This window comes from Bombina bombina, chromosome 8 (assembly GCF_027579735.1).
Source record: "Bombina bombina isolate aBomBom1 chromosome 8, aBomBom1.pri, whole genome shotgun sequence".
NCBI classification, from domain to species: domain Eukaryota; kingdom Metazoa; phylum Chordata; class Amphibia; order Anura; family Bombinatoridae; genus Bombina; species Bombina bombina.
Window position 1 is genome coordinate 289,015,949 of NC_069506.1, and position 144,179 is coordinate 289,160,127.

Genomic DNA, 144,179 nt, shown 5'->3' on the forward strand with positions numbered 1-144,179 from the left:
AAAATTTACTGGGAACACACAGTTCCCGTAGAACGGCAATGTAAAGGCCCTTTTCAGGGCCTCTGGCCTATTTGATCTCGTTGGTTGAATGTATCATTTATATATTTATGTGTTTAAAGGGGTATATACACATATTAACACATAAACATACACGTATATTAGCATTTACATATATATTTACTGAGTAAATATATATGTAAATGCTAATATACGTGTATATTTATGTGTTAATATGTGTATATACCCCTTTAAACACATAAATATATACTGTATGTATATAATCATATAAATATATATTTAAGTTTGCTGCCATTGCTGTGCTACTTACTCCCTTCGCTGCACGATGCATAGGAGCCTATATAAGCACTTTCTAGTGAGTGCAATGCTTCCCAGCAACGTGAGGTCATGTTCGCATTGCTGAAAACTTGTAATAACAACGCACATTAGTGTACTCGGGTATTACACAGTGCAGCGCTAATATCTTTTTCATGAAAGCGATATTTATCTCTCCACTTGTAATCTGGCCCATAATGTATTGCTTCTCTGTCAATGACATTAAGGCTAGGTCATCTCCCCACCCTTACCCTGCTGGAAGCATTTATTTTGCTGCCCATCCACTTGTCCAGGAAACATTTATCTTGGACACATAGGACATAAAGGGCCACTAAATAAAGTAGAACTGAATCACTGACATACATAATAAAAAGACAATAACACTTACTTTGAATTTTAAATGAACAGTAGAATATTTTCTGGCAAATTTCAAGGTGAATCCAATTTTCACTCTCCTTGCATCATGTGACATCCATCAGCCAATCACAAAACATATATATCTACATATATACTGTGCACTTTTTGCACATGCTCAGTAGGAGCCTCAGAAAGTGCATATAAAAATAATGTGCACGTTTTAATAATGGAATTTTTTGTTAAATGACTGCTTTATCTGAACCATTAAACATTCATTTTTATTTTATTGGGCCTTTAATCTCAATCTAACTAGAATTTTGTTAAATAGAAGTTTCCTTTATGCAGCTGTTTCATAATTGTGTTACTATTATTAAGTGATGGAGCAAGTTTCTAGGTCAGTAAATAATTACACCAAGTACCAAGGACAGAAAGGAGCATAAGGTTCTGCTGCAATAAGCACCTTTTCAGCTGCAGCAATGCATTTTTGCTATTATTTATTTTTAAATTGTTTTTATTATCATTTTTTCATGTTAAAAAGTAGAATACACATCTTTGCAATACAGTACATCAGCATGTCTCAACAGGTACATTGTTCATGCAAATAAAAAATAATATTTAAACATTCTTTACTGTATTCCAACATGATGTATTGGAAATCTTACTTGTGATACAACCTATTTACATAAATCACGTTATATGTTGTGTAAGTAACGTAGTGGGTTAGAATGAGTGGTAGGTCCTGGTTCTCCTAGCTAGCATTGTGTGTTTTCATGTTATACATTTCAACTACTCCTTAACCTCATATTTGCTTCATGATACATTATGTATGGTTCCCATTGAACCACAAAGCTCTCTTTATTGTTTAAGAATTCAGTCGCAAGGCTAGACATGTTATAACGGTATGCTGTTTTTTCTTTTGTGAAGTAAAAGTTGGGGGGTGTTGTCTTCCAACATTGAGCAATACATATTCTAATTATTTTGCAGATGGTCATAATTAATTTGTGTTCTTAGAAATACTTGGGATTGGGAAGTGAAGTAAGGCTTGTTCTGGTGTCAAAACAATCTGCTTTTGAAATATGGCACTTAATAATGCTGAGGATTGCTCCCCACCACAATGCCACCACGTGTGCATATACATTCCCATTTCAGTGCAACCTCTATAACATAACTGGCCTATTTGATCTTGTTGGTTGAATGTTCCATTTAAAGACAACCTTGAAATAGTTTTCTTTGAACATGGCCTAGGTCGTGTTCCCACTTTAGCATAAGCGGCGTCTTATTATTATTACTGGTGGTGGAGTTAATAATAGGGTATAATATAGAAATGTGGCCCTTAATATTGTTTGTCTCTAGGCATAAAGATTTAAAGGAAGTATTTAAGGGGATTTTCTCAGGATCTAGTATTTTGTGCATTCTGGATTTCAGTTGAAGGTAATGGTACCAGATGTTCTTATCTAGGGTACCTAGGGCAGCATATTGGTCAAAGGGAATAATTGTATCATTTACTAGTGCTTCTGCAATTCTATAAATACCTTTGTTGGCCTATTTCATTTGCACCTGTGTGTCGATAGATGAGTATAAAGGTACCAGTGGTGTGGTTTTTTGGAGGTGTCTGTTAGACTTAGGTGTCCAGAGAAGTCTATAGAGCTGATCAATATTCATAATATTTAATTCAATTTTAACTAATTGTGTGGTAGTATCTGTTTTGTACCATTGAAGGGTCTGGGCCATTTTTGATGACTAGTAGTATGAGATTAAGTTTGGAAGCCCTACCCCCCCTTCATTTTTATGCTGACACATATTTTTGTTGTTGATTCTTGCCTTTCCCCTTAACAAATAAATCTTAGTATATCATTTTGTAGTTTGTGCAGCTCTGAGATTGGGATTGAGATGGGTTGGGATCGGAATAGATACAATAATTTCGGTCATTTTAGTCTTTATAATCCTTCCATAAAGTGAGATTTTGAGTTTCATCCATTTGGTTATTAGGTTTCTTATATGTGCAAACATCGGGTTATAGTTGGCTTGGTAAATGGTATAGATGTTGGAAGGTAAGTTAATCCCTAGGTATGAAAAGTTTTCTTAACCCACATAAAGGAAAAATGTATTTCTAGAAGCTTTATAGTGTGTTGTGGCAAATTGACCCAGAGTGTCTTGCTTTTATCTGCGTTAATTTCATAGCTAGATAGGCGACTGAATTTCTGTATTAGAGATTATAATGGGGAAAGATATAGTAACGGTTTTGTTAAAAATAGAATAACGTCATCTGTGAATAGAGACACCTTATATTCCGAATTTCTGATTGAAATTCCTGATATGCCTGAATTATCTCTAATCTTGACTGCTAGTGGTTCAATGCATAACGCAAAGAGGAGAGGTGAAACTGGGCAGCCTTGTCGAGTGCCGTTGCAAATAAATATGGGTTTGGATTGGTAGCCAGATAACAACGTAGGCCGTGGGGTTTGAATATAGGGCAGTAAGAGCTGTTTGGAAGGCACCAGTAATTCCTACTTTATTTAAAATAGCATGCATATATTCCCAATTAATAGTATCAAATGCCTTCTCTACGTCCAAGGATAGAAACAGAGAAGGCGTTTCTTTTAACGTGGTTACATTGATCATATCTATTATCTTACATGTGTTGTCAGGCACTTCTCTATTTTTTATAAAGCCTTTACTTGATCCAGGTGAATTAACTTTATGAGGAGGGGATTTAGTCGATTTGCTAAAATTTTTGTGAACAATTTATTATCTTGATTGATTAGGAAGATAGGTCTGCAATTTTGACAATAAAGTTTTTTTTATTTGTTCCAGGTTTTGGGATAACTGCAATTCTTGCAATCAGAATTTCCCTTGAGATTATTTTTACCCTGAAGGATAGAGTTAAATAGCTGCACCAGTTGTGTGGCTATGAGATTCTGTAGGGTTTTGTAAAAGATGCCGGAGTATCCGTCTGGGCCTGGTGCTTTAGAGCATTTTAGTTTTTTTTATAGCTAATTTAACCTCTTTGAAGGATATTGGGGCATTTAAAGTATCTAGTTATTTTGTGTTTAGTGATGGTAATGTACTGGTATCCAGGATTTTATTGAGTTTGGGTGTTTTATCATGTCATTTGATAGTGGTTGGAATGTTATAAAGTTTATTATAAAAGTCTGTGAAAGTGTTTGCAATAGCAGAGGGGTAATTGGTCACTGTGCCATCTAGTTGTTAAATTTGGGGTAAAATAGAGATTTTGGTGATTTATTTTCATTTGTTTGCCAGCATATGATCTGGCTTATTGCCATAAATGTAGTATTGTTTGTCAATTATTCTGATTAATCTAGCTGCTTCTTTATTCAGCAATTGATCTAATCCTCATTCTTTTTTTAAATAGCGTTATGACTGCTTAGCGTGGATTTGCTATTGATTGTGAAAGTAGAAGGTCTATGCCTGCTCTTATTTTTTCAAGTTTAGCTTTGTTTAATTTATTAAAAGTGTTAGATTTTGCTATCAATATGCCTCTTATATAGGCCTTCATGGCTCCCCAAGTGTTTATGGTGTTGGATGTACTGCCGTTGTTAATACTGATTAAGTCTAATATTTGTCTTTAGAGTTTCTGGAGGAATACTTTGTCTTGAATGAGGCCTGGATTAAGTGTCCATGATCTAGTTCTGTTAGGGTTGATCATTCCTGATTGTGTTATCTCTACCGTGGAGTGATCAGACCAGGTGCAATTTAGTACTGTGGCTCTGAGAACAAGGGGTATTATATTTTGGCTTGTGAATATTTAGTCAATTCTGGAGTGGGTATTATGCATTGGGGAGTAATAAGTATAGTCTCGGGTCCCTCTGTTGAGTGTCCTTCAGCAATCAATCAGGTCATGTTCAGAAGTAAAATCTTTTAGAATTCTATTTGACTGCTCAGGATTGGGTTTTTGTGAAGTCTTGTGTGATGACCTATCTAAGCTTACATCTAGTGTTGTATTAAAGTATCCACCAATAATGGTCTTATATCTCTTCCAGAGTGTTAACTGTTTGCTCAGTTTAGCTAGGAAATGGATTTGGTGGTCATTAGGTGCATATACATTTACTAACAATACTGGGGTATTTTGTATCAAACCTTTAATAATAAGGAACTTGCCTTGTTTGTCTCTAATAACTTCTTCCTCCTTGAAATTGAGAGAGAAATGTAGGAGAATCATCACCGCACATTTCTTTTAATGGCTAATTGCGTGATATTGTATGGGGAATATTTTGTCCCAGTATTAAGCTGTATAAGTTTTGGTAAAGTGTGTTTCCTTCATCATCTCCATGTGGGCTTTTAGGGCCTTATATTCAGATTTTTTATTTTTTACGCTTGATGTCAGTGTTAAAGGACCATGATACCCACATTTTTTCTTTCATGATTTAGAAAGAGAATGCATTTTTAAACATCTTTCTAATTTACTTCTATTATCTAATTTGTTTTATTCTCTTGATATTCTTTGCTGAAAAGCATATCTAGATATGCTCAGTAGCTGCTGATTGGTTGCTGCACATAGAAGTCTCATGTGATTGGCTCACCCATGTGCATTGCTTTTTCTTCAAATAAGGATATCTCAAAAATGAAGCAAAATAAATAATAGAAGTAAATTGTAATGTTGTTTAAATTTGTATGTTCTATCTGAATCATGAAAGAAAGATTTTGGGTTTAGTGGCCCTTTAAGTCCTCTGACATTGTGAGATATTATCTTAATTGATATGGTATAGTATGAGTGGAGGTATAAGCATAATGAATCAAGGGTAACCCAGTCAAGTGGTTTCAATCCCTGTTGAGGATTATTGGGACCTAAAGCATGTGTGAAACTCCTTTGCTTTTGAAAGTTGTGAAGATTAGGAGCGACTATCTCAATAACAATAAACAATTTGAGCTGTGGAGAACGAAATATACAATAATACTCATAAGGTGGTAGCATTGATACTGCTATAATAATGTATGACATGCTGCAATCTGAGCTGCAGGCATACTAATGTAATGATGTTGTTCTTCAGCAGTGCATTTGAGGATGACAACTGCAGTTTATCCCAGTATAGTACAAAGAGATCCACTGAATGAATAAGAGATGGCCTAATATTCCATACTGAGAGAAGTGCTAGGCAATTTCAGTAAGGTGGTATTTGTATCACTACCATAGAATTAACAAACGTATTAAGAAGTTTCCAGGTTCTATAGAAAGTGAACTTAGTCAACTGTGTCTTTAAGGATTTGAAATCCTGACAGTAACTTGATCACAGAAATTACTGGAAGCAGCGAGTAGGAGTGCACAGAGCACAGAACAGAGAGTGCAACAGTTGTTGTAGAGCGATACGGAGACTCCGATGCCATCACAGTTGAGGGGCGGAGCCTAAGTCTGTTGCATGGAGCCGACCGGTAAATGTTTGTACTCGGTCAGTTGATACCTCTGCGATATCTGATGTAGAGTAACTGAGTAGAGTGCCAGGATACGTAAGCTATGCCCCAGAGGAAATAGGTTGTGACTATACTTGAATAGATATTGTGGAAATCTGAAAGGAAATACTGAGGTAACAGTGTGTGTCTGCTGGTAGCTGGGGATGAAATCCGGTGATAGAATCAGGAGTTAGTAGAAGTGAACTTAGTTGTTTGTAACTGAAATCAGCTGATTAATGAACAGTAGGCACTCAGTATAGGTAGTCTGTTTTAGCTTGTTGCTGAAGAAGTATTTTGGATATAATGATGCAGGGTGATCACACTGAAAGCAGTATGTGATAGCGAGTAGCTGCAAGGATGGTTGTAAAACGGAAGATGCAGCAGTCGGTAAGTAGCAACATAAGACTTCTAGCTCTTGCGTAGAGAGATAATTTGATAGTAGCAATACAATTTATGCTGAATGATACAACCGAGAAGCTCAGTAGCTGTAGCCTTCGAAAAGGTGTAGAGCTCAGAGGCAGGATGTTTGCAGGTGCACAACAAACAAATTACTTAGCACCTGTAACCTGTAACTTCAATAGGCTGAAGAGAAAAAAAGGGGAAGGACAAGTAGGAGGGAGTACAGAGGAATCTGACAACTAATGACAAAAAAATATTTGCAGTTAATAAATCAACAATTAACGTAAAATGAAAGATGAGAACAAGGGAGGGTAAGAGGAATATCAGGTTACTTCAATATAAGGGGTGGGAAAGGTATGGTGGGGGTATAAGGGAGGGGGCAGGTCGATCCTGAGAAAATGACTTTCTCTAGGTAGCATACAACATTTGAGAGGTATAAAATGCATGTAGCAGAATAGTATAATCAACAAACAAATTGCTATAAACACATTTTAAAACTAAGAATTTTTTTTCTTTAACTTCATCTATCAGACAAGGGGAATTAACCCTCTAAGGTTGGTAAAACATATTAAGTGTCATAGAGCTTACTGTCTGTTATATTCAGGTAGGAGAAGTATCTTCTTCGCCTGGTGATTCGGTGTCGTTGGAGGTGCTGGGGCTTGGTTTAGGCTTTCTGTGTTTCCCAGTTTTCCCAACCGGGGTCCATTCGCGTTGGAAATTAGTTCTTTGTAGATTGGATGTGGTTGGAGTTGTGGGATGATCAAACTCGATCTGGAGGTGTGTCATAATTGAAAGACATTCCATTGTTGAGCAGAAGAACTTATTATTTTGGTGAGTGAAGATCAATTTGAAGGGAAAATTCCATCTGTATAGAATGTGTGCTTTGTTAAGCGCAGTTGTTATTGGTTTTATGTCCCTTCTCTTCCAGAGGGTTATCGGGTTCAAGTCCATGAAAATCTGGATCAAGTGACCCTCATACTCGATAGCTCTTTAAGATGGTAGTAATGCAACTTAGCGATAATGTCTCTTTAGGACGTTTGTTGAGGTTTAGTCAGGGCTCTATTCAGGGAGATTCCTAATACGTAAATTGGATCTACAGGATCTGTTCTCCAAATCCTCGATTTGTGCTTCCAATTTTGCAATGTGGTCCTTATGTTCCTGAATAGAGGTTTGTAGGAGAGGTATTTCTTCAACTACAATATCAAATTTTTCCTCAATTTCAGCAGTGCGCCCTCCAATGTCTCTGATGTCTTGCCTTTATCTGTGACAGAAGTTCTTTGTTTGGAGCTTCTGGTTAATTTGATGTAGATTTCGTGGTCAGGCTTGAGGAAAAACTGTTCGCAATGGAAGGAGAGCTTTTTTCCTGAGAATTTTGCTTAGATTGTAATTTGGACAGGCAGTTATTGACAGTTTAAGTCTTATTCTTCATCTTAAGGGTTTGGGGGGCTCCCTGAAGGACCCTGTGTTTCACAAATATGAGATGACTGGATAAGTTATGTTTGTCAGCGATTCTCAGGATGAGGAGGAGGGAAAGAGAGGGAAGCACTGAATATCAAAAGTTCATGTGATCGCATGGACCTGCCACCCCTCTTCCCTTTACACTGCAGATCTCAGCATTGTTAAGCCATGCGTTTGGTGGGGGGTTGTGATAATGAGGCAATGTTTACTGATAAAAGTAAAATGTAGTTCCTTTGTCTGAAGACTGATTGACCTATCAAGTGAACTCCCTTTTTATGCCCTGAGCTGATGTTATAAAGGCTTCACCACCAGGATAGGGAGCAACAAGATGGAACTTGCGATGGTCCAAAAAGGAACTGTTTAGTTCTAAATGTTGTTCACATTTGTGTTATAGTACACTATTTCAGTGTTTTTCTGACTTATAATTGAATCTTTTCCTGTGTACTACATAGAGTGTTAGTTGCACGCTTCTATCAATAGGTCTAAGGCTAGACTGTAAGTGAAGTAACCTTTAAAGTAAAGGATTATTCGACTTTGAATTTTAAAAAGTTGCGGACCGGATTATTGCCGTTTTAAAGAGGTGTTGTGACTTGTTAGGAAATAAAGATGGTGCTTTTTTCCGCCTTGTGTCCCGGGTTCAGTTTCAGTCCTTTCCTCTCCCACTGCTTCTATTAATCAGTAACTCTTGAGTGTAAGATAACTGTGTTACCCCTAAAATATTGGCAGTTCTCAATATTCCTTATGTGTTAAGTAGCGGCTACTCACTGGAATTTGTTTATTTTCTGGACAGACCTGACCGCATCTGATCTCCAATCAGTCTCTCTATGTGCTTCCCGGGAATTTGTAACTGTCTTACATGGCTTGCTGTGGGATTTTCTTTAGTGGCCACCGGAGCGGAGCCCAGACCCTCCGGTAGCCATGAGTAAACCTTAGGCCTCGCTCTAGTTGGAGTTTCTCCTACTCTGCTTCCACGTGTCGAGACAATCAAAGTTCAGCTATGCAATGGTTAGGGGTTAGATCGGCAACTTGCGAGATCCAAAAATTGCCAATTATAGTCTGCACAATGGTATTTTTAGTACTTTTAGCACAACTTTGAACAAAGCTCCTTGTGATATTAGTTCAATGAATCACCAACTGATTATTTAGCATTAGATATGGGCAGAAAGTGACTTCCGGGGGTGGAGCTAGCTGAGGTGCGGAGAGCTAGCTACAGGCTCTACACTGAAGGCCTCTGTTTGACATCCCCAGGCTGCGTTCTGTCCTTGGCCGACACAGACTTTGTGTGGCCCGGACCTTTTCTTGTAGCAGCGCCGGAAGTAGCATCACAGCAAGTTGGCTCGAGTGCTGAGCCAGTACGCCCGTTGTAATTCTTTTTCCATACCCAGCTCCAGAGCCAATTCCCCTGCTGCCGCAAGTGGAGAACATCCTGTCAAGAGGCAGCCATAGACCAGGCTGAAGCTGCAATCTGCCTCCCGTGGAGGTACAAAGTAAAGGAGCGGAACTAGCACTGCTAGCAGAACACTCATATCAACACAGGACGTGAGTACCTCATCACACGACAAGTCGCAATAAGGTGAAGGAGGCTGTCTCATCGAGGAAAGCAGAGAGGGTATATACCCCATTGAGGTACCGGTAAATGTTTGAATGTTAGCGCTGGAGGCCCTGGCTGCTGGGAGGTGAAGGGGGAGCAGAGCTTTTTACGGAGTGTGAGCTGGGTATGCGACTTTTGCATAAAGTGACATAACATAGCGTGTTAGACTGCAAGAGTGACTAACGGACTAATACATGCTTGAAATATTGGTGTATGTAAGCTGGTAACATCCATTCTGTGTTGGAGTTCTGGAGAGTGGGGGCCCATATATCAAGACCATATTAGGCTACACTTTGATTGTATATTAAAACCAGGCCTGTAAGAAGGAGCATGCAACAGTTTGATGGGGAACAAGACCTAGGCTAAACTGCTTCTTAACCCTGCTAATCCTGCTTTGCTTTTTGCTGCCTTAACACTGAAGCAGAGTACTGACTGTGATACCAGGATCCATTTTGAATGCTGATAAGCCCCAAAGATAATATGCATAATCCTTGAAAGATGTGACTCTAAGGTGTTATAGCAGTTGTACAATCCTGGGTGCTTATATAAAAGAACCAAAAGACTTTACACTATACTAACTCTTAGCCAAGAATAAAGAGTGGGTGACTCCGCTGCTGTGCACTAACATAACGTGCTTTGGGCTGCTTGGGTGACTAGTGGAGTGGATAAAGGATTCACCTGCAAATACAAAACTCTTTGTTAAAACAGATAGAGTTAGGTGAAGAAGACAAGAACACAAGTCCCTACAGGATAGGACAAATGTCTATAATAGGATCTATACTAGGTCTTAAGTCAATATGAGTCTGGATACAAAGACTGTAACTGTTCCAACAGTGTGAAAGTTTTTTTTCTCAGATTGTTTTTTATTAGGGGTTGGAAAGTTAATTAAGTAATAAGAGGTAACTAGAATCACTCCAATTTTATTCTGGTGTCTTATAAAAACAACATATTTCTGCTGTTTCATTCTATACATATCTGTAGCTGGGGTGTGGCTATGTTCTATCCCTAAATTAGAGTCCGAGGATATAATGTTTGAAAGTACCAGCACTGGTGGGGTAAAATAAATATTTCCTTGTTATTAATGATTTAGTTCACATTTGCTTTATATATCTAAACGGTGGCCTAAGGTAAACACAGGAGAAATTATTTACCACCTTTCATATTGGTCTCAGTTAAAGATCCTGTAAGGTTGGTCATTGTCTGGGCCTAAGATAGGTGGTATTCCCTATTGGAGCAAATAGAAATCTGTTTGTAAGACATATCAAGGGCTGGTTAGGTAAGGTCTGTCTCTTTATTCAGATTAAGTCAGTTAACGGTTTCAATTAATGAGATAGGTAATATATACCATATGGTACTGTTTCTATAATAATTTGTGCTGAAGGGACTTGGTGGGAAGAGTTTCTTAGGTCACCTATACCTATTCACTACCATCACAAATCCTCCTGAATAGGAAAACTTTTTTTTTACTAAGTTAGAAGATATTTTTGGCAGGCCCTGTATATTTTTTTTGGTAAACACATACTATATTCATTTCATATGTGGAATAAGGGGTGTGATTCACAATTTTAAGTGGATTACTCTGCTATAGTGATGTCGCGAAAATAAAATTTTGGGTTCGCGAATGGCAAACGCGAACTTCCGCAACTGTTTGCGAACGGGCGAACTGGGCGAACCGCCATAGACTTCAATAGGCAGGCGAACTTTAAAACCCACAGGGACTCTTTCTGGCCACAATAGTGATGGAAAAGTTGTTTCAAGGGGACTAACACCTGGACTGTGGCATGCCGGAGGGGGATCCATGGAAAAACTCCAATGAAAAATTCCTAAATTATTTGGAATAAAGTGCTTTTAAACATCAGGTATGATGTTGTATCGATCAGGTAGTGTAAGGGTTACACCCGCTTCACAGTGACAGACCAAACTCCCCGTTTAACGCACCGCAAATAACCGCAAACAGTCCATTTCCACAACCGCAAACTCCCCATTTGCACAAGGTTGGATACCAAGCTAAACAGAGAACAATTAAAATCTAAAGCGCCAGTACAGGCAAAATATACCCAAGAAAAAGAGAGCATGTAATTTAGTGTTTATATAAAAAATTATTTACTCTTCAACAAATGTCACAAAAAGAACCTAAAAATAAAAATATGTATAACATGAAATGAAAATCTCCTAGGTATAAATTAAACCTTATACAAGAATTCAGACAATAAAATATGTGATTGGCCAATCTCTATTAAAATGTGAGTAATCTATAAAAGCATTTACACAAGGAAAATTACACATATATTGTAGGTTACTAATGTAAGCAACTAGAACTGTATGTATCAGAATATCAAGCAATTTGTAACACAATATCAAGCAATTTGTAACACAATATCAATCATCAAATTATCTACTGATAATCTAAGAGTATGTGCGCTAAGTGCATAAACCAAATAGCTTCCGTTAAATATGGCTAAGTCAGCATATCAGTAAAATGTCCACATCCGTGATTCCTTTAGTGTAGCACAGTGTTTTTTAGTGCTCTAATGGATCCACTAGAAACTACAGGTACCTGTTTAAGTGATCCTTTTAAGTTCAGCTCTTAGAATGGAATGAGCTGTCTTCTTTGTCCGATGTCACCTTTTAGAAGAAAATGCCTCCAAAACAAGACAAGCAATGTAACTGTTTTTGCTGATCTTGAAGCCGCGCTGTAAACTCCAGCTACAAACACTTCTGTCTCTTGCTCAGTTCTCGCCTATACCGGTTAGGGCGCTGATTAGCTTAGTATTATGGGAGTGTCTGGTTTGAGCTGTGGGGTGCCGGCTCTACAGCTGATCTTTTCTTTTCTTCCTCTTGATGCACACTAGGAGATCCACAACGCGTTTCCGCTGAAATTACTTCAGCCTTTGTCAAGCTTGATCTCCTTTGAATCCTATGGCTTTAAATTGCCCTCCTTCCATTTCAATTGGTTAGGAATTTCAGCCAATGTGTGTCTAATTGGCTTCAGCCAATGTGTGTCTAATTGGCTCAGAAATGTTTGTTAAACATTTATAAACATTATATTTCTTGAATTTATGTATATTCAGATATTGTATATTTGGTAAGTTCTAATAATTAGTCATAAACATGTATTTCTCTGAGATTTAAAATTGAATGATTGTATAAGATTATGAGAGATATTTTCAACAAACGTTGATAAAAGAACTAAGATGAAAAAAAAAACAACAACAAAAAAAACTTAATTTTGTTAAACTAAACATTTAAGATATTGAGGTTGGAATTAGTCATAAAAAAGTATCTCTCTGAAAACTAATTATATAAGATTGTAAGAGATATTTTTAACAAACATTGATACAAGATCAAAGATGATAAAAAAAAAAAAAAAAAGGTTTATTTTTGAAAAACTTGTCTCAATTGTAGAGATATTTAGGTTGGAATTCAGAGATGTCCTTGGTAAGGACTAAATGCTACACAATGGTCTAAATTTGTGGAAAAAAGGTGGTGAAAAAAATATATATGATAAAATTTGAAAAAAAGTTTTTAAAAGAGGATTGGGATAATTTCACTAATGTAATACAGTTTATACTGATTTGTATATAACTTTTCTCTAGAATTTCCAGCTTCTATTTTTATAGAAGGTACTAAATTTTGATATAATTTTAAATATATTTTGATTTTATTTAGGTTTTTAAGAAGCAGTTCAGGTTAAAATCTAAGTTTAACCCTTTAGGCTTTAGGGTTTGTAATTCAAATATCCATTTGGCTTCTTTTTGCAGGAGTGCATCGGATAAATTACTACCCCTCTTTTTTTCTTTTAATTTAGTTATCGCTGTGGAGTTAAAATATTTCAAATTGTTATTGCAACACATCCTAAAATGTTTCGCGATAGGTAGATCTTTATTGCGTTCCTTTTCCGAATTTTCTATGGAGTTTATGTGTTCCCTAATTCTTTCCCTTAGTGTTCTCTCTGTCTCTCCTACATACTGTTTTTCACATTTTTTGCATGTAATAAGATAGATAACGTTCGTGTCCATACACCTGATGGTTTCCTTAATTTTATAATCTTTCTTTGTTATGTTTGATTTAAAGCTTTTTGTTTTAATTGAATGTTTACATGCTTTGCATGATATGCATGGGTAAAACCCTTGTAGTTTTTCGCCTAAGATCCCTCTTATAGTATTGTTATTTTTATGTTTAAAAGTTGGTGCAAGTTTGCTTTTTAGATTATTTGCTTTTTTATAAACAAATTTTGGTTTATCTGGAAGTTTTTCTCCTAAATGAGGATCAGATTTAAGAATTTTCCAATGGTTTGTTATTATTTTTTCTACTTTGATCCTATCTTCACTATACTCTGTTATAAAGGGTAGGAAGATTTCTTTGTTATTTATTGAAGTAGTTGTCTTTGGTTTGTATTGTAAAATCTCTTTTCTATCTAGATTCACAATTTTTTGTCTTTCTGTTTCTATGGTCTCTTCTAAGTATCCTCTTTCTAAAAATTTATTTTTTAGTATTTTTGACTGTATTTCAAAGTCTTCTTTCTCTTTGCAATTTCTTTTTAGTCTTAGGAATTGACTCTTAGGTATGTTTGCTTTCCACCTTTTTAAGTGACAGCTACTTTCATGGATGAAATTGTTAGCGTCTACTTCCTTAAAGTATGTTCTGGTTGATATTTTTTTGTCAATAATATTGATTTCAAGGTCTAAATAATGAACTATATTAGCGCTGATATCAGCAGTGAACTTCAGATTTAGATTGTTAGTATTCATGTTTTCTAAACAGATTGTTAGTTCCTCTCTAGTTCCACTCCATATGAGAAACAGATCGTCTATATATCTCTTATAGACAATGATGTTTTCCCTATATGGGCTGAGGCTGAGAAATTGTTTTTCCCAGGCTCCCATGAACAGATTTGCATAGCTAGGGGCAAATTTGGTGCCCATAGCTGTGCCGCAAATCTGTTCATAGTAATTGTCTTCGTATAAGAAAAAATTATGGGTAAGAATATACCTTATACTATCTATTAAGAAGTCTCTTTGTTCTTTCTTAATATCTTTATCATCTTTAAGAAAATTTTCTATGACATGTATCCCATCGTCATGTTTAATAGATGTATATAAGGACTGTACATCGCATGTGACCAGTAGGTAATCTTTTTTCCATTTGAACTCATCAAGTAGTAATAGTAAATTGGTAGAGTCTCTTAGATAAGAATCGAGCTTTGTCACGTATTTTTGTAATTATTTGTCTATGTAAGCCGATAGATTAGCTGTTAGTGAATCTATCCCCGCTATAATCGGTCTCCCTGGAGGTTTAGTTAGTGATTTGTGAATTTTCGGGAGGGCATAGAGAACAGGCATAATAGGAAATCTGGGGAGTAGATAATCATATTCTTTATCATTAATGATCCCTTTATCACTAGCTTTATCTAGGTGGTGTTTCAAAAATACTTTATGTATCATCGTAGGATTACATCTTAATTGCTTGTGTGTATTGGTGTTGTTTATTAGATCATCAATCATATTTCTATACGCTTCTCTGTCTAAGATAACAATCCCTCCTCCCTTGTCCGCCGGTTTTATAGTTATCTCTTTATTTTCTTCTAATTCTTTGATTAGCTTTTTTTGTTTGAGTGTAATATTATGTTTAATTTTCATATTTTGCTTAATCTTACTGATGTCTTCAAGAACCAATTTTTCAAAGGTTTCAATAAATAATCCTTTTTCTTGTTTAGGGTAGAAGTTGGATTTATTTTTTAGACCTGAATGAATATATTCAGTATTGTTTAAGACTTCTTGTTCATTTATAGACATTTTTGTGTTAAAATTCCTTTCCAGAGGGGTTTTAAGGAAGTATTTCTTAAGTGTAAGATTTCTAATAAATTTACTTGCATCAATATAAGTGTCAAATTTGTTTAATGTTCTGGTTGGGGCAAATGACAACCCTTTGTTTAATATTTCTATATGTTTGTTTTCAAGTTTAATTTTACTCAAATTAAAAATTCCATTAGTCTTTATCTCTTCCTTTTGACCCTCTGTGTGTTCCTGTATGGTTCTTCTACTCTTTCTCTGTAACCCTCCTCCTCTCTTTCCTCGTCGTCTGAGTGGTTTCTTTTTCTTCTTGTTCCCTGGTGTTGTGGGCCTACCTCTAAAAAATGTTCAGTGTGTTCTTACTGTTATCTCCTGTTTTATTTTGTTTTCTTGTTTCTGTGTTTCTATCTAATGTATCAAATCTATTAGATGTGGGAATTCTCCATTCATCTTTATTGGGTCTATTTTCAGTGTTATCAATTCTTTCATCATGTGTTTTATAATTCCCATTTTTATTATGGTAGTATGTGTTTTTCTTAGGTGTATTTCTTTTTGACTGTTCATAATCCCTTCTGAAATAATTACGCTCATAATCTCTTCTCTGATACCTATTGAAACTGTTATAGTTATTTTTGTTTTTGTGTCTCTGATGGTAATTAACCGTTTGCCATTCTGGTCTTAATTGTGGGCCATTATAATGTATCTGGTTATAATTTGAAAACTGGTTTTCTTGTCTGTAATCATTATAGTAAAAGTCATCCTGTCTGGATGTGTTATAGTTTCTTTTTCTATCTTCCTGGATGTTTTTATAAGGTATTTTTGTATTCACTTCTCTTGAGTTTGTGTCAACTTTTTGAGTGTTAGTTTCTCTCTGAGTTTGTGTGTCTGATTTGTTATGTGTATTTTCTCTTCTCCATTTGTGGCTGATATATGCCTCACTATTCGTTTTTTTCTCATTTGTTTCGTAATCTTCTCTATCTCTTTCAAATTTATTAAGTTTAGTTTTTATGAGTTCATCTTTTGTATCCTTCATTAGTTTTTTAAGAGATTCTTCTCTCCTTTTATATTCCTCTAATCCTTTATATTAGGATAGCTTTAGCTCTAGGTCATTAATCTCATTTCCTAAGGTTATCAATAGTTCTTCCCTGTATTCTTTTATTAGAGTCATTCATTTAGCAGAGGCCTCCTCTAAGATTTCATTCCATTTTGTTTTAAAATCATCTGAGTCTATTTTGAATGAACATTCTTTTTTAATACGTAAACCTCTCGGCACTCTTTTTGCACTTAAGTATTCATTAATAAAAATGCATTCTGTCTTATGTCTTATTTCAAGGATTAACTTTTTCTCTAGAATATTCATGTACTCCTTTATTTTTTCTCTGTCATTTAGATTTGCTCTAGGAATACTTTTATGTTTTTCTTTTTCAAAGATATTATGAATATTGTCATAAATTGATGACCTCAGATCAAAAATATCTGTTTTCTCAATTTTATCAGTTTTGTCAGTTTTTTTATCTTTACCAATATCATTGTTTCCTCTTTCTATTATAGACAAATCAGTCATATTACTGGTGCTCTCCATTTTGCTGCTAGGCTGTATTGGAGAAAAAAAGAATCTAGGATAATCTACAAAAGGTTATACAGACTGCGCAAAGGTTAGGGTATATATGCTTTAAGATTTAAGGGGATATTTCTCCTAAATCCCCAGGGGAAAGGACAACAGAGAACAATTAAAATCTAAAGCGCCAGTACAGGCAAAATATACCCAAGAAAAAGAGAGCATGCAATTTAGTGTTTATATAAAAAATAATTTATTCTTCAACAAATGTCACAAAAAGAACCTAAAAATAAAAATATGTATAACATGAAATGAAAATCTCCTAGGTATAAATTAAACCTTATACAAGAAATCAGACAATAAAATATGTGATTGGCCAATCTCTATTAAAATGTGAGTAATCTATAAAAGCATTTACACAAGGAAAATTACACATATATTGTAGGTTACTAATGTAAGCAACTAGAACTGTATGTATCAGACATATCAAGCAATTTGTAACACAATATCAAGCAATTTGTAACACAATATCTATCATCAAATGATTTACTGATAATCTAAGAGTATGTGCGCTAAGTGCATAAACCAAATAGCTTCCGTTTAATGTGGCTAAGTCAGCATATCAGTAAAATGTCCACAAAGGTGCAGATGAATATGAGTGATTTACTGGTATCCGTGATTCCTTTAGTGTAGCACAGTGTTTTTTAGTGCTCTAATGGATCCACTAGAAACTACAGGTACCTGTTTAAGTGATCCTTTTAAGTTCAGCTCTTAGAATGGAAGGAGCTGTCTTCTTTGTCCGATGTCACCTTTTAGAAGAAAATGCCTCCAAAATAAGACAAGCAGTGTAACTGTTTTTGCTGATCTTGAAGCCGCGCTTTTTTCATCTTAGTTCTTTTATCAACGTTTGTTGAAAATATCTCTCATAATCTTATACAATCATTCAATTCTAAATCTCAGAGAAATACATGTTTATGACTAATTATTAGAACTTACCAAATATACAATATCTGAATATACATAAATTCAAGAAATATAATGTTTATAAATGTTTAACAAACATTTCTGAGCCAATTAGACACACATTGGCTGAAGCCAATTAGACACACATTGGCTGAAATTCCTAACCAATTGAAATGGAATGAGGGCTATTTAAAGCCATAGGATTCAAAGGAGATCAAGCTTGACAAAGGCTGAAGTAATTTCAGCGGAAACGCGTTGTGGATCTCCTAGTGTGCATCAAGAGGAAGAAAAGAAAGGATCAGCTGTAGAGCCGGCACCCCACAGCTCAAACCAGACACTCCCAAAATACTAAGCTAATCAGCGCCCTAACCGGTATAGGCGAGAACTGAGCAAGAGACAGAAGTGTTTGTAGCTGGAGTTTACAGCACGGCTTCAAGATCAGCAAAAACAGTTACACTGCTTGTCTTATTTTGGAGGCATTTTCTTCTAAAAGGTGACATCGGACAAAGAAGACAGCTCATTCCATTCTAAGAGCTGAACTTAAAAGGATCACTTTAACAGGTACCTGTAGTTTCTAGTGGATCCATTAGAGCACTAAAAAACACTGTGCTACACTAAAGGAATCACGGATACCAGTAAATCACTCATATTCATCTGCACCTTTGTGGACATTTTACTGATATGCTGACTTAGCCATATTAAACGGAAGCTATTTGGTTTATGCACTTAGCGCACATACTCTTAGATTATCAGTAGATAATTTGATGATAGATATTGTGTTACAAATTGCTTGATATTCTGATACATACAGTTCTAGTTGCTTACATTAGTAACCTACAATATATGTGTAATTTTCCTTGTGTAAATGCTTTTATAGATTACTCACATTTTAATAGAGATTGGCCAATCACATATTTTATTGTCTGATTTCTTGTATAAGGTTTAATTTATACCTAGGAGATTTTCATTTCATGTTATACATATTTTTATTTTTAGGTTCTTTTTGTGACATTTGTTGAAGAATAAATTATTTTTTATATAAACACTAAATTGCATGCTCTCTTTTTCTTGGGTATATTTTGCCTGTACTGGCGCTTTAGATTTTAATTGTTCTCTGTTGTCCTTTCCCCTGGGGATTTAGGAGAAATATCCCCTTAAATCTTAAAGCATATATACCCTAACCTTTGCGCAGTCTGTATAACCATTTGTAGATTATCCTGGATACCAAGCTACCCATGTCCCGTTCCTTGTCCTCACTGATGTCATTGAAGGTCTCTTCCTCCACCCAGCCACGTACAACACCAAGGGTCCCCGAAAGGTGACAACAAGCCCCCTGGGACGCCTGCTGTGTTTGGTCTTCCACCTCCTCAAAGCCACCTTTCTCCTCTGACTCCTCTTCTTCAGACTCCTCTCTCTGCATTGCCTCTCTCTGCGTTATTATAAGGTGTGTTAAGTAGTACTATTCCTATCAGTTTAATCCCTGTTACGTCCCCTATCAGGGGACGTGTATATGGCATCTATTTTAGGAACCAGGAGATGGAAAAAGATGCTTGGTCGGTCCTCCTACTTAAAATTTGGGGCACTGCGCGTGCAATCTAATGTGCCACCAGATATGAGTGGTGTGTTAAGTAGTTCTATTCTTATCAGTTTAATCCCTGTTATGTCTCCTATCAGGGGACGTGTATATGGCATCGATTTTAGGAACCGGGAGATGGAAAAAGATTCTTGGTCAGTCCTCCTACTTCAAATTTGGGGCACTGCACGTGCAATCTAATGTGCCACCAGATAGGAGTGGTGTGTTAAGTAGTATGATTCTTTACAGTTTAATCCCTGTTACGTCCCCTATCAGGGGACGTGTATATGGCATCGATTTTAGGAACCGGGAGATGGAAAAAGATGCTTGGTCGGTCCTCCTACTTCAAATTTGGGGCACTGCGCGTGCAATCTAATGTGCCACCAGATAGGAGTGGTGTGTTAAGTAGTTCTATTCTTATCAGTTTAATCCCTGTTACGTCCCCTCTCAGGGGACATGTATATGGCATCGATTTTAGGAACCGGGAGATGGAAAAAGATTCTTGGTCGGTCCTCCTACTCCTAGTTGGTGGCGGATAAGTCACGCAAGTCATCCGGCATTCAGAGATAAAATACAGCAGCGTGTGGACCATTTTTAGCCCAAGGCAGCTCATCTCATCAGGCCTTTTTTAGTTGAATGTAACGCCCACTGTCAGTCCCTTCGGGATCCATCCCTCATTCATCTTAATAAAGGTGAGGTAATTTAGACTTTTTTGACCTATGCGACTTCTCTTCTCAGTGACAATACCTCCTGCTGCACTGAATGTCCTTTCTGACATTACACCTGAAGCGGGGCAGGCCAGAAGTTCTATTGCAAATTGGGATAGCTCAGGCCACAGGTCAAGCCTGCACACCCAGTAGTCAAGGGGTTCATCGCTCCTCAGAGTGTCGATATCTGCAGTTAAGGCGAGGTAATCTGCTACCTGTCGGTCGAGTCGTTCTCTGAGGGTGGACCCTGAAGAGCTGTGGCGATGCGTAGTACTTAAAAAGCTCTGCATGTCCTCCATCAACAACACGTCTGTAAAGCGTCCTGTCCTTGCCAGCGTAGTGGTGGGAGGAGGAGGATTACTTTCACCTCTTCCCCTGTTAGATTCCCGTTGTGCTGTGACATCACCCTTATACGCTGTGTAAAGCATACTTTTTAATTTATTTTGGAAGTGCTGCATCCTTTCCAACTTGCGGTAATTCTGTAACATTTCAGGCACTTTATGCTTATACCGGGGGTCTAGTAGTGTGGACACCCAGTACAGGTCGTTCTCCTTCAGCCTGACACACACTAGGCCTGACACACACGCTTGCAGACAACTAACTGCTATTCAATCTATTACAGTCAAAATTGTATTTTTTTTTTTTAAATGTACACTACTGTTACACAAGATATGAGTTGCACTGGGGTGACACTGTGCCCTGGCAGGCACTGAAACGCACACGTGTGAAGGAAACTGACTGCTATTATTTAACACAGTCAAAAAAGTGTTGTTTTTTTAAAATCTACACTACTGTTACACCAGATATGAGTTGCACTGGGGTGACACTGTGCCCTGGCAGGCAGGCACTGAAACGCACACGTGTGAAGGAAACTGACTGCTATTATTTAACACAGTCAAAAAGTGGTTTTTTTTTTTAAATCTACACTACTGTTACACCAGATATGAGTTGCACTGGGGTGACACTGTGCCCTGGCAGGCAGGCACTGAAACGCACACGTGTGAAGGAAACTGACTGCTATTATTTAACACAGTCAAAAAGTGTTTTTTTTTTTTAAATGTACACTACTGTTACACCAGATATGAGTTGCACTGGGGTGACACTGTGCCCTGGCAGGCAGGCACTGAAACGCACACGTGTGAAGGAAACTGACTGCTATTATTTAACACAGTCAAAAAGTGGTTTTTTTTTTTAAATCTACACTACTGTTACACCAGATATGAGTGGTGACAGTGGGCAAGTGGGCACAGTATACGCTGTGAGCCTGACACACACGCTGGCAGGCAGGCGCCTGCAATTAGATTACACAGGAAAATAAAAAGCAGATGTTCTAGCCCTAAAAAGGGCTTTTTGGGGTGCTGTCCTTACAGCAAAGATCAGATGAGTCCTTCAGGACTGTAGTGGACACTGAATACACTAGCCTAGCTATCGATTTCCCTATTCAATCAGCAGCAGCTACACTGTCCCTCCTCTCACTAAGAATGCAGCTTCCGAATGAATCTAAAATGGATGTTGTCCAGGAGGTAGGAGGGTCTGGGAGGGAGGGTCAGCCGCTGATTGGCTGGAATGTGCCTGCTGACTGTGAGGTACAGGGTCAAAGTATTACTCAATGATGACGAATAGGGGGCGGACCGAACATCGCATATGTTCGCCCGCCGCGGCAAACGCGAACATGCTATGTTCACCGGGAACTATTCACCAGCGAACTATTTGCGACATCACTACTGCTAATACTTCTGCTATTCTGTATATACAAGAGCTGTAGGGCTGCTAATACTTCTGCTATTCTGTATATGCAAGAGCTGTAGGGCTGCTAATACTTCTGCTATTCTGTATATACAAGAGCTGTAGGGCTGCTAATACTTCTGCTATTCTGTATATACAAGAGCTGGAGGGCTGCTAATACTTCTGCTATTCTGTATATACAAGAGCTGTAGGGCTGCTAATAATTCTGCTATTCTGTATATACAAGAGCTGTAGGGCTGCTAATACTTCTGCTATTCTGTATATGCAAGAGCTGGAGGGCTGCTAATACTTTTGCTATTCTGTATATACAAGAGCTGGAGGGCTGCTAATACTTCTGCTATTCTGTATATACAAGAGCTGGAGGGTTGCTAATACTTCTGCTATTCTGTATATACAAGAGCTGGAGGGTTGCTAATACTTCTGCTATTCTGTATATACAAGAGCTGTAGGGCTGCTAATAATTCTGCTATTCTGTATATACAAGAGCTGTAGGGCTGCTAATACTTCTGCTATTCTGTATATACAAGAGCTGTAGGGCTGCTAATACTTCTGCTATTCTGTATATACAAGAGCTGGAGGGCTGCTAATACTTCTGCTATTCTGTATATAAAAGAGCTGGAGGGCTGCTAATACTTCTGCAATTCTGTATATACAAGAGCTGGAGGGTTGCTAATACTTCTGCAATTCTGTATATAAAAGAGCTGGAGGGCTGCTAATACTTCTGCTATTCTGTATATACAAGAGCTGGAGGGTTGCTAATACTTCTGCAATTCTGTATATAAAAGAGCTGGAGGGCTGCTAATACTTCTGCTATTCTGTATATACAAGAGCTGTAGGGCTGCTAATACTTCTGCTATTCTGTATATGCAAGAGCTGGAGGGCTGCTAATACTTCTGCTATTCTGTATATACAAGAGCTGGAGGGTTGCTAATACTTCTGCTATTCTGTATATACAAGAGCTGGAGGGTTGCTAATACTTCTGCTATTCTGTATATAAAAGAGCTGGAGGGCTGCTAATACTTCTGCTATTCTGTATATACAAGAGCTGGAGGGCTGCTAATACTTCTGCTATTCTGTATATAAAAGAGCTGAAGGGCTGCTAATACTTCTGCAATTCTGTATATAAAAGAGCTGGAGGGCTGCTAATACTTCTGCAATTCTGTATATAAAAGAGCTGGATGGTTGCTAATACTTCTGCTATTCTGTATATACAAGAGCTGGAGGGCTGCTAATACTTCTGCTATTCTGTATATACAAGAGCTGGAGGGCTGCTAATACTTCTGCTATTCTGTATATACAAGAGCTGGAGGGCTGCTAATACTTCTGCTATTCTGTATATACAAGAGCTGGAGGGCTGATAATACTTCTGCTATTCTGTATATACAAGAGCTGTAGGGTTGCTAATACTTCTGCTATTCTGTATATAAAAGAGCTGGAGGGTTGCTAATACTTCTGCTATTCTGTATATACAAGAGCTGAAGGGCTGCTAATACTTCTGCTATTCTGTATATACAAGAGCTGGAGGGCTGCTAATACTTCTGCAATTCTGTATATAAAAGAGCTGGAGGGCTGCTAATACTTCTGCTATTCTGTATATAAAAGAGTTGGAAGGCTGCTAATACTTCTGCTATTCTGTATATACAAGAGCTGCAGGGCTTTTAATACTTCTGCTATTCTGTATATACAAGAGCTGGAGGGCTGCTAATACTTCTGCTATTCTGTATATACAAGAGCTGTAGGGCTGCTAATACTTCTGCTATTCTGTATATACAAGAGCTGAAGGGCTGCTAATACTTCTGCTATTCTGTATATACAAGAGCTGAAGGGCTGCTAATACTTCTGCTATTCTGTATATACAAGAGCTGAAGGGCTGCTAATACTTCTGCTATTCTGTATATACAAGAGCTGGAGGGCTGCTAATACTTCTGCTATTCTGTATATACAAGAGCTGGAGGGCTGCTAATACTTCTGCTATTCTGTATATACAAGAGCTGGAGGGTTGCTAATACTTCTGCTTTTCTGTATATACAAGAGCTGGAGGGTTGCTAATACTTCTGCTATTCTGTATATACAAGAGCTGGAGGGCTGCTAATACTTCTGCTATTCTGTATATACAAGAGCTGGAGGGCTGCTAATACTTCTGCTATTCTGTATATACAAGAGCTGCAGGGCTTTTAATACTTCTGCTATTCTGTATATACAAGAGCTGTAGGGCTGCTAATACTTCTGCTATTCTGTATATACAAGAGCTGTAGGGCTGCTAATACTTCTGCTATTCTGTATATACAAGAGCTGGAGGGCTGCTAATACTTCTGCTATTCTGTATATACAAGAGCTGCAGGGCTTTTAATACTTCTGCTATTCTGTATATACAAGAGCTGTAGGGCTGCTAATAATTCTGCTATTCTGTATATACAAGAGCTGTAGGGCTGCTAATACTTCTGCTATTCTGTATATACAAGAGCTGTAGGGCTGCTAATAATTCTGCTATTCTGTATATACAAGAGCTGCAGGGCTTTTAATACTTCTGCTATTCTGTATATACAAGAGCTGGAGGGCTGCTAATACTTCTGCTATTCTGTATATACAAGAGCTGTAGGGCTGCTAATAATTCTGCTATTCTGTATATACAAGAGCTGAAGGGCTGCTAATACTTCTGCTATTCTGTATATACAAGAGTTGGAGGGCAGATAATACTTACAAACTGCTATTCTAGTGCCTGTTAGATGCACAACATTTGTGAGTGCTCATTTGCTTTAACTATTATGTGGTAACGTAAGTCCCTAGATATTGCACCCTTGAGGTGCTGTATCTTATGTTTATTTTTAGAATCTTTGAAGACCAAGTTTGGTATTGACTGAGGAGGAACAGCACCATGCAGAGTTTTTCCACTGTAAAGAATATATTGATTTGAAATATGTATACCATTTTTCTATACATTAGTTTGCTTGCTAATAGTGTCACTACAATATCTCATTACTTAAGAAACAAACAAAAACTTGAATATAATATAAAATAGTAATAAAAATGAAACAAGCTCATCAGCTTTGAAGTAGTGAGATATGAGACAGTATACCTCACAGGGGCAATTCTTTATGGATTCCTTATGCTAGAACCAGATGTCATTAAAAACACCTCTAGATCAACAAGGACGCCCAGGACAAATTCCTTGTTCACATTGCGAGTTTTTGAGATGGTTTTTGTGCTATCCAGTTAGACTATTATTTTACATTGCTAAAGCAGATGTGAATATTTTACAGTTACAAACATTTACATAGCCCATTACAATTGTAATTATTTTCCCATTTGCTGTGTGAGATACCATAAATTGGGACTTGCTGCACCTTAACTCGTCCTCTTGCTCTGAGGTGGCGGACAGCAATTTGGCCAATCGCATATTGTGCAATGGGCGGCATTGCACAAGCATTTCTAGTGAAATGCTTTTGCAATGATAAATGCTGTCTACTTTTATTGATGTGCGGGGGACATAATCACTACAGCGGATCATGGGGCCGATTTATCATCGGTCTGTCCGCTCAGCGGATCATGTCCGACAGACAATGATGAATGCCGACAGCATACGCTGTTGGCATTCATCATTGCACAAGCAGTTCTTGTGTTCAAGGCTCGCACAGAAACAGGGGCATCAAGCTCCATTCAGAGCTTGATAATTTGGCCCCCATGTCCATTCGCACTTTTATAAATCGACCCCATAGTGCTATATTTTGCTGTGTATAGTATAACATAACATTATCATTGCTGAATAGTTCTTTATAGTACAGTATATAATAACAATGTCCATGTAATATAATGCTTTACTATTTACTCAGTATGCTGAGTCTGCAAGCAACATTTTGTTTTTTTTGCTTTGCAAAACCTTTATGTATCCTGTTCTGCCAAACAATAGCTAGAAGGTACATCTAGACATGTCAGTTGCAGTTGCTTATGATCAGGCTCCTCGCAATTGTCGTATACCGACTGGAAAAAACACTAATGTCATTTTATGACAAATGTGTTCTCAAACATAATTACAAATACAGCAACAGCACAGAGCTCATTCACTGTCTACAGAAATTGTGATGTAGTTCACTTATGGAATAGCTGTGTTTGTGGATACTGAAATCTGTGAATACAATCTAAAGTGCTGTGAAACAGACTATAATGTTATCTTTAATTCCTTTATTTTTCAGCAGTAGTGACAGCAACCAGGCTGTTGTATGTGCACTGTGAAATTGGAGTCATTTTCTATAACGTTATATCTTTCTGCCCTGATGTAGTCAGCATAAAAGAACTTTACACAAAATCACATAAGACTTTATCATATGGATGTTAGAAGAGAAAAAATATGTCTTTCCCCCTTTATGTTACTATTTAATTGAAAAGGAGCAGGAAACCAAATCTGCAGAACCAAAACAGCAAAGAGTGAGGGTTCTGTTCTTACAGTGAATCTGATAACCAATCAGTATTGATTTAAAACTGTGTTAATAGTAGGGCTGGATGAGGTTTAGTAGGGAAGATGTATTAACTGGGACTGTTTCAGAACACAAGGCTGACCACAGTCATTGTTTTAGTATAAAGTGCATTGTTTTGTAGCTGTTATCTGCTAATACCCATTGGGATACGATATGTAGCAGGGTTAGCCATACAAAGTCTGCAGGGTGCATTTCCAACTCTGAGAATTAGAAAAGCCACATTTTCAGAGATAAATTACATAAAAGAGGGCACAATTAGTAAAGAAAGTATTTTGCAAAATTGTTTTACTACATACAACAAAACATTTGATATTAACCTCTCATTTTACAGTCCCTGTAAAAAGGTATTATCTGTGCATTTGGGGGTAATTACATATGGGGATTTACAGGTAAAGCTGCAGTTTGTGGGGTGGGGGGGTGGGTTTATGTCAGTATGGTACAGGTCACTGTTAGGGATAATTGTGGTTTGTGATACTGGGAGAAAACACCAGTTACTTAATCATACATATATAATCACACACAGCACTGTAACTAAATAATAACAAACTCATTGTGAGTATAACATTATGTAGTTTGCTTGTACAGCTCAGTTGCACATAAAGACCCCTGCTGACTCAGAACTCTCCTCTACCTAATGAGATCCCCTAAATCTTCTAATGGGCTCCTGCTCCAGAGAAATATAAGGTGTGTAAACAAAAGGGTTTTAGTGAGATTAATCAGACAGCTGCCAATGTAATATAATTGCTCTAGGCAGCTGTATTGTTTGTCCACTAAAAAATCTGCCCACACAATTAGGATCAACAAACACAAAATGTCAGCCATTACCATGGTACATGTATGTGAACAAGTGCAATTTAAAAAATATTTTCTATTTTCTTGCTGTAATTGGTTGCTGTATGTAGCAATCATTTCTCTTTATTACCTTCCTTATGCAAGAGAACAAAATAACTGCTCTAAAACAAACTAGATTTCTATATACTCCACCATGCGGGTATATTTATGTTGGCCTGAGCATACACCCACAGCATCACTAAACCTTTTCTATTTTGCTTTTCAAATTCTGTTTTCCTGATTGACTATGAAAATAAGGGCTTTCAACAAAACATTGTATAGACGTTAAGCACAAAATAATCTGACTTGGAACATAGCAAATGCATTTGCCTTGTAAAATACATTCTCTTGCGAGTCATGAAAATAGAGTCCATTTGTAAGCAAACACCAGATTACTATCTCATTATTTCAATAGCTATATGGATGTGCTATGAAGGCACTTTAAAAAAAGAAGAGAGCATTCCCTGTGGATTACTCTGCTGATGGAGGCTTAATGTAATTTTTATAAGTTATTCATAAACAGTTGCCTCAACTTTGTCATAGGATTTGACTGTTTGGGTAACCTCAATTGTGGTTAATGTGGTGATTGTAACTTTAACAAAAGGTATTAACTAAGTCTGAGTTTAAAAGAGGTTGTATTTATGTGAATACATGTTGTCCCTTGAGATGTAAAAGTTAGTGAAGTTGAAGCTACTGTATTGTTTCAATGCAGGAAATCTCACAACGTAACGTTTTGCAGAGGGGCAGCAGATCACATACAATTAACCATTTACATAACAAGTCTTTTTAAAGGGACTTAAAAAGCATGTACAAAACAACATGCTCATTACAAATTTGGGGGTAGATTACAAGTGGAGCGCTAAATATTGCTTGTGTGCAAGTGCTTAAAGGGACACTGTACCCAAAATTTTTCATTTGTGATTCAGATTGAGCATGACATTTTAAGCAACTTTCTAATTTACTCCTATTATCAAACTTTCTTCATTCTCTTGGTATCTTTATTTGAAATGCAAGAATGTAATTTTAGATGCCGGCCCATTTTTGGTGAACAACCTGGGTTGTCCTTGCTGATTAGTGGATAAATTCATCCACCAATAAAAAAAAGTGCTGTCCAGAGTACTGAAACCAAAAAAAAGCTTAGATGCCTTCTTTTTCAAATAATGATAGCAAGAGAACAAAGAAAAATTGATAATAGGAGTAAATTAGAAAGTTGCTTAAAATTGCATGCTCTTTCTGAATTACACAAGAAAAAATTTGGGTTCAGTGTCCCTTTAAAGGGATATGAAACCCAATCTTTTATTTCTTTTATGATTCAGATAGAGCAGCAATTTTAAGCAACTGTATAATTTACTCCTATTATTCATTTTTCTTCAATCCCTTGGTATCTTTATTTGAAAAGCAGGTTTGTAAGCTTAGTAGCACCTGGGTAGCGCTAGCTGATTGGTGGCTGCATTTGGTGGCATACAGTCCTTGCTCACAGGTTAATAATCCAGATTTCACAAATTCTTACTAAGAAACGTGCTCACCTATTAAATACAATTATCTTCACATTTAGGATTGCAGTTAATTGTTCATAGGCTTAAGAATGTTATATATAAAATTACTCAAACTATGAAATTATTAATTGCACATGTCATGATTTCAGATCATTAATATTAATAATTAATTAATTATGCAGAACATTTTGCTTTTTGAGTATATCTTTTTCTCTGTGCTTAAAGGGACACTGAACCCAAATGTTTTCTTTTGTGATTAAGATAGAGCATGACATTTTAAGCAACTTTCTAATTTACTCCAATTATCAAATGTTCTTTATTCTCTTGGTATCTTTATTTGAAATGCAAGAATGTAAGTTTAGATGCCGGCCCATTTTTGGTGAACAACCTAGGTTGTCCTTGCTGATTGGTGGATAAATTCATCCACCAATCAAAAACTGCTGTCCAGAGTACTGAACCAAGAAAAAAGCTTAGATGCCTTCTTTTTCATATAAAGATAGCAAGAGAAAGAAGAAACATTGATAATAGAAGTAAATTAGAAAGTTGCTTAAAATTGCATGCTCTATCTGAATCACAAAATAAATTTTTGGGGTTCAGTGTCCCTTTAATGACAATTTTACTTTGTTTTTGTGTGCTTAACTTGCTTTTGATTTTTTTTAAATTCAAAACATTTTTTCTCAGTTAAATCCTTAAAGGGACATTAAACACTTTGAGATAGTAATCTAAAATTATAAATCATATATATAAAAACAACTCTGCAATATATTTTAAATTATGTATTTTATCCCCTTTTCCTGTAAATCCAATCTGAAATTGTGAGCTTTTCAGTTCCTGTTAGAAACGGAAGTGCAGAACACTGTTATATTCCACACAACCATTGGCTGCACACTCTAGTGACCTATTTATAACTGTCCCTAATTGGCCACAGCAGAGAAGGTAACCTAAGTTACAACATGGCAGCTCCCATTGTTTTATAGACACTAAAACTTTACAATTATTTTGTCAATATTTAAATAACTAATGAAACTTTAAAAAATACATCTACATGCTATTCTCAGACTTATCTTTTTTTTTTTTTTTTAAATGCATCATTCTATCTAGCACTTATTTAGTGTTTAATGTCCCTTTAAGGATTGGAATAATTAAAAACTTCTGCACTTCCTGTGATGTTTTTAAATAAGAATTTGGATCTTTTGAAGCTGTGACTTCCTCCCAGACCAGTATTTGGTGAGTGTTCTTGGATTTTCCATCTTTACTCAGTTTCAGTTGAGGTTGTCTATTTTTTTATATTAGATTTGAAAAGTTAGACGCAGATTTTGCTGTTGTATAAATCATCTTGTATTCATATTACAACAAGTTTACAGGAAACCTAGTTCCCCATATGATCTAAGCAGTGTTTATAAAGTATGGGACAGTATGATAGTTTGCTGTCTCATTACCTTGTGTTTATTGCATTTTAAATCTTACACAATTAGCATTTAATGGGAATTTTATTGGGTGCTAAACAATAAAATCTATTGATTGCTTAATAAAAGTGATTAGCTGAGTTTTCCATCAGGCGATCTCAGCTACGCAACAATGCACCAAACAAACGATGCAATCCGCATTAAATTACTATTTTATTATTAAATTATAAAGGGCTAGATTACAAGTGGCACTGTAATTTTGTGACTGTTCTAAGTTACATGCATATTACATATTATTTGAAAATAAACGGTTGCGCTTGAGTGCAAAAAAAAAAAAACTGCTATAGAAGAATTAGCACGACTGGAGACCTAGCGTAAACTGGGTTAAATTTTATTTCACAAAACACATCCAAAACATATTTAAATAAACTATTACAATCATAAATACACTATTTTATAAAAAAGAAATAGCATGTAAATATTAAAGGGACAGTCAACACCAGAATTGTTGTTGTTTACAAAGATAGATAATCCCTGTATTATCCATTCCCCAGTTTTGCATAATCAGCACAGTTATAATAATACACTTTTTACCTCTGTCATTACCTGGTATCTAAGCCTTTGCCAACTGCCCCCTCATTTCAGTTCTTTTGACAGACTTGCATTTTAGCCAATCAGTGCTGGCTCCTAGGTAACGTCACATGCGTGAGCTCAATGTTATTTATATGACACACATGAACTAACGCCCTCTAGTGGTGAAAAATTACAAAATGCATTCATATAAGAGGTGGCCTTCAAGGTCTAAAAATTAGCATATGAACCTCCTAGGTTTAGCTTTCAACTAAGAATACCAAGAGAACAAAGCAAAATTGGTGATAAAAGTACATTGGAAAGTTGTTTAAAATTATATGCCCTATTTGAATTTTATTTTGGACTTCTTTGTCCCTTTAAGAAAGGGCTAGATTACAAGTGGAGCGGTATTTAAAGGGACAGTCAAGTCCAAAAAAAACTTTCATGATTCAGACTTTTGAAATTTACTTTTATCACCAAATTTCCTTTGTTCTCTTGATATTCTTAGTTGAAAGCTAAACCTCGGTAGGTTCATATGCTAACTTCACCACTAGAGGGCGTTAGTTCATTTGTGTCATATAAATAACATTGAGCTCACACGTGAAGTTACCTAGGAGCCAGCACTGATCGGCTAAAATGCAAGTCTTTAAAAAGAACTGAAATAAGGGGGCAGTTTGCAGACGCATAGATACAAGGTAATCACAGAAGTGAAAAGTCTATTATTATAACTGTATTGGTTATGCAAAACTGGGGAATGGATAATAAAGGGATTATCTATCTTTTTAAACAGCAAAAAATCTGGTGTTGACTGTCCCTTTAACGCTCCTGCTTGAGTCTTAACTCTGCTAGAAGTAAGTATTTTGAGCATGTCGGGTTACACTCTTATTACAAGTTGAAAGAAAACTGTTTTCGCTTGCGCACTAACACGAAGAGCATAAAAAAGACGAACTTACAATATCACTCTCGGGATAACTTATTCCCCCATAGAAGTCAATAGAGCAAAAAAATGTGGAATAAACCCCTTACACCCTACTAGTGAGCAAACACGATCACATATTGTCAAGTGCGCTAAACACTACATGAAAATATGAATATTTCACATCCCAATGTTCTTCACATAGCAGAAAATGTTCTATTTATTCATAAACAAACAATAGTGCTCCATCCAATTAAAGTTACTTTTTTATTAGAAACGTTAAGGCATCCAACATCGGATCACCTCAAATAAATGTAGGATGCTGCATGCCAGTAAGCCTTACGCATTTCTTCCGTAGCCATACTCATAGCCTGTTTTACCAGGCATGCAGCTGTGATTTAAATAGTCAAACAACTACTGCTATTGGCTAAAACACTTCTAAAAGAAACACCCATAGACTTTGACATATAAAAAGCACTCAAACATTTTGAGTTTGCTATTCACATAATGCATCTGTTGATATGAACCATGACTTGTATAAAAGAGCTCTCAGAAGACCTGTGATCAAGAATTGTTGCATTGCATAAAGCTGGAAAGGGTTACAACGTTATCTCAAAGAGATAAGGTATAAGATATCCATCTGCCCACTGTTAGACAAATTTTCCTTTAAATGGAAATGATTTAGTACTGTGGCTACTCACCCTAGAAGTGGCTGTCAAGTCAAGATGACTCAAATATGTAAAAAAGGAACCAAGAGTGAAGAAATCATTGGAACTGGTTAACATCTCTGTTCATGAGTCTACAATATTAAAAACATTGAACAGGCATAGTGCCCATGGCAGGACACCACAAAGAAAGCCGCTGATTTCACACAAAAACCCCCATTACTGCACGCCTGAAGCTTGCCATAGACTTCCTCAACATTTCACAATGCTACTGGAAAATGTTTTGTGGACTGATGAAACTAAGATTGAGTTGTTTGGGAAAAACATGCAGCATTATGTATGGCCTAAAAAGGGCACCACATACTAACATGGAAACATCATCCCAATGTTTAAGTACGGTGGTGGGAGCCTCATGATTTGAGGCTGCTTTGCTCCTTCAGGACCTGGACCATTAGTGATTATGGAGGGAAAAATTAATTCCCAAGTTTATCAAGATATCCTACAGGATAATCTCAGGGTGGCTGTGCATCAGCTAAAGCTCAGTAGAAGATGGGTGATGCAGCAGGACAATGATCCTAAACATTAAAGTAAAAGAAACAAACACTAAATTGCAGAAAAGAAAAAATAAATTACAATATTTTAAACTAATTACACCTAATTACAAATAGCCCTTAAAAGGGAATTTTGCGGGGCTTTGCCCCAAAGTAATCAGCTCTTTTACCAGCCCTTAAAAGGGCTTTTTGCGGGGCATTGCCCCAAAGTAATCAGCTCTTTTACCTGTAAAAAAAAATACAATAGCCCCCCAACATTAAAACCCACCACCCACACAACCAACCCTACTCTAAAACCCACCCAATCCCCCCTTAAAAAAAAACTAACAGTAACCCCCTGAAGATCACCCTACCTTGAGCCGTCTTCACCCAGCCGGGCCGAACTCTTCATCCAATCCGGCAAGAAGAGGTCCTCCAGAGGGTCCGAAGTCTTCATCCTATCTGGGCAGAAGAGGACATCCAGACCAGAAGAAATAGGATTCTATCAGCCAATTGGAATTAAGATAGGAAAAAAACGATTGGCTGATTCAATCAGCCAATCAGATTGAAGTTATTACTTTGGGGCAATGCCCCACAAAAGGCCCTTTTAAGGGCTATTTGTAATTTAGTGTAGGGTAGGGAATTTTATTATTTTGGGGGTCTTTTTTATTTTATTAGGGGGATTAGATTAGGTGTAATTAGTGTAAAATATTGTAATTTCTTTTTAATTTTCTGCAATTTAGTGTGTTTTTTTTCTCGTAATTTAGTTTAATTTAATTGTATTTAATTGTAGGTAGTTTAGGTAATTAATTTAATTATAGAGTAGTGTTAGGGGTAATTGTAACTTAGGTTAAGGTTTATTTTACAGGTATATTTGTATTTATTTAAGCTAGGTAGTTATTAAATAGTTAATAACTATTTAATAACTATTGTACCTAGTTAAAATAAATACAAAGTTGCCTGTAAAATAAAAATAAATCCTAAAATAGCTACAATGTAACTATTAGTTATATTGTAGCTAGCTTAGGGGTTATTTTATAGGTAAGTATTTATTTTTAAATAGTTATAATTTATTTAATTATAGTAATTTTATTTAGATTGATTAAAAATAGATTTAAGTTAGGAGGGTGTTAGGGTTAGGGTTAGAATTAGATTTAGGGGTTTATAACTTTATTATAGTAGCAGCGACGTTGGGGTCAGAAGATTAGGGGTTAATAATTGTAGGTAGGTGTCAGCGATGTTGGGGGGGCAGATTACGGGTTAATAAAATTTAACTAGTGTTTGCGAGGTGGGAGTGCGGCGGTTTAGGGGTTAATACATTTATTATAGTGGCGGCGAGGTCCGGTCGGCAGATTAGAGGTTAATAATTCTAGGTAGGTGGCGGCGACGTTGGGGGCGGCAGATTAGGGGTTAATAAATATAATGTAGGTGTCGGCGATGTTGGGGGCAGTAGATTAGGGGTTCATAAGTATAATGTAGGTGGCGGCGGTGTACGGAGTGGCAGATTAGGGGTTAATAATATAATGTAGGTGTCAGCGATAGCAGGGGCAGCAGATTTGGGGTTAATAAGTGTAAGATTAGGGGTGTTTAGATTCGGGGTTCATGTTAGGGTGTTAGGTGTAGACTTAGAAACTATTTTCCCATAGGAAACAATAGGGCTGCGTTAGGAGCTGAATGCTGCTTTTTTGCAGATGTTTAGCCTTTTTTTCAGCCGTCTCAGCCCCATTGTTTCCTATGGGGAAATTGTGCACGAGCACGTTTTAGCCATCTTACCGCTACTGTAAGCAATGCTGGTATTACAGGGAGAAGTGGCGCTAAATTTGCTCAACGCTCACTTTTCTGAGGCTAACGCAGCCATTCAGAAAACTTGTAATACCAGCGTTGTTTAAAGTGAGTGCTGGAAAAAAAAAGAAACGTTAGCAACGCAAGTTTTTACCGACAAAACTTGTAATCTAGCCGATTGTATCTAGTTTAGGGTTTATGTTTATTTTACAGGCAAGTTTGTATTTATTTTAACTAGCTAGAATAGTTACTAAATAGTTATTAACTATCTGGCTCCCACATCACTAACACTAAATAAATATATTAACCCCTAAACCTAACCCTACGTCTAACCCTAACACCCCTAACTTTAATATAATTAAAATATATCTAAATAAAAATTACTATCATTAACTAAATAATTCCCATTTAAAACTAAATACCTATAAAATAAACCCTAATAAACCCTAAGGCCTAGATTTAGAGTTTGGCGGTAGCCGTGAAAACCAGCGTTAGAGGCTCCTAACGCTGGTTTTAGGCTACCGCCGGTATTTGGAGTCACTCAAAATAGGGTCTAACGCTCACATTTCAGCCGCGACTTTTCCATACCGCAGATCCCCCTACGCCATTTGCGTATCCTATCTTTTCAATGGGATCTTCCTAACTCCGGTATTTAGAGTCGTTTCTGAAGTGAGCGTTAGAGCTCTAACGACAAAACTCCAGCCGCAGAAAAAAAGCAGGAGTTAAGAGCTTTCTGGGCTAACGCCGGTTCATAAAGCTCTTAACTACTGTACCCTAAAGTACACTAACACACATAAACTACCTATGTACCCCTAAACTGAGGTCCCCCCACATCGCCGCAACTCGATTAAATTTTTTTAACCCCTAATCTGCCGAAAGCCACCTACGTTATACTTATGTACCCCTAATCTGCTGCCCCTAACCCCGCCGACCCCTGTATTATATTTATTAACCCCTAACCTGCCCCCCACAACGTCGCCGCCAGCTACTTACAATAATTAACCCCTAATCTGCCGACCGCAAAGCGCCGCCACCTACGTTATCCTTATGTACCCCTAATCTGCTGCCCCTAACACCGCCGACCCCTATATTATATTTATTAACCCCTAATCTGCCCCCCTCAACGTCGCCTCCACCCGCCTACACTTATTAACCCCTAATCTGCCGAGCGGACCTGAGCGCTACTATAATAAAGTTATTAACCCCTAATCCGCCTCACTAACCCTATCATAAATAGTATTAACCCCTAATCTGCCCTCCCTAACATCGCCGACACCTAACTTCAATTATTAACCCCTAATCTGACGACCGGAGCTCACCGCTACTATAATAAATGGATTAACCCCTAAAGCTAAGTCTAACCCTAACACTAACACCCCCCTAAGTTAAATATAATTTAAATCTAACGAAATTAATTAACTCTTATTAAATAAATTAATCCTATTTAAAGCTAAATACTTACCTGTAAAATACATCCTAATATAGCTACAATATAAATTATAATTACATTGTAGCTATTTTAGGATTAATATTTATTTTACAGGCAACTTTGTAATTATTTTAACCAGGTACAATAGCTATTAAATAGTTAAGAACTATTTAATAGTTACCTAGTTAAAATAATAACAAAATTACCTGTAAAATAAATCCTAACCTAAGTTATAATTAAACCTAACACTACCCTATCAATAAATTAATTAAATAAAATACCTACAATTACCTACAATAAAACCTAACACTACACTATCAATAAATAAATTAAACACAATTCCTACAAATAACTACAATTACATAAACTAACTAAAGTACAAAAAATAAAAAAGAACTAAGTTACAAAAAAATAAAAAAATAATTACAAACATTTGAAAAATATTATAACAATTTTAAACTAATTACACCTACTCTAAGCCCCCTAATAAAATAACATAGACCCCCAAAATAAAAAAATGCCCTACCCTATTCTAAATTAATAGAGTTAAAAGCTCTTTTACCTTACCAGCCCTGAACAGGGCCCTTTGCGGGGCATGCCCCAAGAAAATCAGCTCTTTTGCCTGTAAAAAAAAACATACAATACCCCCCCCCAACATTACAACCCACCACCCACATACCCCTAATCTAACCCAAACCCCCCTTAAATAAACCTAACACTAAGCCCCTGAAGATCTTCCTACCTTGTCTTCACCTCAACAGGTATCACCGATCCGTCCTGGCATCCGGTGCTGAAGAGGTCCAGAAGAGGCTCCAAAGTCTTCCTCCTATCCGGCAAGAAGAGGACATCCGGACCGGCAAACATCTTCATCCAAGCGGCATCTTCAATCTTCTTCCATCCGGTGCGGAGCGGGTCCATGTTGAAGCAGCCGACGCGGATCCATCCTCTTCTTTCTGCGTCTCCCGACGAATGACGGTTCCTTTAAGGGACATCATCCAAGATGGCGTCCCTCGAATTCCGATTGGCTGATAGGATTCTATCAGCCAATCGGAATTAAGGTAGGAATATTCTGATTGGCTGATGGAATCAGCCAATCAGAATCAAGTTCAATCCGATTGGCTGATCCAATCAGCCAATCAGATTGAGCTCGCATTCTATTGGCTGATCGGAACAGCCAATAGAATGCAAGCTCAATATGATTGGCTGATAGGATCAGCCAATCGGATTGAACTTGATTCTGATTGGCTGATTCCATCAGCCAATCAGAATATTCCTACCTTAATTCCGATTGGCTGATAGAATCCTATCAGCCAATCGGAATTCGAGGGACGCCATCTTGGATGACGTCCCTTAAAGGAACCGTCATTCGTCGGGAGACGCAGAAAGAAGAGGATGGATCCGCGTCGGCTGCTTCAACATGGACCCGCTCCGCACCGGATGGAAGAAGATCGAAGATGCCGCTTGGATGAAGATGTTTGCCGGTCCGGATGTCCTCTTCTTGCCGGATAGGAGGAAGACTTTGGAGCCTCTTCTGGACCTCTTCAGCACCGGATGCCAGGACGGATCGGTGATACCTGTTGAGGTGAAGACAAGGTAGGAAGATCTTCAGGGGCTTAGTGTTAGGTTTATTTAAGGGGGGTTTGGGTTAGATTAGGGGTATGTGGGTGGTGGGTTGTAATGTTGGGGGGGGGGTATTGTATGTTTTTTTTTACAGGCAAAAGAGCTGATTTTCTTGGGGCATGCCCCGCAAAGGGCCCTGTTCAGGGCTGGTAAGGTAAAAGAGCTTTTAACTCTATTAATTTAGAATAGGGTAGGGCATTTTTTTATTTTGGGGGTCTTTGTTATTTTATTAGGGGGCTTAGAGTAGGTGTAATTAGTTTAAAATTGTTGTAATATTTTTCAAATGTTTGTAATTATTTTTTTATTTTTTGTAACTTAGTTCTTTTTTATTTTTTGTACTTTAGTTAGTTTATGTAATTGTAGTTATTTGTAGGAATTGTGTTTAATTTATTTATTGATAGTGTAGTGTTAGGTTTTATTGTAGGTAATTGTAGGTATTTTATTTAATTAATTTATTGATAGGGTAGTGTTAGGTTTAATTATAACTTAGGTTAGGATTTATTTTACAGGTAATTTTGTTATTATTTTAACTAGGTAACTATTAAATAGATCTTAACTATTTAATAGCTATTGTACCTGGTTAAAATAATTACAAAGTTGTCTGTAAAATAAATATTAATCCTAAAATAGCTACAATGTAATTATAATTTATATTGTAGCTATATTAGGATGTATTTTACAGGTAAGTATTTAGCTTTAAATAGGAATAATTTATTTAATAAGAGTTAATTAATTTCGTTAGATGTAAATTATATTTAAGTTAGGGAGGTGTTAATGTTAGGGTTAGACTTAGCTTTAGGGGTTAATACATTTATTATAGTAGCGGTGAGCTCCGGTCGTCAGATTAGGGGTTAATAATTGAAGTTAGGTGTCGGCGATGTTAGGGAGGGCAGATTAGGGGTTAATACTATTTATGATAGGGTTAGTGAGGCAGATTAGGGGTTAATAACTTTATTATAGTAGCGCTCAGGTCCGCTCGGCAGATTAGGGGTCAATAAGTGTAGGCAGGTGGAGGCGACGTTGAGGGGAGCAGATTAGGGGTTAATAAATATAATATAGGGGTCGGCAGTGTTAGGGGCAGCAGATTAGGGGTACATAAGGATAACGTAGGTGGCGGCGCTTTGCGGTCGGCAGATTAGGGGTTAATTATTGTAAGTAGCTGGCGGCGACGTTGTGGGGGGCAGGTTAGGGGTTAATAAATATAATATAGGGGTCAGCGGTGTTAGGGGCAGCAGATTAGGGGTACATAGGGATAATGTAAGTTGCGGCGGTTTACGGAGCGGCAGATTAGGGGTTAATAATATAATGCAGGTGTCAGCGATAGCGGGGGCGGCAGAATAGGGGTTAATAAGTGTAAGGTTAGTGGTGTTTAGACTCGGGGTACATGTTAGAGTGTTAGGTGCAGACGTAGGAAGTGTTTCCCCATAGGAAACAATGGGGCTGCGTTAGGAGCTGAACGCTGCTTTTTTGCAGGTGTTAGGTTTTTTTTCAGCTCAAACAGCCCCATTGTTTCCTATGGGGGAATCGTGCACGAGCACGTTTTTGAGGCTGGCCGCGTCCGTAAGCAACTCTGGTATCGAGAGTTGCATTTGCGGTAAAAATGCTCTACGCTCCTTTTTTGGAGCCTAACGCAGCATTTTTTTGGACTCTCCATACCAGAGTTAATTTTATGGTGCGGCCAGAAAAAAGCCCGCGTAGCGTTAACAACCCATCTACCGCCAAACTCCAATCTAGGCCTATGTTAGCTACAATATAACTAATAGTTACAATGTATCTATCTTAGGTTTTATTTTTATTTCACAGCTTGTTTGTATTTATCTATTTAACTAGGTACAATAGCTATTAAATACTTATTAACTATTTACTAACTACCTAGTTAAAATAAATACAAAATTACCTGTAAAGTAAAAGATAACCTAAGTTACACTAACACCTAACATTACACTAAAATTAAATAAATTACATTAATTAAATACAATTAACTAAATTACAAAAAAAATAAACACTAAAGTACAAAAAATAAAAAAGAAATGATCAAATATTTAAACTTATTACACCTAATCTAATAGCCCTATCAAAATAAAAAAGCCCCCCCAAAATAAAAAACCCTAGCCTAAACTGACAATAGCCCTTAAAAGGGCCTTTTGTGGGACATTGCCCAAAAGAAACCAGCTCTTTTACCTGTAAAAAAAAAAGTAAAACCCACCACCCACACAACCAAACCCCCCAAATAAAATCCTATCTAAAAAACCTAAGCTCCCCATTGCCCTGAAAAGGGCATTTGGATGGGCATTGCCCTTAAAAGGGCATTTAGCTCTTTTTCTGTGCCCAAACCCTAATCTAAAAATAAAACTCACCCAATAAACCTTTAATAAAACCTAACACTAACCCCCGAAGATCCACTTACAGTTTTTGAAGACCGGACATCCATCCTCATCATACCAGGAGAAGCCATCATGCAAGCAGCAAGAAGTCCTCAACAAAGTCGTCCTCCAAGCGGGCAGAAGTCTTCATCCAGACGGCATCTTCTATCGTCATCCTTCCGACGCGGAACGGCTCCATCTTCAAGACATCCGGTGCAGAGCATCCTCTTCTTTCGATGGTTCTTGAAGAATGAAGGTTCCTTTAAATGACATCATCCAAGATGGCACCCTTGGATTCCAATTGGCTGATAGAATTATATCAGCCAATCGGAATTAAAGGTGAAAAAATCCTATTGGCTGATGCAATCAGCCAATAGGATTGAGCTCGCATTCTATTGGCTGTTCCAATCAGCCAATAGAATGCAAGCTCAGTTCTATTGGCTGATTGGATCAGCCAATAGGATGAAAGCTCAATCCTATTGGCTGATTGCATCAGCCAATAGGATTTTTTCACCTTTAATTCCGATTGGCTGATAGAATTCTATCAGCCAATCTGAATCCAAGGGACGCCATCTTGGATGATGTCATTTAAAGGAAACTTCATTCTTGAAGAGCCATAGAAAGAAGAGGATGCTCCGCGCCGGATGTCTTGAAGATGGAGCCACTCCACGTTAGAAGGATGAACATAGAAGATGCCATCTGATGAAGACTTCTGCCCGCCTGGAGGACGACTTCTTGCCACTTGGTTGAAGACTTCTCCCAGCTTCGTTGAGGACTTCTGCCCACTTGGATGAAGACTTCTCCTGGCTTCGTTGAGGATAGATGTCCGGTCTTCAAAACTGTAAGTGGATCTTCGAGGGTTATGAGTTTTATGCTAAAGATTTGTAACTTAAAACTCATAACTACTGACTTTAGATGGCGGTACGACTCTTGACGGTATAGGCTGTACCGCTCACTTTTTTGCCTCCCAGGCAAAACTCGTAATACCGGTGCTGTGGAAGTCCCATTGAAAAAGGACTTTTTGAAAGGTGCGGTAGTTACGTTGCATTACGGCCAAAAAAATGTGCGGTACACCTATACCTGCAAGACTCGTAATAGCAGCGGTAGTGAAAAAGCAGCGTTATGAGGCATTTTCACTCATAACGCAAAACTCGTAATCTAGCCGAAAAATAGCAAAAGAATGAAGAAAAATGATAATAGGAGTAAATGAGAAAGTTGCTTAAAACTGCATGTTTTATCTGAATCATGAAAGAAAAATTTGGGTTCAGTGTCCCTTTAAGAATCTTCCATTTAAATTTCAGACTAAAATATTTTACACCAGGTTCAGTCATTTAAAGGTGTTTGGAAGTTCCCTTTTAACATTCATGGTTCAGATAAAGCAGGGTATTTCAAACCTGTCTTCAGGCCTCCCTGACAGGTCAGATTGTCAGGATTACCTTGGGTAAGAGCAGGTTAATAACCATGTTTATTAATCAGCTGATTATTTCACCTGTGTTGCAGTTCAGACATCCTTAAAATATGCCTGTTAGGGAGGCCTGAGGACAGGTTTGAAACCCCTGAGATAGAGCTAGGTTTGCCAGCCCTCCCTTATTTCCAGGGAATTCCCTTATTTGCCCAAAACATTTTACAGTCTCCCAGGTGCCCTTATTTATCTGCTCTTAAGACATTTTTGTCCCTTATTATTTACAACATGTAAAAAAATCTTAATTTCAGACATTTAGGGCTAGATTATGAGTGGAGCACTAACAGTTACACGCAAGTGAAAATGCTTTTTTCGCAGGTGTTTGCACACAGGCTCGGTGCTTACATAAGGCCAACTCGGCAGCCGCCTTAGTTTGCTACAGCAGGGGGGTGCAATCTTACTTAGAACAGGCAGCCACACTATGGTGATCTAAGTCAATATTGCGCCCCCCATGCTGGCTCCTCCACCTCATTGGAAATATTTTTGCTTGTAAAGACCCTTGGATTGTTTTTATTCTGGCAATTTTTCGGCCGGTATATTTCAGGCAACACACAGATTGGCAAAGGGGAGTGACACTTTCTGTATGTGAAGCCAATCAGAGCAGCAGGAGGGAGGGGCATTTCTCACATAACTCAAGCAGGGAGTCTACAGGGGACCATGGCAACTGTGATTTCAGGAGCTGACTTACAGCTGCACTGGCAAATTACCATTAGAAGAGCATCTTAGCAGCATAGAACTACAGACTTTCTATAGCAGGGCCTCACTGAGGTGACAGGTTATTGATCCCTGTCTGTATCTTCCTCAGGCCCAATGTTCTAAAGTGCTATGAGGCAGCAAAATATTCCAAGTGATCCACCGCTATGTTGAGCAGGCTTGTCGGAATATTCCAAGCTCCCAACATAGCCGCATCACTGAGAGGCGTTTACTTAAGCCGGCGATGCCGTCTTAAGCAACACCCACCATCGCTGACCATATTGGCAATGTCTGTCTGCTTAATCACTACTCCTAATCAGGCCAGCCCCGGGCCCTGTGCTTTGGGGGCGCCCACACAGATATGCTGTGCGCTGTTGTAAGAATGATGTTGTGGCCATTTTGGGAAAGTCAAGCACAAAAGGTTTTAGTACATAGAACAATACAATATGCATGTGTGCATCACCTGTCAATGTGCAGCCAATCAGCAAGCAGCAGCTGCATCTAGCGACTAGCGTTTCCAGGGATTAGAATATGGACTACTACAGGTGGCCGGGGGAAAGTAACACAACCAGCGGCAAAGGTGAACAATGTGGCCACCAAGGAGACTGTGTGCCTAATGGGTGCCGTGTTACATGTAATGTAACAGGGAATGGAGTGTAAGGCACCATATGTTTAAGTAGTAGATGACATAGCGTCAGGGGAAAAAATGAAAACACGAAATATCACTGATTGGAACAGCCAATAGAATGCAAGCTCAATCCTATTGGCTGATTGGATCAGCCAATAGGATTTAAGCTCAATCCTATTGGGTGATTGCATCAGCCAATAGGATTTTTTCACCTTTAATTCCAATTGGCTGATACAATTCTATCAGCCAATCAGAATTCAAGGGACGCCATCTTGGATGATGTCACTTAAAGGAACCTTCATTCAAGAAGAGCCGTGGAAAGAAGAGGATGCTCCGCGCCGGATGTCTTGAAGATGGAGCCGCTCCGTGCCGGATGGATGAAGATAGAAGATGCCGTCTGGATGAAGACTTCTGCCCGTCTGGAGGACCACTTCTTGCCGCTTGGATGAAGACTTCTGCCGGTTTCGTTAAGGATGGCTGTCGGGTCTTCAAAAACTGTAAGTGGATTTTCGGGGTTAGTGTTAGGTTTTTTAAGGGTTTATTGGGTGGGTTTTATTTTTAGCTTAGGGTTTGGGCAGAAAAAGAGCTAAATGCCCTTTTAAGGGCAATGCCCATACAAATGCCCTTTTCAGGGCAATGGGGAACTTAGGTTTTTTAAGTTAGAATTTTATTTGGGGGGTTTGGTTGTGTGGGTGGTGGGTTTTACCATTGGGGGGGTGTTTGTATTTTTTTTTACAGGTAAAAGAGCTGATTTCTTTGAGGCAATGCCCCGCAAAATGCCCTTTTAAGGGCTATTGCCAGTTTAGTTTAGGCTAGGGTTTTTCTTATTTTGGGGGGCTTTTTTATTTTGATAGGGCTATTAGATTAGGTGTAATTAGTTTAAATATTTGATCATTTCTTTTTTATTTTGTGTAATTAAGTGTTTTTGTTTTTTTTGTAATTATTTGTTAATTGTATTTAATAAATGTAATTTATTTAATTGTACTGTAAGGTTAGGTGTTAGTGTAACTTAGGTTAGGTTTTATTTTACAGGTAACTTTGTATTTATTTTAACTAGGTAGCTAGTAAATAGTTAATAACTATTTAGTAACTAGTCTACCTAGCTAAAATAAATACAAACTTGCCTTTGAAATAAAAATAAAACCTAAGCTAGCTACAATGTAACTATTAGTTATATTGTAGCTAGCTTAGGGTTTATTTTATAGGTAAGTATTTATTTAAATAGGAATTATTTAGTTATTAATAGTAGATTTATTTAGATTTATTTTAATTACATTAAAGTTAGTGGGTGTTAGGGTTAGACTTAGGGTTAGGGGTTAATAACTTTAGTATAGTGGCGGCGACGTTGGGGGCAGAAGATTAGGGGTTAATAAATGTAGGTAGGTGGCGGTGATGTTAATGACAGCAGATTAGGGGTTAATAATATTTAACTAGTGTTTGTGATGCGGAAGTACGGCGGTTTGGAGGTTAATATGTTTATTATAGTGGTGGCGATGTCCGGAGCGGCAGATTAGGGGTTAATAATTTTATTTTAGTGTTTGCGATGCGGGAGGGCCTCGGTTTAGGGGTTAATAGCAATTTAGCTGTGTAGTGTAAAATCCATAACTACTGACTTTCAGTTTACGGTATGGATCTTGTAGTTTTAGGCTGTACCGCTCACATTTTGGCCTCCCAGGCAAACTCTTAATACGGGCGCTGTGGAAGTCCCATTGAAAAAGAACCTTTTGAAAGCTGCGGTACGTTGTGTTACGGACAAAAAAGTGTGCGGTGCCCCTAAACCTGTAAGACTCGTAATACCAGCGGTAGTGAAAAAGATCCTTAACGCTGCTTTTTCACTCATACCGCAAAACTCGTAATCTAGCCGTATGGTATTAGTATTATGTTAGGTGACGTTGATGTTTGCAGCAGAATATATACCAGCAGATATATGAATGGAAGAATTGTAATCTCTAAGGTCTAAGCATTTCCTGATTTGATAATCACCAACGGGTTCTCACTACATAAACCATGCACTGAGCGATTGCTGTCAGCTTTTGGGTTGGAATTCTACTGATCCTTAGACAAAGGCTAAAAACCTTATTGTGTAGTGTGCAGAGGTGGCAGCAGTCAGATCTCTGGACAGATAACATAAATCACATGTAGGAGCATTACTGTCATTATCAAACTGATCTGGTCTTGATCTGTCTGCAGCTTCATTTCATGATGTTTCCCTGTAATATAAATCTGCTACTGGGAGATTATCCTGAATTCAGTTTGTTTGTGGACTCCTGTGGGTTTGTGCTTTTAATCTGTATGTCTCTGGGTATAGCTCTTAAGAGAAAGGGAAAAAGCAAAATTGTATCTATTTATTATCTATCTATTTTTCTATATTTATCTATATGTCTATCTACTGTATCTGTCTGTCTGTCTATCTGTCTATCTACTGTATCTGTCTGTTTGTCTATCTACTGTGTCTGTCTATCTACTGTGTCTGTCTGTCTATCTACTGTGTCTGTCTGTCTATCTACTGTGTCTGTCTGTCTGTCTATCATATTATACAGTTTGTTTGGTACAAATCATATTATATGCAGTTTCTTTTGGTACAAAATCATGCAATTAATGGATCTCTGCCTGTGAGTTCTCCATGTGAGAGTTGATGTAACAATTTTAAAAGTTCACAAATAGCAGTGGATACATAAGGCTGATGTCACAAAGGAAAAATCACAAATAGCAGTGGGTACATAAGGCTGATGTCACAAAGGGAAAATCACACATAGCAGTGGGTACATAAGGCTGATGTCACAAAGGGACATATCACTATCTAGCAGGGGATCTATAAGGCTGGAGCTGGACAGGATTGTTGCAGGTTGTAGCTTGGACCTTTTCCATAATTTGTAAGGATGAAGCTGCCTAAAAGAAACATTGTCACCATAAAAAGTGAGATAGATCGTATGATGGTGGAGAATGCAGAACTAAAGAGACTGGTGATTCAGAAGTACCTCATATTCTGCAATATTCTAGAGGAGACAAGTAACCAAAACAACCAAATCAAATTCCCTGCAACTAACTGGGCAGAACAACCCACATCCCCTGCAACTAATTGGTTGGAACAACACACTCCCCCTGCACTTAAATGGTCAGAACAACCCACATCCCCTGCACTTAAATGGTCAGAACAACATACTCCCCCTGCACTTAAATGGTCAGAACAAACCACATCACCTGCTACTAACTGGTTGGAACAACCCACATCTCCTGCTACTAACTGGTTGGAACAATCCACATCCCCTGCAACTAACTGGTTGGAACAACACACTCTCCCTGCACTTAAATGGTCAGAACAACACACTCCCCCTGCACTTAAATGGTCAGAACAACACACTCCTCCTGCACTTAAATGGTCAGAAGAACCCACATCCCCTGCACTTAAATGGTCAGAACAACACACTCCCCCTGCACTTAAATTGGCAGAACAACCCACATCACCTGTTACTAACTGGTTGGAACAACCCACATCCCCTGCTACTAAATGGTCAGAACAACCATTGTCCTCTGCTGCTAAATGGTCAGAAAAAGATACACCCACATCTCCTGCAACTGAATGTTTAGAACAAATCACATCGCCTGCAACTAAATTTCTGGAACAAACCACATCCCCTGCAACTAAATATCCAGAACAAACCATAACCCCTGCAACTAAATGTTCAGAACAAACCATGTCCCCAGAAACTAAATGTACCAAACAAACCATAACCCCTGCAACTAAATGTTCAGAACAAACCATGCCACCTGTAACTATATTTTTAGAACAAACCACAACCCTTTTAACTAAATGTTCAGAACAAACCTCACCCCATGCAACTAAATATTCCGGACAAACCATACCCCTTGCAACTAAATGTTCTGGACAAACCATATCCCCTGCAACTAAATGTTCTAGACAAACCATGTCCCCTGCAACTAAATGTTCTGGACAAATCATGTCCCATGAAACTAAATGTTCACAACAAACTATGTCCCCTGCAAATAAACATTTTGAACAAAACATGTGCCCTGTAACTGAATGTTCAGAACAAACCATATCCCTTGCATCTAAATGTTCTGAACAAACCATGTCCCCTACAACTACATTTTCCAAGCAAATCATGCCCCCAGTAACAAAAGGGGCAGAACAAACCACTTTCCTTGAGATGAAAAGTTCAAAACAAACAGGAGACATAGAGGAAAAAGTACCAAAGAAAAAGAACACACAAGGTAATATAGGTAGATGGAAAAGTGTGTGTGTGTGTGTGTGTGTGTGTGGGGGGGGTAATGGTGATGATAACAAAGGAGGAAAAGGCTGAAGACATAAGGAGAAATAAATACTGCAATAAAGAGGGTATTTAGATAGACATAACTGACATATGAAGCAGAATGATGTCATTCTGGTCGGCTATGATGTCACTATGCTGGTCCAACTGAGCACCTAAAAAAGACTGTAACTAGCACATGCTCAAAATTAGTTACATTTTATTTTACATATTATTTTTTAGAAACATACATATGTATAACATGATTTTGTTAATCTTCTTCTTTTGATAAAATAATAAAAAGGGATATAACGCTAAACACACCCATGTGCCTACTCTGCAAGACCCATTTACCAATCATAATATTGTCATTTTTACAAATCTTTCTTCTTCCCATTCTTGACCTTGCAACATCTTATATAGCTGCATCCCTATCCTCATACTGCAACACTCTGTATAGTGACCACCCTTGCTGACATTGCAACACTTTGTATAGTGACCACTCTTCTTGACACCACAACACTCTGTATAGTGACCACGCCTCCTGACACTGAATCACTTTGAATAGTGACCGCCCCTCCTGACACTGCAGCACTCTGTATAGTGACCACCCTTTCTAACACTGCAACACTCTGTATAGTGACCACCCTTCCTGGCACTGCAGCGCCCTGTATAGTGACCACGCCTACTGACACTGCAACACTCTGTATAGTGATCACGCCTACTGACACTGCAGAACTCTATATAGTGATCACCCTTCTGACACTGCAACACTCGCCAGAAACTGAAGTTAGGAAGCAGGGGTCATAAGACCGCTGCTCCTTAACTTTTCCTCCACCTAAATACGATTGGGATGATTGACACCCCCTGCTAGCGGTCGATTGGCTGCGAAGGTGCAGGGGGCGGCATTGCATTGTTAAATTTAGCGGTCGGGCAGACATGATATGTATCTGTATAGTGAGTGACTATGCCGCTGACACTCTCAGCACTCTGTATAGTGACCCCACCTCCTGACACTGCAGCCCTCTATATAGTGACCATGCCTCTGACATTGCAGGACTCTGTATAGTGAGTGACTATGCCGCTGACACTCTCAGCACTCTGTATAGTGACCCCACCTCCTGACACTGCAGCACTCTATACATTAACCATGCCTCTGACACTGCAGGACTCTGTATAGTGAGAGACTATGCCTCTGACGCTGCAGCACTCTGTATAGTGACCCCACCTCCTGACACTGCAGCACTCTATATATTGACCATGCCTCTGACACTGCAGGACTCTGTATAGTGAGTGACTATGCCGCTGACACTCTCAGCACTCTGTATAGTGACCCCACCTCCTGACACTGCAGCACTCTATACATTGACCATGCCTCTGACACTGCAGGACTCTGTATAGTGAGAGACTATGCCTCTGACGCTGCAGCACTCTGTATAGTGACCATACTACTGATACTGGAACACTATATAGTGACCACCACCCCTCACTGCAGCTCTGGATATAGCAAGTCTGATGTTGAAAAGAAAAGATGAGAATAAAACAATTTCTGTGATCTGTGATGTTGGACAACAGTAATAAGTACAAGATGAGCCAGTAATGATAATTTCTCTCCGTTCTAGTAACTTATGGAGTCAAGTCCCCTGAAACAGTGACACATTCTCTGTTAAGTAAGTATTTCTCAACGGATTTTATATTAAGGTGCAGTGTAATGTCTGATGGAAGATACTGTACATACAAAGACCAGAAACATCCCTGGGCATATGGATGGCAAGGGCCATGGGCTTGTGTGTGATATCTGATATCAGGAAACCTAAGATTTTTCTTTCATGATTCAGATAGAGAATATAATTCTAAACAACATTCCAATTTACTTCTATTTAATTTGCTTCATTCTTTAGGTATCCCTTGTTGACAAAATAGTAATGCACATGGTGAGCCAATAACACAAGGCATCTATATGCAGTCACCAAGCAGCAGCTCCTGAGCCTATTTAGATATGCTTTTAAAAAAAGGATATCAAGAGAATGAAACAAATTAGATAAATTAAGTAAACTGGAAAGTTGTTTAAAATTGCGTGTTCTCACAATTTGATACTGATCTACACAGTGACCAAGACGTGAAGAGTTTTTTCTCCAAGTGGTCGAATTTTATTAAAACTTTATCTTCCAGTGAGATTGAACATTTAATATACCCATTCAAAGATACGGAATTGGTCCTTTTGGGAATATGGTGACTCTCCCCAGCCATAAGTCGCAGTTCCTTTTTTTTTTATATGTTTTTGTTCTCCTATCGAGTGTTTAAATGTTTTTTTTTTTGTTTTGTTTTTTTTTGTTTTTCTTTTCTTCTATTTTAAACAGAAAAATCCCAACTAGATGTACATATATTTCATATAAGTGGGTTAGCAACCTGGGATGTGAAAGAGAAATGTTTGATTTAAAATTGCTATGCTCTGCAATATATTATGTTTTACCTGGCGCTGCGAGGCATAAAGAGGTTGATTTCATTTGATTGTACACTCTGTTGGATACAAATAAACATTTAAAATTGTGTGTTCTTTCTAAATCATGAAAGAAAAAACTTGGGTTTCATGTCCCTTTAAGGTAAATCTCTGCTACCAGAAGTGTCACTAATGTTGTCTTTGCAGATGCCTGCCGGTTACACCACATGCAGCAAGTAATAGGAGAAATAGCCTTCCAGCTTGACCGCAGGATCTTGACTTATGTTTTTCAAGATAGAGTGCGGCTCTTTGGCTTTTCAGTGTTTAATATTCCGCAGAAAATTGCAGAGGTAACAAACTTAGGATATTAGGAAGCACACACGGGAGCAGATGGTACAACACAACTAGAGTACACAACATAAATCACATAGCTCATACAGACGCACACATGTACTAACAGGAACACACATGTACATAAACCACACATGTACATATAGACACACACATGTGCATACAGGAACACACATGTACATACAAACACATACATGTACATACAGACACATACACGTACATACAGACACATACATGTACATACAGTTGCACGCATGTACATACAGACACATACATGTTCATACAGACATACACATGTACATACAGGAACACACATGTACATAAGCCACACACGTACATATAGACACACACATGTGCATTCAGGAACACACATGTACATACAGACACATACATGTACATACAGACACATACATGTACATACAGTTGCACGCATGTATATACAGACACATACATGTACATACAGACATGCACATGTACATACAGGAACACACATGTACATAAGCCACACATCTACATATAGACACACACATGTACATACAGACATGCACATGTACATACAGACACATACATGTACACATAGACATACACATGTACATACAGACACATAAATGTACATACAGACATACATGTACATACAGACATACACATGTACATACAGGAACAAACATGTACATAAGCCACACACATGTACATACAGACACATACATGTACATACAGACATTCACATGTACATACAGGAACACACATGTACGTAAGCCACACACATGTACATACAGACTCACACATGTACATACAGACACATACATGTACATACATACACACACATGTACATACAGACACATGCATGTACATATAGACATACATGTACATACAGACATACACATGTACATACAGGAACACACATGTACATAAGCCACACACATGTACATAGACACATACATGTACATACAGTTGCACGCATGTACATACAGACACATACATGTACATACAGACATGCACATGTACATACAGGAACACACATGTACATAAACCACACATGTACATATAGACACACACATGTACATACAGATACATACATGTACATACAGACACATACATGTACATTCAGACATACACATGTACATACAGACACATACATGTACAAACAGACATACACATGTACATACAGACACATACATGTACATACAGACATACATGTACATACACACATACACATGTACATCCAGGAACAAACATGTACATAAGCCACACACATGTACATACAGACATACACATGTACATACAGACATACACATGTACATACAGACACTTACATGTACATACAGACACACACATGTACATACAGACACATACATGTACATACAGACATACACATGTACATACAGGAACACACATGTACATAAGCCACACACATGTACATACACACATACACATGTCTTCAGTTCCAGAGTCGCCGGTCTTCAACTCCACCCTCTGTTCCGTGCCGGCTGGTTCCTGGAAGAAGAAAGAAGAGGTTGCCGCTTGGAAGAAGACTTCACCGCCTTGAACAGGACCTTCTCCACTGGACTTTAGGACAGGTGAGGACCACTTGGGGGTTAGACTTAGGCTTTTTCAAGGGTTTTTTGGGGGGATTTATTTTATTTAGATAGGGTGGGCAGCAAAAGAGCTGAATGCCCTTTTAAGGGCAATGCCCTTTTAAGGGCAATGCCCAACAAATACCCTTTTCAGGGCAATGGGTAGTTTAGCGTTTTTAGTGTTAGTTTTTTTTTGGGGGGGGGCTTGGTGGGTGGGGGGGTTTACTGGTAGGTGGGGCTGTGTGTATTTTTTGTGCAAAAGAGCTGATTATCTTGGGGCAATGCTCTGCAAAAAGTCCTTTTAAGGGCTACTGTTAGTTTATTAGATTAGGGGGTGTTTTTATTTTGGGGGGCTTTTTATTTTCATAGGGATTAGGTGTAATTTATTTAAAATTTTGTAATTTTATTTATTATTTTCTGTAATCTTAGATTTTATTATTCTCTGTAATTCTTGCTTAAAGGGACAGTCTACTCCTGAATTTTGATTAGACTTCCCCTTTAATTTATACTTAGTTTATTTTTATTTTTTAAGTAGTGTTAGTGTTTTTTACATTTAATAGTAATGTTAGTATTTTGTAAATTAGGTAATTTTAGTTTATTTAGGGGGTGTTAGGTTAGGGGTTAGGTTTATTGTGTTGTGGGCTATGGCGGTTTAGGGGTTAATACTTGATTAGGTTTATTGCGTTGTGGGCTATGGCGGTTAAGGGGTTAATACTTGATTAGGTTTATTGCGTTGTGGGCTATGGCGGTTTAGGGGTTAATACTTGATTAGGTTTATTGCGTTGTGGGCTATGGAGGTTTAGGGGTTAATACTTGATTAGGTTTATTGCGTTGTGGGCTATGGCGGTTTAGAGGTTAATACTTGATTAGGTTTTTTGCGTTGTGGGTTAATGGCGGATTAGGGGTTAATAGTTTTAATAGGTAGTTTGCGATGTTGGGGTTTGCGGATTTAGGGGTTAATAATTGAGTTATTACTTGTGGTGTGGGTTTGATGGCGGATAAAGGGGTTAATAGTTTAAATAGGCATATTGCGTTGTGGGGGGTTTTCGGTCTAGGGGTTAATACATTTAATATTTGTAATGAGAGGGGGGGTTGCGGATATAGGGGTTTTACGCGTCAGGCTTATTTTTGGGAGGCAAGTTAGACTTTTACGGGAGATTTGTTATTTTCTTTACTTTTCTTAGGCGCCGGCAAGTCACTGGCGACTCCAGAAATCTATATTTACGCTCATTTCTGGACATTGTTAGTTTATCAGACTTACAGCACTTTATGAACTGCCGGCAGGGTTTATGTAATACCCCGATGTGCGAGGTGAAATTACGGACTGCACAGGTTCCCACGATTGCGCCAAAACATTTGATTGGGAATTCTGGCATTAATATATTTTTTTAACTTCCTCGGTTTTCTTAAAGTAAAAATGTATATTATACGTAGTGTGTGTGGGGTGTGTAGTGTTTATGGTTAATGTATAGGGATATTTATGTGCATGTAGTGTGTGTGTGGTGTTTATGGTTAATGTATAGGGGTATTGAAGTGTACATAGTGTGTGTGTGTGTGTGGTGTTTATGGTTAATGTATGGCGGCATTTATGTGCATGTAGTGTTTGTGTGTGGTGTTTATGGTTAATGTACAGGGAGTGCAGAATTATTAGGCAAATGAGTATTTTGACCACATCATCCTCTTTATGCATGTTGTCTTACTCCAAGCTGTATAGGCTCGAAAGCCTACTACCAATTAAGCATATTAGGTGATGTGCATCTCTGTAATGAGAAGGGGAGTGGTCTAATGACATCAACACCCTATATCAGGTGTGCATAATTATTAGGCAACTTCCTTTCCTTTGGCAAAATGGGTCAAAAGAAGGACTTGACAGGCTCAGAAAAGTCAAAAATAGTGAGATATCTTGCAAAGGGATGCAGCACTCTTAAAATTGCAAAGCTTCTGAAGCGTGATCATCGAACAATCAAGCGTTTCATTCAAAATAGTCAACAGGGTCGCAAGAAGCGTGTGGAAAAACCAAGGCGCAAAATAACTGCCCATGAATTGAGAAAAGTCAAGCGTGCAGCTGCCAAGATGCCACTTGCCACCAGTTTGGCCATATTTCAGAGCTGCAACATCACCGGAGTGCCCAAAAGCACAAGGTGTGTAATACTCAGAGACATGGCCAAGGTAAGAAAGGCTGAAAGACGACCACCACTGAACAAGACACACAAGCTGAAACGTCAAGACTGGGCCAAGAAATATATCAAGACTGATTTTTCTAAGGTTTTATGGACTGATGAAATGAGAGTGAGTCTTGATAGGCCAGATGGATGGGCCCGTGGCTGGATTGGTAAAGGGCAGAGAGCTCCAGTCCGACTCAGACGCCGGCAAGGTGGAGGTGGAGTACTGGTTTGGGCTGGTATCATCAAAGATTAGCTTGTGGGGCCTTTTCGGGTTGAGAATGGAGTCAAGCTCAACTCCCAGTCCTACTGCCAGTTTCTGGAAGACACCTTCTTCAAGCAGTGGTACAGGAAGAAGTCTGCATCCTTCAAGAAAAACATGATTTTCATGCAGGACAATGCTCCATCACACGCGTCCATGTACTCCACAGAGTGGCTGGCAAGAAAGGGTATAAAAGAAGAAAATCTAATGACATGGCCTCCTTGTTCACCTGATCTGAACCCCATTGAGAACCTGTGGTCCATCATCAAATGTGAGATTTACAAGGAGGGAAAACAGTACACCTCTCTGAACAGTGTCTGGGAGGCTGTGGTTGCTGCTGCACGCAATGTTGATGTTGAACAGATCAAAACACTGACAGAATCCATGGATGGCAGGCTTTTGAGTGTCCTTGCAAAGAAAGGTGGCTATATTGGTCACTGATTTGTTTTTGTTTTGTTTTTGAATGTCAGAAATGTATATTTGTGAATGTTGAGATGTTATATTGGTTTCACTGGTAAAAATAAATAATTGAAATGGGTATATATTTGTTTTTTGTTAAGTTGCCTAATAATTATGCACAGTAATAGTCACCTGCACACACAGATATCCCCCTAAAATAGCTATAACTAAAAACAAACTAAAAACTACTTCCAAAACTATTCAGCTTTGATATTAATGAGTTTTTTGGGTTCATTGAGAACATGGATGTTGTTCAATAATAAAATTAATCCTCAAAAATACAAGTTGCCTAATAATTCTGCACTCCCTGTATAGCGGCATTTATGTGCATGTAGAGTTTGCGTGGTTTTTATGGTTAATGTATAGGGGTATTGAAGTGTATATAGTGTGTGTGTGTGTGGTGTTTATGTGTACATAGTGTGTGTGTAGTGTTTATAGTTAATGTATAGTGGTATTTATGTACGCATGTAGTGTTTGTGTGTGTGTTGTTTATGGTTAATGTATAGGGGTATTGAAGTGTACCTAGTGTGTGTGTGTGTGTGTGTAGTGTGTGGTGTTAATGTATAGGGGTATTGAAGAGTACATAGTGTGTGTGTGGGGGGGTTATGGTTAATGTCTATGGTATTGAAGTCTACATAGTGTGTGTATGTGTGGTGTTTATGGTTAATGTATATGGGTATTGAAGTGTACATAGTGTGTGTGTGTGGTGTTTATGGTTAATGTATAGTGATGTTGCGAACCTAAAATTTTGCGTTCGCGAACGGCAAACGCAAACTTCCACAGCTGTTCGTGAACGGGTGAACCTGGCAAACCGCCATAGACTTCAATAGGCAGGCTAATTTGATCGCGCCCGAGGTATTGGGATGGGTGGGTGGTGTAACGCAAAGGTGACACTGACAAGTAGAGTAGGGTGGGTACAGGTAGATATAGGGTGAGGCTCCTCCTACAAATTTAGGCTAACCAATGGTCAGCCTTCCTACTTGTACTCAGAGTCTACAGTATTGACATAGAAAGCTAAGGGAGGGAGGGGGTAGTAGTGACCTGGGGTGTGCCATAGTCATGTGGTCAGTATGCCAAAAAAGAGAGCAAAAAGAGACAGAGTAGGATTAAGGAAAAGTGTTTATTGGACAATTTCGTAACAATGTTATTCGGCCAAGCTGCGAGAATGCCCAAAATATTTCAGTTTGTGGATTATGGTTATACCTAGAATAGCAGGATGAGTTCCATCTCCCTAATCTCTTGATGATATTAGCTGGACCTCATAACAAGATGCTGCTGATTCAGCTTCCTATTTTAAAGGACTGGCTGGAGTACGATTTAGGCCTAGATTCACTAAGAGGATGCAAGAGTGTTTGATGAACTGTGTTGTTAATAGGGGAGTATTGAGAAATTGTAAAAGCGGGCCATCCCTGGGTCTATCCGTCAATTGCAACATGAGCTGATCCAGGACAGCTACCGGGCACCAAGAGTTATGGGTCTTAAAATACTTAATATCAATGTTGGCTCCTGTCTGCTGCGTCTTACATGCGTCCATATGCAGACAGAAAGGATTGGGTTATCTGACTAACTGTTTAATGAGGAGCATACAGGACTTCCAGTACATGTGAATTTGCCTGGCCTTAAGAAACCATAAAAGGCCAAATATATGGCAACTTTTAAGGAAAAGGCTAGGCAACAGTGGTTAACAAAATTGGCAGGTTGCGAAATATCTCCCCAGTAATGGGGAACCTGACAGCTGTGACAGGGAGCTTCTCTTCTGGATTCCTTTTAAAATAGCTTTAATAGGGTGTGCTGCAAAAATGGAGGGCCTATCTGGGTACTGTAAGGCCAAGAAATGTTGAATACCTGAAAAATACAACTTAATAGTGTTATGAGAGAGTTTAACTATGAGTGGCAGTAGGCCATGCAAGCCATCATGTATTGAATATTACTGTAGACTAAATTGGGATATAAAGTCTGGAATGACTGGAAAGTGTTCCAAGCCATGTTATATATTTTCTTAGTGTTAGCTGGCAAGGATTTTTTGATTAAAGTGACTGCATGGAGCCAGTGTGTATTTAGTTTATAGTTAACAGCAAGTGGAGCGGGACAGGAGTGGCGCTGTCGTCTGTGTCTGGAACCTGCTGGAAAAAACAAGGGGTAATTAAACTGAGATAAGGCATCAGCAGCTGTGTTATCAACACCCTTGATAAAAATATAATGGATGTGAAATTTGTACTGGAGGGACAGCCAAATGAGCCAACGTAGAAAAGACATAATATTTAAAAAAAACAAAAAAAACTGGACCTACCCTTGTAAATAATATCAGAGGTGGCCTGATTGACTGTGAGAAAGCTATGGTATAACCTGTCCAGTGATGAACCCAAACCTGAGCTGCTGCAACTATGGGATATATTTCAAATAGCGAAGAGGTCTGGAACCTGGGTATAATCAGAATTTTGTCTGGCCAAGGCCCTGCCAGCCAGTGAGTGCCAAAAATAGCTGCATAGCCTGTGGAGGCTGCGGCATCCGTAACTACCTGAGGAGGTGACTCTGAAACTGCAGGAATGAACACGGATATGCTGTTCCAATGTTGGAGGAACTTGTCCCACATATGTAAATCGGATAAAGCAACAGGATCAAGTTTTACACAAGAATCTGAGTCAGGGATCGAGGGTAGTAGTGCCAATAGCCTAGAAATAAAAGACCTCCCTTGGGGAATTATTCTCATGGCAAAATTAAGCATACCTAGCAGTGATTGCAGCTCTTTCCTTGTACAGGCTTGGGAAATCATAAATGCATGGATATGATCTCTAATCCTGCAAACCTTGTCGGATGGAGTGTCTAACCTAATGCCTAGAAAAACAAAATTTATGCTTACCTGATAAATTTCTTTCCGGATATGGAGAGTCCACAATGTCATTCAATTACTAGTGGGAATATCACTCCTGGCCAGCAGGAGCAGGCAAAGAGCACCACAGCAAAGCTGTTAAGTGTCAATCCCCTACCAATAATCCACAGTCATTCGACCGAAGGGAAATGGAAAAAGGAATAACACAAAGATGTAGAGGTGCCTGAGGTTTAGTCAAAAATAACTGTCTTAAGAAAGGGCGGGGTCATGGACTCTCCATATACGGAAAGAAAGACATTTAGCAGGTAAGCATACATTTTGTTTTCTTTCCTAAGATATGGAGAGTCCACAGCGTCATTCAATTACTAGTGGGAACCAATACCGAAGCTAGAGGACATGGAATGAATAGGGAGGGAGAACAAGACAGGCAGACTTAAAACAGGAGGCACCACTGCTTGAAGAACCTTTCTACCAAAAGAAGCCTCAGCCAAGGCAAAAGTATAAATTTTGTAAAATTTGGAAAAAATTATGCAGAGAGGACCAAGTTGCAGCCTTGCAAATCTGTTCCACAGAAGCTTAATTTTTTTGAAAACCCAAGAAGAGGAGACAGCCCTAGTGGAATGAGCTGTAATTCTCGCCTTTTGACCCTTAAAGTTTCCTGAGAAACAAACAAACAGGGCAGAAGACTGGCGAAAATCCTTAGTCGTCTGTAGGTAGAATTTTAGGGCATGCACGACATCGAAGTTGTGCAACAGATGTTCTTTATGAGAAGAAGGATTGGGACAGAGAGAAGGAACAACAATTTCCTGATTAATATTCCTATCTGAAACCACTTTAGGAGGGAACCCCAATTTAATACGAAGAACCACCTTATCCACATGAAAGATAAGGTAAGGTGAATCACACTGCAAAGCCGAGAGTTCCGAAACTCTCTGAGTAGAAGAAATAGCAATAAGAAACAAAACCTTCCAAGATAACAGCTTCATATCTATGGAATGCATTGGCTCAAACGGAGCCTGCTGCAAAACTTTAAGAACAAGGTTAAGGCTCCAAGGAGGAGCAACAGGTTTAAACACAGGCCTGATTCTGACCAGGGCCTGACAAAAAGATTGAACATCTGGCACCTCTGCCGGACGCTTATGTAAAAGAATAGATAAAGCAGAAATCTGACCTTTAACAGAACTGACTGAGAAAAGGAGAAAGGACAAAATCCTAGGAATCCTGACCCTACTCAAGGAGTAGCCTTTGGATTTACCTTATGGTAAATTTTATGATTAACAGGCTTGCAAGCCTGCAGCATGGTCTCAATGACCGACTCAGAAAACCCACGCTTAGCCAGAACTAAGCGCTCAATCTCCAAGCAGTCAGTTTCAGAGAAACAAGATTTGGATGGAGGAATGGACCCTGAGTTAGAATGTCCTTCCTCAGAGGAAACCTCCAGGGTGGCAGAGAAGACATCTTCACTAGGTCTGCATTACAGATCCTGCGAGGCCATGCAGGGGCTATAAGAATTACCAATGCTCTCTCCTGTTTGATACCAACAATGACTTGTGGAAGGAGCACAAATGGAGGAAACAGATATGCAAGACCGAACACCCAAGGAACCGCCAGAGCATCTATCAGAGCTGTACCTTGAAAGCTTGGCATTCTGCCGAGACGCCATCAGATCCAACTCTGGTACCCCCCATTTGAGGGGTATGCAAGACCGAACACCCAAGGAACCGCCAGAGCATCTATCAGAGCTGTACCTTGAAAGCTTGGCATTCTGCTGAGACGCCATCAGATCCAACTCTGGTACCCCCCATTTGAGGGTTAACCTGGAGAACACCTCCGGATGGAGAGCCCACTCCCCGGGATCAAATGTCTTTCTTCTCAGGAAATCCTGGAATGTGTATGGCAGATAGACAACAATTGTGAGCTTCTGCCCACTGAATAATCCGAGCCACCTCCCTCATGGCTAACTCCGAGTTCCTCCCTGGTGGTTGATGTAAGCCACTGAGGTGATGTTGTCCGACTGGAACCTGATAAACCGGGCTAAGGACAATTGAGGCCAAGCCATCAAAGCATTGTAAATCACTCACAACTCCAAGATGTTTATGGGGAGAGCAGATTACTCCCAAGTCCACAGTCCCTGTGCCTTTAACGAGTCCAAGACTACTCCCCAGCCTAGCAGGCTGGCGTCTGTGGTCACGATCACCCAGGAAGGTCTCCGAAAGCATGTGCATTGAGACAGATGCTATTATGAAAGCCACCATGGGAGAGAGTCTCTTGTCGACTGGTCTAAATCTATCCTCTGAGATACATCCAAATAGTTTCCTTTCCATTGTCTGAGCATGCATAATTGCAGAGCTCTCAAATGGAATCGAGCAAAGGGAATGATGTCCATGGAAGCGACCATCAGACCGATTACCTCCATACATTGAGCCACTGATGGCCGAACAGTAGACTGTAGAGAGAGGCAAGAGGAGAGAATTTTAGATTTTCTGACCTCTGTCAGAAAAAGTTTCATAGATAGGGAATCAATTATGGTCCCTAAGAAAACTAAGAAAACCACCCTGGTAGCTGGAACAAGGGAACTCTTTTCCAGATTCACTTTCCATCTGTGGGAACGTAGAAAAGACAACAAGATCTCTGAATGTGAGTTTACTTGTTGAAAAGATGGCGCCTAAACCAATATGTCATCCAGGTAGGATGCCATTGCAATTCCCTGAGACCTGTCCACTGCCAAGAGAGCCCCCAGAACCTTTGAGAAAATTCTGGAAGCTGTGGCAAGGCCAAACGGAAGAGCCACAAACTGTGCTTGTCTAGAAAAGTGAATATCAGGAATTTGTGATGATCCCTGTGGATGGGAACATGAAGATACGCATCCTTCGGGTCTATGGTTGTCATGAACTGACCTTCTTGGACCAAAGGAAGAATGTAATGAATGGTTTCTATTTTGAAGGACGGTACCCTGAGAAATTTGTTGAGGCAATTTAGGTATAAAATGGATCGAAAATTTACCTCTTTTTTGGGAACCATTAACAGATTTGAATCTGGAACTGGAACAATCACTCCCAGGGAGGAAAGGTCCAGAATGCAGTTAAAAAATGCCTCTCTTTTTACTTGATCTGCAGATAATCTTGAGAGGTGTAATCTGCCCCTGGGAGGGAAAGTTTTGAATTCTATTTTGTAACCCTGAGATACTATGTCCACAGCCCAGGGATTTGGGACATCTCGTATCCATGCTTGACAAAACAGGTAAAGTCTGTCCCCCACTTGATCCGATCCTGGATTGGGGGCTGACCATTCATGCTGACTTAGACTCAGCTGAGGGTTTCATTGATTGCTTCCCCTTATTCCACGACTGATTTGGCTTCCAAGAAGACTTGGAGGCCTACTTATCAAGCCGTCAACTGCAAATATGCTGGAATTCCGCAGCGTAATTGTGGAGAGCCTGATTCCCCTTAGTTATGAAAACCTACAGACCGGCAAAAGTAGAAATTTGTGATGTAACATACGATCCGCCGGTCTCAGTCCGACACAAATCGATGCTTACGTCATTACAGATGTTCCGAATACAAATTCAGCACTATCTGACTACTTTTGCTAGTTAACAAATATCTACCAGGTACGCCACTATTCCGGCCCAGCGTACCTGCTTTTCAATCCGCCGCCCTGGAGGTGGCGGATGTCATAGGAATCAATGAAAGTCTGAAGCCACGAAACCTCATGTTCGCTGCTGCCCGATATCCCATTGATTCCTATGGGAGAATAAAAGTTATGTTTACACCTAACACCCTAACATATACCCCAAGTCTAAACACCCCTAATATGCCACCCTTGACACCGCCGGCACCTATATTATACTTATTAACCCCTAATCTGCCACCTGCCACCGCCGCCACCTACATAAAGTTATTAACCCCTATCCCGCCGCTCCCGGAGCCCACCACGACTAAATAAATGTATTAACCCCTAAACCCCTGGCCTACCACATCACTAGCACTTACTAAACCTATTAACCCCTAAACCACCAGCCCCCCACATCGCCATAAACTAAATTAAACTATGAACCCCTAAACCTAACAACCCGCTAACTTTATATTATATATTAACTCATCCTTATCTTTTAATAAATTTAAACTTACCTTTAGATTTAAATTAAACTATATTATAATTAACCTACCCTAAATATTATGCTATAATTACATTAAACTATATTAAACTATTAATTAATCTACCCTAACTATTATACTACAATTACATTAAACTATATTAAACTATTAATTAACCTACCCTAACTATTATACTACAATTACATTAAACTATATTAAACTATTAATTAACCTACCCTAACTGTTATACTAAAATTACATTAAACTACAAATTAAATTAACTATATTATATATTTAAACACCTAACCCTACTAAAATAATTTAAATCTACAATAAAAAATAACAAAGTTACTAAAAACTAACAACTAAGTTACAAAAAATAACAAACACTAAGTTACAAAAAAAATAAACACTAAGCTACACAAAATAAAAAATAAATTATCAAAGATTTAAACTAATTACACCTAATCTAAGAGCCCTATGAAAATAAAAAAGCCCACCCAAAATAAAAACAAACCTAACCTACAATAAACTACAAATAGCCCTTAAAAGGGCTTTTTGCGGGGCATTGCCCCAAAGACATCAGCTCTTTTACCTGTAAATAAAAAATACAAATACCCCCCAACAGTAAAACCCACCACCCACACAACCAACCCCCAAATAAAAACCTATTGGAATAGCCAATAGAATGTGAGCTCAATCCTATTGGCTGATTGGATCAGCCAATAGGATGAAAGTTCAATCCGATTGGCTGATTGCAACAGCCAATAGGATTTTTTCAACCTTAATTCCGATTGGCAGATATAATTCTATCAGCCAATCGGAATCTAAGGGACGCCATCTTGGATGACGTCATTTAAAGGAACATTCATTGTTCAAGAAGACGTCGAACGAAGAGGATGCTCCGCGTCGGATGTCTTGAAGATAAGGCTGCTCCACGCTGGATGGATGAAGATAGAAGATGCTGTCTGGGTGAAGATTTCTGCGGGCTTGGATGAAGACTTCTGTCAGCTTCAATGAGGACTTCTCCCGGCTTCTTTGAGGATGGATGTCGGATCTTCAAAACTGTAAGTGGATCTTCAGGGGTTAGTGTTAGGTTTTTTTAAGGGTTTATTGGGTGGGTTTTAGTTTTAGATTAGGGTTTTGGCAGCAATAGAGCTAAATGCCCTTTTAAGGGCAATGCCCATCCAAATGCCCTTTTCAGGGCAATGGGGAGCTTAGTTTTTTTTAGTTAGGTTTTTATTTGGGGGGGTTGGTTGTGTGTGTGGTGGGTTTTACTGTTGGGGTGTATTTGTATTTTTTATTTACAGGTAAAAGAGCTGATTTTTGGGGGGCAATGCCCCGCAAAAGGCCCTTTTAAGGGCTATTTGTAGTTTATTGTAGGTTAGGGTTTTTTTTATATTGGGGGGGCTTATTTATTTTCATAGGGCTCTTAGATTAGGTGTAATTAGTTTAAATATTTGATAATTTATTTTTCATTTGTGTAACTTAGTGTTTATTTTTTTTTGTATCTTAGTGTTTGTTATTTTTTGTAACTTAGTTGTTAGTTTTTTGTAACTTTGTAATTTTTTATTGTAGATTTAAATTATTTGAGTAGGGTTAGGTGTTTAAATATATAATATAGTTATTTTGTAGTTTAATGTAATTTAGTGTAATAGTTAGGATAGATTAATTATTAGTTTAATATAGTTTAATGTAATTTTAGTATAATAGTTAGGGTAGATTAATTATTAGTTTTATATAGTTTAATTTAATTGTAGTATAATAGTTAGAGTAGGTTAATTAGTAGTTTAATATAGTTTAATTTAAATCTAAAGGTAAGTTTAAATTTAATATAAGATAGGGATGAGTTAATATTTAATATAAAGTTAGCGGGTTGTTAGATTTAGGGGTTAATAGTTTAATTTAGTTTATGGTGATGTGGGGGGCTGGCGGTTTAGGGGTAATAGGTTTAGTAAGTGGTAGTGATGTGGGAGGCCAGAGGTTTAGGGGTTAATAACATTATGTAGGTGGCAGCGGGGAGCGGTGGGATAGGGGTTAATAAGTTTATTAGAGTTGCGGTGGGCTCTGGGAGCGGCGGGATAGGGGTTAATAACTTTATTTAGTTGCGGCAGGGTCCAGGAGTGGCGGGATAGGGGTTAATAAGTTTATTAGAGTTGCGGTGGGCTCCGGGAGCAGCAGCATAGGGGTTAATAACTTAATTTAGTTGCGGTGGCCTCGGGGAGCGGCGGGATAGGGGTTAATAACTTTATTTAGTTATGGCGGGGTTCAGGAGCGGCGGGATAAGGGTTATACATTTTAGTATAGTGGCGGTGTTTAGTGACAGAATACAAATAAAGCTGTGAAAAAGCCGAAGAGCAGCGAGATCGATGACTGTTAGTTAACAACAGTCCACTGCTCATCGCCCCGTACTTGGTGCACAGCTTTTTGACAGCTTTTTATCTAAATATGGAGAGTGTATTTAGGTTCGTGGCCACGATGTTAGGCGATGTCAGACTAGCGTATTGGTGCCGTCAAATGCAGGACAGTTGATGGCTTGATAAATAGGCCTCTTGGACTGCTCTTTTTGTCTTGTGGTAGAAAAGACCCTTTTCCACCCGTAATATCAGAAATTATTTCTGCCAGACCAGGTCCAAACAAGGTCTTACCCTTGTAAGGAAGTGCCAGAAGGTTGGACTTAGAAGTAGACCAAGATTTTAGCCACAAAGCCCAGACATCTTGGCTCCCAGTCTAAAAATGTTTATGTTAGCATCAGAAATATAGGAATTGGCTAGTTTGAGAGCCTTAATCCTAACATGTATCTCCTCCAATGGAGTCTCTACTAAAATAGATTCAGACAAGGCGTTGCACCAATAAGATACCACACTTGCTACAGTGGCAATACAAACTGCAGGTTGCCATTGAAGACCTTGATGAACATACATCTTTTTCAAATAAGCCTCCAGCTGCTTGTCCATGGGATCTTTAAAAGAGCAGGTATCCTCTATAGGAATCATAGTTCTCTTAGCCAGAGTAGAAAAAGCTCCTTCTACTTTAGGCACCATACGCCATGAATCCTTAATGGAGTTAGCAACAAGAAACATCTTTTTAAAGATGGGGAGAAAGGTATCCCTGGCTTCTCCCATTCCTCTGATATAATCTCCATCACACGGTCTGGAACAGGTAAAACTTCCACAGAGGAAGGAACATCATAGTATTTATTAAGTTTACTAGACTTCTTAGGGTTGACAACGACAGAAGTTTCGAAGTCATCCAAAATAGCCAATACCTCCTTTAACAATACACAAAGGTGTTCAAGCTTAAAACTGAAGTTTACTTCTTCAGTATCAGAAGAAGGAATTATACTGTCCGAATCTGAGATTTCACCCTCAGAGGCTACCGACATATCCTCCTCATCAGACTTATGAGGGAGGGCAACCTGCGTAGCAGAAGGTGGAACAGCAACCTTACTATCTGAGTGTCTAATTTTCCTCTTGCGTTTTCCCAGCATAGGAAAAGCAGATAATGCTGCAGATACCGCAGAAGATACCTGTGCCGCAAAATCTGCAGGCACATAAACTCCTCCAGGAGGCTGAGAGGAACTGCAGGGCACTGTATGTGATGCCATTGAGGCTTGGGACATTTGAGGAGAAAGCTGTGGCATTGCCTGAACAGCATCATCCTGTGAGACATTGGTATCAGGGGGCAACAACCTTTCTTTACATTGAAGAGTTCTAGCTAAGCATGCAGCACAGAATTGCATAGGCAAAACAATTTGTGCCATTAAACATAATAAGCATTTGTCACAAGAACCTTGTTCCATGTCCATTATAGCATAAGGAATTCCCCCCCCCAAAATAAATGAGTTAATAAAAAAGTACTTATAAATTAAGGCTACTGTCACAAGTAGACTTCCCTCAGAGTAATACACGCTATTTAGCAGAATTGCTTGATACCAAAAAAAAACAACTAAGTACCTCTATACCTCAGTTGCATGCTGAGGTGTCTACCTGACCTCCAAAATAAATCTGACACGGCAAATGACTCTCCTGCTGATCGAGTGATCAACAGAGATGACATAACAAGAAGGCACCGCTTCCCTCTGAGGCTGAAAGCGGAAGACGCCAAAATCACATGACCAGCCTACAAGAAACTGCGCAGCAAAAATAAAAGCGCACGTTTCTAAAGGCTGCCATAGTGCATACCCGCTTCTGCTCATCGTAACAGAAACAGAAGCACCAAGATTGTAGCCACACACACAAACCATTAATTCTCCAAATTAAATCTGAATAAAGATTAACGTATGCAAGCCTCAAATAAGTTGTAAGCATTAGCAGTTATTCTTTCCACACCCAGAGAAAAGATGAACCCCATAGTCTCCATGTCACATCAAAAAGTGCCCACATCCTGCCTAATAAAATCCTATAAAAAGGATTTGTTTGTCCCATATAAATTCAGCAGCCCTTCTTTTGTTTAAAATCTTCTTAAATGCAAGTCCCCAGTACCTAGAAGACAAAAGAACTTACCTGCAGTCTAGCTGTCCTGCAGGGAGACAGCTTACTAGGCATGAAAGGACACGTACTCCTTACAGAGACCTGTAGAAAAAAGAAAGAACAGAGTAACCAACTCTGTTTTTTTATAACTAGGACAGCACAATGTTAGGAAACAAAGTAAGGACCACCTCACAACTTCCTAACTGCTTAAAAGCCACCACTACTCTACTGAAAAGATTAACGTGGACTCAGCTAAACCCAAATCCTTGCTTGCAGGGAAAAGTACCCAAAAAAGGAATTCAATTCTTCAGACACCAAACTTCACCTCCTCCATTGACAGAGGCAAAGAGAATGACTGCGGATTATGGGTAGGGGAGTGACACTTAACAGCTTTGCTGTGGTGCTCTTTGCCTCCTCCTGCTGGCCAGGAGTGATATTCCTACTAGTAATTGAATGACATTGTGGACTCTCCATATCTTAGGAAAGATAGTGAGTGTTGTAGCCTGACCGTCAACTTTATGGCTTGCTACCGGAATGTTGAGTTCGGAAAAAACTAACATAAGTTTCTGTAGATCGTCAGGGGCCTGGTTAGGACTTTCAATAAGAAGGAAATCATCTAGGTAGTAAATTACTTTCTGACAGTGAGTTTTAAGTGTGAGTATCCAATTAAGTGCCTGTGCGAAGGTATTGAACAGCCACGGGCTACTTTTGGAACAGAAAGTAAGTTTGGTAGCAAAATAGTACAAACCTCTCCACCGTATACCATGCCACTGCCAGAGAGAAGGTATTATGGGCAGTAGCTTAAAAGAATCAGAAATATCAGCTTTAGACAGCTATGCACCTTTACCTGTGCTGATAATCTATTGGATAGCCTAATCAACTGAAGCATATTAACGTAAGAATTCCTCTGAAGGAATCAAGGAGTTAAGGCTAAGTATGTGTTATTAATGAAGCGCTGACAAATCGTAAATCAAACTAACTTTATTGGAAAAATTTTCCTTGACCAACCCAATCGGGTTGACCCTTCAGTTGTGAAACGGTGGTACAGTGAAAGGTCCAATAACAAAACCCTTCTCTAGCTCACACTGGAGTTAGGAATCCACTGCCACCATGTTTGCTGACTGGGGGAAGGGTGTGTAACCAAGCAGGCGTGCAGGTAGTGGTTATTAATGTGGCTTAGTCAGGTGGACTTTACCTGTTTAAGTGTACAGGAGGACTTGGGGTGAGCCCTATAACAATTGGCAGAAATATGTAGAAAGTGACATTGATTGTAATTTTATGTGGTATATCTAAAATTATTACAAATTAGGGCTTTCTGAGACAGAATAGCGGTGGTCTTGGCGGAAAAAGAGCAATGATAGTCATAAAATGCAGAGCAACCATATTTCTGACCCAATTTCACTATCCTGTAGAGGTAAAGATCCAGTTCCTCTCTCCTATGCGGGCTTACGGAGCAAATTATATCCCTGTAAAAAACTAAAGGCAAGGACAAAACCTAGGATAGAGAGTTTGCGGCTAAGTCTATGGTCCTTAGCCTTAACTACTACTGAAACAGTGCCGCAAGCAAAAGACTTATTCTCCACTACGTCGTGAGCCACTATCAGGGGGGAAGCCAAATTAACATCCTTGCCCTCTAATATATCCTTCCAAATGTTTCCTGGCATGAAATGTGCCGGAATGAAAGAGAGGGTGCTGGTACCTGTACCTGAGACTATGGATAGAGGGGCTGGGACAGCAAGTATCTCAGGAGTAGCGGTGTCTCTGGGGTCATGGTGGTGGTTGGGTGATTCTCAGGTGTTTCAACCCTAGCCCATAGCTCGTGAAATGATGTTGTCAATTAGTTTAGGGTAGTTTGTATCTGTGTCAGAGATGTAGCAACAGTACTTAAGGAGACTTGTTCAGTGCTGTTGCCTGGCATGCTGGGGAAAAAAAGCCTAAATAAATCATCTTTGCTGTGCTGTAGTTCGGCCATGAGCTTGGGAATGGTCCAGGATATATAGAAGTGAAGTGAAGGTGCACTCCCGTGCCCCAATCCTCTGGCAGGAAGGAGATGGTGGGACAGAGGCCAATTCATCGATGTCTGAGGCTTGAGGCATGACCTATTAAACGGAGAGAAAATAATTATATATATATAGATATGAGGTAGGATTTTTTTTTTTTTTTACTTCCATATGTCTGAGGTATGTGGTGCAAATTAGCGGACTCAATATGATGATAGTAAATCAGTTAAAATGGAAACTCGACTTGCACGAGACCGAAAGCGTGTCAGCCCCTCTCTGTAAGAGAGGCCAAGTTACCTGGGGCGAACTGGGCAAATTAGAAACTTAAAACTCAGGTAAGAGGTAGGAATGTTGCCTATCTCATGAACGTATGATGTATGTATCTAGGGACGAGGTGACTTGCTACCAAACAAGTTAATTAATTAATAAATGATTGATAGCTCAATCCGTAGGTGCCCGTAAACGTGGCGACAAAATGCGGTGGGATAACGGCAGAAGTGACAGGAATACTGCTGTATGTGAAAAGAAACAAGATGTGAACATGACGTAATGTAAATGCAATAATGAAAAACGTAATCAAAGGAAATCGTGCAAGGTGATGGTTCGTGCAAAATGAGAAAAAGAACTTAAGCCTGAAGGAATACCAACCTGTAGTAACGGAACCAGAATTCTAACTTGAATGGCCTGAGGATAAAGAGAAAAAAACTATGAGAAAAAAAAAGAGAGCGAAAACCACAACTTGATCAAACATAAAATCCAGATCTAAAACCATGCTTTGCGCAACAGCTAGCGGACCACTTGTAATCTAGCCTTGTATAAGCATGAATAATATACCCACATACCCACAGCTGCTATAGCTTTAAGGGTAAGGTTATTATTTTTTCTTTGGTTTGGTTTATTTACAATAGAGATTGCCGACATTAAACTCTAATGCACTTCAATGCATTTGTTTTAGGACAGTCTGGGTTAGATTACAAGTGGAGCACTAAATATCGCTGGCGTGCAAGTGATATTAGCGCTTCACTTGTAATACCAAGCACAATATTATTCATATTGCTAGAAAGCATTTTGCTCATGAAAGCGCAATTCCATTTGCTCCTATAGAGACGGCATCAGAACCTCGCACAGCAAAGGCGGTAAGTAGCGCAGCATTTTTAAATATATATGTATATGAAAATACAATTATATATTTATGTGTTTATATGTGTATATAATCATATATATTTACATTGGGGCCTATGGGAACACATAGTTCCATAGACTGCAATGTAAAGGCACTTTTCAGTTTTTTTTCTAACACCCCACTCCCACCAACTTTAAAGCCACAAAACTGCCTAGTACAGTTATTTTTTATTAAAAAACAAACAAACTATAATGCCCTCTATTTTGAGGGCATTTGAGGCACTTTTAGAAAATGAACCAGAGATCTGATCTCTGGTTAATTTTCTAAATGCTAATTGTTACCGCGAGCTCGCCTTTCATCCTAACCAAATTAAAACTTGACTGCTTTACGTGACCTTATGTCTGTGCACCTTCAACCCTAGACTGTAATCTTAGGTAGTTTCTTTTTTTGTTTAGTCCATTGTTTCTCAACCGCGGTCCTCAATTACCAGGTTTTTATTGTAGCTGAACTAGTGCACAGGTAAAATAATCAGCTGATAGGTGAGAGCAGGTTAGTTACCATGGTGTTACTGATCAGCTGATTATTTCACCTGTGCTCTAGTTCAGCTATAATAAAAACCTGGACTGTTAGGGGTACGTGAAAACCTCAGTTGAGAAACACTGGTTTAGTCTGTTATGTATTTCTATCTTACCATTAGTCTCTAATTATATACCCCTATCTTTGTACCCAGCACTATAGAATTGTGTGACTCTATGAAATCCCAATAGAGTGTCAGTCCAGTATCAATAGGTCTTAATGACCCCTTCCACTTGGCACTAAATTGGGGAATAAAGGCCACAGCTTTGTTTATTAAAATAACCACAGATTTAACAGTAAATTACTATAAAGGTATAAAACAATTAGAAAATCAATATCCCCCTGGAGCTTGCATAAATTCTCAACATGCCCCTTATACACATAAAGGCACGTCCCCATTTTAATACTCTCCGCTCCTTGCCGTTCAGCTCCATGTCTGCAAATTGCTACATATATTATCGCATAATGCACCCACCTGCCTAAACCTGACTCCTTCCACAAGGCCAATGTGGGGTCATACACCTCTTACTTCCATGTTCTCATCCAAGGGTTAAATATTGTGCAATATTGTGACATACAGCAAGCTACTACACTGTGACATACAGCAAGCTACTACACTGTGACAGGCAGCAAGCTACTACACTGTGACACACAGCAAGCTACTACACTGTGACACGCAGCAAGCTACTACACTGTGACACGCAGCAAGCTACTATACTGTGACACGCAGCAAGCTACTACACTGTGACACGCAGCAAGCTACTACACTGTGACATGCAGCAAGCTACTACACTGTGACATGCAGCAAGCTACTACACTGTGAAACGCAGCAAGCTACTACACTGTGACACGCAGCAAGTTACTACACTGTGACACGCAGCAAGCTACTACACTGTGACACGCAGCAAGCTAATACACTGTGACACGCAGCAAGCTACTACACTGTGACACGCAGCAAGCTACTATACTGTGACACGCAGCAAGCTACTACACTGTGACATGCAGCAAGCTACTACACTGTGACATGCAGCAAGCTACTACACTGTGACAGGCAGCAAGCTACTACACTGTGACACGCAGCAAGCTACTATACTGTGACACGCAGCAAGCCACTACACTGTGAAACGCAGCAAGCTACTACATTGTGACACGCAGCAAGCTACTACACTGTGACACGCAGCAAGCTACTATACTGTGACACGCAGCAAGCTACTACACTGTGACACGCAGCAAGCTACTACACTGTGACACGCAGCAAGCTACTACACTGTGACATGCAGCAAGCTACTATAATGTGACACGCAGCAAGCAAGCTACTGTGACATGCAGCAAGCAAGCTACTATACTGTGACACGCAGCAAGCTACTACACTGTGACACGCAGCAAGCTACTACGCAGCAAGCTACTACACTGTGACATGCAGCAAGCTACTACACTGTGACAGGCAGCAAGCTACTACACTGAAACGCAGCAAGATACTACACTGTGACACGCAGCAAGCTATACTACACTGTGACACGCAGCAAGCTACTACATTGTGACGTGGACATACAGCAAGCTACTACACTATGACACACAGCAAGCTACTACACTGTGAAGCTACTACACTGTGACATGAAGCAAGCTACTACATTGTGACAGGCAGCAAGCTACTACACTTTGACACGCAGCAAGCTACTACATTGTGACGTGGACATACAGCAAGCTACTACACTGTGACACACAGCAAGCTACTACACTGTGAACCTACTACACTGTGACATGCAGCAAGCTACTACATTGCGACAGGCAGCAAGCTACTACACTGTGACACGCAGCAAGCTACTACACTGTGACACGCAGCAAGCTACTACGCTGTGACACGCAGCAAACTACTGCGCTGTGACACGTAGCAAGCTACTAATCTGTGACACGCAGCAAGCTACTACACTGTGACACGCAGCAAGCTACTACACTGTGACACGCAGCAAGCTACTACACTGTGACACGCAGCAAGCTACTACACTGTGACATGCAGCAAGCTACTACACTGTGACATGCAGAAAGCTACTACACTGTGACACGCAGCAAGCTACTACACTGTGGCGCGCAGAAAGCTACTTCACTGTGGCGCGCAGCAAGCTACTACACTGTGATACGCAGCAAGCTACTACATTGTGACACACAGCAAGCTACTACATTGTGACATACAGCACAGCACAGAAGGGAGCACACAGATATTATACAGCACAGCAGGGAGCACACAGATATTACACAACACAGCAGGGAGCACACAGATATTACACAAAACAATACAGCAGGGAACAAACAGATATTACACAACACAGCAGGGAGCACACAGATATTACACAACACAGCACAGCATGGAGCACAAAGATACTACACAACACAGCACAACACAGTGCACACAGATATTACACAACACAGCACAGCAGGGAGCACACAGATATTACACAACACAGCACAGAGCACAGCACACAGATATTACACAACACAGCACAGAGCACACAGATATTACACAACATAGCACAGCACAGAGCACACAGATATTACACAGCACAGCACAGAGCACACAGATATTACACAGCACAGCACAGAGCACACAGATATTACACAACACAGCACAGTGCACACAGATGTTACACAACACTGCACAGAGCACACATATATTACACAACACAGCACAGAGCACACAGATATTACACAACACAGCACAGAGCACACAGATATTATACAAGACAGCACAGAGCACACAGATATTACACAGCACAGCACAGAGCACACAGATATTACACAACACAGCACAGCGCACAGATATTACACAACACAGCAGGGAGCACACAGATATTACACAACACAGCACGGAGCACACAGATATTACACAACACAGCACGGAGCACACAGATATTACACAACACAGCACAGAGCGCACAGATATTACACAACACAGAACAGAGCACACAGATGTCACACAACACAGAACAGAGCACACAGATGTTACACAACACAGCACAGAGCACACAGATGTTACACAACACAGCACAGCACACAGATATTACACAACACAGCACGGAGCACACAGATATTACACAGCACAGAGCACACAGATATTACAGAACACAGCACACACAGATATTACACAACACAGCACAGAGCGCACAGATATTACACAACACAGCACAGAGCACATAGATATTACACAACACAGCACAGAGCACATAGATATTACACAACACAGCACAGAGCACATAGATATTGCACAACACTGCACAGAGCACACAGATATTACAGAACACAGCTCAGAGCACACAGATGTTACACAGCACAGCACAGCACAGAGCACACAGATATTACACAGCACAGCACACAGATATTACACAACACAGCACAGCACAGAGCACACAGATATTACACAACACAGCACAGAGCACACAGATATTACAGAACACAGCTCAGAGCACACAGATATTACACAACACAGCACAGTGCACACAGATATTACACAGCACAGCACAGAGCACACAGATATTACACAGCACAGCACAGAGCACACAGATATTACACAGCACAGCACAGAGCACACAGATATTACACAACACAGCACAGAGCACACAGATATTACACAGCACAGCACAGAGCACACAGATATTACACAGCACAGCACAGAGCACATAGATATTACACAACACAGCACAGAGCACACAGATATTACACAGCACAGCACAGAGCACACAGATATTACACAGCACAGCACAGAGCACATAGATATTACACAACACAGCACAGAGCACACAGATATTACACAACACAGCACAGCACAGAGCACACAGACATAGCACAGCACAGAGCACATAGATATTACACAACACTGCACAGAGCACACAGATATTACACAACACAGCACAGCACAGAGCACACAGACATAGCACAGCACAGAGCACACAGACATAACACAGCACAGAGCACATAGATATTACACAGCACAGCACAGAGCACACAGATATTACACAACACAGCACAGAGCACACAGATATTACACAGCACAGCACAGAGCACACAGATATTACACAACACAGCACAGAGCACACAGATATTACACAGCACAGAGCACACAGATATTACACAACACAGCACAGAGCACACAGATATTACACAGCACAGAGCACACAGATATTATACAGCACAGCACAGAGCACACAGATATTACACAACACAGCACATAGCGCACAGATATTACACAGCACAGCACAGAGCACACAGATATTACACAACACAGCACAGAGCACACAGATATTACACAGCACAGCACAGAGCACACAGATATTACACAGCACAGCACAGAGCACATAGATATTACACAACACTGCACAGAGCACACAGATATTACACAACACAGCACAGAGCACACAGATATTACACAACACTGCACAGAGCACACAGATATTACACAACACTGCACAGAGCACACAGATATTACACAACACAGCACAGAGCACACAGATATTACACAACACAGCACAGAGCACACAGATATTACACAACACAGCACAGAGCACACAGATATTACACAGCACAGCACACAGATATTACACAGCACAGCACAGAGCACACAGATATTACACAACACAGCACAGAGCACACAGATATTACACAACACAGCACAGTGCACACAGATATTACACAACACAGCACAGAGCACACAGATATTACACAGCACAGCACACAGATATTACACAGCACAGCACAGAGCACACAGATATTACACAGCACAGCACAGAGCACACAGATATTACACAACACAGCACAGAGCACACAGATATTACACAGCACAGCACACAGATATTACACAGCACAGCACACAGCACACAGATATTACACAACACAGCACAGAGCACACAGATATTACACAGCACAGCACAGAGCACACAGATATTACACAACACAGCACAGTGCACACAGATATTACACAACACAGCACAGAGCACACAGATATTACACAACACAGCACAGAGCGCACAGATATTACACAACACAGCACAGAGCGCACAGATATTACACAGCACTGCACAGAGCACACAGATATTACACAACACAGCACAGAGCACACAGATATTACACAGCACAGCACAGAGCACACAGATATTACACAGCACAGAGCACACAGATATTACACAACACTGCACAGAGCACACAGATATTACACAACACAGCACAGAGCACACAGATATTACACAGCACAGAGCACACAGATATTACACAACACAGCACAGAGCACACAGATATTACACAGCACAGAGCACACAGATATTACACAACACTGCACAGAGCACACAGATATTACACAACACAGCACAGAGCACACAGATATTACACAGCACAGCACAGAGCGCACAGATATTACACAGCACAGCACAGAGCACACAGATATTACACAGCACAGCACAGAGCACATAGATATTACACAACACAGCACAGAGCACACAGATATTACACAGCACAGAGCACACAGATATTACACAACACAGCACAGAGCACACAGATATTACACAACACAGCACAGAGCACACAGATATTACACAACACAGAGCACACAGATATTACACAACACAGAGCACACAGATATTACACAACACAGAGCACACAGATATTACACAACACAGAGCACACAGATATTACACAGCACAGCACAGAGCGCACAGATATTACACAGCACAGCACAGAGCGCACAGATATTACACAGCACAGCACAGAGCACACCGATATTACACAACACAGCACATAGCGCACAGATATTACACAGCACAGCACAGAGCACACAGATATTACACAACACAGCACAGAGCACACAGATATTACACAGCACAGCACAGAGCACACAGATATTACACAACACTGCACAGAGCACACAGATATTACACAGCACAGCACAGAGCACACAGATATTACACAGCACAGCACAGAGCGCACAGATATTACACAACACAGAACAGAGCACACAGATATTACACAACACAGCACAGAGCACACAGATATTACACAACACAGCACAGAGCACACAGATATTACACAGCACAGCACAGAGCACACAGATATTACACAACACAGAACAGAGCACACAGATATTACACAACACAGCACAGAGCACACAGATATTACACAACACAGCACAGAGCACACAGATATTACACAACATAGCACAGAGCACACAAATATTACACAACACAGCACAGAGCGCACAGATATTACACAGCACAGAGCACACAGATATTACACAGCACAGCACAGAGCACACAGATATTACACAGCACAGAGCACACAGATATTACACAACACAGCACAGAGCACACAGATATTACACAACATAGCACAGAGCACACAGATATTGCACAACACAGCACAGAGCGCACAGATATTACACAGCACAGAGCACACAGATATTACACAGCACAGCACAGAGCACACAGATATTACACAGCACAGAGCACACAGATATTACACAGCACAGAGCACACAGATATTACACAGCACAGCACAGAGCACACAGATATTACACAGCACAGAGCACACAGATATTACACAGCACAGAGCACACAGATATTACACAGCACAGAGCACACAGATATTACACAGCACAGAGCACACAGATATTACACAGCACAGCACAGAGCACACAGATATTACACAGCACAGCACAGAGCACACAGATATTACACAGCACAGCACAGAGCACACAGATATTACACAGCACAGAGCACACAGATATTACACAGCACAGAGCACACAGATATTACACAGCACAGCACAGAGCACACAGATTAGGGTTGCCACCCGTCCCTTAAAATACAGAACACTTATAAGTTACACATGTTGCAGGGAGGAATATGAATAGTGCTGTCCAGAAACACAATACATGTTCCTCCCTGCATACCCTGCAGCATGTGTAACTCATAAGTGTCCAGGAAAACATGGCTGAGGTGGCAACCCTAACACAGATATTAGACAACACAGCACAGAGCGCACAGATATTACACAACACAGCACAGAGCGCACAGATATTACACAGCACAGCACAGAGCACACAGATATTACACAACACTGCACAGAGCACACAGATATTACACAGCACAGAGCGCACAGATATTACACAGCACAGCACAGAGCGCACAGATATTACACAGCACAGCACAGAGCACACAGATATTACACAACACAGCACAGAGCACACAGATATTACACAGCACAGCACAGAGCACACAGATATTACACAACACAGCACAGAGCACACAGTTATTACACAACACAGCACAGAGCACATAGATATTACACAACACAGAGCACACAGATATTACACAACACAGCACAGCACAGAGCACACAGATATTACACAACACAGCACAGCACAGAGCACACAGATATTACACAGCACAGAGCACACAGATATTACACAACACTGCACAGAGCACACAGATATTACACAACACAGCACAGAGCACACAGATATTACACAACACAGCACAGAGCACACAGATGTTACACAACACAGCACAGAGCACACAGATATTACACAACACAGAGCACACAGATATTACACAGCACAGAGCACACAGATATTACACAGCACAGCACAGAGCACACAGATGTTACACAACACTGCACAGAGCGCACAGATATTACACAACACAGCACAGAGCACACAGATATTACACAACACAGCACAGAGCACATAGATATTACACAGCACAGAGCACACAGATATTACACAACACAGGGCGCACAGATATTACACAGCACAGCACAGAGCGCACAGATATTACACAGCACAGCACAGAGCACACAGATATTACACAACACAGCACAGAGCACACAGATATTACACAGCACAGCACAGAGCACACAGATATTACACAACACAGCACAGAGCACACAGATATTACACAGCACAGCACATAGCGCACAGATATTACACAGCACAGCACAGCGCACAGATATTACACAGCACAGCACAGAGCACACAGATATTACACAACACAGCACAGAGCACACAGATATTACACAGCACAGCACAGAGCACACAGATATTACACAACACAGCACAGAGCACACAGATATTACACAGCACAGCACATAGCGCACAGATATTACACAGCACACACAGCGCACAGATATTACACAGCACAGCACAGAGCACACAGATATTACACAACACAGCACAGAGCACACAGATATTACACAGCACAGCACAGAGCACACAGATATTACACAACACAGCACAGCACAGAGCACACAGATATTACACAGCACAGCACATAGCGCACAGATATTACACAACACTGCACAGAGCACACAGATATTACACAGCACAGAGCACACAGATATTACACAGCACAGCACAGAGCACACAGATATTACACAACACAGCACAGAGCACACAGATATTACACAACACTGCACAGAGCACACAGATATTACACAACACAGCACATAGCGCACAGATATTACACAACACAGCACAGAGCACACAGATATTACACAGCACAGCACAGAGCACACAGATATTACACAGCACAGCACAGAACACACAGATATTACACAGCACAGCACAGAGCACACAGATATTACACAGCACAGCACAGAGTGCACAGATATTACACAGCACAGCACAGAGCACACAGATATTACACAGCACAGCACAGAGCACACAGATATTACACAACACAGCACAGAGCACACAGATATTACACAACACAGCACAGAGCACACAGATATTACACAACACAGCACAGCGCACACAGATATTACACAACACAGCACAGAGCACACAGATATTACACAACACTGCACATAGCGCACAGATATTACACAACACAGCACAGAGCGCACAGATATTACACAGCACAGCACAGAGCACACAGATATTACACAGCACAGAGCACACAGATATTACAGAGCAGAGCACACAGATATTACACAACACAGCACAGCACAGAGCACACAGATATTACACAGCACAGCACAGAGCACACAGATATTACACAACACTGCACAGAGCACACAGATATTACACAGCACAGCACAGAGCACACAGATATTACACAACACTGCACAGAGCGCACAGATATTACACAACACAGCACAGAGCACACAGATATTACACAACACAGCACAGAGCACACAGATATTACACAACACAGCACAGAGCGCACAGATATTACACAGCACAGCACAGAGCACACAGATATTACACAGCACAGCACAGAGCACACAGATATTACACAACACAGCACAGAGCACACAGATATTACACAACACAGCACAGCACAGAGCACACAGATATTACACAACACAGCACAGAGCACACAGATATTACACAACACAGCACAGAGCACACAGATATTACACAACACAGCAAAGAGCGCACAGATATTACACAGCACAGCACAGAGCGCACAGATATTACACAGCACAGCACAGAGCGCACAGATATTACACAACACAGCACAGTGCACACAGATATTACACAGCACAGCACAGAGCACACAGATATTACACAACACAGCACAGCACACAGATATTACACAGCACAGCACAGAGCACATAGATATTACACAGCACAGCACAGAGCACACAGATATTACACAGCACAGCACAGAGCACACAGATATTACACAACACAGCACAGAGCACACAGATATTACACAACACAGCACAGAGCACACAGATATTACACAACACAGCACAGAGCACACAGATATTACACAGCACAGCACAGAGCACACAGATATTACACAACACAGCACAGCACACAGATATTACACAACACAGCACAGCACACAGATATTACACAGCACAGCACAGAGCACACAGATATTACACAGCACAGCACAGCACACAGATATTACACAGCACAGCACAGAGCACACAGATATTACACAACACAGCACAGAGCACACAGATATTACACAACACAGCACAGAGCACACAGATATTACACAGCACAGCACAGAGCGCACAGATATTACACAGCACAGCACAGAGCGCACAGATATTACACAACACAGCACAGAGCACACAGACATTACACAACACTGCACAGAGCACACAGATATTACACAACACAGCACAGAGCACACAGATATTACACAACACAGCACAGAGCACACAGATATTACACAACACAGCACAGAGCACACAGATATTACACAGCACAGAGCACACAGATATTACACAGCACAGAGCACACAGATATTACACAACACAGCACAGAGCACACAGATATTACACAACACAGCACAGAGCGCACAGATATTACACAGCACAGCACAGAGCACACAGATATTACACAACACAGCACAGCACACAGATATTACACAGCACAGCACAGAGCACACAGATATTACACAACACAGCACAGAGCACACAGATATTACACAACACAGCACAGAGCACACAGATATTACACAACACTGCACAGAGCACACAGATATTACACAACACAGCACAGAGCACACAGATATTACACAACACAGCACAGAGCACACAGATATTACACAGCACAGCACAGAGCACACAGATATTACACAACACAGCACAGAGCACACAGATATTACACAGTACAGCACAGAGCACACAGATATTACACAACACAGCACAGAGCACACAGATATTACACAACACAGCACAGAGCACACAGATATTACACAACACTGCACAGAGCACACAGATATTATACAACACAGAGCACACAGATATTACACAACACAGCACAGAGCACACAGACATTACACAACACAGCACAGAGCACACAGATATTACACAGCACAGTGCACACAGATATTACACAACACAGCACAGAGCACACAGATATTATACAACACAGCACAGAGCACACAGATATTACACAACACAGCACAGAGCACATAGATATTACACAGCACAGAGCACACAGATATTACACAACACAGGGCGCACAGATATTACACAACACAGCACAGAGCACACAGATATTACACAACACAGCACAGAGCACACAGATATTACACAGCACTGCACAGAGCACACAGATATTACACAGCACAGCACAGAGCACACAGATATTATACAACACAGCACAGAGCACACAGATATTACACAACACAGCACAGAGCACACAGATATTACACAACACAGCACAGAGCACACAGATATTACACAACACAGCACAGAGCACACAGATATTACACAGCACAGCACAGAGCACACAGATATTACACAGCACTGCACAGAGCACACAGATATTACACAACACAGCACAGAGCACACAGATATTACACAACACAGCACAGAGCACACAGATGTTACACAACACAGCACAGAGCACACAGATATTACACAACACAGCACAGAGCACACAGATATTATACAACACAGCACAGAGCACACAGATATTATACAACACAGCACAGAGCACACAGATATTACACAGCACAGAGCACACAGATATTACACAACACAGCACAGAGCACACAGATATTACACAGCACTGCACAGAGCACACAGATATTACACAACACAGCACAGAGCACACAGATATTACACAGCACAGCACAGCGCACACAGATATTACACAGCACAGAGCACACAGATATTACACAACACAGCACAGAGCACACAGATATTACACAACACTGCACAGAGCACACAGATATTACACAACACAGCACAGAGCACACAGATATTACACAACACAGCACAGAGCACACAGATGTTACACAGCACAGAGCACACAGATATTACACAACACAGCACAGAGCACACAGATATTACACAACACAGCACAGAGCACAGATATTACACAGCACAGCACAGAGCGCACAGATATTACACAACACAGCACAGAGCGCACAGATATTACACAACACAGCACAGAGCACAGATATTACACAGCACAGTGCACACAGATATTACACAGCACAGCACAGAGCACACAGATATTACACAACACAGCACAGAGCACACAGATATTACACAACACAGCACAGAGCACAGATATTACACAGCACAGCACAGAGCGCACAGATATTACACAACACAGCACAGAGCGCACAGATATTACACAACACAACACAGAGCACACAGATATTATACAACACTGCACAGAGCACAGATATTACACAACACAGCACAGAGCACAGATATTACACAGCACAGCACAGAGCGCACAGATATTACACAACACAGCACAGAGCGCACAGATATTACACAACACAGCACACAGCACACAGATATTACACAGCACAGCACAGTGCACAAAGATATTACACAGCACAGCACAGAGCACACAGATATTACACAGCACAGCACAGAGCACACAGATATTACACAACACAGCACAGCACAGAGCACACAGATATTACACAACACAGCACAGAGCACACAGATATTACACAACACAGCACAGAGCACACAGATATTACACAGCACTGCACAGAGCACACAGATATTACACAACACAGCACAGCACAGAGCACACAGATATTACACAGCACAGGGCACACAGATATTACACAACACAGCACATAGCACACAGATATTACACAGCACAGCACAGAGCACACAGATATTATACAGCACAGCACAGAGCACACAGATATTACACAACACAGCACAGAGCACACAGATATTACACAACACAGCACATAGCACACAGATATTACACAACACAGCACAGAGCACACAGATATTACACAACACAGCACAGAGCACACAGATATTACACAACACAGCACAGAGCACACAGATATTACACAACACAGCAAAGAGCACACAGATATTACACAACACAGCACATAGCACACAGATATTACACAACACAGCACATAGCACACAGATATTACACAACACAGCACAGAGCACAGAGATATTACACAACACAGCACAGAGCGCACAGATATTACACAGCACAGCACAGAGCGCACAGATATTACACAGCACAGCACAGAGCGCACAGATATTACACAACACAGCACAGAGCGCACAGATATTACACAGCACAGCACAGAGCACACAGATATTACACAGCACAGCACATAGCACACAGATATTACACAGCACAGCACAGAGCACACAGATATTACACAGCACAGCACAGAGCGCACAGATATTACACAGCACAGCACAGAGCGCACAGATATTACACAGCACAGCACAGAGCGCACAGATATTACACAGTACAGCACAGAGCGCACAGATATTACACAACACAGCACAGAGCGCACAGATATTACACAACACAGCACAGAGCGCACAGATATTACACAGCACAGCACAGAGCACACAGATATTACACAACACAGCACAGAGCACACAGATATTACACAACACAGCACAGAGCACACAGATATTACACAGCACAGCACAGTGCACACAGATATTACACAGCACAGCACAGAGCACACAGATATTACACAGCACAGCACAGAGCGCACAGATATTACACAGCACAGCACAGAGCGCACAGATATTACACAGCACAGGACAGAGCACACAGATATTACACAACACAGCACAGAGCACACAGATATTACACAGCACAGCACAGAGCACACAAATATTACACAACACAGCACAGAGCACACAGATATTACACAACACAGCACAGAACACACAGATATTACACAACACAGCACAGAGCACACAGATATTACACAACACAGCACAGAGCACACAGATATTACACAACACAGCACAGAGCACACAGATATTACACAACACAGCACAGCACAGAGCACACAGATATTACACAGCACAGCACAGAGCACACAGATATTACACAGCACAGTGCACACAGATATTACACAACACAGCACAGAGCACACAGATATTACACAACACAGCACAGAGCACACAGATATTACACAACACAGCACAGAGCACACAGATATTACACAACACAGCACAGCACAGAGCACACAGATATTACACAGCACAGTGCACACAGATATTACACAACACAGCACATAGCACACAGATATTACACAACACAGCACAGAGCACACAGATATTACACAGCACAGCACAGAGCACACAGATATTACACAACACAGCACAGAGCACACAGATATTACACAGCACAGCACAGAGCACACAGATATTACACAACACAGCACAGAGCACACAGATATTACACAACACAGCACAGAGCACACAGATATTACACAGCACAGCACAGAGCACACAGATATTACACAACACAGCACAGAGCACACAGATATTACACAACACAGCACAGAGCACACAGATATTACACAACACAGCACAGAGCACACAGATATTACACAACACAGCACAGAGCACACAGATATTACACAGCACAGCACAGAGCACACAGATATTACACAGCACAGCACAGAGCGCACAGATATTACACAACACAGCACAGAGCACACAGATGTTACACAGCACAGAGCACACAGATATTACACAACACAGCACAGAGCGCACAGATATTACACAACACAGCACAGAGCACACAGATATTACACAACACAGCACAGAGCGCACAGATATTACACAACACAGCACAGAGCACACAGATATTACACAACACAGCACAGAGCACACAGATATTACACAGCACAGAGCACACAGATATTACACAACACAGCACAGAGCACACAGATATTACACAACACTGCACAGAGCACACAGATATTACACAACACAGCACAGAGCACACAGATATTACACAACACAGCACAGAGCACACAGATATTACACAGCACAGCACAGAGCACACAGATATTACACAGCACAGCACAGCACAGATATTACACAACACAGCACAGAGCACACAGATATTACACAACACAGCACAGCACAGAGCACACAGATATTACACAACACAGCACAGAGCACACAGATATTACACAACACAGCACAGAGCCACAGATATTACACAACACAGCACAGAGCACACAGATATTACACAGCACAGAGCACACAGATATACACAACACAGCACAGAGCACACAGATATTACACAACACTGCACAGAGCACACAGATATTACACAACACAGCACAGAGCACAGATATTACACAACACAGCACAGAGCACACAGATATTACACAACACAGCACAGAGCACACAGATATTACGCAACACAGCACAGAGCACACAGATATTACACAGCACAGCACAGAGCACACAGATATTACACAACACAGCACAGAGCACACAGATATTACACAACACAGCACAGAGCACACAGATATTACACAGCACAGCACAGAGCACACAGATATTACACAGCACAGCACAGAGCACACAGATATTACACAACACAGCACAGAGCACACAGATATACACAACACAGCACAGAGCACACAGATATTACACAACACAGCACAGAGCACACAGATATTACAACACAGCACAGCACACAGATATTACACAACACAGCACAGAGCACACAGATATTACACAGCACAGCACAGAGCACACAGATATTACACAGCACAGCACAGAGCACACAGATATTACACAACACAGCACAGAGCACACAGATATTACACAGCACAGCACAGAGCACACAGATATTACACAACACAGCACAGAGCACACAGATATTACACAACACAGCACAGAGCACACAGATATTACACAACACAGCACAGAGCACACAGATATTGCACAGCACAGCACAGAGCACACAGATATTACATAACACAGCACAGAGCACACAGATATTACACAACACAGCACAGAGCACACAGATATTACACAAAACAGCACAGCACAGATATTACACAACACAGCACAGCACAGAGCACACAGATATTACACAAAACAGCACAGCACAGATATTACACAACACAGCACAGCACAGAGCGCACAGATATTACACAACACAGCACAGCACAGAGCACACAGATATTACACAACACAGCACAGAGCACACAGATATTACATAACACAGCACAGAGCACACAGATATTACATAACACAGCACAGAGCACACAGATATTACATAACACAGCACAGAGCACACAGATATTACATAACACAGCACAGAGCACACAGATATTACATAACACAGCACAGAGCACACAGATATTACACAACACAGCACAGAGCACACAGATATTACACAACACTGCACAGAGCACACAGATATTACACAACACAGCACAGAGCACACAGATATTACACAACACAGCACAGAGCACACAGATATTACACAACACAGCACAGAGCGCACAGATATTACACAGCACAGCACAGAGCGCACAGATATTACACAGCACAGCACAGAGCGCACAGATATTACACAACACAGCACAGAGCGCACAGATATTACACAGCACAGCACAGAGCACACAGATATTACACAACACAGCACATAGCACACAGATATTACACAGCACAGCACAGAGCACACAGATATTACACAGCACAGCACAGAGCACACAGATATTACACAGCACAGCACAGAGCACACAGATATTACACAACACAGCACAGAGCACAGATATTACACAGCACAGCACAGAGCGCACAGATATTACACAACACAGCACAGAGCACACAGATATTACACAACACAGCACAGAGCACACAGATATTACACAGCACAGCACAGAGCACACAGATATTACACAACACAGCACAGAGCACACAGATATTACACAACACAGCACAGTGCACACAGATATTACACAGCACAGCACAGAGCACACAGATATTACACAGCACAGCACAGAGCGCACAGATATTACACAGCACAGCACAGAGCACACAGATATTACACAGCACAGCACAGAGCACACAGATATTACACAACACAGCACAGAGCAACAGATATTACACAGCACAGAGCACACAAATATTACACAACACAGCACAGAGCACACAGATATTACACAACACAGCACAGAGCACACAGATATTACACAACACAGCACAGAGCACACAGATATTACACAACACAGCACAGAGCACACAGATATTACACAACACAGCACAGCACAGAGCACACAGATATTACACAGCACAGCACAGAAGCCACAGATATTACACAGCACAGCACAGCACACAGATATTACACAACACAGCACAGAGCACACAGATATTACACAACACAGCACAGAGCACACAGATATTACACAACACAGCACAGCACAGAGCACACAGATATTACACAGCACAGCACAGAGCACACAGATATTACACAGCACAGTGCACACAGATATTACACAACACAGCACAGAGCACACAGATATTACACAACACAGCACAGAGCACACAGATATTACACAACACAGCACAGAGCACACAGATATTACACAACACAGCACATAGCACACAGATATTACACAACACAGCACATAGCACAAAGATATTACACAGCACAGCACAGAGCACACAGATATTACACAGCACAGCACAGAGCACACAGATATTACACAGCACAGTGCACACAGATATTACACAACACAGCACATAGCACACAGATATTACACAACACAGCACAGAGCACACAGATATTACACAGCACAGAGCACACAGATATTACACAACACAGCACAGAGCACACAGATATTACACAGCACAGCACAGAGCACACAGATATTACACAACACAGCACAGAGCACACAGATATTACACAACACAGCACAGAGCACACAGATATTACACAGCACAGCACAGAGCACACAGATATTACACAGCACAGCACAGAGCACACAGATATTACACAACACAGCACAGAGCACACAGATATTACACAACACAGCACAGAGCACACAGATATTACACAGCACAGCACAGAGCACACAGATATTACACAGCACAGCACAGAGCGCACAGATATTACACAACACAGCACAGAGCACACAGATGTTACACAGCACAGAGCACACAGATATTACAACAAGCACAGCACAGAGCGCACAGATATTACACAACACAGCACAGAGCACACAGATATTACACAACACAGTCACAGAGCGCACAGATATTACACAACAGCAGCACAGAGCACACAGATATTACAGCAAGCACAGCACAGAGCACCACAGATATTACACAGCACAGAGCACACAGATATTACACAACCAGCACAGAGCACACAGATATACACAAACACTGCACAGAGCACACAGATATTACACAACCAGCACAGAGCGCACAGATATTACACAACACAGCACAGAGCACACAGATATTACACACACAGCACAGAGCACACAGATATTACACAGCACAGCACAGAGCACACAGATATTACACAGCACAGAGCACACAGATATTACACAGCACAGCACAGCACAGATATTACACAACACAGCACAGAGCACACAGATATTACACAACACAGCACAGCACAGAGCACAGAGCACAGATATTACACAACACAGCACAGAGCACACAGATATTACACAACACAGCACAGAGCACAGATATTACACAACACAGCACAGAGCACACAGATATTACACAGCACAGAGCACACAGATATTACACAACACAGAACAGAGCACACAGATATTACACTACACTGCACAGAGCACACAGATATTACACAACACAGCACAGAGCACAGATATTACACCACACAGCACAGAGCACACAGATATTACACAACACAGCACAGAGCACACAGATATTACACAACACAGCACAGAGCACACAGATATTACACAGCACAGCACAGAGCACACAGATATTACACAGCACAGCACAGAGCACACAGATATTACACAACACAGCACAGAGCACACAGATATTACACAACACAGCACAGAGCACACAGATATTACACAACACAGCACAGAGCACACAGATATTACACAGCACAGCACACAGATATTACACAACACAGCACAGAGCACACAGATATTACACAGCACAGCACAGAGCACACAGATATTACACAACACAGCACAGAGCACACAGATATTACACAGCACAGCACAGAGCACACAGATATTACACAACACAGCACAGAGCACACAGATATTACACAACACAGCATAGAGCACACAGATATTACACAACACAGCACAGAGCACACAGATATTACACAGCACAGCACAGAGCACACAGATATTACATAACACAGCACAGAGCACACAGATATTACACAACACAGCACAGAGCACACAGATATTACACAAAACAGCACAGCACAGATATTACACAACACAGCACAGCACAGAGCACACAGATATTACACAAAACAGCACAGCACAGATATTACACAACACAGCACAGCACAGAGCGCACAGATATTACACAACACAGCACAGCACAGAGCACACAGATATTACACAACACAGCACAGAGCACACAGATATTACACAACACAGCACAGAGCACACAGATATTACACAACACAGCACAGAGCACACAGATATTACATAACACAGCACAGAGCACACAGATATTACATAACACAGCACAGAGCACACAGATATTACATAACACAGCACAGAGCACACAGATATTACACAACACAGCACAGAGCACACAGATATTACACAACACTGCACAGAGCACACAGATATTACACAACACAGCACAGAGCACACAGATATTACACAACACAGCACAGAGCACACAGATATTACACAACACAGCACAGAGCACACAGATATTACAACAGCACAGCACAGAGCACACAGATATTACACAGCACAGAGCACACAGATATTACACAACACAGCACAGCACAGAGCTCACAGATATTACACAGCACAGAGCACACAGATATTACACAACACAGCACAGAGCGCACAGATATTACACAACACAACACAGCACAGCGCACACAGATATTACACAGCACAGCACAGAGCACACAGATATTACACAGCACAGCACAGAGCACACAGATATTACACAACACAGCACAGAGCACACAGATATTACACAACACTGCACAGCACAGAGCACACAGATATTACACAGCACAGCACAGAGCACACAGATATTACACAACACAGCACAGAGCACACAGATATTACACAGCACAGCACAGAGCACACAGATATTACACAACACAGCACAGAGCACACAGATATTACACAGCACAGCACAGAGCACACAGATATTACACATCACAGCACATAGCACACAGATATTACACAACACAGCACAGAGCACACAGATGTTACACAACACAGCACAGAGCACACAGATATTACACAACACAGCACAGAGCACAGATATTACACAACACAGCACAGAGCACACAGATATTACACAGCACAGCACAGAGCACACAGATATTACACAACACAGCACAGAGCACACAGATATTACACAAAACAGCACAGAGCACACAGATATTACACAAAACAGCACAGAGCACACAGATATTACACAACACAGCACAGAGCACACAGATATTACACAACACAGCACAGAGCACACAGATATTACACAACACAGCACAGCACAGAGCACACAGATATTACACAGCACAGAGCACACAGATATTACACAACACAGCACAGAGCGCACAGATATTACACAACACAGCACAGCGCACACAGATATTACACAGCACAGCACAGAGCACACAGATATTACACAACACAGCACAGAGCACACAGATATTACATAACACAGCACAGAGCACACAGATATTACACAACACTGCACAGCACAGAGCACACAGATATTACACAGCACAGCACAGAGCACACAGATATTACACAACACAGCACAGAGCACACAGATATTACACAGCACAGCACAGAGCACACAGATATTACACAGCACAGCACAGAGCACACAGATATTACACAGCACAGCACATAGCACACAGATATTACACAACACAGCACAGAGCACACAGATGTTACACAACACAGCACAGAGCACACAGATATTACACAACACAGCACAGAGCACAGATATTACACAACACAGCACAGAGCACACAGATATTACACAGCACAGCACAGAGCACACAGATATTACACATCACAGCACAGAGCACACAGATATTACACAACACAGCACAGAGCACACAGATCTTACACAACAGCACAGAGCACACAGATATTACACAGCACAGCACAGAGCACACAGATATTACAAACACAGCACAGGAGCACACAGATCATTACACAACACAGCACAGAGCACACAGATATTACACAAACACAGCACAGACGCACACAGATATTACACACACAGCACAGAGCACACAGATATTACACGCACACAGAGCACACAGATACTTACACAACACAGCCCCACGAGCGCACCAGATATTACACAAACACACGCACAGAGCACACAGATATTACACAACACAGCACAGAGCACACAGATATTACACAACACAGCACAGAGCACACCAGATCTTACACTCAACACAGCACAGAGCACACAGATATTAACACACACAGCACAGAGCACACCAGATATTACAAACACAGCACAGAGCGCACAGAAATTACACAACACAGCACAGAGCACAGATATTACACAACACAGCACAGAGCACACAGATATTACACAACACAGCACAGCACAGAGCACACAGATATTACACAACACAGCACAGAGCACACAGATATTACACAACACAGCACAGAGCACACAGATATTACACAACACAGCACAGAGCGCACAGATATTACACAGCACAGCACAGAGCGCACAGATATTACACAGCACAGCACAGAGCACACAGATATTACACAACACAGCACAGAGCACACAGAGCATTACACAGCACAGCACAGAGCACACAGATATTACACAACACAGCACAGAGCACACAGATATTACACAGCACAGCACAGAGCACACAGATATTACACAGCACAGCACAGAGCACACAGATATTACACAACACAGCACAGAGCACACAGATATTACACAACACAGCACAGAGCACACAGATATTACACAACACAGCACAGAGCACACAGATATTACACAACACAGTACAGAGCACACAGATATTACACAACACAGCACAGAGCGCACAGATATTACACAACACAGCACAGAGCACACAGATATTACACAACACAGCACAGAGCACACAGATATTACACAACACTGCACAGAGCACACAGATATTACACAGCACAGCACAGAGCACACAGATATTACACAGTACAGCACAGAGCACACAGATATTACACAACACAGCACAGAGCACACAGATATTACACAACACAGCACAGAGCACACAGATATTACACAGCACAGCACAGAGCACATAGATATTACACAGCACAGGGCGCACAGATATTACACAACACAGCACAGAGCACACAGATATTACACAGCACAGCACAGAGCACACAGATATTACACAACACAACACAGAGCACACAGATATTACACAGCACAGCACAGAGCACACAGATATTACACAACACAGCACAGAGCGCACAGATATTACACAACACAGCACATAGCACACAGATATTACACAGCACAGCACAGAGCACACAGATATTACACAACACAGCACAGCACAGAGCACACAGATATTACACAGCACAGCACAGAGCACACAGATATTACACAGCACAGAGCACACAGATATTACACAACACAGCACAGAGCACACAGATATTACACACCACAGCACAGAGCACACAGATATTACACAGCACAGCACAGAGCACACAGATATTACACAACACAGCACAGCACAGAGCACACAGATATTACACAACACAGCACAGCACAGAGCACACAGATATTACACAACACAGCACAGCACAGAGCACACAGATATTACACAGCACAGAGCACACAGATATTACACAACACAGCACAGAGCACACAGATATTACACAACACAGCACAGAGCACACAGATATTACACAGCACAGCACAGAGCACACAGATATTACACAACACAGCACAGAGCACACAGATATTACACAACACAGCACAGAGCACACAGATATTACACAGCACAGCACAGAGCACACAGATATTACACAACACAGCACAGAGCACACAGATATTACACAACACAGCACAGAGCGCACAGATATTACACAGCACAGCACAGCACAGAGCACACAGATATTACACAACACAGCACAGAGCGCACAGATATTACACAGCACAGCACAGAGCACACAGATATTACACAACACTGCACAGAGCACACAGATATTACACAACACAGCACAGAGCACATAGATATTACACAGCACAGCACAGAGCACATAGATATTACACAACACTGCACAGAGCACACAGATATTACACAACACAGCACAGAGCACATAGATATTACACAGCACAGCACAGAGCACCCAGATATTACACAACACTGCACAGAGCACACAGATATTACACAACACAGCACAGAGCACATATATATTACACAACACTGCACAGAGCACACAGATGTTACACAGCACTGCACAGAGCACACAGATATTACACTGCACAGAGCACACAGATATTACACTGCACAGAGCACACAGATATTACACTGCACAGAGCACACAGATATTACACAACACAGCACAGAGCACATAGATATTACACAACACTGCACAGAGCACACAGATGTTACACAGCACTGCACAGAGCACACAGATATTACACAACACAGCACAGAGCACACAGATATTACACAGCACAGCACAGAGCACACAGATATTACACAACACTGCACAGAGCACACAGATATTACACAACACAGCACAGAGCACACAGATATTACACAACACAGCACAGAGCACACAGATATTACACAGCACAGAGCACACAGATATTACACAACACTGCACAGAGCACACAGATATTACACAACACAGCACAGAGCACACAGATATTACACAGCACAGCACAGAGCACACAGATATTACACAGCACAGCACAGAGCACACAGATATTACACAGCACAGCACAGAGCACACAGATATTACACAACACAGCACAGAGCACACAGATATTACACAACACAGCACAGAGCACACAGATATTACACAGCACAGCACAGAGCACACAGATATTACACAACACAGCACAGAGCACACAGATATTACACAACACAGCACAGAGCGCACAGATATTACACAGCACAGCACAGCACAGAGCACACAGATATTACACAGCACAGCACAGCAAAGAGCACACAGATATTACACAGCACAGCACAGCACAGAGCACACAGATATTACACAGCACAGCACAGAGCACACAGATATTACACAACACTGCACAGAGCACACAGATATTACACAGCACAGAGCACACAGATATTACACAACACAGCACAGAGCGCACAGATATTACACAACACAGAGCACACAGATATTACACAGCACAGCACAGAGCACACAGATATTACACAACACTGCACAGAGCACACAGATATTACACAGCACAGAGCACACAGATATTACACAACACAGCACAGAGCACACAGATATTACACAACACAGCACAGAGCACACAGATATTACACAGCACAGCACAGAGCACACAGATATTACACAGCACAGCACAGAGCACACAGATATTACACAACATAGCACAGAGCACACAGATATTACACAACACAGCACAGAGCACACAGATATTAACAACACAGCACAGAGCGCACAGATATTACACAACACAGCACAGAGCACACAGATATTACACAGCACAGCACAGAGCACACAGATATTACACAACACAGCACAGAGCACACAGATATTACACAACACAGCACAGAGCACACAGATATTACACAACACAGCACAGAGCACACAGATATTACACAACACAGCACAGAGCACACAGATATTACACAACACAGCACAGAGCACACAGATATTACACAGCACAGCACAGAGCACACAGATATTACACAGCACAGCACAGAGCACACAGATATTACACAACACAGCACAGAGCACACAGATATTACACAGCACAGAGCACACAGATATTACACAACACAGCACAGAGCACACAGATATTACACAGCACAGCACAGAGCACAGATATTACACAACACAGCACAGAGCACACAGATATTACACAACACAGCACAGAGCACACAGATATTACACAACACAGCACAGAGCACACAGATATTACACAACACAGCACAGCACAGCACAGAGCACACAGATATTACACAACACAGCACGGAGCACACAGATATTACACAACACAGCACAGAGCACACAGATATTACACAACACAGCACAGAGCACACAGATATTACACAGCACAGCACAGAGCACACAGATATTACACAGCACAGCACAGAGCACACAGATATTACACAACACAGCACAGAGCACACAGATATTACACAACACAGCACGGAGCGCACAGATATTACACAACACAGCACAGAGCACACAGATATTACACAACACAGCACAGAGCACACAGATATTACACAACACAGCACAGAGCACACAGATATTACACAGCACAGCACAGAGCACACAGATATTACACAACACAGCACAGCACAGAGCACACAGATATTACACAACACAGCACGGAGCGCACAGATATTACACAGCACAGCACAGAGCACACAGATATTACACAGCACAGCACAGAGCACACAGATATTACACAACACAGCACAGAGCACACAGATATTACACAACACTGCACAGAGCACACAGATATTACACAACACAGCACAGAGCACATAGATATTACACAACACAGCACAGAGCACACAGATATTACACAACACAGCAAAGCGCACAGATATTACACAGCACAGCACAGAGCACACAGATGTTACACAACACAGCACAGAGCACACAGATATTACACAACACTGCACAGAGCACACAGATATTACACAACACAGCACAGAGCACATAGATATTACACAACACAGCACAGAGCACACAGATATTACACAACACAGCAAAGCGCACAGATATTACACAGCACAGCACAGAGCACACAGATATTACACAACACAGCACAGAGCACATAGATATTACACAACACTGCACAGAGCACACAGATGTTACACAGCACTGCACAGAGCACACAGATATTACACAACACAGCACAGAGCACACAGATATTACACAGCACAGAGCACACAGATATTACACAACACTGCACAGAGCACACAGATATTACACAACACAGCACAGAGCACACAGATATTACACAACACAGCACAGAGCACACAGATATTACACAGCACAGAGCACACAGATATTACACAACACTGCACAGAGCACACAGATATTACACAACACTGCACAGAGCACACAGATATTACACAGCACAGCACAGAGCACACAGATATTACACAGCACAGCACAGCACACAGATATTACACAGCACAGCACAGAGCACACAGATATTACACAACACAGCACAGAGCACACAGATATTACACAACACAGCACAGAGCACACAGATATTACACAGCACAGCACAGAGCACACAGATATTACACAACACAGCACAGAGCACACAGATATTACACAACACAGCACAGAGCGCACAGATATTACACAGCACAGCACAGCACAGAGCACACAGATATTACACAGCACAGCTAGCACAGAGCAAACATGATATTTACACAACAACAGCACAGCGAAGCACACAGGGATATTACACCAACACAAAGCACAGAGCACACAGATATTACACAAACACAGCACATGAAGCACACACAGATAATACACAGCACAGCACAGACACACAGATTTACACAGCACAAAAGCACAGAGCACACAAGATATACACAACAAACAGCGACAGCACAAGTAGCACACAGATATTCATGCAGCACAAGAGCTAACAGATATTACACAACACAGCACAGAGCTCACAGATATTACACAACACAACACAGCACAGCGCACACAGATATTACACAGCACCAGCACCAGACACACAATATTACACAACACCAGCACAGAGCACACAGATAGTAAAGTAACACAGCCACAGAGCACACAGATATACACACACTGCACAGTCACAGAGTCAGCACAGATATTCACACATAGCACAGTAGCACAGAGCACACAGATATTACACAACACAGCACAAAGACACACAGATATTACACAACACAGCACAGAGCACACAGATATTACACAACACATGCACAGAGGCACACCAGATATTACCCACAATACACACAGCACAGAGCACACAGATATTACACAACACAGCACAGAGCACACAGATATTACACAACACACAGCACAGAGCACACAGATATTACACAGCACAGCACAGCACACAGATATTACACAACACAGCACAGAGCACACAGATATTACACAACACAGCACAGAGGCACACCGATATTACACAGCACAGCACAGAGCACACAGATATTACACATCACAGCACAGAGCACACAGATATTACACAACACAGCACAGAGCACACAGATATTACACAACACAGCACAGAGCACACAGATATTACACAGCACAGAGCACACAGATATTACACAGCACAGCACAGAGGCAACACAGATATTACACAGCACAGAGCACACAGATATTACACAGCACAGCACAGAGCACACAGATATTACACACCACAGCACAGAGCACACAGATATTACACAACACAGCACAGCACAGCACAGAGCACACAGATATTACACAACACAGCACGGAGCACACAGATATTACACAACACAGCACAGAGCACACAGATATTACACAACACAGCACAGAGCACACAGATATTACACAGCACAGCACAGAGCACACAGATATTACACAACACAGCACAGCACAGAGCACACAGATATTACACAACACAGCACAGAGCACACAGATATTACACAACACAGCACGGAGCGCACAGATATTACACAACACAGCACAGAGCACACAGATATTACACAACACAGCACAGAGCACACAGATATTACACAAAACAGCACAGAGCACACAGATATTACACAGCACAGCACAGAGCACACAGATATTACACAACACAGCACAGCACAGAGCACACAGATATTACACAACACAGCACGGAGCGCACAGATATTACACAGCACAGCACAGAGCACACAGATATTACACAGCACAGCACAGAGCACACAGATATTACACAACACAGCACAGAGCACACAGATATTACACAACACTGCAACAGAGCACACAGATATTACACAACACAGCACAGAGCACACAGATATTACACAACACAAGGCACAGAGCACACAGATATTACACAACACAGGCACAGAGCGCACAGATATTACACAGGCACAGCACAGAGCACACAGATATTACACATCACAGCACAGAGGGCACACAGAGTATTACACAACACAGCACAGAGCACACAGATATTACACAAGCACAGTCACAGAGCACACAGATATTACACAACCACAGCACAGAGCACACAGATATTATCACAGCACAGCAGCATGAGCACACAGATATTAGCACAACACTGCACAGAGGCCACACAGATATTAGCACAACACAGCACAGAGCACACAGATATTACACAGCACAGCACAGAGCACACAGATATTACACAGCACAGAGCACACAGACATTACACAACACTGCACAGAGCAGCACAGATATTACACAACACTGCACAGAGGCACACATATATTACACAGCACAGCACAGAGCACACAGATATTACACAGCACAGGGCACAGCACACAGATATTACAGCAAGCACAGCACAGAGGCAGCACAGATATTACACAAGCAGCAGCACAGAGCACACAGATATTACACAACACAGCACAGAGCACACAGATATTACACCAGCACAGCACAGAGCACACAGATATTACACAGACACAGCACAGAGCACACAGATATTACACAACACAGCACAGAGCACACAGATATTACACAGCACAGCACAGAGCACACAGATATTACACAGCACAGCACAGAGCACACAGATATTACACAACACAGCACAGAGCACACAGATATTACACAGCACAGAGCGCACAGATATTACACAACACAGCACAGAGCACACAGATATTACACAAAACAGCAAAGAGCACACAGATATTACACAGCACAGCACAGAGCACACAGATATTACACAACACAGCACAGCACAGAGCACACAGATATTACACAACACAGCACGGAGCGCACAGATATTACACAGCACAGCACAGAGCACACAGATATTACACAGCACAGCACAGAGCACACAGATATTACACAACACAGCACAGAGCACCACAGATATTACACAACACAGCACAGAGCACACAGATATTACACAGCACAGCACAGAGCACACAGATATTACACAACACTGCACAGAGCACACAGATATTACACAACACAGCACAGAGCACACAGATATTACACAACACAGCACAGAGCACACAGATATTACACAACACAGCACAGAGCACACAGATATTACACACCACAGAGCACACAGATATTACACAACACAGCACAGAGCACACAGATATTACACAACACAGCACAGAGCACACAGATATTACACAGCACAGCACAGAGCACACAGATATTACACAACACAGCACAGAGCACACAGATATTACACAACACAGCACAGAGCACACAGATATTACACAACACAGCACAGAGCACACAGATATTACACAGCACAGCACAGAGCACACAGATATTACACAACACAGCACAGAGCACACAGATATTACACAACACAGCACAGAGCACACAGATATTACACAACACAGCACAGAGCACACAGATATTACACAACACAGCACAGAGCACACAGACATTACACAACACAGCACAGAGCACACAGATATTACACAACACAGCACAGAGCGCACAGATATTACACAGCACAGCACAGAGCACACAGATATTACACAACACAGCACAGAGCACACAGATATTACACAACACAGCACAGAGCACACAGATATTACACAACACTGCACAGAGCACACAGATATTACACAACACAGCACAGTGCACACAGATATTACACAACACAGCACAGAGCACACAGATATTACACAACACAGCACAGAGCACACAGATATTACACAGCACAGCACAGAGCACACAGATATTACACAACACAGCACAGAGCACACAGATATTACACAACACAGCACAGAGCACACAGATATTACACACCACAGCACAGCACAGAGCACACAGATATTACACAAGCACAGCACAGAGCACACAGATATTACACAGCACAGCACAGAGCACGACAGATATTACCACAACACAGCACAGTGCACACAGATATTACACAACACAGCACCGAGCACACAGATATTACACAACACAGCACAGAGCACACAGATATTACACAACACTGCACAGAGCACACAGATATTACACAACACAGCACAGAGCACACAGATATTACACAACACAGCACAGAGCACACAGATATTACACAACACAGCACAGAGCACACAGATATTACACAGCACAGAGCACACAGATATTACACAGCACAGCACAGAGCACACAGATATTACACAACACACACAGAGCACACAGATATTACACAGCACAGCACAGAGCACACAGATATTACACAACACAGCACAGCACACAGATATTACACAACACAGCACAGCACAGAGCACACAGATATTACACAACACTGCACAGAGCACACAGATATTACACAACACAGCACAGAGCACACAGATATTACACAGCACAGCACAGAGCACACAGATATTACACAGCACAGCACAGAGCACACAGATATTACACAACACGAGCACAGAGCACACAGATATTTACACAGCACAAGCACAGAGCACACAGATATTACACAGCACAGCACAGAGCACACGATATTACACAACACAGCACAGAGCACACAGATATTACACAAGCACAGCACAGAGCACACAGATATTACCCAACACTGCACAGAGCACACAGATATTACACAACAGCACAGACACAGTCACAGCCTGGGCACACAGATATTACACAGACACAGCACAGAGCACACAGATATTACACAACACAGCACAGAGCACACAGATATACACAGCACAGCACAGAGAGCACACAGATATTACACAGCACAGCACAGAGCACACAGATATTACACAACACAGCACAGAGCACACAGATATTACACAGCACAGCACAGAGCACACAGATATTACACAGCACAGCACAGAGCACACAGATATTACACAGCACAGCACAGAGCACACAGATATTACACAGCACAGCACAGAGCACACAGATATTACACAGCACAGCACAGAGCACACAGATATTACACAACACAGCACAGAGCACACAGATATTACACAACACAGCACAGCACAGATATTACACAACACAGCACAGAGCACACAGATATTACACACAACAGCACAGAGCACACAGATATTACACAACACAGCACAGAGCACACAGATATTACACAACACAGCACAGAGCACACAGATATTACACAACACAGCACAGAGCACACAGATATTACACAACACAGCACAGCACAGAGCACACAGATATTACACAGCACAGCACAGAGCACACAGATATTACACAACACAGCACAGAGCGCACAGATATTACACAACACAGCACAGCACAGAGCACACAGATATTACACAGCACAGCACAGAGCACACAGATATTACACAACACAGCACAGCACAGAGCACACAGATGTTACACAGCACTGCACAGAGCACACAGATATTACACAACACAGCACAGAGCGCACAGATATTACACAACATAGCACAGAGCACACAGATATTACACAACACAGCACAGAGCACACAGATATTACACAACACAGCACAGAGCACACAGATATTACACAACACAGCACAGAGCACACAGATATTACACAGCACAGCACAGAGCACACAGATATTACACAGCACAGAGCACACAGATATTACACAACACAGCACAAGCACACAGATATTACACAACAGCAAGCACAGTGCACACAGATATTACACAACACAGCAACAGAGCACACAGATATTACACAAAAGATATTACACAACACAGCACAGAGCACACAGATATTACACAGCACAGCACAGAGCACACAGATATTACACAACACAGCACAGAGCACACAGATATTACACACACAGCACAGAGCACACAGATATTACACAACACAGCACAGAGCACACAGATATTACACAACACAGCACAGAGCACACAGATATTACACAACACAGCACAGAGCACACAGATATTACACAACACAGCACAGAGCACACAGATATTACACAACACAGCACAGAGCACACAGATATTACACAACACAGCACAGAGCACACAGATATTACACAACACAGAACAGAGCGCACAGATATTACACAACACAGCACAGAGCACACAGATATTACACAACACAGCACAGAGCACACAGATATTACACAACACAGCACAGAGCGCACAGATATTACACAACACAGCACAGAGCACACAGATATTAACCAACACAGCACAGCACAGAGCACACAGATATTACACAGCACAGCACAGAGCACACAGATATTACACAGCACAGTGCACACAGATATTACACAACACAGCACAGAGCACACAGATATTACACAGCACAGAGCACACAGATATTACACAACACAGCACAGAGCACACAGATATTACACAGCACAGTGCACACAGATATTACACAACACAGCACAGTGCACACAGATATTACACAGCACAGAGCACACAGATATTACACAACACAGCACAGAGCACACAGATATTACACAACACAGCACAGCACAGAGCACACAGATATTACACAACACAGCACAGAGCACACAGATATTACACAACACAGCACAGAGCACACAGATATTACACAACACAGCACAGAGCACACAGATGTTACACAACACTGCACAGAGCGCACAGATATTACACAGCACAGAGCACACAGATATTACACAACACTGCACAGAGCACACAGATATTACACAACACAGCACAGAGCACACAGATATTACACAGCACAGAGCACACAGATATTACACAACACAGCACAGAGCACACAGATATTACACAGCACAGAGCACACAGATATTACAAAACACAGCACAGAGCACACAGATGTTACACAGCACAGCAAAGAGCACACAGATATTACACAACACAGCACAGAGCACACAGATATTACACAACACAGCACAGAGCTCACAGATATTACACAGCACAGAGCACACAGATATTACACAACACTGCACAGAGCACACAGATATTACACAGCACAGCACAGAGCACACAGATATTACACAGCACAGAGCACACAGATATTACACAACACTGCACAGAGCACACAGATATTACACAGCACAGCACAGTGCACACAGATATTACACAGCACAGAGCACACAGATATTACACAGCACAGAGCACACAGATATTACACAGCACAGAGCACACAGATATTACACAACACAGCACAGCGCACACAGATATTACACAGCACAGGGCGCACAGATATTACACAAAACAGCACAGAGCACACAGATATTACACAACACAGCACAGAGCACACAGATATTACACAACACAGCACAGCGCACACAGATATTACACAGCACAGGGCGCACATATATTACACAAAACAGCACAGAGCACACAGATATTACACAACACAGCACAGAGCACACAGATATTACACAACACAGCACAGAGCACACAGATATTACATAACACAGCACAGAGCACACAGATATTACACAACACAGCACAGAGCACACAGATATTACACAAAACAGCACAGCACAGAGCACACAGACATTACACAGCACAGCACAGAGCACACAAACATTACACAGTACAGCACAGAGCACACAGATATTACACAACACAGCACAGCACAGAGCACACAGATATTACATAACACAGCACAGAGCACACAGATATTACACAACACAGCACAGCACAGAGCACACATATATTACACAGCACAGCACAGAGCACACAGATATTACACAACACAGCACAGCACAGAGCACACAGATATTACAAAGCACAGCACAGAGCACATATATATTACAAAGCACAGCACACACACAGCACAGAGCACACAGATATTACAAAGCACAGCACAGAGCACACAAATATTACAAAGCACAGCACAGAGCACACAGATATTACACAGCACAGCACAGAGCACACAGATATTACACAACACAGCACAGCACAGCACAGAGCACACAGATATTACACAACACAGCACAGAGCACACAGATATTACACAGCACAGCACAGAGCACACAGATATTACACAACACAGCACAGCACAGAGCACACATATATTACAAAGCACAGCACAGAGCACACAGATATTACAAAGCACAGCACACACACGGTACGGTACAAAATGCATAGACACATATTACAGTAAAGTATAATTTATGGGTTGATCTTTATATTTATGATATCCTTTCTACTTCCTATTTAGACCTCTGTTGACTGTCACACTGGGGCAGTAGACAAAACCAAGAAAGCGGAACAGAAAAAACGTCACCAGACCATAATGGACAAGCTGAAGAAATGTGGCTATGACCCAATGATTCACCCTATGTTCTCTAAGCACATTGTCATGATGTATGGAGTCATCAAGCAGTTGCCCCCCGTGGGCTCGGTGTACATGCAGATACTGGCTAATGCAGACAATCTGAAGAAACTTGTTGTCACCAGCATTCCCTATGTTTACCTGAAAGATGTGCTCATCTTGCTTAAGTGCCTGCTGACGCTTTCTGCAGGGGATGGGAAGCCGGTGTTCATGATGTGATGAGGGGAAGACGAGATAGAAACAACATCAAGACTGACATTTTATTAAGTCTGAAACAATCTTATAATGAGAGTAAAGAAGATAAATACCAAACGCTCAGAGCTTAATAAAGGAACAAGCGCATTATTAATAACTTGTCTGAGACTTGTGTGTGCAGAGGGGACAGGGAAGTGAGCACATGAAAGCATAAAACACACAAAATCAGTGGCACTGTGGTGCTGTTATTCATTAGTAAGAGAGTACAACATGGTCTAGATAATGGTAAGAGTAAAAATAGGTGCTGCTTATTGCATGGGAGTTAAGGGGGTGAAATGGGCTAAATTACCCCACAGAATTGTGTTCTTTATAAACCACTTAAGTGGCTCCTGGATGCAGCAAAGCATAGCCGGAGGGAGCTTTGAACGCGGAGGAAGAGGCTTGGATGTGAATTAGGAGGAGCTGGAGGCGGAGCTGGAGGCGGAGCTGGGGGGGAGGTTATATAGTTGGGGCTGAGCGGGAAAGCCAGCAGAGTTTTTAGAAGTATTGAAAGAAGCATCTCCCTCCCACCCGTCCCCAGTTTTTTCTTTGGTATGCTTTTTTGTCATATCAGGTTGTTGTCGCAATTGGTGGGCGGGGGTGCTAGCCCTTAAAGGGACAGTAAAGTCAAAACTAAACTTTCATGATTCAGATAGGGCATGCAATTTTAAACCACTTTCCAATTGACTTTTATCATCAAATTTGCTTTGTTCCCTTGGTGGTATTTTTGAAAAGCTAAACCTAGCTAGGCTCAAACTGATTTCTAAACCGTTGAAAACCGCCTCCTAGCTCAGAGCATTTCTAAAGTTTTTCACAGTTAGACAGTGTTAGTTCATGTGTGTCATATAGATAACATTGTGCTCACTCCCGTGGAGTTATTTAGGAGTCTTCACTGATTGACTACACTGCATGTCCGTCAAAAGCACTGAGATAAGGGGGGCAGTCTGCAGAGGCTTAGATACAAGGTAATCACAGAGGTAAAACACATATTAATATAACTGTGTTGGTTATGCAAAACCCGGGGAATGGATAATAAAGGGATTATCTATCTTTTTAAATAAGAACATTTTTGGTGTAGACTGTCCCTTTAAATTACAGGAAATTATGGCCAATGGTTAGTGTGGTGGTATTTTGCATGCCCATAGGGGGAATTCAAGAATGGGGGTTTCTAAGAGCAAGGGGTTCCTTAGAGACTTATGTGGATTATCGCTGACGGGCCCAACCACTTGCACGTTTGGGTCCAGTAAAAGGAGTTACGGCCATAGTTAAAATTTACGAAAATCAGGAGGGACTAGCACCGCTGTGGGTTGATGTGTAATATGTTTACAATTATTTGCACTGTTATTTATTGAGTTATTAAAGTTTTATAAAGTTATTTATTAAATAAAGGGGCTGCGGCCAATTTTTCACCAAAGCTAAGTCTGTTGTCCATTATTTATGGGGTGGTTGTCTGGAAGGATTATCGATGGAGGTGTTTTTGGTGGCTAAGGGGCCGGAACTTGACGACCTAAAAGGTCAAGTCACTTTTGATACCAAAATGCCACCATTGCTAAAATGATGTGTAACTCATGTGTATAAGGAACTCTCTTCTACTGCAGATGTAGCCACTGATATTATTTTGTTCGGGATTTTACTTTTTCCCACAAAAAATATTTCCGTGGATGCTCATTGTGTATTAAGTGGTTGTGAGATTTTGTAATAATAATTTTTGTTTGTTCCCTGTTTGGCATCATTGGGGTCAGTAAGCTTATGTAGTAATAACTAGACATGTGCGCGGTCTAAAAATTTGTTTCGTTTCGTTTCGATTCGTTTTTTTTTTTTTCGGCTCGGTTCGGTCAAATCAATTTGGTAATGCGTTCTTATTCGTTTCGGTACCGTTCGTAGTTTCGTTAATTCGTTGTTTCGGATGTATTCGTAACCGCAATTCGAATTTCGGACCGATACGTAATTTCGGAACGATACGTAATTTCGTTCCGAATTTAATTTCGGTCCGAATATTAATTTCTGACGTTTTTAATTTTGTATACGATTCGGTTCGATTATTTCGGATACATTCAATTTGTTTTTCTAATCGATTTGATATTATTTAATCATATCAAATATTATTCCTAAACGAAATGTATTGTATTCCACTTTTAAATGACTGTAATATATTAACAATAATAAATAAATGTAATATGTCATTTATTTTATTTTAAAGTTTTTAAACACTATCTTTATAATTAATTATTTATACTGTGCAGTGTGCAGCCAATCATGCAGCCTGCAATTATGCTTGCATCACTCCTGCAGTCTGCACACTATAGCCACACCCATGTAACATATCTTATTCTTAAATTTTTTTGTGAGTTGAAGACTGAAGACAGAGAGCAGGTTGTTGGAGAGAATGTCTGAAATTGCTATTGTTCATGGAGGTGATAGGGGGGACATTAGAGATAGCGACAGTGTAGCTAGGGAGAGTAGTACTAGAGGTAGGGATAGGGACCGTGGAGAAGGTAATAGGGATAGTTATAGAGGTAGGGAATCTAGGCGTCGGATTCATCATAGGGATAGGATAAGGATCAGGCAGTTTAGGGACCTAGTTGGTAGTACTAGTACTACTAGAGTAGGTAGGGACAAGGAGAGGCATGGTGAGCACACCAGTGCCAAAAAACATATTAGTAAGCGGAGGAGGCCACTTACAACAAGTTCCTCTGAGTCTGATGCTATTGAAGAGCGTGCTGCCACATCACCAAGGCACAGAGGGTCAATTTTTACAGCCGATGAAAATTTGTGCCTAGTGTCAGCTGTGCTCAAAGTCAGGCACATTTTATTTTCATCACGTGTTTCCTCGTCGGCCAAGCAAGCGGCATGGGACACTGTTTGCGATGCCGTCTTCGCAGTTGGGGGAGTGGAGCGTACAACTGCCTGTGTCAAGCACCGGTAAGTTTTCAAAATCAATTTTCTTTTATAGTAAAAATAAACTAACTCTAGTTAGCCTGTGTGTACATACTACACAGGCCAAAATGTGTAAACTAAAGAAATACATTCAATTAATATTATTTTTCATTGTCATGGCATCTTTATTTGAAAAAGCAGGAATGTAAGTCAAGCTTAAAGCCAGGGATAGTAAACTCTGAAAATATATTTCATGATTCTGCTAGAGCATTTATTTGTTAATCAACTTTCTAATGACTCCTATTTTATTATTAATTAGTCTTTTTTCTCTTATCTTTATTTGAAATTGTAGTAGCTTGATAAGTTAAGGACAGGACAGAGCCCGTCCATTTTTTGTTTTAGTACCCTGGAGAGCTTTTGAGATTGGTGGCAACTGGCAACATTTATTAAACCAATTCTGCACCTAAAAAATGCTCATTCCTGCTTTCAAATAAAGATTTCATGTGAATGAAGAAATAATGACTTACTATTAAATTATATAATTGTTTAAATTTTCATCTCTATCTTGAAATAAAATGTTTGTGTTTACTATTTTATTAATTATCCATTTAAGGCCTTTTTTATAATATTTACAGAATTAAAGATGGAAACTTTGCCCAAAAAATACCAAATATATTCTTTTTTTGGATTATATATATTTTACTTCTCATGATTTATAAATAAAGGCAAGGAATAAACTTTAATCCACTTTATGGGGCACAAAGTCAGATTCAAACGTAAAGGGACACTTAACCAAAATTATTTCTTTCATGATTCCGATAGAGCATCAATATTTTTTTTTATCAACTTTCTAATGTACTCCTATTATCAAATTTTCTGTGTTCTCTTGGGGGTCAATGTATTAATGTGCGAGGGGAAATGATACGATGTAGCGTATCATGTCTGCCGCACATCGATAAATGACAGCTGCTTCATAACTTTTCCTGCGAGCCTCAGGGGCATGAAGCCCCGTATCGAGCTTGATAAATTAACCCCTTGGTAACTATCTCTTTATTGGAAAAAGAATGAATGTAAGCCTATGAGCCAGCCCATCCTTGGGTCAGTACCTGGGTAGTATGATTGTTGGCTAAATGTTGCCACCAATCAGCAATCGCTATCCAAGATGCTGAATCAAAAATTGTTCCATTTCTTAAAGGGACAGTCTAGTTAAAATTAAACTTTCATGATTCAGATAGGGCATGCAATTTTAACCCCTTAAGGACCAAGGACGTACGCCACACGTCCTCAAAAAAAAATACAGTTAAAGGGACAGTCAACACCACAATTTTTGTTGTTTAAAAAGATAGATAATCCCTTTATTACCCATTCCCCAGTTTTGCACAACCAACACAGTTATATTAATATACTTTTTACCTCTGTGATTAACTTGTATCTAAGCATCTTCTGACAGCCCCCTGATCACATGACATTTTATTTATTATCTATTGATTTTCATTTTAGCCAATTAGTGCAGTGTCTGCCACAATCCACGGGCGTGCTCACAATGTTATCTATAGGGTTTACCTGAACTAGCTCTCCCCTGCTGTGAAAAGCAAATACAAAGTATGTGATTAGAGGCGGCCTTCAAGGGCTTAGAAATTATCATATGAGCCTTCCTAGGCCTATCTTTCAACTAAGAATACCAAAAGAACAAAGCAAAATTGGTGATAAAAGTAAATTGGAAAGTTGTTTAAAATTACATGCCCTATTTGAAACATGAAAGTTTTTTTTGGACTTGACTATCCCTTTAATGACCGAGGACGTGTGGCGTACGTCCTTGGTCTGGAAAGCAGATGGAAGCGATCCTACTCGCTCCCAGCTGCTTTCCGGTTATTGCAGTGATGCCTCGATATCGAGGCATCCTGCAATAACCCCCCCTTGGCCATCCGATGCAGAGAGAGCCACTCTGTGGCCCTCTCTGCACCGGACATCGGTGGCCGGTATCGTTGGTGGGTGGGAGCAAGTCTGGGAGGCGGGTGGGCGGCCATCGGTGTGCCGGATGAAGTGGAGGGGGACGGGATCGGGGGCGGGATAGGCGGGAGCATGCACGGGAGCGCGCGCGTGCACGGGGGGCGGCGGGCGGGCGCGTGCACGGGGCGGGAGCGGGAGGGAACCGCTACACTGCAGAAAAGTAAATGGTAATAAAAGAAAAAAAAAAACACATTTAAATAAATAAATAAACAATCTAAGGGATCTGGAAGGGGTGGGGGGTTGATCTGGGGGGGGGGGGGGGAAGCTACACTACAGAAAAGGGCAATTAAATGAAAAAAACAAACACTTTTTTTACTAAACTGGGTACTGGCAGACAGCTGCCAGTACCCAAGATGGCGCCCATTAAGGCATAGGGGGAGGGTTAGAGATCTGTTTGGTGGGGGATCAGTGAGGTTGGGGGCTAAGGGGGGATCCTACACAGTAGCATATGTAAATATGCTAAGAAAAAAAAAACAAAAAAAAAACAAATATAGCTTTTATTTTAGTACTGGCAGAGTGTCTGCCAGTACTTAAGATGGCGGGGACAATTGTGGGGTGGGGGAGGGAAGAGAGCTGTTTGGGAGGGATCAGGGGGTCTGATGTTTCAGGTGGGAGGCTGAGCTCTACACTAAAGCTAAAATTAACCCTACAAGCTACATAATTAACCCCATCACTGCTAGCCATAATACACGTGTGATGCGCAGCGGCATTTGGGGGCCTTCTAATTACCAAAAAGCAATGCCAAAGCCATATATGTCTGCTATTTCTGAACAAAGGGGATCCCAGAGAAGCATTTACAACCATTTGTGCCATAATTGCACAAGCTGTTTGTAAATGATTTCAGTGAAAAACCTAAAATTGTGAAAAATGTAACGTTTTTTTAATTTGATCGCATTTGGCGGTGAAATGGTGGCATGAAATATACCAAAATTGGCCTAGATCAATACTTGGGGTTGTGTACTACACTATACTAAAGCTAAAATTACCTCTAAAAGTTCCCTACATGCTCCCTAATTAACCCCTTCACTACTGGACATAATACACGTGTAGTGCGCAGTGGCATTTAGCAGCCTTCTAATTGCTAAAAAGCAATGCCAAAGCCATATATGTCTGCTATTTCTGAACAAAGGGGATCCCAGAGAAGAATTTACAACCATTTAAGCCATAATTGCACAAGCTGTTTGTAAATAATTTCAGTGAGAAACCAAAAGTTTGTGAAAAAATTAGTGAAAAAGTTAACGATTTTTTGTATTTAATCGCATTTGGCGGCGAAATGATGGCATGAAATATACAAAAATGGGCCTAGATCAATACTTTGGGATGTCTACTAAAAAAAAAACAGAATTTATGCTTACCTGATAAATTACTTTCTCCAACGGTGTGTCCGGTCCACGGCGTCATCCTTACTTGTGGGATATTCTCTTCCCCAACAGGAAATGGCAAAGAGTCCCAGCAAAGCTGGTCACATGATCCCTCCTAGGCTCCGCCCACCCCAGTCATTCGACCGACGGACAGGAGGAAATATATATAGGAGAAACCATATGATACCGTGGTGACTGTAGTTAGAGAAAATAATTCATCAGACCTGATTAAAAAACCAGGGCGGGCCGTGGACCGGAAACACCGTTGGAGAAAGTAATTTATCAGGTAAGCATAAATTCTGTTTTCTCCAACATTGGTGTGTCCGGTCCACGGCGTCATCCTTACTTGTGGGAACCAATACCAAAGCTTTAGGACACGGATGAAGGGAGGGAGCAAATCAGGTCACCTAAACGGAAGGAACCACAGCTTGCAAAACCTTTCTCCCAAAATTAGCCTCCGAAGAAGCAAAAGTATCAAATTTGTAAAATTTGGCAAAAGTGTGCAGTGAAGACCAAGTCGCTGCCTTACATATCTGGTCAACAGAAGCCTCGTTCTTGAAGGCCCATGTGGAAGCCACAGCCCTAGTGGAGTGAGCTGTGATTCTTTCAGGAGGCTGCCGTCCGGCAGTCTCATAAGCCAATCGGATAATGCTTTTAAGCCAAAAGGAAAGAGAGGTAGAAGTCGCTTTTTGACCTCTCCTTTTACCAGAATAAACAACAAACAAGGAAGATGTTTGTCTGAAATCTTTAATAGCCTCTAAATAGAATTTTAGAGCACGGACTACATCCAAATTGTGTAACAAACGTTCCTTCTTTGAAACTGGATTCGGCCAAAAAGAAGGTACAACTATCTCCTGGTTAATATTTTTGTTAGAAACAACTTTAGGAAGAAAACCAGGCTTAGTACGCAAAACCACCTTATCTGCATGAAACACCAGATAGGGCGGAGAACACTGCAGAGCAGATAACTCTGAAACTCTTCTAGCAGAAGAAATTGCAACCAAAAACAAAACTTTCCAAGATAGTAACTTAATATCTATGGAATGTAAAGGTTCAAACGGAACCCCTTGAAGAACTGAAAGAACTAGATTTAGACTCCAGGGAGGAGTCAAAGGTCTGTAAACAAGCTTGATCCTAACCAGAGCCTGAACAAATGCTTGAACATCTGGCACAGCTGCCAGTCTCTTGTGTAGTAAGACAGATAAAGCAGAGATCTGTCCCTTTAGAGAACTTGCAGATAATCCTTTCTCCAAACCTTCTTGTAGAAAGGAGAGAATCTTAGGAATTTTTATCTTGTTCCATGGGAATCCTTTGGATTCACACCAACAGATATATTTTTTCCACATTTTATGGTAAATTTTTCTAGTTACAGGCTTTCTAGCCTGAATTAGAGTATCTATTACAGAATCTGAAAACCCACGCTTTGATAAAATCAAGCGTTCAATCTCCAAGCCGTCAGTTGGAGGGAAACCAGATTTGGATGTTCGAATGGACCCTGAACAAGAAGGTCCTGTCTCAAAGGTAGCTTCCATGGTGGAGCCGATGACATATTCACCAGGTCTGCATACCAAGTCCTGCGTGGCCACGCAGGAGCTATCAAGATCACCAAGGCCCTCTCCTGATTGATCCTGGCTACCAGCCTGGGAATGAGAGGAAACGGTGGGAATACATAAGCTAGGTTGAAGGTCCAAGGTGCTACTAGTGCATCTACTAGAGCCGCCTTGGGATCCGTGGATCTGGACCCGTAGCAAGGAACCTTGAAGTTCTGACGAGACGCCATCAGATCCATGTCTGGAATGCCCCATAATTGAGTTATTTGGGCAAAGATTTCCGGATGGAGTTCCCACTCCCCCGGATGGAATGTCTGACGACTCAGAAAATCCGCTTCCCAATTTTCCACTCCTGGGATGTGGATCGCAGACAAGTGGCAGGAGTGATCCTCCGCCCATTGAATTATCTTGGTCACTTCTTTCATCGCCAGGGAACTCCTTGTTCCCCCCTGATGATTGATATATGCAACGGTCGTCATGTTGTCTGATTGAAACCTTATGAATTTGGCCTTTGCTAGTTGAGGCCAAGCTCTGAGAGCATTGAATATCGCTCTCAGTTCCAGAATGTTTATCGGGAGAAGAGACTCTTCCCGAGACCATAGACTCTGAGCTTTCAGGGATTCCCAGACCGCGCCCCAGCCCACTAGACTGGCATCGGTCGTGACAATGACCCACTCTGGTCTGCGGAAGCTCATTCCCTGTGACAGATTGTCCAGGGTCAGCCACCAATGGAGTGAATCTCTGGTCTTTTGATCTACTTGAATCATCGGAGACAAGTCTGTATAATCCCCATTCCACTGTCTGAGCATGCACAGTTGTAATGGTCTTAGATGAATTCGTGCAAAAGGAACTATGTCCATTGTTGCAACCATCAATCCTATTACTTCCATGCACTGCGCTATGGAAGGACGAGGAACAGAATGAAGTACTTGACAAGAGCTTAGAAGTTTTGATTTTCTGACCTCTGTCAGAAAAATCCTCATTTCTAAGGAATCTATTATTGTTCCCAAGAAGGGAACTCTTGTTGACGGGGACAGAGAACTTTTTTCTTTGTTCACCTTCCATCCGTGAGATCTGAGAAAGGCTAGGATGATGTCCGTATGAGCCTTTGCTTTTGACAGGGACGACGCTTGAATTAGGATGTCGTCCAAGTAAGGTACTACTGCAATGCCCCTTGGTCTTAGAACCGCTAGAAGGGACCCTAGTACCTTTGTGAAAATCCTTGGAGCAGTGGCTAATCCGAATGGAAGTGCCACAAACTGGTAATGCTTGTCCAGAAAAGCGAACCTTAGGAACTGATGATGTTCCTTGTGGATAGGAATATGTAGGTACGCATCCTTTAAATCCACGGTAGTCATAAATTGACTTTCCTGGATGGTGGGTAGGATCGTTCGAATAGTTTCCATTTTGAACGATGGTACCCTGAGAAATTTGTTTAGGATCTTCAGATCCAAAATTGGTCTGAATGTTCCCTCTTTTTTGGGAACTATGAACAGATTGGAATAAAATCCCATTCCTTGTTCTCTTATTGGAACTGGATGTATCACTCCCATCTTTAACAGGTCTTCTACACAATGTAAGAATGCCTGTCTCTTTATTTGGTTTGAAGATAAGTGAGACCTGTGGAACCTTCCCCTTGGGGGTAGTTCCTTGAATTCCAGGAGATAACCTTGAGAAACTATTTCTAGCGCCCAAGGATCCTGAACATCTCTTGCCCAAGCCTGAGCAAAGAGAGAGAGTCTGCCCCCCACTAGATCCGGTCCCGGATCGGGGGCTATCCCTTCATGCTGTTTTGGTAGCAGTGGTAGGCTTCTTGGCCTGCTTACCCTTGTTCCAGCCTTGCATTGGTTTCCAGGCTGGTTTGGGTTGTGAAGTATTACCCTCTTGCTTAGAGGATGCAGAATTAGCCTTAAAAGACCTATCCTGTGGGAGGGCGTGGCCCTTTCCCCCAGTGATGTCTGAAATAATCTCTTTCAAATCTGGTCCAAATAATGTTTTTCCTTTGAAAGGAATGTTAAGCAATTTTGTCTTGGAAGACACATCCGCTGACCAAGACTTTAGCCAAAGCGCTCTGCGCGCCACGATAGCAAACCCTGAATTTTTCGCCGCTAATCTAGCTATTTGCAAAGCGGCATCTAAACCAAAAGAGTTAGCCAATTTAAGTGCTTGAACTCTGTCCATAACCTCCTCATACGAAGATTCTTTACTGAGCGACTTTTCTAGTTCCTCGAACCAGAAACACGCTGCCGTAGTGACAGGAACAATGCATGAAATTGGTTGTAGAAGGTAACCTTGCTGTACAAAAATCTTTTTAAGCAAACCCTCTAATTTTTTATCCATAGGATCTTTGAAAGCACAACTATCTTCGATAGGAATAGTAGTGCGTTTGTTTAGAGTAGAAACTGCCCCCTCGACCTTGGGGACTGTCTGCCATAAGTCCTTTCTGGGGTCGACTATAGGAAATAATTTCTTAAATATAGGGGGGGGAACAAAAGGTATGCCGGGCTTTTCCCACTCTTTATTTACTATGTCCGCCACCCGCTTGGGTATAGGAAAAGCGTCGGGGGGCACCGGAACCTCTATGAACTTGTCCATCTTACATAATTTCTCTGGAATGACCAAATTGTCACAATCATCCAGAGTATATAACACCTCCTTAAGCAGTGCGCGGAGATGTTCTAATTTAAATTTAAATGTCACAACATCAGGTTCAGCTTGATGAGAAATTTTTCCTGAATCTGAGATTTCTCCATCAGACAAAACCTCCCTCATGGCCCCTTGAGATTGGTGTGAGGGTATGTCAGAACAGTTATCATCAGCGCCCTCTTGCTCTTCAGTGTTTAAAACAGAGCAATCGCGCTTTCTCTGATAAGTAGGCATTTTGGATAAAAGATTTGCTATGGAGTTATCCATTACAGCCGTTAATTGTTGCATGGTAATAAGTATTGGCGCACTAGATGTACTAGGGGCCTCCTGTGTGGGCAAAACTGGTGTAGACACAGTAGGGGATGATGTAGTATCATGTTTACTCCCCTCTTTTGAGGAATCATCTTGGGCAATATCATTATCTGTGGCATTACTGTCCTTACTTTGTTTGGACACTATGGCACAATTATCACATAAATTTAAATGGGGAGACACATTGGCTTTCATACATATAGAACATAGCTTATCTGATGGTACAGACATGTTAAACAGGCTTAAACTTGTCAACAAAGCACAAAAAACGTTTTAAAATAAAACCGTTACTGTCTCTTTAAATTTCAAACTGAAAACACTTTATTACTGAATATGTGAAAAAGTATGAAGGAATTGTTCAAAAATTACCAAAATTTCACCACAGTGTCTTAAAGCATTAAAAGTATTGCACACCAAATTTCAGAGCTTTAACCCTTAAAATAACGGAACCGGAGCCGTTTTTAAATTTGACCCCTATACAGTCCCAGCTATATGCTTTGCTGAGACCCAACCAAGCCCAGAGGGGAATACGATACCAAATGATGCCTTCTAGAAGCTTTTTTAGTGATTCTTAGATCCTCACACATGCATCTGCATGCCTTGCTCTCCAAAAACAACTGCGCAGTAATGGCGCGAAAATGAGGCTCAGTCTATAACTAGAAAGGCCCCCAGACTAAAAAAGGTGTCCAACACAGTGCCTGCCGTTTTTTAAACGTTCCCCAAGATTATAATGCCAATTATTAGCTAGAATCTGCATAATATGCCCCAATAAAGCAATCGTTTTAGCCCATAAAAATGTCTACCAGTTTTTAAGCCCTTTTTTAAGCCCTTTATTCTTTTATGTTTGACTAAGAAAATGGCTTACCGGTCCCCATGAGGGGAAATGACAGCCTTCCAGCATTACATGGTCTTGTTAGAAATATGGCTAGTCATACCTTAAGCAGAAAAGTCTGCTAACTGTTTCCCCCAACTGAAGTTACTTCATCTCAACAGTCCTGTGTGGAAACAGCAATCGATTTTAGTTACTGTCTGCTAAAATCATCTTCCTCTTACAAACAGAAATCTTCGTCCTTTTCTGTTTCAGAGTAAATAGTACATACCAGCACTATTTTAAAATAACAAACACTTGATAGAAGAATAAAAACTACATTTAAACACCAAAAAACTCTTAACCATCTCCGTGGAGATGTTGCCTGTGCAACGGCAAAGAGAATGACTGGGGTGGGCGGAGCCTAGGAGGGATCATGTGACCAGCTTTGCTGGGACTCTTTGCCATTTCCTGTTGGGGAAGAGAATATCCCACAAGTAAGGATGACGCCGTGGACCGGACACACCAAATGTTGGAGAAATATATACATGTCAATGGATATTCAGAGATTCCTGAAAGATATTAGTGTTCTAATGTAACTAGCGCTAATTTTGAAAAATAATGGTTTGGAAATAGCAAAGTGCTACTTGGATTTATGGCCCTATAACTTACAAAAAAGCAAAGAAGATGTAAACATTGGGTATTTCTAAACTCAGGACAAAATTTAGAAACTATTTAGCATGGTTGTTTTTTGGTGGTTGTACATGTGTAACAGATTTTGGGGGTCAAAGTTAGAAAAAGTGTGTTTTTTTCCATTTTTTCCTCATATTTTATATTTTTTTTTATAGTAAATTATAAGATATGATGAAAATAATGGTATCTTTAGAAAGTCCATTTAATGGCGAGAAAAACGGTATATAATATATGTGGGTACAGTAAATGAGTATGAGGAAAATTACAGCTAAACACAAACACAGCAGAAATGTAAAAATAGCCTTGGTCCCAAACGGACAGAAAATGGAAAAGTGCTGTGGTCATTAAGGGGTTAAACAACTTTCCAATTTACTTCTATTATCTAATTTGCTCAATTCTTTAGATATCCTTTGTTGAATAAATAGCAATGCACATGTGTGAGCCAATCACACAAGGCCTTTAGGTGCAGCAACCAATCAGCAGCTACTGAACATATCTAGATCTGCTTTTCAGCAAGTGATATCAAGAGAATGAAGCAAATTAGATAATAGAAGTAAATTAGAAAGTTGTTTAAAATGACATGCTCTTTCTAAATCAAGAAATAAAAAAATTGGCTTTCATGTCCCTTTAAGCTTTACAATTATTTACATTCCTTCTTTTTCAAATCAAGCTCCAAGGAGAATGACTAAATATTAATAAAAAAAAAATAGTGTTAAATTTTATTAAAATTCTATGATCTACCCGAATCTTGAAATAAAAAAATTGTCTTCAGTGTGCCTTTAAATATTCATTTATAAAAAAAATTATACTTATCAATTTATTATCAAATTCACTTTGAGCAGCGCCGTCCTCATGCTTTTCTCGTGCAGTTTTCTATACTCTCCACTGCACATTCAGCGTTGGTTGTAATATTTTTTAAGTCCAGGTATGTTTTTCTCATGCTGCAGTCTCACTCTCTCTAGTATGTGCATGACAGCATCAGCCAAACATACCTGTCCTTATAATATAAATATCTTATTGTTAGAGGACCGCTCATGCTGCAGTCTCACTCTCTAGTATGTGCATGACAGCATCAGACAAACATACCTGTCCTTATAATATAAATATCTTATTGTTAGAGGACCGCTCATGCTGCAGTCTCACTCTCTAGTATGTGCATGACAGCATCAGACAAACATACCTGTCCTTATAATATAAATATCTTATTGTTAGAGGACCGCTCATGCTGCAGTCTCACTCTCTAGTATGTGCATGACAGCATCAGACAAACATACCTGTCCTTATAATATAAATATCTTATTGTTAAAGGACCGCTCATGCTGCAGTCTCACTCTCTAGTATGTGCATGACAGCATCAGACAAACATACCTGTCCTTATAATATAAATATCTTATTGTTAGAGGACCGCTCATGCTGCAGTCTCACTCTCTCTAGTATGTGCATGACAGCATCAGACAAACATACCTGTCCTTATAATATAAATATCTTATTGTTAGAGGACCGCTCATGCTGCAGTCTCACTCTCTAGTATGTGCATGACAGCATCAGACAAACATACCTGTCCTTATAATATAAATATCTTATTGTTAGAGGACCGCTCATGCTGCAGTCTCACTCTCTCTAGTATGTGCATGACAGCATCAGACAAACATACCTGTCCTTATAATATAAATATCTTATTGTTAGAGGACCGCTCATGCTGCAGTCTCACTCTCTCTAGTATGTGCATGACAGCATCAGACAAACATACCTGTCCTTATAATATAAATATCTTATTGTTACAGGACCGCTCATGCTGCAGTCTCACTCTCTCTAGTATGTGCATGACAGCATCAGACAAACATACCTGTCCTTATAATATAAATATCTTATTGTTAGAGGACCGCTCATGCTGCAGTCTCACTCTCTAGTATGTGCATGACAGCATCAGCTAAACATACCTGTCCTTATAATATAAATATCTTATTGTTAAAGGACCGCTCATGCTGTTTAATAAATAACATAATTAAGAAGTAGCTATAGCTAATAAAAATACAATGCAATTCTAACACTTCATTAAAATGTATAGAATTATTTTTATACCAATTATTTGTTTATGGTCACCTGTATATGTGACAGATATCATCCAATCACAGACTATGGGGCATATGTTGTATCAAGCTCTGTATGGAGCTTGATGCCCCGTTTTTCTGGCGAGCCTGCAGGCTCACCAAAAACAGCAGTTATGAAGCAGCGGTCACAAAGACCGCTGCTCCATAACCTGTCCGCCTGCTCTGAGCAGGCGGACAAAACTCGCAACAATACAACCCGATCGAGTTGATTAACACCCCCCTGCTGGCGTCCTATAGTCCGCGAGCATGCAGGGGGCGGCGTTGCACCAGCGGCTCTTGTGAGCTGCTGGTGCAATGCTGAATAGGTCGAGCGTATTGCTCGCCGTATTCAGCGAGGTCTGTCGGACGTGATCAGCTATGTCGGATCAGGTCCGCCAGACCTTGATAAATATGCCCTATATGTATAACCTGTGAGCTTCTGCACATGCTCAGGAAGTTATTACATAAAAAGACTGTAAATTAAATGTATATAAATGAAGTCAATTATTAAATGTATATATTTAAAAGGACATGAATCAATGTTTCTTCCACGATTCATATAGATAATAAAATTTTAATTAAATAACTTTCAAAATAACGTATATTATTTGATTATCTTCCTTCTCTTATCATTTGTTGAAATATTTTTCTAGGCAAGCTTTGGAGCAGCAGAGAAGCTATTTTCTTGCTGTTGATTGGTGGCTGCACAGTGCATATACATATATTTCAATTTTGATTGGCTCACCCAGGTGTTTTGTTAGAAATTATTTGTGCATTGCTGCTCCTTCAATAAATGATACCAAGAGAATGAAATTAATTAGAAAATCAAAGTAAATGCTAAATGTTTGGAAAATGATATCCTCTATCTGAATCAGGCAAAATATTTTGTTTTCTTTTCATGTCCCCTTAACTTTCCAATTATCTGATCTAGCTGATTCAGAATCAGAAAACTTTATTTTCACTTTATAGTCCATTTCAATGTATAACAGATAAGCAAAGACTACTGTACTAACTTTACAAAAAAAAAACAATTTATTTGTTACGTAACTAAATTTTACATTCATATAAAACAACAATAACCTGTGAATTTATATATATATATTTCTATTAATCTATCCATCTCTATAATATAAGTTTTTAAAACTAAAAAAATCTGTGGTAAAGGTCAGGCACTGTCATTCATTTCCAATAGCTCCGCTGGTATTCTTTGGATGTATCAGATGAAAAATGTAAGAAATCCTTATTTTCAAATAAAGTCAGTATAGTTTATCAATAACCAAAAATATGTTTTTATTTTATTTATAGGTATTATGATTGCAGGGCCATTGTAAAAAAGAAAATGTCATTGATGCACTCCACAAAGAGAGTGCGTTTTAACAGTTGGGAGATGGAGATGCGGGACAAGCTTCTTGAAGAGGCTGTTGTCACTGTAGAAGGAAGTGTCACTGGAGAAGGAAGCTCAAGTAGGAGAGACGAATCTGTGAGGGAAAAGAGAGCTGGTGAGTAAAATTAAATATACGATTACTTTGATTACTTTGCATGGGTGTGGAAATAAAAACCAAAAAAAAAGGGAATAAAGTGGAATACAAGACAATCGATTTATCCTTTAGCTATTACAATTTCCCTTTTTTTTTTTTTTTTAAACAAATAAAGAAAGACCCATATCTGTAAGGCAAAAAAATCATGTATGACGGGAGTTGCATTCTAGGCAGCATACATAGTTACATAAACATATTTCATAACTCAATTTCCATCATCCACATACATTTCTTGTGTATGTAAATTGTGAATGTGAAAGATGGAATATGAATGCATCTGGCATAGTTGTATATGAGAGAATCAAAATCACACTTTATATAAGTCCGGTGAGGTAGCTTGATTGTCAAAATGCCATGACTACAAAAGCCTGTTCAAAGATACAAAGGTTCAAATCCCAGCAGGGCCAACTCAGCCCTTAATCCTTCTGATGTCGCTCAAATGAGTACCATTACATTTCTTAATAATAACAACTATAACTATTCAACTGCCGATTTTTTTAAATTTTGAGAGCGAGCGCTGAAAATGACCTTCAAGACTTTGAGTACCACTGTGAGAAAGGCGCTATATAAATAATAATTATATATATATCATCCTTCTCCGTCACCATGGCCCTTCTTTTGTGTTCCCCTCACTCCCCTATGCCCCTTCATTTGTTGTTCCTCTATATCCTTTTTCCTCATGTCATCTTTCTTCTCTTTCCCTCCCAAGGCCCTTTTTTTTTCTTTCCCTACCTCACCAATACCTGAATTTTATACGCTGTGGCCTTTGCATCCTTTTTTCTGTAATGTGACTTCAAATATTTAAAATATAAAAAATCGACCATGACATTAAATGCCTATTATGGTCTGTTGACAAGATTTTCTATATATTTTTCACTACCTGGCCTGTATAGGTTTTTTTTTACATTATGATTCATTCATCACTAACAACTTTTGTCCACTAATACACGTGTTAGACTTACCTGTCTCTTATCCTTGATGTTTTCCAGATCACTGAAAATACTTTGCAGGCCGATCATCAGCCCCAAGCACGTCTCAGCCAAGTTCTGGTAAGTACCTAAATAAGGAATACAAAGTAGGTTTTAGAATAAAAAAAATGGATTGAAGATTAGATTTCTACTCCCAGAGTATTACATTCAAATAGTAGTACCCTGTCCCAGTTCCCTAGCCCATCACTAATAACTATTGTTCACTAATACACGTGTTAGACTTACCTGTCTCTTATCCTTGATGTTTTCCAGATCACCGAAAAAACTCTGCAGGGCGATCATCAGCCCCAAGCACTGATCAGCCTAGTTCTGGTAAGTATCTAAATAAGGAATACAAAGTAGGTTGTAGAATAAAAAAAATGGATTGAAGATTAGATTTCTACTCCCAGAGTATTACATTCAAATAGTACCCTGTCCCAGTTCCCTAGCCCATCACTAATAACTATTGTTCACTAATACACGTGTTAGACTTACCTGTCTCTTATCCTTGATGTTTTCCAGATCACCGAAAATACTCTGCAGGCCGATCATCAGCCCCAAGCACGTCTCAGCCAAGTTCTGGTAAGTACCTAAATAAGGAATACAAAGTAGGTTTTAGAATAAAAAAAATGGATTGAAGATTAGATTTCTACTCCCAGAGTATTACATTCAAATAGTAGTACCCTGTCCCAGTTCCCTAGCCCATCACTAATAACTATTGTTCATTAATACACGTGTTAGACTTACCTGTCTCTTATCCTTGATGTTTTCCAGATCACCGAAAAAACTCTGCAGGGCGATCATCAGCCCCAAGCACTGATCAGCCTAGTTCTGGTAAGTATCTAAATAAGGAATACAAAGTAGGTTGTAGAATAAAAAAAATGGATTGAAGATTAGATTTCTACTCCCAGAGTATTACATTCAAATAGTACCCTGTCCCAGTTCCCTAGCCCATCACTAATAACTATTGTTCACTAATACACGTGTTAGACTTACCTGTCTCTTATCCTTGATGTTTTCCAGATCACCAAAAAAACTCTGCAGGGCGATCATCAGCCCCAAGCACTGATCAGCCTAGTTCTGGTAAGTATCTAAATAAGGAATACAAAGTAGGTTGTAGAATAAAAAAAATGGATTGAAGATTAGATTTCTACTCCCAGAGTATTACATTCAAATAGTACCCTGTCCCAGTTCCCTAGCCCATCACTAATAACTATTGTTCACTAATACACGTGTTAGACTTACCTGTCTCTTATCCTTGATGTTTTCCAGATCACCGAAAAAACTCTGCAGGGCGATCATCAGCCCCAAGCACTGATCAGCCTAGTTCTGGTAAGTATCTAAATAAGGAATACAAAGTAGGTTGTAGAATAAAAAAAATGGATTGAAGATTAGATTTCTACTCCCAGAGTATTACATTCAAATAGTACCCTGTCCCAGTTCCCTAGCCCATCACTAATAACTATTGTTCACTAATACACGTGTTAGACTTACCTGTCTGTTATCCTTGATGTTTTCCAGATCACCGAAAACACTCTGCAGGGCGATCAGCCCCAAGCACGCCTCAGCCTAGTTCTGGTGGTAAGTACCTAAATAAGAAATAAAAACATAGGTTTTAGAAAAAAAAACATGTATTGAAGATTAGATTTTTACTCCCAGAGTATTACATTCAAAATGTATCCTGTCCCAGTTCACTAGCCCTGTTACCTTTTTCTTGGCAAGTTACTTTCCATGATTAAGTGTTGTGCTTAAAGATATAATGAACCAAACATTTTTCTTTCATGATTTCATACTAGAATCTGCTAGAACAGCAAATGAACCTACAGTATTTGATAATCAATTTTTCTTTGTTTTCTAATATTATCTTTATTTTACAAAGCAATAATGTAAGCCTGGTCCCCGTTTTTTTTTTTTCTTTCCAACCCATGCATAGTGGCATAGTGCTTGCTTACATTCTTGATTTATAAAATAACAATAATAAGAAGACAACAAAACAAATGTTATGATAGGACTATACATTTATAATGCTGCTTTATATTTCCAGCTCTTTCAAAATATTGAAAGTCAAATATTTGTTAAATTATCCATTGTATCGCGATTTTCATATAATGACTTTCATCAGCCTGATAAGGATTCTGCCGGCCATCCACTTGTTGCGACTATCAGCTGACCATTCTCTGCTAAATGTATGGCACACTATTCACCTTTTCATTAAATTTCTTTTTTTTTTTAATGCTTTACCATTTTTAAAAAAAAATTTAATATTCAAAATAAATATTGATGTCTTCACACAAACTTATTATATATAATTTAGTATACCTTGGCTTGTGCTGATTTTATTCTATATTTAACAGTGTTATTAACTCGGATTTGGATCCCACCAGTAGCAGCCTTCGGAAGTGGAGAGATGCCCACTACTCCTCCACGTAAGTTATAACAAACTGAAAATATAAACAAACAAGACAGGCAAAAATTATCTGGACATTTTATGTAATTAAGCCTTTACTATATCAAAAGTAATCAGCTACAAATGATTTATAACGCAATTTTTCTACAAATAAATTTATTAAAGGGATACTAAATAAAAAAAATTTCTTTCATGATTCAGATAGAGCATGAGATTTTAAGCACCTTTCTAATTTACTCCTACTATCAATTTTTCTTTGTTCTCATGCTATCTTGATTTGAAAAAGCAGTACTGTAAGCTTTAGAGCCGGACCATTTTTTGTTCAGCACCTGTGTAGCACTTTCTGATTTGTGGCTAAATGTAGCAAACCAATCAGCAAGCTCTACCAAGGTGCTGAACTAAAAATGGGCCGGCTCCTAACCTTTTATTAATGCTTTTTCAAATCAAGATAACATGAGAACAAAGAAAAATTGATAATAATAGGAGTAAATTAGAAAGTGGCTTAAAATTGCATGTTCTATCATAATCATGAAAGAAAAGATGTGGGGTTAGTATCCCTTTAATTGAATATAACTTTTATTTAGATTTGACAGAGAGATAAAATCGGTCCATCCTGGATATTAAAATATATTTGAGCGAATAATGTATAATAAAATTTTGTGGATAGTCTGTTGCTGTATTTTTCTTAGATATTATGGAAGAAATCTTTTAGCGAGAGTCTTTCTATGTCTGTACAACATGTTGACAAATACATTGGTTTTCATACAACAAAATAATATTTGATTACTGTTTCATCTATTTCAGAACTATGCGGCATTTCTGCAGGTGGAAGCCATAGCAGTCAACTGCATTCACCTGTTCTTTGTGTAGAGGGAAGTCCTGTTGTAAATATTCAAGCAACATGCTTTTCACCATCGTCATCTGTCATCGTTGACCAAACATCAACAGAAGACCATGCCCCCATTGTGGATGAGCAGACAGCCCAGACTCAACCACCTCAACTGGAAGAACAACATCGGTATAGCCGGACGGAAGAATTACTTCTGGAAAATTTACTGGCAACAAAAAAATTAACAAAAGCGGTCAACAATATGAGAAAAGATGTCCATAGACACATAGACAGGGCATTAGCCCGTGTCAACAGAGATCAGAGGCAAGCAATTGATCAAATGCACGAATCCATTTTGGATGCAATTTATCTGAATCTACACAATGTTTCATGACCTGAAACATAGATAGAACTTTATTATATAACTTAATGTTATGACTCAAACTTGTGATACTTATATTATTTTACAAAGTTTAAAAATTGAAAGTTACATTAAAACCTTCTTTATGAGCAGCACTCCATGTCGGTTTAATAAAAATTATTTTGAAGTAAACATGTATTGATAATTCTTACCCGTGAACTCCTTGTAGCATCCTCTTTTTTAAGGTCTGTCTCCTCCCTCAAAGTCAAGTCTACAGTTTTTCTTTAGTATTCTATGAAAAACATGAGAAAGAAACAGAGAATATTTTATTAATAAATGTAAATAAATGATGGAATGTGGATTAAGTGGTAAATTTAAAAGTCACTCACTTGTTTGTGCCTCTGTGCAAAGCATTACTATTATTGTTTTTTTTTCTTATGAGGAGCGGACTTCCAGAATGACAACACTGTCCTAGAGATTAACCGTATTTTTTTGCGTATGGTAGCAGCTGGCTGATTGTTCAATCTATATTTTTTTGTAGCACTAAGATTTTTTCTTAGTGCACAAAAATATTATTCTTAGTTGTAATTCAATTTTTTTTCTTAAACATTAAGGCCTAGATTTGGAGTTTTGTCGGTAATGACCCAAAAAACTAACGCCAGCTTTTTTCTGGCCGCACCATAAAAATAACTCTGGTATCGAGAGTCCACATAAAGGCTGCGTTAGGCTCCAAAAAAGGAGCGTAGAGCATTTTTAACGCAGCTTCAACTCTCGATACCAGAGTTGCTTACGGACGCGGCCAGCCTCAAAAACGTGCTCGTGCACGATTCTCCCATAGGAAACAATGGGGCTGTTTGAGCTGAAAAAAAACCAAACACCTGCAAAAAAGCCGCGTTCAGCTCCAAACGCAGCCCCATTGTTTGCTATGCGGTAACCCTTCCTACGTCTGCACTTAACACTCTAACATGTACCCCGAGTCTAAACACCCCTAACCTTACACTTATTAACCCCTAATCTGCCGCCCCCGCTATCGCTGACACCTGCATATTATTATTAACCCCTAATCTGCCGCTCCGTAAACCTCCGCTACTTACATAATCCCTATGTACCCCTAATCTGCTGCCCCTAACACCGCCGACCCCTATATTAAGAACTATTTAATAGCTAAAATAGTTAAAATAATTACAAATTTACCTGTAAAAGAAATCCTAACCTAAGTTACAAATAAACCTAACACTAGACTATCAATAAATTAATTAAATAAACTACCTACAATTACCTACAATTAACCTAACACTACACTATCAATACATTAATTAAATACAATTGCTACAAAGAAATACAATTAAATAAACTAGCTAAAGTACAAAAAATAAAAAAGAACTAAGTTACAAAAAATAAAAAAATATTTACAAACATAAGAAAAATATTACAACAATTTTAAACTAATTACACCTACTCTAAGCCCCCTAATAAAATTACAAAGCCCCCCAAAATAAAAAAATGCCCTACCCTATTCTAAATAACTAAAGTTCAAAGCTCTTTTACCTTACCAGCCCTGAACAGGGCCCTTTGCGGGGCATGCCCCAAGAAATTCAGCTCTTTTGCCTGTAAAAAAAACCATACAATACCCCCCCCAACATTACAACCCACCACCCACATACCCCTAATCTAACCCAAACCTCCCTTAAATAAACCTAACACTAAGCCCCTGAAGATCATCCTACCTTGTCTTCACCATACCAGGTTCACTGATCGGTCCAGAAGAGCTCCTCCGATGTCCTGATCCAAGCCCAAGCGGGGGGCTGAAGAGGTCCATGATCCGGCTGAAGTCTTCATCCAAGCGGGCCAGAAGAGGTCTTCCATCCAATTGAAGTCTTCATCCAAGCGGCATCCATCCGGATCGAAGCGGCAGCATCCTGAAGACCTCCACCGCGGAACATCCATCCTGGCCGACGACTGAACGACGAATGACGGTTCCTTTAAATGACGTCATCCAAGATGGCGTCCCTCGAATTCCGATTGGCTGATAGGATTCTATCAGCCAATCGGAATTAAGGTAGGAATATTTTGATTGGCTGATGGAATCAGCCAATCAGAATCAAGTTCAATCCGATTGGCTGATCCGATCAGCCAATCAGATTGAGCTCGCATTCTATTGGCTGTTCCGATCGAGGGACGCCATCTTGGATGACGTCATTTAAAGGAACCATCATTCGTCGTTCAGTCGTCGGCCAGGATGGATGTTCCGCGGTGGAGGTCTTCAGGATGCTGCCGCTTCGCTCCGGATGGATGCCGCTTGGATGAAGACTTCAATCGGATGGAAGACCTCTTCTGGCCCGCTTGGATGAAGACTTCAGCCGGATCATGGACCTCTTCAGCCCCCCGCTTGGGCTTGGATCAGGACATCGGAGGAGCTCTTCTGGACCGATCGGTGAACCTGGTATGGTGAAGACAAGGTAGGATGATCTTCAGGGGCTTAGTGTTTATTTAAGGGGGGTTTGGGTTAGATTAGGGGTATGTGGGTGGTGGGTTGTAATGTTGGGGGGGGGGGTATTGTATGTTTTTTTTTACAGGCAAAAGAGCTGAATTTCTTGGGGCATGCCCCGCAAAGGGCCCTGTTCAGGGCTGGTAAGGTAAAAGAGCTTTGAACTTTAGTAATTTAGAATAGGGTAGGGCATTTTTTTATTTTGGGGGGCTTTGTTATTTTATTAGGGGGCTTAGAGTAGGTGTAATTAGTATAAAATTGTTGTAATATTTTTCTTATGTTTGTAAATAATTTTTTATTTTTTGTAACTTAGTTCTTTTTTATTTTTTGTACTTTAGCTAGTTTATTTAATTGTATTTCTTTGTAGCAATTGTATTTAATTAATTTATTGATAGTGTAGTGTTAGGTTAATTGTAGGTAATTGTAGGTAGTTTATTTAATTAATTTATTGATAGTCTAGTGTTAGGTTTATTTGTAACTTAGGTTAGGATTTCTTTTACAGGTAAATTTGTAATTATTTTAACTATTTTAGCTATTAAATAGTTCTTAACTATTTAATAGCTATTGTACCTGGTTAAAATAAATACAAAGTTACCTGTAAAATAAATATAAATCCTAAAATAGCTATAATATAATTATAATTTATATTGTAGCTATATTAGGATTTATTTTACAGGTAAGTATTTAGCTTTAATTTGGAATAATTTATTTAATAAGAGTTAATTTATTTAGTTAGATTTAAATTATATTTAACTTAAGGGGGTGTTAGTGTTAGGGTTAGACTTAGCTTTAGGGGTTAATACATTTATTAGAATAGCGGCGAGATTCGGTCGGCAGATTAGGGGTTAATAATTGAAGTTAGGTGTCGGCGATGTTAGGGAGGGCAGATTAGGGGTTAATACTATTTATGATAGGGTTAGTGAGGCGGATTAGGGGTTAATAACTTTATTATAGTAGCGCTCAGGTCCGGTCGGCAGATTAGGGGTTAATAAGTGTAGGCAGGTGGAGGCGACGTTGTGGGGGGCAGATTAGGGGTTAATAAATATAATATAGGGGTCGGCGGTGTTAGGGGTAGTAGATTAGGGGTACATAAGGATAACGTAGGTGGCGGCACTTTGCGGTCGGCAGATTAGGGGTTAATAAGTGTAGGTAGCTGGCTGCGACGTTGAGGGGGGCAGATTAGGGGTTAATAAATATAATACAGGGGTCGGCGGTGTTAAGGGCAGCAGATTAGGGGTACATAAGGATAACGTAGGTGGCGGTCGGCAGATTAGGGGTTAAAAACATTTTTTGGAGTGTCGGCGATGTGGGGGGACCTCGGTTTAGGGGTACATAGGTAGTTTATGGGTGTTAGTGTACTTTAGAGTACAGTAGTTAAGAGCTTTAGAAACCGGCGTTAGCCCAGAAAGCTCTTAACTACTGACTTTTTTCCTGCGGCTGGAGTTTTGTCGTTAGATTTCTAACGCTCACTTCAGACACGACTCTAAATACCGGAGTTAGAAAAATCCCATTGAAAAGATAGGATACGCAATTTATGTAAGGGGATCTACGGTATGGAAAAGTTGCGGCTGGAAAGTGAGCGTTAGACCCTATTTTGAGTGACTCCAAATACCGGCGGTAGCCTAAAACCAGCGTTAGGAGCCTCTAACGCTGGTTTTCACGGCTAACGCCAAACTCTAAATCTAGGCCTAAGACAATAATTTTGGATAACAGTCTCCAAAACTCCCACTAACTAATAAAAAAAATTGTGGCTTAACTTGAACTGTAACTAATGTGTGACAATGCTTACAACAGAAACTTTTCGTGTAACGTGTCAATATGTGTTAACAATTGTATAATTATGATGAAGGTGCACTTATTAATTATAAACGATTTTAAAAAAAATGGATACACTAATACAAATGCTTGAGCAAGCTTGTTTAGGCTAAATCAATATCTAAAAAAATAACGAAAAATATAAATAAAGTCAATAGAAAGTTGAAATTGTAATAAAATCAACCATCACACCCTTGGGAAGTAAAATCGCTGTCAAATAGAAATTTATTTTTGGGTCGCCATTCTATGACAAATCATCACATAACATTTCAATGTTTATTATGAAATATTTAAGGTTGAAGGTCACATGACGTTACCTTCAAATTACTAATATAAATCAAAATAATTGGATTTTTGGGCCTTAGCTTTTAAGTTTCAATTATTTGGAATTTGTTTTACATTTTGGATGGATACCCTGCTGTAGTGGGAATAAAATATATTATGTCTCAAAGAGGGGTAGAAAATTTTGAATTTGGGAAGTTACTTGATTGATGACCCTTAGCTAACTAAAAAATATCATCCAAATAAGAGATCTTTTTTTTTTTTTTTAAATCAGTTTTTATTCAGAGAAAGAGTGAACACATGGGCACAAACATTTATCCCACAGCAAGACATGTATCACATATATGGTATTCACATATTACATCATTATAAAAGCTGTACAATAATGAGACAGAAGCAACAGGATACAGGTAATCAGTGGTAGACTATATCTCAGAACTCTCCAGCTTAACACATGTATACTGTATCCTGTACCATCAGATACCAGAATGTCCGTAACCCACATGTTGACAACTCCCTCATTTTGTAATGTGGGGAGATTAAAACTTCTCCCCTACTCAATTCAAACCCAATTAGCCCCCAACCCCCCCCCCCCAATATTCCCCTTGAACAGAATTATTCTTATCCTATAGTGTACACAGTGTTCTCTTAAAAGTAGGCAGGTGTTCAATTTTAGATATCTTACTGGACCGGCAACGGAGAGGGCGAGAGGGATAAAAAAAAAAAAAAAAAAAAAAAGGGAAGTTATAGTGCGAGAGACAGGATGATTAAAAAATGAGATGACTCCACTCTCCTCTCAGGGAGTCTTCTAGAAAAGTAATAGAATTACGAAAGGGGAGGAGGACTTGCCTTTGTATCTCCAATTCAAATGTTAGAATCAGTCTGCGCCATTTCCGTAGAAATGAACTTAGTCGGCTACCCACGTCTACTCTAACGTCTACTTGTTCAATAAATAGTTGTGTTCTTAGCATGTTTTTGAAATAAACCATTGTAGGTGCCCTGTTAGTTGTCCAGTGATTAAGTAAACACTTCCTCGCCAGCAGAATAAGTAAGGTCAATTCTGAGTCAGTCTGTCTCTGCTGTTGCTCCCACTGCATAAACAATACCGCCCCAGCTGTAAATTTAAAAGAAGAACCCATTTTTGTCTTAACCCAGTATTGCAGTTTACTCCAAAATTGACTAACTTTCGGACACTCCCATATACAATGCAACAGGCCAGGCGATTCCGCGGAGCACTTAGAACATTTATTGGGCCAGTCCGGTATCCACTTAGCTAGACACTTGGGGGTCATATACGCTTTGTGTATGAACCTTATTTGGGTTTCCCGCAAATTCGCAGAGAGGGTGGCTTTTTTGACTCTCTCTAGTCCCCTCCGGACCTCATCCCACGTGATATCCTGAAATCCCTCTTTCTGCCAGCTTTCTACAAAGCTCAGATGTGTGTGCGGCATTCGTCTCTGTAAAAGAGTTTGGTAGATCTCAGATAAAGAGAACTTCCCCATTTTGAATAAGGCCTGTGGTAGACGAAATGGTGAGCACTCCCAAAAGCCCGGCTCCTCTCTTATTATCTTATTCACATAGTGGCGTACCTGGAGGTACGCGTAGAAATGGGCTTGTGGAATATTATAATCTCTCTGCAGAGCTGCAAAGGATTTCACAGTTTTCATCAGTGGATCTATCAGCGCATTTATGCTCGTCAGGCCTAGTTGCTCCCATGAGCGAAATGGCTTTGTGTCCATACCTGCCGGAAAATCCGGATTACCACTAAGTGGTAGATATGGCGAGCCCATATTCACCCTACCTAGGTACTTATGAGCTAAGTGCCAGGCCTTCATAGGGTCCTGGTATAGAAGATTCCCAGTCAGCAATTTAGCCGCTCCCGATTTTGATAAGTGCGGCAAGTACGCTAGAGATATACCCTTTAACACTGCTCTCTCCAAATCCGCTCTATAAAAGTGGCCCGTGCCTATCTGCCAGTCGAGTACCAGGCGAATCATGGCCGCCCAATTGTATAGCCTGAAGTCCGGCAGTGCTAGCCCCCCATTGAGATAACTCATGGATAATTTTGTTGCTGAAATCCGTGGCCTGCCTCCACGCCACACAAAGTAGCGCATTGCAGAATTTAAAGATTTCACATCATTTTTATTAAGCAGAAGAGGCAGCATGAGCATGGGATATAAAAGACGAGGGAGGATCGCCATTTTGATAAGGCTGACGCGTCCCATTAGCGATATGGGTAGTGACTTCCAGCTCTTCATCTGGGAGCAGAGTTTTGCGCATAAGGGGGCCAAATTAATGGAATATAACTTGTTGGGGTTCACATGGATTTGAATACCTAAATAGGTAATCACCTGGTTCGCCACTGCGAACGGATACTCTTGAACCGGCCCTTCACCCCTGCGCAGCCATAAGATTTCTGACTTTTGCATGTTGGCTTTATAGCCCGAGAAGGACCCAAAATCTTGCAACGTCTGCACAATAGACGGCACGTGCACCTTAGGGTCTTGTACAAACAGCAACATATCGTCTGCATAAAGTGCGAGATGTTGGGAGTGACCCGCTACGTCAATGCCTGGAAAGATTTGACGTAATTTAATTGCTAGTGGCTCCAATGCCAAATTAAACAACAAGGGAGACAGCGGGCACCCCTGTCTTGTACCCCTGTGCAATATTATGTCAGACGAGAACAGGTTGTTAACGCATATGTTAGCTATAGGTGAAGTGTATAAGTTGGTGATAAAAGAGACAAAGGACCCAGAGAATCCAAACCTGGACAAAGTATGTAACAAGTGTCCCCATTCCACCCTATCGAAGGCCTTCTCTGCGTCCAAGGACAGCAGGAAGGCCTCCGGAAGCTTACCCCCTTCCCCCGATTGTTTCAGACTCCAAAAGTGCTGTATCACCTGCAGGATTCTGCGTACGTTTACTACCGAGGACCTTGCTACCATAAAGCCGGTCTGGTCCTCGTGTATCAAGTCTGGTAATATAAATTTAAGGCGTTCCGCTAATAACTTAGTCAAGATCTTGTAATCGGAGTTCAACAACGATATGGGTCTGTAAGACTCCGGGAGAAGCGCATCTTTACCCGCCTTAGGGATAAGAGTGATGTGAGCAGCCGTGAAGGTCTTAGTTGGTGTATTAGCTTCCGTGAAATAGTTCTGGAAAAGATCAGTGAGCACAGGGACCACCCTGTTTTTTAGTAACCGATAAAATTCGATCGGCAGCCCATCTGGGCCTGCTGCTTTGCCCAAATTCAAAGTCATGATCGTTCTATCCACCTCTTCCCTAGAAATAGGTGCATTAAGCTTACTCAATTGGTCCTCCGACACCTGTGGTAACTCGATAGAGTCCCAGAATGCCCGCTTAGTCTCCTCTGTGTCCCCCATGTTGCTAGCATAGAGGTCAGAATAATATGAGGCAAACGCCTCCACTATTCGTTTAGGGTCCTTGGTCAGAGTGCCCCTTGATCTAATGGCCGCTATGAAGCGGGTGGAGGATTTCAGGTTGACCAGGGAGGCCAGCAGTCTGCCCGATTTATCCCCAAAGCGGTAGTATCTACCCCTAGTTCTCAGGAGGGCTTGTGAGGCTTGATACGTCAATAGCGCATCATATTCTTTTTTCGTATCCATATACTTCTGGTGATTAACCAGCGTAGGCGAGGACCTATACAAACGGTACTTATCCGCCAACTGCTCTCTCAGCCTCTCCAGCCTTTCTGTGTGCAGTTTTTTCCTGCGTGACAGGAAGGCCAGAATATCGCCTGTTAGCACTGTTTTGGCTGTATGCCAGAAGAGCTCCGGGTGCGAGCGATGTTGTGCATTATTATTTTGAAAGTCATCCCAAGCCTGTTCCATATAGTGTTGGAACTCCTGGGATGTCAATAAGTATTGGGGAAATCTAAGAGTCCTGCGCCCCGACGCCCGGGGCAGTGTGTCTATGAAGAGCCCCACAGGGGCATGATCAGAAACCACCACATCCCCTATTTTAGTATCCACCACTTGGGGAATCAAGGAGTTCGAGATCATGAATAGATCTATACGTGACATAGTGGGAGAGGATCTGGAGACACACGTAAAGTCCCTACCGTCCGGGTTCAGCTTGCGCCAAATATCCACGATATCTAGAGCAGATGTCAGAGATTGAAATGTATCCACTTCAAATTTGCAACTGACCTTGGTCTGCAATCCCCCAAGTTGTCTACTCTGATCCCTAAGCCTGTCGCACTGAGGATTGGGGGCGAGGTTGAAGTCACCCCCTAGTATGATAGGAGTATCCAAGAATGGAGTCAGTACCTCAATCAAACCTTCCCAAAATGATCTGTCTTTCTTGTTGGGTGCATATATATTGCACAACGTGTATCTCTTGCCCGCAATTGTGGTGCGAACCACAATATATAGTCCCTCTGGGTCAGTTACTACCGATACGTCAGCCATCTCTAATTTTTTCCCAAACAGGATAGCCACCCCTCTGCTTGCTGATTTATAAGACGCAAATTCGACCCTGCCAACCCAATCCCTTTGTAATTTAGCGTGATCTATGTCACTAAGATGTGTCTCCTGTAAGAACGCGATGTCTGCACCCTTCTTTCTAAGTAGTGTGAGTATAGTCTTCCGCTTAATTGGGGAGTGTATACCCCCTACATTCCAAGAGTATATACTAAATGTTAATGTTTAATGTGATCCCCAGCGTAAGAAAAAAAAAAAAAAAAAAAAAAAAAGGATATTAAAGAAAAAGGGTAGTAAAGAAGGTTCCTCACCCATCTCCGTGCCAGTCCATCGATTCCAAAGGTGTAAGGATACCATTCATCATAATACAGCCTGTGCAAAAGCAATGTTAATAGACAGTATTGGATAATTTTAAGTTTCACCCAATCCTTTTTCTCCAAAAACATACGCCTGTCTATATACCAGTAACATTTATACTTGTGAGCCTGCAGGGCTGCGCCTTTAAACACATTGGTGACCCCATTATTTATCCTACATGAAAGAAAAAACAAAGAAATATAGAGCAGAGACAACCCTGTAGCGGAGTCTCCTGGTGTCCCCACTCCCTTAGCACCTATTTGTCCTGAACCCCTCCACTCCAGAGCATAACAGGGACAACTTCCCAGACATTTAACTGAAATATGTCTATCGAACTTATCCCCCCCCAACTGCATAATGAACCATAACCATAAGAACAAACTCTGGACCTGCGCACAGGTATAACAACTTCTCTTATCTCCACCTTGCTTTATCTGCATAAGTCATAGATAAAACTAGATAATAAGGACCTCCCCTTGTTCTGTACAGAAAACCCCCTCCCTAACCCTCTCCCCCTCTAGCATATCTAGGACTCCTGGAGCCATTCTCTGCGTCCAAAAACTCCTGTGCTGCCTGCGGAGAGTCAAAAAATTTAGGACCTCTAGGGGTGGCAATTTTTAGCTTAGCCGGGTAAAGTAAATAGGCCTGTCTACCCTCTCTGTGTAATCTAGAGCAGATTGTTGAGAACTCTCTGCGCTGTTTCACTAGGTCTGCAGAGTAATCCTGGAAGAGTAGAATCCTGGAGTTCTCAAAAGACACTTCCCCCATCCTTCGATACGCCCTAAGGACTGCCATTTTAGTCTGAAAATGAAGGAATTTTATCATTACAGGCCTTGCTTGTGCATTGCGATCCATGGCCGGTCTTTCTGGGCCTACCCTGTGTGCTCTTTCTACACTACGCACTAGTGCGTCAGTAGGGATCTCTATCAAAGACGGGAGAGTGGTTTCAACAAATTTCAAGATATCATTTGCTTTGATGGATTCAGGCAGGCCTAACAGGCGGAGGTTATTCCGCCGTGATCTATTTTCTAGATCATCAATCTTTTGTTGAAGAGCTACAGTGTGTTTCTCCAGGGCTATCAGTTTATTAGTGTTAACATTCTGTGTGTCCTCTAAATCTGACACCCTCCCCTCTACCTCCGATACTCTTGTCGAAAATTGTTTTACTTCCTCCGCAAGCGTGTCAACCCCTTTTTGCAAATTTTCTATCTTGGGTAGAAAAAGGGTGGATATTTGCTTTACTATAGGGTGCGGGTCTAGGGCATGGCTTTCTGGGATATGGTCAAAAGAGGTAGCCTGGGTACCTACATCAGAACCTACTTTAGCTCTGCGGTCTGTATTCTTATTCCTGCTCGCCATTTTGTTTGGTACTAGAAATTTCTCCATACACTATCCACTGTCTATTTGTTAGCTTGGGTATTGGACAAATATGCAGCCCAGAAAATGCCTCCCCCAACCACTCACACAAATCAGACAATTGTTACACTAAATGAGCAGTCAGTATAGATAATACATCAGTACATGTCAGAGTGTACAATCAGTGTGCCAATAAATGTTATTCAACCTGCAAAGCAAAGAGATGGTTAAAGCAGCATGCAGTACACAACACAGCACAGACTCTCTATCCTCCCTCTATCAGGCAGGTCTATAGTTACACAAAGTGAGCCGGCAGCACACAGAATATATCAATACAGTGCAAAACATACAGTCTGTGTGTCCATAAATACAATTCCACCTGCGAAGCAAAAGATTGATTAAAGCATATGTTGCACACAGCCAAGAGAAAACAATAATAACTTCTTTGCAGGCAGCAATTTACAGGGGATCTCAAGCAGCTTGTTGGGGGCTCCTGCAGGTGAAAAGTCCCTTAGAAAGTAAATGTTAATGCTCAGGCCTTAGTGGGGTCTTAGGCCCATGCAGTGCATCTGGTATCCAGCAATTTTAAATATGAGCAGAAAGGTCAGTGTCTGAGGGCTAAGGCAAAGCAGGATTTTATGCAGCATGTAACACTTATAGTTCCCAGACCTCTGAGCCGATCCCAGTACAACTCACTTCCCTACAGAGACCTAGGTAGTATCCAAAAAGTCATTAGCGGGTGCCACTATACAATGATCTCCAAATATTATTAAGTAAAGCACCAGGGGGGCCGATGGTCTATATGTGCAGTCCAGAGAGCTCTATTAATCCCCTTATTCAGAGGTGCCCCATATGAAAAAGCTCCAAGCCTCTAAGCCGCCTCACCGCCACCAGATTATTAAGAAAATTGGGGCCGTATGTATGCACAGCACGATCTTACCCAATACGGTCTGGTCTCAGCAGGCTTACCCGGGTCGGGCTGGTACCCTCACTGCTCCGGTGTACTTAATGGAGGTATGCAGAGCAGATCCAGGAGACCGGGAGCCTGTGTCAAATGCTCCGATGGTTCTGTCACCTGTGGTATGTTGATAGGCTGCTGCAAGACTGCGCCCTCCTTGTTGGGCTCTTCAGGCGCCTCCAGCGCCACGTGGCTGCTCACCGCGTCACCACTCCAGAATGTGGAACCCGGTAAAGGGCAGAGTACAGCTCCCGATTCGGACAGTGAGTCACCGGTGCTTCTTTCCGCCCGCTCTGGGGTTTGTGCGGGGACCTCACCAGTTAGCTCGCAATTTCAGCTTGTCCTCCTTATTCGTGCTAGGCCAAGATGGCCGCTGCTCTCGTTGCGCCGTCTGCCTGGTTTCCCTTTAGACAGTTAGAAGACGGACTTCAGTGGGGGCAGATGTATATTGCCTGCCTCTCCAGGGCCCAGACACGATCCCTGTCTAGGGCAAATAGGCTCGGGCTATAAAATTTAGAGTGAATTCTCACTTTATCCTTGTAGTTGGCACGGAGCTCTGCGCCAGAGCTGTTACCTCTAAGCCCGCCCACCGGAAGTTCCAAATAAGAGATCTTTTGCTTTAGGAGCCATGATGATTGATTTGTCATGTAATGACAACCAGCAAAGCCGAATTAGCCTAACGGGATACCAGTAAATGTATTGTTGGGCGGGAGCAGCTATGGCTAGAAAAGCTAGAATTTAAAGTGCTGATTAATGGATGTAATTGGGCTTTACAGTGCATATAGCAAGAATATGTGGAAAAAATTAATTAAACAATTATATACTATAATTTGGAAAAAAAATATTGTGGGGAAGGAGTATCACAGTAATCTCACCTTTGTGAAAAATTTCATGTGTGCATTATACTGAGTGGACGGAAAATAGGGCTGTTCGCTCCAATTTTCCAGGGATGATTTTAATTCCCAGTCCAGTACTGACTGGCACACTGCACAAGTGGGTCAGCAGGAGATTATATCCACTTTTTAATCTGAATCAAAGCTGAGAGCTGGGTAACCCAGCTTTGGAAGATTTATTTTTAAAAAATGTCATCTGCTCCAGGAGATGGGGGGACAACTGTGCACGATGAGGTGAAAGTGTATTTCCTGTGATTGAAAATACACGTTCACTGTGGACGCTGGTTGGGGGACAGGAAAGTAGCTCTTGGGCTACCACAGACAGGACAGGCCACAAATACCTCTTTTCATCCCAAAATGTCAAGGGATCAGTACTGGGGGGCAGGGGAGGTTGAGATAGGTAAAGCTTAACTGTGTCGGCAGCATTGCTCTCTTTCATCGGGGGATCTCTAATGTCTCCAACCAATGTGCCCAGTGTATCAGCCCAAAAAGTAGCTGCTCTGGTGGGACGAGGACAAGCAGCAGTGCTAGAGCTTTTGGGTGACAGAGTCTCACTATCAGACTCTGTCATCTCTTCATCTTCCTCTACAGGTGACATTTTTTTTTGTCTATCACGCACCCTCTGTATCCATTTGTCCCGCCATGAGGTCAAGGTATTTGTACGGAGTGCTATCTTTCCCTTTACTCTAGGATCACAAAGTGTGGCTAGCATATAGTAAGGGCTACTGTCGATGCACTCTTTTACGCGCCGAGTCAGTTGCTCCTTCAACCTCCTTACAAGGGCAGCAACATCATCATGAAGATTACCACCAGACAATACTTCCCTATTAGTAAGGAAATTATCTAATAGGTTAGAGAGGTGAGTGAAGAGGGGAATGACTTGTGCCAGGCTAGCGTTCTCTTGACTTAAATTTTCTGTCACCGCCCGAAAAGGTGTGAGGACTGCCACTACCTGTTCAATCATGGCCCAGTCATCCCTGCCCAGTGGTCTGTCAATGCCAATGGAATGTTTGTATGCCATTGCATGGATTGCCTTTTGCTGTTCAAATATACGCTCCAGCATATCTAATGTGGAGTTCCATCTAGTACTCACATCTTGTTTGAGCCGGTGCTCTGCAAGTCCAACATTTTTCTGTTCCTGCCTAAGGAGATGGCTATCTTTGACACTATGATGGAAGTGGCCAGCTATTTTTCGGCAACACTCAAAAAGTGTTGCCAACCTTCCAGTATCGTGATCGAGGGCAACCTTAACAACAAGATGCAGTACATGTGCCGAACAGCGTATACCCACAAACCCGCCATCCCGTAGCGCCTTTAGCATATTGGCTGCCGCATCGGTGACAACAAAACCCATTTGTGCCTTTGTCCCTGCCTGCTCTCCTAGCCACTGAGCCACCATATTACTCAGTACATGTCGGATGTTCTGTGAGGTGTGATGATGATCCATCACCTCAGCATGCAGGAGAAAGGAGCGGTACCCCTTGGCTACTGCACCAGTCAGTGAGTCTGAGGTTTTTGAGCCTGAACTTTTGGCTGATATAACTGGTGGTGACACATTTGGCAGCCACCAATGTGCCGTCAAAGACAGGAAGGCATGTTGGCCACTAGGAGCACTCCATAGGTCAGTGGTGAAGTGCACTGACTGTCCAGCAGCCTTTACCAGCTCCTCCTTCAAAACAACAACGCATGATCTGTAAAGTGAGGGAATTACAGATCTACTGAATGTGGTACGAGAAGGAACTTTATAATGGGGTACAACTGCCTCCATAAGTTGTTTAAAGGGGTCCCCTTCCACCATATTTAAAGGAACCCCTCCAACCGCTATGAGCTGGCCAATGAGGCGTGTAATTTTTCGCACCTGCTGTCTTGACATGCGACTGGAATGTACACCAAATTGCTCCATTGTGGGCTGGGTGGATTTCATGGGATGTTGGCTGACACTGATAGCAGCTGCACCAGAAGAGGCATGATCACCATGCCCCTTGTGATTCCTACTGGTGGTGACTGTGACACTGCTAGTAGTAGTTCCCCTAGTAGTGCTGGCTGGAGCAGAGACACCACTTTCTTCCCTTAACACCACTGGCTTGTGATGGTTGCAAAGGTGTTGGTTCATTCCTGAATTGGTCAGATGCCCCAACACTCTACCCCGGCTGACTTCCCTACCACACAATTTGCATTTGGCTTGGCGACCATCACCAATAGCCTCAAAATGCTGCCACAGTTGTGCATGACGGGTACCTTTGCCACTGTGCAGTGAAGACTCTTTTGTGACAGTTTCTTTGGCCGCACATGCTGTAGCAACTTCTTTTCTTTTTGTTATTTCATGGCCTTCTCTCTGTGATGTAACAGGAGGAGGCCTAAACATTGAAGGGATGGCGGGAATGGAGGAGGTTAGTGGCCTACCAGTAGTGGCGGGTGCACTAACTACAATCTGGCTGGGAGACTCAACACAAGCTATTGGAGAACTCAGTGACACTCGTGGTGACGATGTTGGAGACGGAGAGGAATACAAATCTATAGAATACTGTGAATGATGGGTAGGTGAATAGTGAATTTGATCATCTGGTTCAAAATTATGAGATGATGCTGATTTATCACTAGCGACATATGTTGGGGAGCCCTCTTCTCCCTGGTGACTACTGGTGCCCTCTTCACATATATCAATAGCAGATGGGCTATCAGTAATGTTGGCACTGGCAGTAGCAGTGGTGGTGGCAGCAGTATCAGCATGAGAAATTTTGTCTTCCTCATACTCAAATACTTCACGTTTGGGCTGCTTAAATGAATGTTCACTGGAAAAAGCCTGCGTTGGTACTGTTTGGCTTCTACTGTAAAACATTTTAGTTGGCAACACGGTACTAGAAATGGACATAGCAGAGGTGGAGACACAACTGGCACTAGTGATTGTACTAGTTGTTTTGGGGGGAAGCTCCGGAAAATTAAGACGCCGACGAAATGCGGACTGCTTCCTGGTCTCAGAGGAGGACCTATCAACCCTGCTAGAGGATTGTGAACTTGAATTTTTACTTACAGCCCTTTGAAATTTAGAGGGTGGACTCAGATGACTACTAGTACTACCGCTAGTGAGTCTACGAGTGCTTTGACTACTGCTGCTGCTAGCTCTGCTTGAACCAGTAAACTTTACCTGAGGCTGCTTCATTTGCCTCTCCTTTGTAGTATCAGGTCTATTGTGAGACCTAAATGAGGTTTCACGTGTGGAGGGTGGATGAGAAATGTCTGTGCCTGGCAATGAGGATGTGGATTCTGTGGAAGGATTTGACACAGACAGTAACGGTACACATGTAGTGTCACTGGTGGTTACTGTGACACTGCTACTGGTTGTTTGAGGAACATGAGGTGGGGGAGGACTATCCATTATAAATAGGTAGTTGTCTATATATATTTAAAAAATAAAAATTGAAAAAATAAATAATACTAATTATTAATATGGATTTAGCCAAAAATAGAGATTGGATAATGTGTCTAGTTCTGATGATGCTGATGTGTTCCAAAAAAAAAATAATAAAAAAAAATAACTAAAGGACAAGTGTGCCTGCTGTAATGTAATATAGGAAGACAGCAAAGCAAATAAAGATAGAACTCTGATAAATTAAACAGACAAAAAAAATGAAATTAAATTGTGTGTGGATATATATAAAAAATGATGACTAGTATACATACACACACACCAAAAAAAATCCTATGCAAAAATAAAAAATGTGCCTGTAATGTTATATACGTTTACAGCGTAGAAAATAAATTATACTACAGTTAAACAAACAAAAAAAAAATGTTATTAAATTCTGTGTGGGGATATCAAACTACAAATGAATAGTATACATACACACACACACACACACACACACACACAAAACAAATAATAGATTTATCCACAAAGAGTAAATAAGGGTGATGTCTGTGTCTTTTGCTGATGTGTTCAAAAATAAAAAAAATGCTATCATCATTCAGCAACCAACCTGTGTGCCTGTTATCTAACTTTAAAGTTTAAAGACAGCACACACACACAGCAAATAACTAAATCTCTGTCTTAAACAAAAAAAACTAAATAATTGCAGTGAGCTCAGCTCAGCTCATTACAGATAGAACTCCAAAAAGTCACACAACACAATCAATAGAATAGTACACAATTAGAATATTTATTTTTAACTAACTATACTAACTAACTAGTACTCTAGTGAGAAGTTTTAAATAATAACAATTATTAATGCAAGAACTATAAGATAAAGAAATATAATATATTTGACTGCTGTAAAACTTTCTCCTCTCCCTTGAGTCACAATTTCAGCCAAAAATAATAATATAATAAGCACAAATACGCAGACCAGTAAATCTCTAGCACACTGTGCCTTCTTCTCTTCTTCTGTAACTGTTCAACTTCACAACAAGTTCAGGGATTGTCTTCTGCTGCAATGCTGACACCAGAATGGAAGTCTGATAATGTCTGCCTTCTGATTAACACAACAGCACAGATAAAGCACAGCCCTTGAGGAAAAGCTAGCACATTGCACTGCATGTGACAGTAATCCAACCCACAAAATTATAATAATATTAATTATTGGACCAGAAAACTATCACTGTGACAGAATCCAACCCCCCCCAAAAAATGAATGATCTGATTGGACAAGAAGATATATGACACTACACTCATTTTAATAAACTAATCAATTCGAATCGATTACTATTATACCATGCTAGTCCAGAAACCAAAATAAATATTTTATATTTTCATTTGTTCAATAAATAATTACATAATCATTCAGATCTCACTTTCTTCTAACTATTTTGTGGTTCTTTGGATTTAATAATAAGATTTATTTGAAGAAATAATTTGAAAACTGCGCCACGCGCACGTCCGAATGAAAACAAATATATCGGAACGAATCGAAGTTTTCGGAACAAATGCATTCGGATTAGTAGTTACGTAACGATACGTCACGTGTAACTAAAAATCGAACTGCGTCACATGTAAAATTGTAAATAAAAAAATCAATTCAAATGCGCCACACACATCCGAATCACAACGAATACGTCCGAACGATTCGAAGATTTCGGAACAAATTCATTCGGATTAGTTTCTTTCGGAAACCATTTCATTCGGATATTCGAATCGGCCCGAAGCTCCGAATTCTACAAAATTCGGACGAATTTGAATTCGGTACGAAACGAATCGCACATGTCTAGTAATAACGTCATGTGTCTATCTATGGGCAATGTCCCCTATTCACCTATTCCCTCATAATGCAATCTTTTTGTTATCTGATAATGTGTGTATGTATATATATATATATATATATATTGTGTGTGTGTGTATATACTGTATGTATATATATATATATATATATATATATATATATATATGTATGTATGTCAAAGAACTTGAAACAAACATACCATGAAGTTATAGAGAAAGTTCCTATATGTGTATATATATATATATATATATATATATATATATAAAAAATATCCAGCATAAAAAAGGCACTCACTGGTTAGGTAAAACATAACATTTAATCAGTTACATTTAAAAAACATGACGTTTCGGAGGCATTTCGCCCCCTTTATCAAATGCACGATACAGCTTTTCAAGCTGTATCGTGCATTTGATAAAGGGGGCAAAATGCCTCCGAAACGTTATGTTTTACCTTACCAGTGAGTGCCTTTTTTATGCTGGATACATATACAAAATACACAACACTTTTTTTTTCTAACACCTCACACATTTTATTTATCTTTTACAGTGTGATAGGCTGAGTGTTTGGTTGTGATTGTGTGTGATTGAAGTGGGAGTGAGTGTGTGTAGTTTGAGGATGGCAGGGAGAGCTAGGGCGGGGGGGGGGAGGGAAGGGGAGTTGCAGGGAGAGGATTATGGACAAGAGGAGCAGCAGGGTCCCCGTCAGGGAGTGAGTAGAGGGGGGAGAGTTAGAAGGGAGGATGGGAGTGGGGTTGCCCCAAGGTCAGGCACACTCAGAAGAGGGACAGAGGGTGCACATGGGGATAGAAGGGGGGAGGAGGGAGATGATAGGGAAGAACCCACACCAGGGACATCCCAGGAGCCAGGCGGCCCAGGATGAGGAGCGCATGATGTGCCCCAACTTCTCTTTTGCAGAAAACCTTGCGCTAGTCCTGGAGAACCACACCGCCCTCTTTGGCCAAGAGAAGGGCAAAGGAATTGCCCGAAGGCGGAAAGATGCATGGCTGAGGGTCGAGGAGGCAGTCAACGGCGTGGCCCAGCAGAGGAGGAATGTGGATGGGCTCAATAAAAGGTGGAATGACTGCAAAAGGCGGGTCAAGGAGAAAATGGGCCAAGAAGCCATGCAGCAGAGGGGAACAGGCGGTGGTCCTCACCAGGAGGCGGAATATAATGAGTGGCAGGAGCTCATTCGCAGGTCCCTGAGCATCACAGCAGTCCGTGGACTTCCAGGGGCTCGTGACTCAGGGACTGCAACATCAGCACAGCATGCTGGTGAGTAACATCCCACACACCAGTATTATATGTTTTTGAGATATAACATCCTTTAATGTCACACATTCATGTACACAATGAGGAGCATGGTATTTGGCCTACTAACAAAAAGATCTACAATTATATTTCACATTAAAGAGACATTAAACCAAAGCTTTTTATGTCATTATTCAGATAGAGAATACAGTTTTAAAAAACATCCCAATTTACTTCTATTATGTAATTTGCTTCATTATTTTGTTATTCTTTGTTTATGAAATATCAATGCACATGGGTGAGCCAATCACATGAGGCATTGATGTGCAGCCACCAATCAGCAGCTTCTGAGCCTATCTAGATATGCTTTTCAGCTAAGAATATCAAGAGAATGAAGCAAATTAGGTAATGGAAGTAAATTACAAAGTTGTTTAAAATTGCATGCTCTAGCTGAATCATGAAAGAATAAAAATGGGTTTAATGTCCGTTTAATGCTACTTAACACATTGAAATTCATGATATGAGGTGGAATAGGGAAATACTAACATGTCTCGGAGTAACACAGGCCACAAGCC

At 40.6% G+C, this 144,179-nt stretch overlaps 1 long non-coding RNA gene across 1 annotated transcript; it reads right to left on the minus strand.

The window, feature by feature from the left end:
* Nucleotides 1-66,627: 66,627 nt before the first annotated feature.
* On the minus strand, nucleotides 66,628-68,345 carry LOC128638209 (uncharacterized). The gene is made up of 2 exons (XR_008399065.1): nucleotides 68,310-68,345; nucleotides 66,628-67,760 (listed from the first exon to the last, which is right to left on the minus strand). It is a non-coding gene; the product is annotated as an uncharacterized LOC128638209 (long non-coding RNA).
* Between the last annotated feature and the right edge of the window lie 75,834 nt (nucleotides 68,346-144,179).